The following is a 144,179-nucleotide window of genomic DNA, read 5'->3' as shown; positions in this document are numbered from 1 at the left end:
TGGCAGAATCTCACCCTTTGAGGTGGAGCATGGATAAGGGCCCGGTAAAAGCAGGTGGTCTGTGGATACAGTGCCAGCACTAATTGATCCTTGTGAAATAGTGCTTCTGGGTCTGTCTCAGGATTAGCTTTCCACTGCGGAAGAGGAATGATGCGTCGTCGACTCAGAGTGTGCCGCCTGCAAGAGGACACACTTTGGTGAAATTTGGTGAATGGCACAACAATGATAGAATAAAAAATACCATCAGGAAACAGCACAGAACGCGAGGATAAAATACCAGCGCTGAGCAGCATCAGCAGAGCAGGCAGAAAGAAGAGGGGTGACTAACTTACTCTTTCCCTTCTTCATCTATGTCATCCACTTCATATCTGCAATGAAAGAAGAAAGTCAGGAATGAAAGAACAGCATGGAAAGTGACAGGACACACTGCTATAACAGATTAAAAAAGGTCTGATCAGAGAGAAATGCAGGGTAACAACACACCAAAGAGTGAAACAACAGCAAGTTTAGAGAGCACTGGTGGGAAGATGAAAGATCCCAGACTTGACATGACCCAATGAAATTTAAGATTGCAGTGGGAAGAGATATCCCAGTCAGCTAAATAACTATTCAGCAGTAGATTCCTTGCTGCAAGTATCCTGTTCTTTTCCTGCTGTCTCCTGAAGAGTTCATGTGTTTCTGCACTGCTTCACGTCCCTCCTTTCATTCGCCAACACATCCAAAACCTAGGATGTAAATATTTCATACTGTGCATACAACACTGTGTAGAAACATATAAGGGAATAATATCTGCTTTGTGAAATTTCCACTCCAGTCAAGACAATCAAACATCACAAATGCATTTGGGAATAAAGGCTCAAGCCTGAACAGGTGGGTTCATTGGTGGTCAAGGACTATTTTGACTAACTGGGAAAAGCTACAGAAATTAAACTTCTTCTGCCCTCATGAAAAATCTATAAAAAGAGAAGGGAAGTGGATAAAAGGGAGGGAAGGTGAAATCCACATTACACCAAATGCTTCCTCTTTTAGGAGATAAGTTACACATAAGACTCTATCATTCTGGTTTCAATTTGATCTTAAACAATATTTAACCACCTAAGAGCAATCAGAATTCTGTTACACCCCTTCCGGATTCAGTACACTAGGTGTTCAATCCCTCCCCGCAATCCGGACTTTATACAACTCCTCTGGAAAATGTATTCTTCGGACCCAGTTCATTTGACACAGCCTGCAGGTATGTCTGTTTCTTTTCCACCGGTTGCACCAGTGGCAGAGCTCCCTTTTCAGCCCTTTTGTCCAGATATGACAGAGCTCGACTGCATTGTTGTCATGCGGATACTATGCCTCTTGTGTATCCTGCATCTGCTTCTATGTTGGATCCAACTGATACCCTTGCTGGGTCTAGTCAACATGGTCGCCCTGAGAGTCCGGATTTGGGCGAGGATCCCTCTGTCCGCAGACTTTTTAAGCATAGCTCTGTCCACCATTTTATTGCTGAGGTTCTGAAAGATCTCGGACTGGAAGATCTCCACCTTCCACGTCTCAGTATTCAGTCATGGACTGTTCTAATGTGCTGTTCTCCTTTTTTCCATCCCACCCTCAGCTTCTTGATCTGGTTACAGAACAATAGGATACCACAGAAAGCTCTTTCCGGCTCTCTAAAGTTATGACTAAGTTTTATCCCTTAGCTCCTGATTTTCAGCAGATTTTTGAGCAACCTAAAGTGGACTGCACCATAGCACAGGTTACCCGATGCACAGCCCTCCCCAGTGATGGGGGAGTAGTGCTAAAGGACTCCCAGGATCGTAGAGTGGATGTTATATTAAAAAAGTTTCTGAAGTGGCTTCTTTTGCAGCACATGCCTGTCATACGAGATTAAGCAGTGTTCCCTCTGCGGACATGGATGCCTGTCCCCTGCTAGTGATGGACGGTGTGGATTATGAGGCAGACACCCTTTATTATATGATCTCAGTTTATGTGATGTCTGTGTGCCGGACTCTTTGGATCCGTCATTGGGCTGGGGACACTGCCTCCAAGGCCACTTTAAGCAGACTTCCTTTCAAGGGTCAGCTTCTTTTTGGCAAAGATCTTGATGACCTCATGGCCAGTGTTGCTGATCACTGCCCTAAGTCTCTCCCTGTGAACAAGTCTCGCCAGACTTCGGGAGGTGACCATAGTAATTTTCGTCTCTCCTGTCGATTTTGTCAGGGATCCCAGAGATATTCCCAGGAAGACTGTCCCCATTACAACAATTCAAATTCCAGACATCCTCAGGCATCCAGATCCTGGGCCACTACTGCTCCTAAAAAGCCCCAATGACGCCAGAAGTCAGGCGGGGCTTCCTCATATCGGAGGCCAACTTTCTCAGTTTTACCAGGAGAGTTGATGCACATATCCTCGGATCAATGGGTGCTGGACATCATTCGGGAGGGGCACAAGATAGATTTCTTTTGCTTGCCTCCGGATTTGTTTCTGGACTTGCCGGCAGGTCAACCAGAGAAGGAATCAAAGGTCCGCGCTGCCCTGCAGCATCTCTTGGACATCTGAGCCATAGAACCCATTCCAGAACATGAATTGGGCTTCAGCAGATACTTCTTACATGTACTTCAGCGTGCCAAAGAAAGGCTCAAAAGACTGGAGACCCATTCTGGATTTCAAGTCAGTCAATTGCTTCCTGCAGATTCCTCATTGCTGCTGTCTCTCCTGGGGAATTTCTAGCATCCTTGGATCTCAGAGGCTTACCTCCATATTCCAATATTTCTGGAGCATCGCAGCTTTTTGCATTTTCATGTTCTGCAACAGCATTTCCAGTTTGTGGCTCTTCCCTTTGGGCTCATGACAACTTTCAACAAGGTGATGGTTGTTTTAGCGGCTTTTCTCCGCAAGCAAAGTGTCCACGTCCATCCTTATTTGGACAACTGGTTGATCCGAGCTCCTTCTTGCCAGGAGTGCAAACTTGTGGTGGAGACAGTGGTATCTCTGCTACAGGGCTTGAATTCAACCACAATTCAACTAAAAGGAATGACCTTCCCCCTCGATCCGACCATAAAAATTCTGGGAGTCACGCTGGACAAAAACCTATCCCTAGAAAACCACACCGACCTCATCGTTAGGAAAAGCTTCTCGGTACATTGGAAACTTCGCACCATAAAAAAATACTTCAATGACACTGCATTCCGCCTACTTGTACAATCCTCTATCCTCAGCATTCTCGACTACTGCAATATCATCTTCCTTAACGCCACAAAGAAAACTACCAGGAGACTAAAAATAATCCAAAATACCACAGTGCGCCTCATCTTTGGCCTAAAGAAATGGGAACATGTCACCCCTTTCTACCACCAACTACACTGGCTGCCATTTGAATCTAGAGTTCTTTTTAAATTCGCATGCTTTTGCTACAAATCGGTTAACGGTTCTTCTCCAAGTTACATAAATACCCACTTTAACCTTTATTGCAACAACAGGACATCACGCAGAATTCAACTGTTCGCCTTCCCTTCACCAAAACACTGTCCTCTCAAAAGATTCCTCGATAGAACTTTCGCCTTCCAAGCAGCCAAGTCGAACCCATGGCTAGCCCAGATGATACTCGAGGCCCCCACTTACCTTGCCTTCAGAAAACTACTAAAAACTTACCTATTCAGCAAACACGACCCTTAATATTCTCTTCACCCCACATAACACTTGCCCCACCCCTGCCCCCTTCCTCCTTCACCAGACCCTCCCTTTTTCCCACTCTCTACTTCCCTTGTCTAGTTCGATCAAAGCTGCAATTTCTGTTAAATTGTTGTAAATCTTCCCCTCATTGCAGACTGTTGTAAATCGCTGTAATTTCATTGCTGACTGCTGTAAATTGTTGTAATTTATCGTAAATCTGCTTGTAATTTGCTGTAAATCTGCTTGTAATTTTGTTGTAAATCTGCTTGTCAATGCAGGTCATTTGCTAATTGATGTAAACCGCCTAGAACTCGCTGGGTATGGCGGTATATAAGAATAAAGTTATTATTATTATTAGATTGTCCAGTTCAAGAAGAGCCAGTTCACGCTGTCACAGACCTTGGAGTATCTGGGCCTTCTCTTCAACACCCAGCAGGGTCATGTGTTTCTTCACGAGCCATGCAGACAGAAACTTCAGCAGCAGGTCAGAGATCTCCTCGACCTTCCAGCCCCACGGCCTGGCATTATCTGCAGGTGCTGGGGTCCATGGCAGCCTCCTTGGAGGCAGTCCCCTGGGCCAGAGCACACATGCGCCCTCTACAGGAGTCCCTCTCCTCCCTCGATGGTCTCCACAACATCATCTCCTTCAGATGCTGCTCCCCTGGATAGAAACAGCGTGCAGCAATCTGCGTTGGTGGCTTCATGGGAAGGCTCTCCGCCAGAGCAAGTTTTTTTTAATCTCAGAGTGGATAACTCTTATGACAGATGCCAGCCTGTCAGGTTGGGGTGCTCACTGTGGGGACCGCTCCATTCAGGGGCAGTGGACTCCTTGTCAGAAATGTTGGTTGATCAGTTGTCTGGAACTTCAGGCAATTAGTCTGTCGTTACTCACTCTCCAGCCCACTCTGAAAGGGCAAGTAGGGTGGGTGTATTTACTCACTCTCCAGCCCACTCTGGAAGGATAATGTCACAACAGTGGTGTATTTAAATCGTTAAGGAGGCACAAGAAGCACTCCCTTGGGCCGGGAAGCTCGCATGCTGTTTTGCTGGGTGAAGTTACATCTTCTGTCTCTCTCAGCAGTGCACAAGGCCAGAGTCGACAATGTACAGGTAGACTTCCTCAGTCGACAAGTCTTGGACCTGGGAAAATGGTTCCTCTCATGGAAAGCATTCCATTTGATTATACAGTGCTGGGGTCATCCCCAGATGGACTTGATGGTTTCAGCAAAGAACTCAAAGGTCAGGCGCTTCTTCAGTTGAAGAACAGAGCGTGGAAACTTGGGGCTGGATGCCTTGGTTCAGGCCTGGCTGGTTCATAAGTTCCTTTATGTGTTCCCTCCATGGCCTCTGGTAGGTCGGGCTATCCACCGGATAGCAATGCATCTCGGCCTCGTGATTCTGGTTGCTCTGAACTGGCCTCATCGCCTGTGATATACAGATCTCTTTTGACTTCACCGGGACAGGAAGTAGAGTTGCGCAGGGACAGAAATCCCACCCGTCCCCGCCAAAGTCCCACCCGTCCCCGTGAGGAATCCCTCCGTCCCCACCCGTCCCCGCGAGGAATCCCCTCCGTCCCCGCCCGTCCCCGTGAGGAATCCCCTCCATCCCCGCCCATCCCTATAAACTTCAGAAATAGTTACTTCATTTAATTATGCTACTGAATTAAAGGCTCTGATAGAAACCCATTTACAAATAAGCAAAAAGACTTTATTAATTTGGAAATATTAATTGGGAAGAATACATACTTTGTAAACGGGTTTCTACCAGAGCCTCTTTTGTTTATAAATTTTTATCAACAAAACTAATATACTACTTTATCCTGAAGCAAAAAAAAAAAAAAAAAAGAAATAGAATTCTTTTCCTACCTTTGTTGCCTGGTTTCTGCTTTCCTCATGTTCTCATTCAGTTCCTTCCATCCACTGTCTCTCTTCCTTCTGCGTCTTCCATTTGCTCTGTTACTGTGCCTCTCCCTTTCTCCCTTCCAAATTGGTCTGGCACCCATCTTCTTCCCTCCGCTCCCCCCATCTCTGTCTTCTTCCCTGCCAGCGTCTTCTCCCCACTCTCTCTTCCCCATTTCCTTTCAGCGTCCTTCTCCCCCCCATCTTCCCCATGTCCTGTCAGCATCCTTCTCCCCCCTCTGTCTTCCACATGTGCTTTCAGTGTCCTTCTCCCCCCTCTGTCTTCCACATGTGCTTTCAGTGTCCTTCTCCCCCCTCTGTCTTCCCCATGTCCTTTCAGCGTCCTTCCCCCTCTCTGTCTTCCCCATGGCCTTTCAGCGTCCTCCACCCACCCACCCCATCTTCCCCATGTCCTTTCAGCGTCCTTCTCCACCCCTTTGTCTTCCCCATGTGCTTTCAGCATCCTTCCCCCACCCACCCACCCCCGTCTTCCCCATGCCCTGTCAGCGTCCTTCTCCCCCTTCTGTCTTCCACAAGTGCTTTCAGTGACCTTCCCCCCCCGGTCTTCCCCATGGCCTTTCAGCGTCTTCTCCACCCCTTTGTCTTCCCCAGTGCTTTCAGCGTCCTTCTCCCACCTCCTTCTCTCCCGCCCCGGGTGCAGCACAGCCGGCCAGGTCCCCTTACTTTTGTGGCGCTTCCCCGACCGACCGACCGACAACAGCCCCAGTCTGTCAAACCTCCCTGCCCTTAACCGCAAATCTAAATTTCCTTCTTACCCTCAACTATGGCTTCTTATGCCAAAGCCTGGAAGGCTTTCCAACAGTGGTGTGATGAGGACCGCTTGGAGCCTGAGCGGGCTCTCATTTTGGTGGTCCTGGCCTTTCTTCGGACAGGTTTAGATAAGGGTTTAGTGGTGGCCTCCCTTAAAGTTCAAGTTGAAGGCCTTTCGTACTTCAGGACACGCAGGGGTTCTAGTTTGCTTACTGCTCATCCACATGTTACCTGGCTTCTGAGGGGGGCGCTTCGTTTGCAGCCTCCCTTGCATCATCCTTTCTCTTCGTGGAATTTTAACATCATCTACAGGGTCTTGTGGAAGCTCCATTCAAGCCATTAAAGGATGCTACTCTTTTGGATCTGACGATCAAGAACAGGGTTGCCCAAATGGTCGATCGCGATCAACCAGTAGATTGCAAAGGCAACCCGAGTCGATTGCTTTGTCTTTGCGATCTTGTTCTTCCTACATAAGGACATAAGAATTGCTGCTGCTGGGTCAGACCAGTGGTCCATCCTGCCCAGCAGTCTGCTCACGCGGCGGCCCCCAGGTCAAAGACCACTGTTCTAAATGAGTCCAGCGCTGGACCACAAGCCTTCACCTTTGGCGTCAATTCTGATGTCGGAGAGGAAGTTGTGAGCCAGCCAATTGCTGCCTGGCTGGCCTGGAACTTCCTCTTCATCAGAATTGACGGCCAGGAGGGGGGAAAGGCTTGTGGGCCCGGCGCTTGTACGTGCCAGGCCTGGCTCAGGGAAGCAGGGAGAAATCGGCGTGGTGGCTTGGAGGGGGGGCAGGGAGAGAGAAAGAATCGGGGAAGTGGAGAAATTGGTGCTATGACTTGGGGAGGGCAGGGGGAGAGAGAAAGAAAGACAGGCAGCCAGGGGGAGAAAGAGAAAGAAAGAAATAAAGAGGGGGGCAGAAAGAAAGAAATATAGGATTTACAGTCAGAAGGAAGTGCAACCAGAGACTCATGAAATCACCAGACAAAAAGGTAGGAAAAATTATTTTATTTTCAATTTAGTGATCAAAATGTGTCCGTTTTGAGAATTTATATCTGCTGTCTATATTTTGCACTATGGCCCCCTTTTACTAAACCGCAATAGTGGTTTTTAGCACAGGGAGCCTATGAGTGTCAGGAGCAGCGCAGGGCATTCAGCACAGCTCCCTGCGCTAAAAACCGCTATTGCAGTTTAGTAAAAGGGGAGGGAGTATATTTGTCTATTTTTGTATAGTTGTTGCTGAGGTGACATTGCATATTTTAAAGTCATCTACCTTGACCTCTGAAAAAACCCCTGAATACAAATGATAATTAACATTTTCTCTGCGTACTGTGTGTTTTGTGTTTTTTTTAATTTTATTGTTGGTAGATCATTTTGACTTGGTCATTTTAAAAGTAGCTTGCAAGCCAAAAAAGTGTTGGCACCCCTGATCAAGAAGGTCTTTCTGGTCATCATTGTCTCAGCTTCAAGCTCTTCTGTGCAGGGAACCCTTTCTCTGAATCACGGACATGGGAATTATTCTCTGTACTGTACCTTCCTTTCTACCGAAGATGGTTTCCACCTTCCATGTCAACCAGAAGGTTTGTTTACCTGCGTTTCATTCCACAGGCTCCAAGCAAAAGGATCAGATCTTGCACAAGCTGGACATCAAGAGATTCTTGCTCCACTATTTGGAGAAGACTAATGATTTTTGGCCGTCTAATCATCTCTTTGTCCTCACTGCTCCGCCTTGATATGGTCAGCCGGTGTCTAAGACCTCGATCGCTTGATGGATTCATAGCCATTTCCACGTCTTATATCACCCATGGTAAGCAGCTGCTAGTTTCCCTTAGGGCCCAATCGACTAGAAGTGTTGTTGCTTTGTGGGCAGAGTCTCACGCGATTCATCCAGATGAAATTTTCAGGGTGGCTACTTGGTCATTTCTTCATACCAGTTTTACCGGGTGGATATGGTGGCTCACTCTGATGCTGCTTTGGGACCTCGATTTTCCTCCCTAGACGCTGCCATTGCTTTGGTACGTCACCTAGCGTACTGAATCCAGAAGGGACTTAACAGAATGGAAGATTAGGTTTTCACCTTCAATAATCTTCTTTTAGTCCCTGGAGGATTCAGTATTGCCCGCCCTCTGTATGTAAGCTCAGTTGTTCTGAATCTCTTGTTTTCTGCCTTGGTTATTCTCCTTACAGGCTTGAAGATCTTCCAACCAGTAGACGGATCCTGTAGAGAGTTTGCTCTTCTGTGATTATGCATATTGCTGAAGGCTGTTTCATGTGGGTGCTTGTTCCACACAGCAGGTTAGTTCTACATTGTTCCTCAGTGTTTTTGTGTGTTGTTTTTGAGCCAGTTTATTGCTTATTTTCATGTTTTGCAGGGCAGACCAGTTCAGAAATTGTTTATGTTGCTGGAGCACTTCTCCAGTACCCATTTCCTTGTCATGGATTTGTTCAGGTATGTTGCTTGGCTTTGGGACTGAACTGCAGGGGGCTCTAACTCTCTCTAAGGTGGGAGGAGCACATGCTTCAGAAAAGTGTTAGGATTCTGCAACTCCAGGATTCCAGGGAGGGATTGAACACCTAGCATACTGAATTCTCCAGGGCAGTGGCATAGCGGGCCTGAGTAGCACCTGGGATAGTGGCGCCTCTCTCCTGCCATCTTCCCTGCCTCCCTTGCCACTTGCATGCACCCCTTTCTTGTACCTTTTTATCTTCGATGTGAGCAGCCATGAACTTGCTACTCATGTCAGCTTCGGCTCTCTCTGATGTCACCTCCTAGACGCGGATCCCGGAAGTGATATCAGAGAGTGTACTATGGCTGCTCGCACTGAAGTTAAAAAGTTGAAAAGGGGGAAGAGGTGGGCATGTGTGCGGCAGGGGTAAGAATGGGAAGGGTGGAGAACAGGAGGGGTGACAGCATCCCGAGGAAGACCGCGCTCAGAGTGGACCCCCCCCCTTACTACACCACTGTTCCAGGGACTAACAGAAAGAATATTATCGAAGGTGAAAACCTAATCTTCCATTAATAAAGCTTGCTTGTATGAATAAGTTCTGAAAGAGCAAGGTTGCACCCAGAGCAGGAGAAACTTCCAGGATAATCAATGTTTCTGCTTTTAGTATGGCCAGTGCTCATACCACCAGCTTCAGAGTAATGATTCAGGAAGTGTAGTGGGCGAGCTTAGTAGCACCTCCTAATTTTTTTCCCCCCTATTATAAATTTTGGTTTAGTGAAATGCTGTTAAGTTCCATACATTCAGTAAGTTCTCATTACAACCCTTGTTCCCTTATCTCCCAAAACACCACATCCTCCCCTCAACATCCCCCCACCCAAGAACCTCCTGAATGCTAAGATTCTTCAAAGACATTAAACTGCCCCCTTCTGCTGCAGTTGATAACACTAGCAATGACATTTGTGCCTGAACACACCCCAGTGGTACCTTGGAACCCCCTCCTTACTTGTTGGTAGCATGACTGTAGCTCACGACCTCAGCTAGTATCCACTGCTCATCTCCATCCACAGCCTTCACCCGTGCAGCCACCTTGTCTCCTGGCTTAGCCACGTAGTCACTGGATGCAGGAATTGCACCACAGAGAGGCGGTGGCCTGCAGGAGGAAGAAAAAAGATGGCATGACCCTTGGATCCTCACTGTCTTTTATATTAGAGAGATGTTAGTGAAATCGGGACTAGAGGACCAGCTCTAAGGGGGAGGGGCAAATGGCATTGAGACTTACTTTTCTCCTGGCTTCCCAATCCAGAGAGGCAGTGTCATGGCAGACTGCTGTAGAAGGGTCATTAGTACTCCCCGCCGCATGGTCTTCCGCGGGGGTTCAGAGTCATTGTACATACCTGCAATCTTGGCAGCTGCAAAAGGGAGAGAAAAATGAGAACATCAGCTGAAAAGAAGAATGGCAAGATAAAAGAGAAGAGAAAGGGTACAGGAAAAAAAAAATAGAAAGAGAAAGAGAGAGAAGTTTAGAGGGAAAGTGAAAAGAGGGAGGTTATTCTTCCATAGGAAGAGAGACCAAACATGTGCTGTGAAAATAAATGTTCAATACCCATAAAGGTCCATATTTATGCATAGACAACATAACTACCTAGAACACGATGGCAAGAAAACACAATACAGCCCATGAAACTAGATCCTTTGTATATGTCAAGTTAAGATGAACACATTGGATTGTAAGTATGGCAAATTGCAACCCATTTTGACTATACTATGTATGTTAACCTGTAACCCATTCTGAGCTCGTTGGGGAGAACGGGATAGAAAATGAATTAAATAAATAAACTGGATGAGCTATAATGTGTTTTCTTTCCATCGTGTTCTAGGTTGCTATATTGTCTATGAATAAATATGGACCTTTATGGGTACTGCACCAATAGTTACTTCAGTAAAAAAATTCAACACAGAGCCTCGGAGTGAGTGTGTTGATACTCCATTATCTGTCATATCCTCAACCTTTCGCTTTCAACTTCAATTGTCCCCAATACCTTCAAACATGCAGTAGTCACTCCCCTCCTGAAAAACCCCCCACTTTACCCTAGCTGCCCCTCCAATTATCGCCCCAATCTCCCTCATCCCTTTCTTATCCAAGATACTTGAATGCATGGTCCACCCAATTGTCTGGACTTCCTCTCATACAGAGCTCACACTGGGAAAGAGCCTAGGAAGCCAGCCGGCTCCAGCTTCTAGATCTAGCTCACAAAAAAAGCTAGCTGTAGCTGCCTCCCAGTCTACATATTTCCCTCTCTGTCATAGAGGTGGAACTTCCTGCTTCTCAACACTACAGTATCCCCCTGCTGACAGAGGAATATAAACCCATCTTGTCTGTGCCAGTCTGGAGGGACACTAAAGAATCCAGCTTGCTTTCACTGTGGCACGATCGGGTTCAGGCTGCAAGAGGCAGGGGAAGGAGCAGCAGAGGAGAGACAGCTGCGGAGGGCCTAGAGAGTTTTATAAATTTGTCTATTCCTTGGATCAGCTGTGTTTTCAAAGAGGGACCCCTTATGAAGACATTCCCACACGCCAAATGTACACTTGATGTAAGATGAAAAAATGAATAAAGAATTGGAAAAAAAAAAAGTCTCGGGTCTTTCCGTGACTTATTGCTTCTTACAAGTCAAGATGGAACACCATTTCTCAAACTACTTTTCTTGAAACTTGCTATGGGCTGGCAAATGCTTAGGAGATGAAGAAAGGAATAACTCATTCATTGGCTGAAGGGAAATGGGGAAGACAGAGTAGGCAGAAGACACTGAAGGGAAATGGGGAAGACAGGGTAGGCAGAAGACGCTAAAGGTAAATGGGGAAAACAGAGTAGGCAAAAGACGCTGGAAGGGAAGAAGACAGAGATGCCAGACTATGTGGAGAGCGGAGGGAAGAAAATGGGTGCCAGACCAATTGGGGGGGGGGGGAGTGAAGAGAGAGGCACAGTAACAGAGCAAATGGAAGACACAGAGAGAAGACAGTGGATGGAAGGAATTGAATGAGAAGATGAGGAAAGCAGAAACCAGACAACAAAGGTAGAAAAATTTCCTATTTATTTTGCTTTAGGATAAAGCCCTGACAGCTGAATATCTCTTTCTCTAGTTCAGCAGGCAGAACTTTGATTTATAAGGAAGGAATAAGCTAAATATTGCAGTACTGAGGCTTGTATGGATGCTGCGGGTATAGTAGTCGCGGGGACGGGGCGGTGACAGGGACAATGATCGTGGGGACAGGGACAAATTTTTCCCCCATCTCATTCTCTAGTATACAGTTTAAACTCTTCTTGCTGAACTACAAATGCATCCACTCCACAGTCCCCTAGTATCTTTCCTCACTTACCGCCCATGAACTCTGTTCTCAGAAAAATCTCTCCTATCTGCCTCTTCTCCACCTCTGCCAACTCTAGACTGCGCCCCTTCTACTTTGCTGTACCGAATGCCTGGAACAGGTTGCCTGAATCAATACGTCAAGCTTCAACTCTTGATGTGGTGTTCAAATCCAGGTAATCCACTTCTTCGATTCTGCCTTCAACTTATAACACACACCATTCTGCAACCACCCCCCACCCTTGCAGTCTGTTTTGATTAGAATGTAAGCTCTTAGAGCAGGGACTATCTCATATATGAACTAACAACTTGTGTACAGTGCTGCATATGCCCAGTAGTGCTTAGGGAATGCTTAGTAGTAGTATTAAGCAGTCCAATCCTTCAGCAATAATTACTTCATGAGGCTCTGAGGCCTTGTATGTTGATTGAACCTGTGGTGCCCTACTTCTTATACCTATTTCCATGGTGATAGGAAGATCATGTATGAGGGAATGGGGACACCACAGAGTCCATCAGCAGGTGAGAGTTCAGACACCCTGCATTGTATTTTGTTACTGAAGTCGATGCTGTTGGGGGAACAGGCTACTCAAAAAGATGGTGGCAGAGGTGAAAGGGGATGCTGGGAGAAGAAAGGACCTAGGCAGGGCAATTTGGGAAAAGACATACCCTGCCCTCATTGCCTATGGATACCAATAACTGAAATCTGTCCTTGCACCAGAAGGAGAAGAATGAAACAGAGCTAACAGCAATAGGGAGGGTGTGGTAGGTAGGTCACTTACCAATCCTCCTCTCTTCCAGCAGGGACTTAATCTCTGCAATCTTATCCAGGGATTTGCGCAGGATACTGGAAGGAAGAAGAGATAAAGTTATTAGTGCTAATGAACAGGTGTCAGGGTCAGTACCACAGTAGTAGTTCTGGAAAAATTTCACCCTTTTCCAGTCCTTCTCATCTACAATTTCTCTCCCTTTTCTCTCTGTACTGACAAGAAGGAAAATTTGAGTGTATGCCGACAGCCACAATGAAAATATCGATTTATTGTATTTATTTAGGATTTTGACAACCTCACCTAGAACATTTTATAGGAATTAACTTACCATTATACAGACACAAAAAGGGGGAGCAGCAGAAATAAATCAAACATGGACTTTTTATCAACCTCCTATTTCCCTGTGCTGAGTACACAAGGTTTTTTGGGGACAAAATCTGTCATAAAGTGCCTAGTTATCACCTAGGGCAAGCAATCATATTTGTGCCCCATTCCCCATTCTCAACCCCGAGAGTAGAGAATGACACAGGGACAATGTTTGTTCTCATCCCTGCAGGCTCTGTCCCCAATCCAGCCTCGAACACTTATGATTTTATATTTAAATCTTTTAATTAAAATACAAAAAGGGACAATATTCTGTACAACTGTATATAAATCACAAATAGAGCCTTCAGTTTCGCTTTTCTTTTGGTACAACCTTCCCAAAGATTCAGTTGCCTATGTTTTTACTTAATCTGGGAAGGTAAATGAATTGTATTTCAGTCATGGATATAGAAGAGAACTTAAACTGTGTAGTGGATGAACAGGAAAATAAGTGTCTATTAAATGTTAGAAATGTTCCTTGATGCCAGCAACAATGGATGAGTCTGTTGCAGTAACAGTAAGATGCTCAAGCAGCTGGGCACATGATGGCAGGACGTAGCAGATGGTAGGAGTCTGATCAACAGACAAGACACAAATGATGTCATTTAACAGTAGTTCATTTAAATCCAAAAGAACTTCTGCTGTTTTTTGGGTTTTTTAAAATCATTGGATCATTTTTTTAAATCATAGTAACATAGTAAATGACGGCAAATAAAGACCCGAGTGGGCCATCCAGTCTGCCCAACCATACATGCTCCATAAATTAATTATTTAGTTTAAATTATCCTTTTACTTAGATATTTCTGGGCCAGAAACCCAGAGCCCTACCCAGTAGTGTGCTTAGTTTCCATCTACTGGAGCCTCCATCAAAGCTCACTCCAGCCCATCTTAATCATCCCAGCTATTGAAACCCTCCCCAGCCCGGCCTCAACTGAATGTTTATATGCGGGACACAGGCCATGAAAGCCTGCCCAGTACTGGCCTTAGTTCCTTCAATCACTGGATTTTTTTAAATCATTAGAATAATTGTCTAAGATGTGTTAAGTTTTTACATATTGATACTAGTCTCAAGTTTTTAGAGAATGATACCAGGACAAAGTTTGTCCCTGTCCCACAGTTGACTATGAGTATCCAGCCCCATGTCATTCTCTAGTGTCCTCATTTCTCTCTATCCACCTACATTCCCTCTACTGGTCTTCCTGACCCTCCACCCACTACCTCTCCTCCCTGTGCTCCCACCAAATTATTTCCCCAGTAATTCTCAAACTCTGACTCACCCCTCCGAAGCTTTTTTACACTCCTCGCGGTATTCCTCTCGGTATACCACCAATATCATTTCCCTGGGTCACCCAATGCCCTATCCATCCTACCCCCCACACACTAACAGAGTAAGAAGCCACTATCCTTACTTACTCTCCAGCTATTCATTTCTTCTCTCTTGCAAGTGCTACAAAAAGTAGGAACAGCAGGTCCTCAGTGGTCACAACCATTCTCTCTCTCCTCCACATCCTTATGTGGGCAGGATGGAATTGACCTGTTCTTTGGGGAGAGGGATCTGGATTAGCTTGCAAGCCTCTGTATGAACAAGCCAGGCAACATGGTCCACTTTTCTGCTCTCAGCCTATGCTCCTACAGTCATTGGTGTGATTAGACTGACGTAGTTCACTCAGACATTCTTCTCCTGGGAAGAGGCCTTGGATCAGCCTATATTCCTTGGATGCCATATGGGAGTTGGCCACACTTCTGGTAGTTGATTCTGTGTGCCACCTTACCTGCTCTCCTCTATGGCTACATTATCTTTGTATACAGCTTGATCTCATCAAGAATAAGTGAGACATCGATTGTGAACAGTACAGCAGTCTATCTGCTCTTTGTTTTTGAGGGTGCCCAGTTCAATCTTCCTTCCTCTGAACTATAAGGGGAGCAGAAGCAGAAATCTGCCCACACAGACTGTCTATTCTCCTTCTTCCTGTACAGCATTTGAAAGCTTGCATTTATTTTAAGACAGGGTCTGGCACCAACAAAGGTGCTCTCCAAAGCTCTAGGCACTCCAGGCAAGTGCTCTGCTGTACCCAAATACATCTCTCTCTCATTCACATGTGCTTATTCACTGTTTAGATATCATAATAAAAACATACTACAGAGTCACAATAGAATACAATGCTCGATATGCGTTTTTCCTGTGGCTACACTAAATTATAAGAGACGCACATTTGTAACAATGTAAACACAATACGGAATAATCTCAAATGTGAATAAATGAAATAAATACAGTAGGGGGGCGTGGCTTGGAGCGCGCACGATATGGCTGCTTAACCGCGGCGCTCCTGAGTCCCAGGCAACAACTGAATAAAAATAAAACTCTTTACTTCACTCGCCCGATTTAAAAATAATAAAAATCAACGTCGGAGATGGCAGCGATAAGGCAGGGAAAGAATGAAAAACCTTGTACATCGGGAGTGTCGGCGAAAAGGTCGAAGGTAACTCCCGTATCGCCGTCCAGTGTACCAATCCCGCTGGAAGCTGAGGAACTTAATGAAAAATCGGACATCATGGCGGAATTATTTAAAATCAAAATAATGTTGACTGATAATGCCAACAAAATATCAGAAGTTAAGGAGGAGCTGTTCAATCTGAAACAGGAGATCCAAACTGACAGGCAGAGAATGTCTGTGATAGAGGAAAGAATCTGGCAGTTGGAAACTTTCACACAAAAGTGTGAAGAGGAAAAGAAAGATGTTACAGCCTTAAAAAATCAACTAATTGATATGGAGAATCGAGGAAAAAGAAAGAATATTAGAATCCTTGGTTTAGCTGAAAATATTGAAGGAGAGGACCCTATACAGTTTTTGGAAAATCTTTTGCCTAAACTGCTGCAGCTAAATTCTAAATGGCCGTTAGAGATAGAACGTGCCCACAGAATCCCCACAAGAAAACCAACAAACCAGGCAGCTCCTAGACCTCTGATCTTCAAAGTATTAAGATACCAACAAGCATTTGAGATCTTAAAAGTGGCAAAAGCAAATAAAAACCTAAACTATAAAGGATCTAAATTGATTTTGGTTCCTGACTTTGCTAAATATACTGCAAATATAAGGAAACAATTCCTCACATTCAGACAACAATTAAAAGAAAAGGGCTACATGTATGGTCTATACTATCCGTCTACAATGAGAATTTCTACTGGGAATAAATCTATGTATTTTCAAGATCCAGCAAAACTGAAAGAATTTTTGACACAAGAAGAACCAATGTCTACATGATAAAACAGAATAAGTAGATGGAAACAAAAAGGGAAAAAAAGAAGAGGAACCAATGTCTACATAAAATCAGAATAAAATGAAAGTTTCATCTGAAGATAGGATATATAAAATGCAAGATAAAATAAGAAAAAAGAAGATGGTTAAAAAGAAAGAAGAAGACAATGATTACTAACAGAATAAATTATTTTTAAAATGTTGACAATCTTTGATTCAAATATTATTATAATATATTGGATGTTATGATTTAAATTATTGATTTTATTCCATCCATTTAAAAAAAAAAAAAAAACATTTTATAATTTTTGATTCAATTATTATTAATATATTGGATGTTATGATAAAATTATATTATAATAGAAATCAATACTATTTATAAAATTATTGCATCTATATTTAATACTGCTAATATTAATTGAAAAAAAAACATTTTTTTTGGAATTGATTAAATGAGTGGGAAATTATTATAACATAGATATTAATTATATAATCTTTTTGATATAAAAATATATTTTATTTAATTACCTATACATATTAGGTTACTATAAATGATGATATTTAAAAATGTTTAAAATGATTTTATTAAAATTTGATATATGGAATTAGAGATATATTTGAAATATATTGAATTTATTGTAGGGATAATATATTATTATAGCTAAGACTTGAAAATATTAATATGATTTATCCAATTATAATTGATATGAATTATTGCATCTATATTTAATACTGCTAATATTAATGGGAAAAAATTTTTGGAATAGGTTAAATGAGTGGGAAACTATTATAATATAGATATTAATTATAGAATCTTTTTGTTATAAAATGATTTTATTAAAATATTTACTATTATTTTTATAGGAATAGATATATCTAATTTATATATATGAGAATTTAATATATGGAATTAGAACTATATTTGAAATATATTTAATTTATTGTATGAAGGTTTAAATGAATATATAGGGTGGGTAAAGAAATATGGAATGTATTGAATTAGAAGTTATTTTTAAAATAATTTATGAATGATTAGTTGCCTGGGGGAAGGGAATTAGGTTTTGCATGACCAATGTGCGTTTCAGGTCAAACATTGATAGTGGGAGGGTGGGGAGGGAAAATAGAGGGTGGGAATGGGGATCAATATATATTAATTGTGCTAAGATCTAATCATGTATATTATCATAGAATATTGGTTAAAATTTAATGATAAATAAGATGGATATAAAAATTTATTCTATGAATGTCAATGGTTTAAATCATCCTATTAAGAAGAAGAAAATATTATCGTTCCTTAAAAATCAAAATGCGGACATCTACTTCATTCAAGAGACACATCTTTCTGAAATTGAATCTAAAAAATTATCTGGGGGTTGGATTTCTAATTGTTTATTTGCACCGGCTTTAAAGAAAAAAGCTGGAGTGGCTGTTCTGATAAACAAAAAATGTAATGCGAATTTCAAATTAATAAATTATGACCCCTTAGGTAGATGGGTGCATGTCAAAATGGATCTGGGAAATACAACCATGGATTTATTCAATTTATATGCTCCTAATACGAATCAAATGGAGTTTTTCAAACAAATTCAACAATTACTTTTACCACTGGCTACATCTAATTTAATAGTAGCAGGGGATTTCAATGCTGTAATGGATCCAATTTTGGATAAAAAACCAAGTAGAATTATGAAATCATTAGGCTTAGATAATTTGATTCAATCTTGTGATTTAGTAGATATATGGCGTATTCTTCATTTTAATGATCAGGAATTTTCTTTTTGTTCTCAGGTCCACAAATCCTTTTCAAGAATTGATTATATATTTGTTTCTAATAACCTAGCGCAGCGTGTGTTAAAAGCAGTAATAGATCCTATTATAATTTCAGATCATGCTGGTGTGTGGATTAATCTTCAAAATTATGATATTGAACATTTCAATTCAATTTGGAGATTTAATAATAATTTTTTAGCGGATTCAAATTTCCTTGAAGAATTTAAATTAAAAATACAAGAATTTTTTCAAATTAATGATTCAGATAATATTAATGCTGAGATTTTATGGGACGCTTTTTGAGAGGATGAGAGGAATGAGAACAATGAGAGGAAATATTATTTCATATTCAGCATATATTAATAAACAACATAAAAAACAGTTTCTTGAATTAGGAAAACAAATTAAATTATTAGAAAATAAATTAATTGAAAAATGGGAAAATAATACATTACAAGATTTATTAAAACTAAAAGTTAAATATAATGAGATTTCTTCTCAATTTGTGAGGAAAGACTTATTTAATAAACAAGTTCAATTTTATGGAAATTCAAATAAAGCTGGAAAATTATTAGCAAATTTTCTTAAAGCAAAAAAAAGAAAATCCAAGATTAATGCAATAAAAGATATACAAGGTAATACACACACTAACAATAAAGACATTTTAATACAGTTTCTTGATTTTTATAAAGATTTATATTCTTCTGAATCTTATGAAAATAAAGAACCAGATGGACTTAATTTTTTAAATTCATTTATTGGACCAAATGTTCCAGATCATATAAAAGGAAGTTTAGAAGAACCTATATCTTTAAAAGAAATAGAATCAGCATTGAAGTCTCTTAGAGTTGGATCCGCTCCGGGTGGTGATGGTTATACGGTTGAATTTTATAAATCATTTCAAAACATTATTTTACCATATCTATTAAAATTATATCAGTATCAAATGAATAATGGAAATATATCAGGTACTATGGCTGATTCACTAATTATTGTCTTACCAAAACCAAACAAAGATCCTACTTTGGTTTCAAATTACAGGCCTATTTCTTTATTAAATGTAGATGGTAAATTAATTTCTAAAGTACTAGCAATAAGATTGGCAAAAGCTCTTCCTTTCATTATTGATGTGCATCAAACAGGATTTATTGCTAAAAGACATTCATCACACAACACTAGATTAGCATTTCATTCTTTAAACTTAGCAAAAACTATAAATGATCCTGCATTTATGGTATCTTTAGATGCAGAAAAAGCATTTGATAGAGTAGAATGGAAATTTATGTATCAAGCTCTAGAATGGTTTGGATTAGGTCCCGGCTTTATTAAAATGATTCAAACTTTGTATAGCTCTCCTGGTGCAAGATTATATATAAATAACAATTTATCAGATAGATTTAACTTGCAAAGGGGAGTTAGACAAGGATGTCCTTTGTCCCCCTTACTTTTTGATGTTGTTTTAGAACCCTTGTTAATTGCAATTAATCAAACTAAGGAGATAAAAGGAATCCCATTTTCTAACTGGGAATATAAACTTTCTGCATATGCAGATGATATTTTATTATATTTAAGAGAACCGGGGAATACTATTCCAAGTTTACTTAATCTTCTAGAGGAATTTGGAAAATTTTCTGGATATAAAATTAATTGGAGTAAATCAGAAATTCTTCCTATTAATGTTCATTGTACCAAAGGATTATTTGATTCATATTCATTTATTTGGAAAGAGGAAGGTTTAAAATATTTAGGAATTATGATTAAAAATACAATTGATGATACAGTCAAAGAAAATGAAAAACTTTTATTGAAAAAAATTACAGAAATGTGTGAACAATGGAATCCTTTACATCTTTCATGGTGGGGAAGAGTTCAAACAATTAAAATGATGATATTGCCTGTGGTTTGTTATCAAATGAGTATGATACCAATATTTTTTCAGGGGTCCTTTTATAAAAAATTAAACAATATTATTACAAAATTTGTTTGGTTTGGGAAAAGATCCAGAATAGCTTTAGTATCTTTACAAAGACCAATTGTGGAGGGAGGGGTAAATTTTCCAAATTTTTATAGGTACCATCAAGCCTATATTCTAAGACAGGGTATGTATTGGATCCTCCCAGATCTCATGGAAAATGTACCAGATTGGCTATATTTAGAATGGCGGCTCCTGTACCCATTACATTTAGATCATTTAATTAGTATAACAATGCCTAGAAAATACAAAGATAACAGAATTTTAATAGACACTTGGAAAACATTAAGATATATTAATAACCTATCACCAGATCCAATTAGTAAATCACTAAATCAATCTATTTGGGTAAACTCCAGGATCAAAATTGGCGGATTTAAGATCGTCTGGAAACAATGGATAAGTGCAGGACTACGAACATTAAATGATGTCATTTCAGACGGTTCACTGCTTAGTTTTTCACAATTGCAAAATAAATTTGGCTTAAATAAATCACAATACTTTAAATGGATGCAATTGAAGCAGGCCATTCAGGTAGGGTTCTCTGAATGGAAAAATCTTAATACTCAATATAGTCTGCCGGTTTTATGTTTCCAGGCGGATTTCTTGGGACACCAAGCCGCAAAATGGTACAAATTGATATATGGGGGCGTGGCTTGGAGCGCGCACGATATGGCAGCCTAACTACAGCGCTCCCGTATCCAGGCAACAAACGGAACAAAATTAAAACTTCTACTTTTTCAAATCGCTAAAAAAAATACACTAAACAACGTCGGAGATGGCGAATATAAAGCAGGGGAAAGCTGAAAAACCTTCAACATCGGGAATATCAGCAAAAAGAACAAAAGTCACTCCCCTGTCACCATCGAGTGTGCCGTTCCCGATGGAGACTGAAGAAATCACTGAAAAGGCTGATATAATGACTGAACTGTTTAAAATAAAACTTATGCTGACTGAAAACTCCAATAAAATATCGGAAGTAAAAGAAGAGCTTCTTAACATGAAACAAGAAATCCAAACTGAGAGACTGAGAATGACAGTGCTGGAAGAAAAAGTGGAGAGGTTTGAATCTTTCACACAGGAATATGACAAAGATAAAAAAGAAATAGCAGCTTTAAAAAATCAAATGGTGGACATGGAAAACCGTGGAAAAAGAAAGAACATAAGAATTTTGGGGCTGGCTGAAAATATTGAAGGAGAAGATCCTGTACAATTCCTAGAAAATCTGTTACCTAAACTACTTCAGCTCAACTCAAAATGGCCGTTAGAAATTGAAAGAGCCCACAGAATCCCCACAAGAAAGCCAGTAAACCAAGCTGCTCCAAGACCTTTGATATTCAAGGTATTACGGTATCAACAAGCTCAAGAAATATTAAAAATGGCAAAAGCAAATAAAAACTTGAATTATAAAGGATCAAAACTGATTTTAGTACCGGATTTTGCTAAATATACTGCTAACATAAGAAAACAATTCCTCACATACAGACAGCAGCTGAAAGAAAAGGGATACATATATGGAATATATTATCCATCCACTATGAGAGTATCCAGTGGAAATAAATCCATATATTTTCAAGACCCGGCAAAACTGAAAGAATTTCTGACACAAAAAGATCCTAAGTTTATATAAATAACAGAACAATTCAGCTGAAGAAAGAAGAAAGAAGAAAGAAGAAAGAAGATAAAAAAAAAAAAGGGAAAATAAAGAAGATTATTAAAAGAAATGTTATCAACTGGAAATATAATTTATTGAAATAATGGATGCAATAATATAACAATATTTAAAAATTAGCATCCACAATCATTAATATCATTAATTATTATTAATATTATTAAAAAAAAAAAAAAAATATATATATTATTATTATCAAAATATAATAAATTAATTATTAAAAAAAAAATATATATATATATAAAATACAAGTTTTAATCAAAATAGATAATAAATTCTATTATATAGCATATTAAATTATTATGATAAAGGATTAATGAAATGATTTACAATGAAATTATCATTAAAATATTGAAAGGAAAAATTTATAATTGTTATATTGAGAATAAGATTTAAAAATGAAATATATTAATTATTATAAAAACAATATTTTAACACTGTATAAGAAAATTATAATTTTATGAAATATATACAAGAAATAATTGATTATTGACAGAAATACTGACATAAAATGTATATTTTAATCAAATATTCATTCAAATTAATTCAGTATGAATATGATCTATGAAAACGATTGAAATGCATTATTATTAAGATCAATATTATATATTTATTTAATACTGGATATATTTAAGTTATATGAAGATATAGATATAGATATATATAGAGAATAAGAGCTATATTTGAAATATGTTTATTTATTAGAAATATTATATTACAAGTATGCATGATATTGAATTTAATTTTATAATTCAAATATATTTAATTCTCAGTAAATATATAAAATTTTATAGATTAAATGAATATAATTTTTAATAATATAAGGGTGGAAGTATATAGAATGTATTGAATTCAGAAATATATTTTAAATAATATAATGTATTATATTGAGAATAAGATTTAAAAATGAAATATATTAATTATTATAAAAACAATATTTTAACACTGTATAAGAAAATTATAATTTTATGAAATATATACAAGAAATAATTGATTATTGACAGAAATACTGACATAAAATCTATATTTTAATCAAATATTCATTCAAATTAATTCAGTATGAATATGATCTATGAAAACGATTGAAATGCATTATTATTAAGATCAATATTATATATTTATTTAATACTGGATATATTTAAGTTATATGACGATATAGATATAGATATATATAGAGAATAAGAGCTATATTTGAAATATGTTTATGTATTAGAAATATTATATTACAAGTATGCATGATATTGAATTTAATTTTATAATTCAAATATATTTAATTCTCAGTAAATATATAAAATTTTATAGATTAAATGAATATAATTTTTAATAATATAAGGGTGGAAGTATATAGAATGTATTGAATTCAGAAATATATTTTAAATAATATAATGTATTATTAGTTGCCTGGAGATGGAGATGTAGGTTTTGCATGACCAATGCGTGTTCCAAATCAGAATAAGATAATGGGTGGGAGGGGAGGGAAAATAATGGGTGGGTTAGGGGAAAAATTTTCAATGAAGGTGCTAGGAGCTAATCATGTAAACAATCATAGAATATTGAATAAGTATAATTATTAATCAGATGGATCTAAAAATGTATTCGCTGAATGTCAATGGTTTAAATCATCCTATTAAGAAAAAGAAATTATTATCGTTCCTTAAAAATCAAAATGCGGATATTTATTTTATTCAAGAAACTCATCTTTCGGAAATTGAATCAAAAAAATTATCTGGAGGTTTTATTTCTAAATGTTTATTTGCACCGGCTTTAAAGAAAAAAGCTGGAGTGGCTGTTCTAATAAATAAAAAATGTAATGCAGATTTTAAATTAATTAATTATGATCCCTTAGGAAGATGGGTGCATGTCGAAATGGTTCTGGGAAATACTACCCTGAATTTATTCAATTTATATGCTCCTAATACGAATCAAATGGAGTTTTTTAAACAAATTCAACAATTGCTCTTACCACTGGCTACATCTAATTTAATAGTAGCAGGGGATTTCAATGCTGTAATGGATCCGATATTGGATAAAAAACCAAGTAAAGTTATGAAATCATTAGGCTTAGATAATTTGATACTATCTTGTGATTTAGTAGATATATGGCGAATTCTTCATTTTAATGATCAGGAATTTTCTTTTTGTTCTCAGGTCCATAAATCTTTTTCACGAATTGACTATATATTTGTTTCTAATAATATAGCGCAGCGTGTCTTAAAAGCAGTAATTGATCCCATTATAATTTCAGATCATGCTGGTGTGTGGATTAATCTTCAAAATTATGATGCTGAAAACTCTGATTTAATTTGGAGATTTAATAATGATTTATTAGCGGATTCAAAATTTCTTGAAGATTTCAAAATAAAAATGCAAGAATTCTTTCAATTTAATGAATCAGATGATATTAATGTTGAGATCTTATGGGATGCTTTTAAAGCAACTATGAGAGGAAATATTATTTCATATTCAACATTTATTAACAAACAAAAAAAAAAACAATTTATTGAGATGGGAAAGCAAATTAAATTATTAGAAAATAAATTAATTGAGAAATGGGAAAATAATACATTACAAGAATTATTAAAATTAAAAGTTAAATACAATGAAATTTCTTCTCAAATTGTGAGGAAAGACATTTTCAACAAACAAGTACAATATTATGGAAATTCAAATAAAGCTGGTAAATTATTAGCAAACTTTCTAAAAGCAAAGAAAAGAAAATCTAAAATTATTGCAATTAAAGATACAAAAGGTAACACACATACCAACACAAAAGATATTATAACACAATTTCTTGATTTTTATAAAGAATTATATACTTCCAATTCTTATAAAAATAAAGAACAAGACGGATTAACTTTTTTAAATTCATATAGTGGACCAAATATTCCAGATCATATAAAAGGAAGTTTAGAAGAACCTATATCTTTAAAAGAATTAGAAACAGCATTGAAGTCTCTTAGAGTTGGATCCGCTCCAGGTGGAGATGGGTATACTGTTGAATTTTATAAATTTTTTCAAAATATCATATTACCACATCTGTTAAATTTATATCAATATCAAATAAAGAATGGAAAAATTTCTGGTACTATGGCAGAATCGATAATTATAGTCTTACCAAAACCAAACAAAGATCCTACTCTGGTTTCAAATTACAGGCCTATTTCATTATTGAATGTGGATAACAAATTAATGGCTAAAGTATTAGCATTAAGATTGGCAAAAGCTCTCCCTTTCATTATTGATGTACATCAAACAGGATTTATTGCTAAAAGACATTCATCAAATAATACTAGATTAGCATTCCACTCATTAAATTTAGCAAAAAATATAAATGATCCAGTTTTTTTAATATCTTTAGATGCAGAAAAAGCTTTTGACAGAGTGGAATGGAATTTTATATACCAAGCTTTACAATGGTTTGGTATAGGATCCGGTTTTATTGAAATGATTCAGACATTGTATAGCTCTCCTGGAGCAAGATTATATATTAATAATAATTTATCAAATAGATTTAACTTGCACAGGGGAGTTAGACAGGGATGCCCTCTGTCTCCTTTACTTTTTGATATTGTCCTAGAACCTTTATTAATTGCAATAAACAAAACTAAGGAGATAGAGGGAATATCATTTAACAATTTTGAATTTAAAATATCTGCATATGCAGATGATATATTATTATATTTAAGAAAACCGGAAACTACTATTCCATGTATACTTAATTTAATAGAAACATATGGTACTTTTTCTGGATATAAAATTAATTGGAACAAATCTGAAATTCTCCCAATAAATGTTCATTGTACCAAAGGATTATTTGACCCATATTCATTTATTTGGAAAGATGATGGTATAAAATACTTAGGAATTATGATAAAAAATACAATTGAAGACACAGTCAAAGAGAATGAAAAACTTTTATTGAAAAAAATAACAGAAATGTGTGAGCAATGGAATCCATTACATCTTTCTTGGTGGGGAAGAATTCAAACAATTAAAATGATGATATTGCCTGTGGTTTGTTACCAAATGAGTATGATTCCAATATTTTTTCAGGGGTCATTTTATAAAAAACTTAACAATGTTCTTACAAAATTTGTTTGGTGTGGGAAAAGACCAAGAATCGCTTTAGTATCATTACAAAGACCAATTATGGAAGGGGGGGTAAATTTTCCAAATTTTTATAGGTATCATCAAGCCTATATCTTAAGACAGGGTATGTATTGGATCCTCCCAGACCTTTTAGAAAATGTACCAGATTGGCTGTATTTAGAATGGCGGCTCCTGTTCCCTTTATATCCAGAACAGTTAATAACTATAACAATGCCTAAAAGATACAAAGACCACAGAATATTATTTGACACTTGGAAAACATTGAGATATATTAGTAATCTATCACCTGAACCTATTGCTAAATCTCTAAATCAATCAATATGGATAAACTCCAGGATCAGAATTGGCGGATTTAAAATCGTCTGGAAACAATGGATAAATGCAGGAATAAGAACATTGAATGATATCATATCAGAAGGTTCACTGCTTAGTTTTTCACAATTGCAAAATAAATTTGGATTAAATAAATCACAATATTTTAAATGGATGCAATTGAAGCAGGCCATTCAGGTAGGGTTCCCTGAATGGAAAAATCTAAATAATCAATATAGTCTACAGGTTCTATGTTTCCAGACGGATTTGTTGGGTCACCAAGCCGCAAAATGGTACAAATTGATATATGGATTTTTAAATAAAAAAAAGAAAACAGGTCTTAGGGATATTTGGAGTATTGAGATAGGTCAGACAATTTCTGAATCTCAATGGCCACGATTTTGGTCCTGGAGATTAAGATCTACAAGGTCAGCATCTATGAATCAAACATGGTTATTTTTATTACATAGAGTATTCTGGACCCCAACGCGCCTGCAAAAAATAGATAGTACTAGATCTAATAGATGCTGGCATTGTAAATTGGAAATAGGGACGTTAGATCATTTAATCTTTTTTTGTCCCTTTGTAAACGCATTTTGGAATTTAATTTGGCCCCAAATTAATAAGTTACTAGAGAATCACGTAGGACTCTCGTATGACACCATATTATTTGGTACTGCAATGAGAACTAAGAGTCCGATTTCAGCAAATAATAATAAGCTATTACTAATACTAACAGGAGTCGCCATGCAACAAATTACTCAAAATTGGAAAGATTACACCAAATTAAATTATACGTTCTGGTGGAATTCTGTTTGTCATATTTATAAAATGGAAAAAATAATAGCGTTACAACAGGGAAATCATCTTAATTTTAACAAAATTTGGCAACCATTGACAAAATATTCTAATGATTAGTTCTTAGCACAATGATAAATAATTATATATGAATGGGGTGGGATTTGACTAAATAATGGAAATATACTATATAAAAAGGGGATGGGAATTATATTTTATATGCTAATGTATAATCTTTATCATATTATATTTTAAATACGATGTATTATTAATGATAATATTTTAAATATGTTAAAAAACTTTATTGTATATTATATTACTCAAATATTGTAAGAATGGAAAACTTATAAATAAAAATTTAAAAAAAAACAAATTGATATATGGATTTTTAAATAAAAAAAAGAAAACTGGTCTTAGGGATATTTGGAGTATTGAGATTGGACAGACAATTTCTGCATCTCAATGGCCACGATTTTGGTCCTGGAGATTAAGATCTACAAAGTCAGCATCTATGAGTCAAACATGGATGTTTTTATTACATAGAGTGTTATGGACCCCTACGCGCCTGCAAAAAATAGATAATACTAGATCCAATAGATGCTGGCATTGTAAAATAGAAATAGGGACGTTAGATCACTTAATTTTTTTTTGTCCCTGTGTAAATGCCTTTTGGAATCTGATTTGGCCCCAAATTAACAAATTACTAGAAAATCATGTAGGACTCTCATATGACACCGTATTATTTGGCACTGCAATGAGAACTCAGAGTCCGATCTCAGTAAACAATAATAAGCTGCTATTAATATTGACAGGAGTCGCCATGCAACAAATCACTCAAAATTGGAAAGACTATACCAAATTAAATTATACGTTCTGGTGGAACTCTGTCTGTCATATCTACAAAATGGAAAAAGTATTAGCATTACAACATGGGAATTTTCATAATTTCAAAAAAATTTGGCAACCATTGACTAATTATTCTAATGATTAGACTTCTTAGCACAATTATAGTACTTATATAGGAATGGGGTGGGATATGCATAATTTTTAGAATCATTAATTGTAAAATGGGGAGGGATTTATAACTTTTGATTATATATAATTTATAATATATACTGTTTATAAATTAAATTGTATTAAGGATAGATACAATGATATATAGTAATTAATTATATTACTTGAGATTCAATTATTGTAAAAATTGAAAATTTAATAAATAAAATTTAAAATAAATAAATAAATAAATAAATACAGTAGATAGACTTAGCAAGCTTAATAAAAGTATTAAGCTTGCTAGGTCTATCTACTGTATTTATTTCATTTATTCACATTTGAGATTATTCCGTATTGTATTTACATTCTTCCTGTGGCTAACATCAGGCAGTCCCAGGTAATGTTATAAAAGATAAGGGCCTACCACTCACTTGCACTCTGCTTCTGCATCGGCCTTGGCTGTGGTGTAGAGTCCTCGCAGCTTTGTCCGATAATATGGGGAAACTGAAACAAACAAAATATTGTGATCCATTGATGGGAGGATGAATAGATTTGTTTTAATGGGGAAAATACTGTCCTTTCAATATTCAGCCTGGCTACCAGAGCTTATGCAGGTCCTGGCAGATATTCAACCAGGACCCACATAAAGGAAGCAGGTGCTCTCTGCTCCTCCAATTCCCCCTCCCTCCCACCCATGATGGGAAGGACTGATCAGGACCGCCAGCCTTCACTGTGTCTCTCCCTCTCTCATGTACCTTCTCCTGCAGCCTTCTCCCAGTCAGTCTCTCTCTCTCTCAATCTCTCTCAAGTGCCTCCTCTCTCAGAGACTGCCACCTGCTCCCTTCACCTTGCACACTGCAGTTGCAGAAGAAACAATATAATTCCTACTTTCCCGCTGCAATTCAGCAATCTAAGCTTTAGTCGCATGGTGCAGGAAGTTTGGACTAGTTTAGCTGTTTCAAGTCCCACAAGACTTGAAACTACAAGACTTCCTGAATTTTCTGTACTATGCAGCTCATGCTTTCAGAGAGTCTAATTGCACCAGTGAAGCACAAGAACAACCAAAAAGATGAGTCAAGGTGGGCAAAAAATCTCAAGCAACAGGGTGTAATTTCTAGGCGACAAAGCAACCTGACACCTGAGATTTGTCAAGCCCTAAGCTGACTAATTTTATTTATTTTAAATTCTTTATTCATTTTTGCATGTTACAACAAGTGTAGCAGATAAACTCATATGAACTTAAAAATACACACTTGATTAACTCTCATATAAAACATTAAGTATAACAATTCATTACAAATTAATAGTCTATAATATTTTAAATATTATGTAATAAACCTAATATTTAAATTATTCTTATTAAATAGAAAATCCTCCCCTCCCATCCCTTCCATCACAATATTACATACAAGTACCATTACATTGAAACTATTGATATAATCATATATTATGAAATAACAAAAATAAAACCCACCCATTTCCCTTCTAATCAAATATCTTATCTTGGGAAAAGTTAATCATTCATTACAAAAATCTGTTAATGGTCCCCAAATCTTCTGAAATTTACCAAAATATCCTTTTTGCGTTGCTATTGTTCATTCCATTTTGTATATATGACATACAGAATTCCACCAAAGTTGTAATTTAACCTGTCATACTTTTTCCAATTGTATGTTATTTGCTATACTGCTACTCCAGTCAAAATAAATAAAAGTTTGTTGTTATTTGACGAGATTTGACTCCTTGCTCTCATTGTTGTTCTAAATAAAATAGTATCATATATCAAGGCTACTGGATTTTCCAACATCCTATTAATTTGAGGCCAAATTGATTTCCAAAATGATAAAACGAATTGACAATAGAATAAAATATGATCTAATGTCCCAGCTTCAAGATGACAATGCCAACATCTATTAGACTTAGAGCTATCTATTTTTTGTAAACGAACAGGGGGTCCAAAAAGCTCTATGCAAAAGAAAATACTTATGTTTCCATTGCGTCTTGGTCATGTAGTTAGTATCAAAATGCCAAGGTTATATAAAGAGCATAAAATATTTGTTGATACCTGGAAAACTTTAAGGTACTTAAGTAATCTAACTCCTATTCCAAAAATAAATCAACAACTCAAACGATTTGGCTAAACCCCAAGATCAAAATTGGCGGTTTTAAAATCATCTGGAAGCATTGGATGTTGGCAAGAATTCGTACTTTGGAGGATGTAATAAATAATGGTAAGCTGCTGGAGTTTTCACAATTGCAACATAAGTTTAGTCTTAATAAATCGCAATATTTTAGATGGTTGCAATTGAAGCAGGCCATTCAGGTAGGGTTCCCTGAATGGAAAAATCTTATTAATTATCATAGTCTGGAATTCTTATGCTTTCAGATGGATTCTATGGTTCATAGGGCCACACAGTGGTATAAATTAATATCTGGATTTGTAAATAAAAAAACCACAAAATGGTCTTAGAGACATTTGGAGCATTGAGATTAAGCATCAAATTAATGCATCTCAATGGCCACAACTTTGGTCTTGGAGGTTAAGATGTACAGTGTCAGCATCTATGAGCTGACTAATTTTAGAGAAAATGCAGGGAAATGAAAACAGATAGGCTGGACATTCTCCTACCCTTTGCAGGACTTACTCTTGTTCTCTGTCTGCATCCTTTCATGTGTTTTCTGGATGTTCACCAAGTTGTGTTCACTCCTAGAGCGCTCCTCCTGTAAAGAAAAAGAGAAAAGGATAAAGGAATTACAGTCTCTAGAACAGAAAAGTAAGGAGATGTCCCATCAAAATCCATAGGATACTACACCCCCATGGTGTCTGCACTGTACCTGCGTTTGTTTGATCAGTTGGTGCAGTTCCCCCAACAACTCTGAAATCCGTGTATCTGCTGAGACCAGCGCCATGACTGCTGCTAACAGTTATATTTCTGAAAATTAAAAAGCAAAGAGCAGGCCACTGTTAGTGATGTCAAAGCCAACTGTGGTAAAAGGGATAAAGAGAATGGGACATGATATATTGCCTGTGGTTACAATCAACATGGAGGTGAGGAGTGGCCTAGTAGTAGAGATCCTGCCTCAGAGCCCTGAGGCTGTGGGATCAAATCCCAGTGCTGCTCCTTGTGATCCTGGGTAAGTCACTTAATCCTCCATTGCCTCAGGTACAAAATTAGTACCTGTATATATGTAAATGGCTTTGAATGTGTAACCACATATACAAGTCCCATTTTCCAGCACCATTATATATAGGTACTTATTTTGTACCTGGGGCAATGGAGGATTAAGTGACTTACCCAGGATCACAAGGAGTAGCGCTGGGATTTGATCCCACAACCTCAGGGCTCTGAGGCAGCATCTCTACTACTAGGCCACTCCTCACCTCCATGTTATACATCCCACAATGCTACTCTTAAAACCAGGGACAGGAAAAAGGAAACTACACAATTACTTAGGGACCTCAACTGTTCCAGATTAATTTTTGGGTGCATTTTGCTCTAGCAATAGTGCTTATTGGATAGAGTCTGTCCATATCTGTACAAACAGGTAGATTTTCATTTGCGCAAACAGCTGGGAAGAAGTAAAGTAGAGTCAGAAAGATCCAAGGCACTATGAGAGGAAAAGGAAGTTCTGGAGACCAAGGCAAATACGTAATAAGAAATTGTATTATGGAGATACAGACCTGCCTAGTCTCTTGCTGAGTGGCTTCCTCATATCACGGCAGGAAACCTTCATTAAATGTCATCTCCCTATGCTGGGGGCAGCAGGAAATGATGATTCATGAAGATTTCCTGCTGCCCCCGGCATGGGGAGGCTACTCCTTTTGCCTCTGGCCGCCAATCAGCTGTGCTAGGTGCAGAGCAATGGGCTGGGCTGGGGGCCCGACCCACTCAGCAGATTAAGGTGGCCTCCCTTGGCAGCGACTAAAGGGAGAGAGAAAGGGAAGGCGTAGCAAGTGGGTGAAAAAGAAAAGGAGGGAGATTATGTAGGAGGTGAACAGATAGGGAGATCAGCCTGAAATACACATTTCTACCTCCTAATCATTTGTACATTCTATCACACACCACCTTACCGCTAAACAATCTGACACTTCATAAAACTACCTTACACAGCATCCTACACTAACGCCACCCCACCCAACTCCACTCCACTCACCATGTACAGAATTCCCTTCTTCTCCACACAAACATAATCCCCTAACTGTCCCTAATATCTCCCACACACCAGCCATTCATCTTCACAGATACAATGTCCGATGTCTCCATGGCCACACTCATACATAACACCACTAGTTCCCCCACCCCCACCTGTATACTTCCTCTCACTCAGCCCTACAGAATTTCCCCTTCCATGCCCTACTTCTCAACCTCCACCACCCCCAATCCAGCATCTAACCTTCACTACCCCACAGGTATCCAATATCTCTCTGCTTCACTACTGCTTTCCCAAGGTGGCCAACATGTCCTCCCATTTTTCTTTTCCCCTGATACCACCACTAAGGTTACAGTATGGCTCCAGAAAAAGGAGAATGGATTGAGACATCTGGGTTTTACTTTCATTGCTTTCAATGGAAGTAAAACCCAGATGGCTCTATCCGTCCTCCTTAATGACATTGCTTTCAATGGAAGTACAACCCAGATATCTCAATCCGTCCTCTTTTTTTCTAAAGCTATAGAGAAACCCTAAGTGCACCACCACAACCTATCTTCATCCTCTACTCTAGCAAACTCATCCATACCCGCTTGAAAAATAAAGGCAGCACAGTAGCAAGTTTTTGGGCATCACACATGTTTCTGGCCTTCCAGGTTCCATTCCCTCTGATGCAAACTTCCTGTCAGAGGGGTTGGGATGTGGTAAAAAGCCACAAGTAGAGAATGACACGGTGGCTGTTACACGCGGGTAGCCACTGAAATGGCGGGGGGAAATGGTGGGGCTTATTGCTGGCATGGGGACAAGGCCATCCACCAACCCTGGAGCGGTGAATGGCCTTGTCCCCGCAGTTAAGGGAGAGAATGTGCATGGTCACCGATCACGCGCGGTGGCCCCTCCCTCTCCCTACCTACCTACCTATTGGCTGAATATATCTCCCTCCCTCCCTCTTACCTTCACAGTGCATTAGTAAAGTAACTTCCGGTTGCATCAGAGGAGAAGCTTCTCGAGTAACTTTACTAATGCGCCGGGAAGGTAAGGGGGAGGGAGATTCTCGGGCCGCGCAATGGGCGCTGAAGGGCGGTGAGGTGGCGAGAGGAAAGGGTGGTGATGGGGAGAAGATACCTAAGTGACCACACAACATGTTTTGCTTTTATCTTAGTATGGTGCAAGTGTACTATGACCAATACATCTTCATCACTTAACTGCACTGTTGGGCATCATGTGCCGTTTTATATTAGCTCACAATTCTCTAAAATGAAATGGGCTGTTTACCTCTGTTAAGTCTAGGGTCTTTCCGTGATTTATTGCTTCTTACAAGTCAAGCATCTATGAGACAGACTTGGTTCTTTTTGTTGCATAGAGCTTTATGGACCCCAGTTCGTTTACAGAAGTTAGATAGCTCTAGGTCTTTTTTTTTTTGGTTTTAAGTTTTTTATTCATTTTTCATATAACAAGTGTACAATCTAAATTCATACAAATTCATTAAGTATACACTTGACATTCTTTCATACCTTACTGTAAATATAACATTTCATTATATACTCTTTTACTATAATTTTTAAACAGCATATAATACTTAATAAGTAATAAGTATGTCAACTATTACTCAATTATAACCCCCCTCCCTCCTATTACTTTTGGAAATGCATACAATAAAACAAAATATAATGTTAAATTATTTATATTTTATGATGAATAAAATAAACCCATCCACCACCCCCTTTATCAAATATCTTATTATGCTAAAATTATATCATTCATTGCAAAAGTCTGTTAATGGTCCCCAAATCTTCTTAAACTTATCTACCCTTTTTGTGTTGCAAATGTACACTCCATTTTATATATATGGCATACTGAATTCCACCAAAAGTTATAATTTAACCTGTCATAGTTTTTCCAATTGTGTGTTATTTGTTGAACTGCTACTCCAGTTAATATAAATAAAAGTTTGTTGTTATTTGAAGAAATTTGACTCTTTGCTCTCATTGCTGTGCCAAATAAAATCGTATCATATGTCAAGGCTACCGGATTCTCCAACATCCTATTTATTTGAGGCCAAATTGATTTCCAAAATAATAATATGAATGGACAATAAAATAAAAGATGATCTAATGTCCCCTCTAGGTCTAATAGATACTGGCATTGTAATTTAGAAGCTGGGACTTTAGATCATTTAATTTTTTTCTGTCCTTTTGGAAGTTAATTTGGTCCCAAATTAATTCATTGTTAGAAAATCATGTTGCCCTTTCCTATGATACTATTTTATTTGGTACATCTATGAGATTTAAGAGTCCAATTTCTGCAAATAATAATAAACTTTTACTAATATTGACGGGGGTTGCCATTCAACATATTACTGGAAATTGGAAGGATTATACTAAGCTTAATTATACCTTTTGGTGGAATTCAGTCTGTCATATTTATAAAATGGAGAGAATGCTTGCTATACAGCAAGGAAATTATAATAATTTTAAAAAGATTTGGGGGCCATTGATTACATATTCTAATGATCAGACACCTTAACCACCCCTTTTTTTTATTATTACATATGGTTATAAGTAGGGTGGGATTGGGATATATGATATTTGTTTTAACTGGCTTATTATTAATGAGTGGGATGGGTGGGGAGGGATTCTTTTATGCTTTGATGATTATAAGTAAGAATGTCAAGTGATTTGTAAAATTTATTTTTGGTTGAATATTACACACTTGTTGTAAGATATGAAAACGAATAAAGATTTTTTTTAAAAAACAACAAGTCAAGATGGAACACCATTTCTCAAACTATTTTTCTTGAAACTTGCTATGGGCTGGCTTAGGAGATGAGGAAAGGAATAACTCATTCAGTGGCTGAAGGGAAATGGGGAAGACAAGTGGGCAGAAGACGCTGAAGAGAAATGGGGAACAGAGAGTGGGGAGAAGATGCTGAAGGGAAATGGGGAAGACAGAGTAGGCAGAAAACGCTGAAGTGGAATGGGGAAGATAGAGTGGGCAGAAGACACTGGAAGGGAAGAAGACAGAGATGCCAGACTATGGGGGGAGTGAAGAAGATGGGTGCTAGACCAATGGGGGGGGGGTGAAGGAAGAGGCATAATAACAGAGCAAATTTAAAGACGCAGAGAGAAGACAGACAGAATTGAATGAGAAGATGAGGAAAGCAGACCAGATAACAAAGGTAGAAAAAAATTTCTATTTATTTTCTTATTTTTGCTTTAGGATAAAGTAGTATATTAGTTGTGCTGATAAAAATTTATAAACAAAGTCCTGCCAGCTGAACATCTCTTTCTCAAGTTCAGCAGCCAGAACTTTGATTTATAAGGAAGGCATAAGCTAAATATTGCAGTACTGAGGCTTGTATGGATGCTGCAGGGATAGTAGTCGCGGGGATTGTGCAGGGACAGTGGTCACGGGGATGGGGCGGGGACAGTGGTCACGGGGATGGGGCGGGGACAGTGGTTGCGGGGATGGGGACAGGACAGGGACAGTGGTCGCAGGGACGGGCAGTGAAGGGGACAAATTTTTTCCCCGTGACATTCTCTGTATTGTTTCTCAGCCATAATCGATTCCAGCTGCTAGCTCTTTCTCCTGTTCTGCTCCTCCTGGTGCTACATTGACTGGTTCCTTACAGATCATCTCCTGGGATTGCTGGTGCACACACCCTCTGCCTGTTGGGTTGGATTTGGGCTAGCTCTTTTTGGTTTTCATAAAACTTTCTACAGTAGATTGAGCTCTCAAAAAAGTACATCTTCTTGAATATTAACTGGCTGTAAGACTGTATGCAGAGAGCGCTTCCTCCTACTTTCTCCAGGAGGTGCTGCACTTTCAGCTGCCATGGGTGGCTCCAAACCTGCCCACAGTAGAAGAAAATGCAGTCTACCAATGCAGCTTTGGGGCTCCTAAACTTTTGCCCTGGGTCCCAATACATCCAATACATATCAGCCATGCAGAGAAAAACTGAAATCGAGCATCCTCCGCCCCCACGCAAAGCACTAGACTGTTCGCTAGGCTGATTCACAGCGTTTCAAAGCTTTTACAGACTTTCAAAAGCCAATGACATCACAGTGTTGCTCAGTTTAACCCTTGTACTGCCGTTCAACCCAATCATCTTCGCACAGTGGTGTTCGAGAATTACTAATAGCTATAAGCATCCTTCTCTGGGGACTGTATTTACCACAGCACCATTCAGCTAGTGTTTCCTTCCGGCCTGTAACTGGTGTAATGCTTTTCCTTGCTGTTACAAGTGTGTAATCACTGCAAAAAAAAACAAAACACAACCATTAGTATTATAGTCTCTTCTGATAATGCCCAGGGCAAAAAATAAATATTGGAGACAGTTCCTTTAACTTTAAAGTGAATGTGCCTCTAGCAACGTAAGTAACGTAGAAATTCCCCTTTGTTTACAATAATGTTTTGTTGCAATAGAGACAAAATCTTTGCTAGTGGTAAGTTGAAAGAATGCTTGCATGCTCAGAACCTGCCTTAGTGCCTACAGCCATTCAAGCTGAGCTCCCCAACATGCTTCATGAGGGTGGACGGAGCTTGCTACTTGGTCTTGGTGCAGGGCTGCTGCCTGGACCCAAATCTGCAGTATGGGTTGATCAGGCCTGCTGCATGCAGGAACTTGTAGTCTTGTTTCTCTTGGAGTGTACAATTTATGAAATCGGAACTACAAATCCCTGAATGCAAGGACTGGATTAACTCTAATTGGTTAATCTGGAGCCATTTTTGTGTCTCCTGCCTTGAGATGGGAAGTAAGGCCTGGGCTGCGCACAGGATGTAAATACTTAGAGGCACAAACATTTTTGTTGTTGCCATTGGCAGTCGTGAAGCAAGCAGGTCATACTTGTTCCAGCACAGGCCAGCCCTACCATCAGGGAAACATATTCCCAGGATGACCTTGTGGCACTGGCATAGCAAGCAAGATACAGTAGCTGAAAAACAGTGTGCTTGTGGCTAGAGAATGACACAGGGAAAAAAAATTGGTCCGCGACAACCGTCCCTGTCACCGCCCTATCCCTGCAACCACTGTCCACGTCCTGTCCCCGCAGCATCCATACAAGCCTCAGTACTGCAATATTTGGCTTATTCCTTCCTTATAAATCAAAGTTCTGGCTGCTGAACTAGAGAAAGAGATGTTCAGCTGGCAGGACTCCGTTTATAAATTTTTTATCAACAAAACTAATATATTACTTTATCCTAAAGCAAAATAAATAAATAAATAAATTTTTTTCTACCTTTGTTGTCTGGTTTCTGCTTTCCTCATCTTCTCATTCAATTCCTTCCATCCACTGTCTGTCTTCTCTCTGTGTCTTCCATTTGCTCTGTTACTGTGCCTCTCCCTTCACCCCCCCCCCCACCCAATTGGTCTCCCCCCATAGTCTGGCATCTCTGTCTTCTTCCCTTCAAGGGTCTTCTGCCCACTCTGTCTTCCCCATTTCCCTTCAGCCAGTGAATGAGTTATTCCTTTCCCCATCTTCTATGCATTTGCCAGCCCATAGCAAGTTTCAAGAAAAATAGTTTGAGAAATGGTGTTCCATCTTGACTTGTAAGAAGCGATAAGTCATGGAAAGAACCGAGACTTAACAGAGGTAAACAGCCCATTTCATTATAGAGAATTGTGAGCTAATATAAAACGGCACATGGTACCCAACAGTGCACTTAAGTGATGAAGACGTATCGGTCATAGTACACTTGCACCATGCTAAGGTAAAAGCAAAACATGTTGTGTGGCCAGTTAGGTATCTTCTCCCCACCACCACCCTTCCCTCTCGCCACCTCACCGCCCTTCAGCACCCCTCGCGCAGCCCGAGAATCTCCCTCCCCCTTACCTTCGCGGCCCGTTACTAAAGTAACTCGCTGAAGCCTGACTGCAGTCGCGTGCGTCTGTGGGCGGAAGTTTCGCCTCTGACGCCACCGGAAGTTACGTCAAAGGAGAAGCTTCCGCCCACAGACGCGCGCGACTGCAGGCAGGCTCGGCAGCTTCAGCGAGTTACTGTACTTTACTACCGCGCCGGTAGGTAGGAAGGAAGGAAGGAGGGAGGGTGGATGGATGGCTTTGCACCCGTGCCAGCAGTTTCACCCCCACCGTTTTAGCGGGTTATCCGCGGCATTCTCTAAAACAATATATGCAAAAAATAAACACCTAGACAATTGCACCTCCCCTCCCTATATCTTATTACGTATCTGTCTGGGATTGATGTGAAAATGATTTTGCTATGACTGACTCCTATCCATAAAATATCAGTTTCATGTTCCTTTCCATTTTTTTTTTTTTACTATACACTGCCAGTTAAGCTAAAGGTGGTATAGCAAGTCCTGGCTAAATAAACTACAATTCAAATTATTTGATAACATCATTGAACTCATCGTCCTCTATGGGAGTGAAGTCTGGGGTCTGACATAAATCGAAAAACATAAGCTAGAACATCCCCCCCCCCCCCCCCGAGCTTTTACTTGAGATATTTTATAGCCAGTTTAAAACTCCCAAATGCTCTTAATTGCAGACTGTCACATTTATTTATTTATATATTTTTTATATACTGCTTACAGGTATATATCCTAAGCAGTTCTCAGTTGTGAGCTACAAACATCTTTTTCCAAAGTCTTTGATAGAAATGGCAAATTAGGTTAAGGGTCATGGATTTGATATACTCACTTTTTGTGGTACAACCAAAGTAGGTATTTATTTTAAAAGGGTCTATAGCAGAGCTACTCAAGTTCAGTTCTTGAGGTCTACATGCAGGCTGGGTTTTCAGAATATCCACAATGAATGTGCATAAGAGAGAGATTTGCAGACTGGATGGACCATTCGGGTCTTTATCTGCCGTCATCTACTATGTTACAAGAAAATCTAAGCCTCCAAGATAGTCTGCAAATTCTAAGCCTTACAAGTAAACCCTCAACAAAGATTATAATTTTCCAGAAAAGACCAAAAAAGTCCCAACACAATTGCAAATTCTTCATAAATAAATAAGAAGTAGTGTAGCTCATACTTGAGAACTGCTTAGGATATGCCTGTAAGCAGTATATAAAAAATATAAATAAGTAAATGTGACAGTCTGCAATTAAGAACATTTGGGAGTTTTAAACTGGCTATAAACTATCTCAAATAAAAGCTTGGGGGGGGAGGATGTTCTAGCTTATGTTTTCCGATTTATGTCAGATCCCAGACTTCACTCCCATAGAGGACGATGACTTCAATGATGTTATCAAATAATTTGAATTGTAGTTTATTTAGCCAGGACTTGCTATACCACCTTTAGCTGAACTGGCAGAGCACGGCAGTGTACAGTCTAAAAAAAAAATGGAAAGGATCAAGAAACTGCTATTTTATGGATAGGAGTCAGTCATAGCAAAATCATTTTCACATCAATCCCAGGCAGATATGTAATAAGATATAGGGAGAGGGTTACAATATTTATAAAATAAAAAAAGATCCTGATCCCGCCCAGCCCTGCCAGTGGCCCCACCTCTGCTCCACCCAAAGTGCCCTGCCCTTCTCCTGCCTCCCACAAGTTTTGCCCCTACCCTGCCCCACCCCCCATTACCGCTTCTCTCCATTACCAGCTCTCACCTGAGTCTCCCCTGTGTCCCCACGTACCTCCTCGGTGCTGCAATTTCAAACGCTGGGTAGCCTACAACTGGTAGCGTTAGCAACATGATCCTGCTGACATTGGCCTACCCCGGAAGCCTTCGTTCTGCAGTATCCCACCTACGTGGGAACAGGAAGTTGTTGCAGAGCGAAGGCTTCCAGGGCAAGCCAATAGTAGCACAATCATGTTGCTAACACTGCTAGCTGGCTGACGGCTGCCTGAAGTTTGGAACTTGCAGTGCCAGAAGAGGTACATAGGCGTGGGGACAAGCTGATGGGAGAGCCATATTTATTTCCGGAGTGGGGACTGGACTGGAGGGAGTCCAAAACCCAGACAAACTCCCTCCAGTTCAGGAAACTGTCTGGACACCCGGACTGGCCTCTAAAAAGAGAACATATGCGGGTAAATATGGATGTCTATTCATGGAGTCAGGGTCCACACCTTGCAGGAAAAAGAGCAGGCATTACATCTTCCAGACTGCTAAGAAGAATGGTGTTCAAATTTGTGCATTGTTCTTGCCTTAAAGTCTTCAGTGTACTGATTTAAATATGTCATATGCTGGTATCAAATACAAGGTTTTTCACAGAGTTAGCTTCTCTGCAAATCCCTTTTCTGCATCATGTATCCAGAAAATTGTGAGCAGATGTGCTGCGCACTGCCATCTGTGCTATCTTTCTGCATCAGCCCCTGAGTCAGCAGCAGTAGGGTTGTCCTGTGGCATCAATACAGCAAAACAATGCCAGGGTGTCAGTGCCTTTGCCGTTCATCACATCTGCCACTCCCCCACACATCATCCAATGAGCGCCCAGCTTGCCAGCCCTTTATGGAGGAGGAGGGAGACTTGTTTGTTTTGACAGTGAGCCTCCAATGAAATTCTTGCTTGTCAGCCCTTTACTGGAGAAGGAGAGATGGGAATGGAGACTTGTTTGTTTTGACAACCAGCCTGGCCTTTGCTTTCTCCTGCTCCCTTTCTTGTCTTTTTTTTTTTTTTTCCCAAGCAGTTTACACATTTCCTTCCATTACACTGAAGCTGGGCCTGGGCAGAATTTAAGACTGTGCAAAAAATTTTGACGCCCATTTGAAAGTGTTTAACAAGGATCCAAGTTTCTTATTGTATTATGAACCATAAAATTATACTGCTTTGTCATTTTCTGATCACCCTACTGCCTCTACCTGTTTTTCACTCCTCCCTCTCCCTTGCTCTTAGGCCTGTCATTGGAATGTTTTCATGCTTACTTATTTATTTTGATATTATCATCTTTTGTTCCTGATCTGAGGAAGAATATTCTGCCTGCGGTTTGCCCTAAAATGTATTAAATTTTGTTTTGTTTTTATTTATTACTTGCTCATGCCCAATCAGTGTTGTTCTTTTCTCCAGTCTCCAGCTGTGTATTTGTGTGCTTCCAGCTTGCCTGACTGGTTTCCCATTCCTTTCTCTGCTTGGAGGTAAAGGAGCAGAGCCTGCTGATTGATGGGACCTGCCACCCACAACAGTTTAAACATGTCTTTTCAGTTCCCAAAACTGTCCATATTCATTTGAAAGAACTGCTCCAACTGATGTGCTGCTGACTCAGCTAAATCAGTGGAGTCCCTCCAAATAATGCAGCTGCTTGCATTATGTTTAAACATGGTCTTTCCAAAACAGTCAATTTGAAAGGATCTGCTTTTGCCATAAAACATGCAGTGCAGCTGGAAAAAGCTTGGTGGGTGAAGAGAATAACGTGCAAGTCTAAAAGGTTCACACTGAGAAAGTGGCCATATCCTTGTGATCTCGGTCAAGTCACTTAACCTTCCATTGTCTCAGATAAATTAATGCAGACAGCCATGTGGTAGTCCTGCATGCTGATGACTGAATAGAAACATAGAAACATGATGGCAGATAGAGGCCAAATGGCCCATCCAGTCTGCCCATCCACAATAACCATTATCTCTTCCTCTCTTTAAGAGATCCCCCATGCCTATCCAAGGCTTTCTTGAATTCAGACAGTTTCTGTCTCCACCAGCTCTTCTGGGAGACTGTTCCATGCATCTACCACCCTTTCTGTAAAAAGTATTTCTCCTTAGATTATTCCTGAGCCTATCACCTCTTAACGTCATTGTATGCCCTCTCATTCCAGAGCTTCCTTTCAAATGAAGGAGGCTCGTTTCATGTGCATTTACGCCATGTAGGTATTTAAACGTCTCTATCATAACTCCCCTCTCCCGCCTTTCCTCCAAAGTATACAGATTGAGACCTTTAAGTCTGTCCCCATATGCCTTATGACAAAGACCATGCACCATTTTAGTAGCCTTCCTCTGTACAGACTCCATCCTTTATATCTTTCTGAAGGTGCGGCCTCCAGAATTGTACACAATATTCTAAATGAGGTCTCACCAGAGTCTTATACAGGGGCATCAATACCTCCTTTTTCCTACTGGCCATACCTTTTCCTATGCACCCTAGCATCCTTCTAGCTTTCACCATCAGCTTTTCCACCTGTTTGGCTACCTTAAGATCATCATATACAGTCACACCCAAATCCTGCTCTTCTGTTGTGCACATAAGTTCTTCAGATTTTTGCAGCCGAAATGCATGACCTTGCATTTCTTAGCATTAAATTTTAGCTACCAAATTTCAGACCATTCTTCAAGCTTTGCCAGATCTTTCTTCATATTATTCACATATCTACTGTATAATCCGCAAAGAGGCAAATCTTACCCAATAAAATGTTAAAAAGAATAGGTCCAAGAACAGAACCTTGAGACACACCACTGGTAACATCCCTTTCCTCGGAGCGATCTCCACTGACCACTACCCTCCATTGTCTTCCACTCAATCTGTTCCTGACTAGAGAGTTGCATGGGGACAGAAATCCCACCCATCCCCGCCCGTCCCCGCCAGGATCCTCTCCGTACCCACCCATCCCCGCCAGGATCCTCTCCGTACCCACCCGTCCCCGTCAGGATTCTCTCCGTCCCCACCCATCCCCGCAAGGAATTCCCTCCATCCCCGCCCGTCCCCATAAAAAGCAGCAATTACTTCTGACAGGATCATCAATTCCAGTTTCTTTTGTGTTTGTGCTGCTGTTTTCCTTGTGGAATCTCTTTGGTAGAACCCTTTTTTTGTTTTTTGTTCAGATAATTAACTTATAAACCCCCTCTTTTACTAAGGCTGACGTGTCCATTATATTATATGGACAAACCCTGCTTCCAAAGCCTTCCATCCCCGTGGGAGTCCCATTGGCTAGAGGGAGGTCCCCGTGGGAGTCCCATGGGCCAGAGGGGGGTCCCCGTGGGAGTCCCGTGGGTAAGGGGAGTATTCCTGCGGGACCCCCGTGGGATTCTTGCGATCCCCGTTCCCGTGCAGACCCCTATTCCTGACCCAGCCTGTCACTTTGGGCCCATTCCAAGGATACTCAATTTATTTATTAGATACACTATATCTAGCACATTCCCTCTAGCCACCCAGTCAAGGAAATGTGGCTTCTACTGTGAGATCAGCAAGAAAATATTCTGTGGCAATGCAGTAAACTAACATGACACAAATTCAAAGTATGCAGAATTTGGGCACTAATCAGGGAAACCTTGCTGGAAATAAGTACACAAAGGTTCTGCAGTGAGGGTGGCTTCACTATGCACATGTCCAATGAAAATCAGTGTCAGCATGTCTGTGCATGTTGTTCTGTGCATATAGATTCTCATCCCAAAAATTTCCACAAGGCTGATATTTATGCAAAGGGCATTATGCGCAGATGTATGCTGGTACTTTTATTTTATTCAGTCATGTGCACACTGAAGCCGCTGTTATCTCCAGGCATGTTTGTTACTCCCAGTCTGTCTTTCAAAGCTGCAACTATTTGTTATGGTTCAGAAAAAAAAAACCTGGCATAAATTCTTCTCAACAACCCTTCTATGCTGCCTTGGACTTAGCGGTGAATTTTGTGCGTCGTAGTATGTGCAGTAAAATCTCCTGTTTACTTCTGTGCATTGTGGAAAACTTAATGACCTCATTTATCAAGATTTTAAAATACGGTGCGTGTTAACTTCTGCACTGACTCCATAACTGCATTCTCTGCTCAAGAATGTGCATGTACAGCTCATAAATACACTTTTCTACGTAAGGTATCTTTCTGCATCTGCTCCTTAGATTGTAAGCCTTTTGAAGCAGTGGTGTAAGAACATAAGAATTGCCGCTGTGGGGTCAGACCAGTGGTCCATCCTGCCCAGCAGTCCACTCACACGGCAGCCCCTAGGTCAAGACCAGTGCTCCAAATGAGTCCAGTCTCACCAGTTTAGCATGAACTTGTCCAACTTTGTCTTGAAACCCTGGAGGGTGTTTTCCCCTATAACAGACTCTGGAAGAGCGTTCCAGTTTTCTAAAACTCTCTGGGTGAAGAACTTCCTTACGTTTGTATGGAATCTATCCCCTTTCAACTTTAGAGAGTGTCCTCTCGTTCTCCCTATTGTGTAGCCATGGTTAGATGGGAGAGATGTTGGATGCTGGGAGGGGGAGGGTGCAATTAAAAAAACCTTTGTATTTTCTAAATCTACAGGGGGAGGGGGAGGCACCAAAAATACCAGGTCTATGTTACTGCTCTGTGGATAGAAAATTACCATAAATACTCAAACATAAAACGAGATTTGAGGGCTAAAATATGTCCCAAAAATTAGGATCTTGGTTTATATTCAGGTCCATCTTAAATCCTGGTGGTCCAATGGTATGAAATTCTTGGCAGCCATTTTTTCAGCGAGACGCATGGTGATTCTACAGCAGGAAGGAGGGAGGCACTCGTGGATTCTACAGCAGGGAGGGAGGGAGAAAAGGAAGGGGTGCACAGTGATTCTACAGCTGGGACAGGACCTGATACCTCACCTCAGGGGAGGGAGGGATCACTCTCGTTCAACTTTGGCTCACCATACCACTGTACAAGGTGGAGGAGGGGTGGGTGTCTGTACAGCTGGACAGCACTTGAATATAAACCCTCAGTTTATATTCAAGTTAACATTTTTTCCCCTAAAAGGTGAGGGAGGGGGGTGTTCTCTTGGTTTATATTCAAATATATATGGTACCTATATTCCTGAATACAAGTTATCTTGAACTTTTATTGAAAAACTGAGCCACATCCAATCTTCATGTAAGAATTCCATCCTGCAGGAGATAATGAAGGGAGTCAAAGAAGCTAACGTGAACTTTGAAATGAGCTATGAGACCAGCAAGAGGGTGAAACTGGACAGCTGAGAACAATACTTAAGGAACGATTTCTTTATAAATTTTCTATTTATGTACATGTATAATAAATTATATGCTTATTATGAGAGGGAATTATAATAACAAAAAGGGAGTAGCTGTAAAGACCACAGTACCACCTTACTAAGATAAGTAGTTTTTGTTCCTAGTTCAGGAGCTGTGGATGCAATTAAGATCTAATGTTATATGTAATGGTGGAAGAGACTGTGAACAAGCAATGATGGTCTCTTTACACAGCTTTTCCGTGATATTTCACTGGGATATAGTTGTGGATCTGAGCGTTCACTATTAAGCATGTATTATACTGTGTAGTCATTTTATATATAAAGAGATTTACAGATTTGGCATGGGTGACTAATTAAAGCAGTAATAAATTATTTGACCAGTCTTACAACAAAAATTATGAAATGTAGAGATTTTTAGTATTTGGTTTTGATTTTTAAAAAACATTTTTGATGATTGTATAGATGTATTTATGCTGCATGATTAATTCTTTTAAATTTTTTTTTCTCTTTCTGCATTTTAACCTACTCTTGTTCTTATCCTGCTTGGTTTTCCCTTAAGATATTGTAAGCACAGTACCGAGCAGAGCTTTGGATTCTTGCTCAGAAAGAGCCAAGAACAAAAAAAAAAAAATGTTTTTAGATTGAATCAGGTTTGCAGACTGGATAGACCATTTGGGTCTTTATCTGTGGTCATCTACTATGTTACTATGATATTCATGTCATATACTCTGCTTTGAGCCATTTATGATAAAGTGGATGCCAAGTGTGAGATTATAAATCAATTTGATCTCCATGCCTTCTGTCCTAGCGTGTATGGTGGTATGGATGCTCATATCAGATGTGTTACTGCTGCTCAAAAAAACTCTCATTTTCAAATCTGTTTTATGAAGGATATGGATTTGTACACATATTTATCCCAGGACAAGCAGGCATGATATTCTCACATGTGGGTGACGTCATCTACGGAGCCCCGATGCGGAAGCATTTTCAAGCAAACTTGATTGAAGATTTAAGTTTGCTCTGCTGCTCCACGCATGCGTGCCTTCCTGCTCCACTAGGGGGCGCATCCCCTCATGGTCTCCAGTTCAAAATTTTCCGCTGAGCCTAGAAGTCGTGTTTTTTCAGGCTCTGCCCCAACTGCCTTCTAGCATCGCAATTTTTTCTTGTTTTTCTCGATTTAGTCGCTGTGCGCGAGTTTTTTTCTTGTTTCAACTATTCCTGCTTTGTTTTTCACTGACCCGGAGGCTATTCGAGCCGCGGCCAGTTTCGATTCTATGTCCCGGCCTTTGACTGGCTTTAAAAAGTGCTCCCGGTGCGAGCGGCTTCTTTCCATCACAGACCCGCATCGCCGGTGCATCCTCTGCCTGGGGGCCGCTCATCCAACCGACTCCTGCCCCCAGTGCGCTACTTTCCAGAACAGGGCCCTCCGTCGAAGGAAAGCCCGCATGGCGGGTCTTTTCACCCCGGATCAACCCTCTACCTCGGCCTTGAGGTCGGCCCCGGCCTCGGCCCCGGCCTTGACCTCGGCCCCGAATACCTCGACATCGCCTCGAGACTCGAACCCGAAGCCCTCGGGACAACAGAAAACCTCGGCTCCGAGTAAGTCCCCTCTTCAGGTTCTGTACCAGCAAAGAAACCGGCCTCGGGGACGCCGGCGATGCATGGCGGAAGTCCCATGCTTACAGCCCCGGCGAAACCCTCCAAGCCTTCGGGCCGTGCCTCCACCACACGGGAATACTCTGATACGAGGTCGCCCCCGGTGGAGTGCACCGAGGCAGTGGACATGCCCTCGATGCTGTCCATGCCCGTTTTCCAGGACCTACTCCGAGCGATGATCTCGTCAGAGCTGTCCGCTGCAATGGCCCATTTGCAACCGGCCTCGACCTCGACCCCGCATGTGCCAGACCAGCCTGAGCCTCGTGTCGAGCCACCTCGAAGAAAAGCGCGCAAGCTTCGCCGCATCCCATCCTCCTCGGACTCCTCACCGAGGCACCCGAGGCGCTCTCCCTCCGCAGACCGCCACGGTGCAAAACGTAGTGCTAAAACGACAGAAACCTCGAACCGCCGTACCTCCAAGAAGGCCCGGGGTTCCCCCACTCTACGAGGCCGTTCACCTACACCTCGTACGGGACCGCTAAGGGTGGCTGAGTTATCACTCTCCAACCCGCGCATCCTCCGAACTCCCCCTCGGACCGGGACTCCGACCCGAGGTTGCAGGTTGTCACCGAGGGAGTCCGGGTCGAGGTCACCGATTCGACATCGATCGGTACCTCGAACCCCGACATCGTCTCCGAGGGGCTCCTCAAGACGTCGGAGATCTACGACCCCGGAACACTTTCACAGTACTTCCCCGGTCTTGGAGCGTGGATCGGAGCAGAAACCTCGATACTCGAGGGAAGCCTCCCCATCCTTCTCCACCCGACGGAGGTCTCGTTCACCGACCCCGCACGGGGCCTCGGGAACATCTCGCCCATCCTTCACTCGCTTTGTCCAGGACATGGGCCACGCTTTGGACTTAGACCTCCAGTCCGACTCCAGATACTCTAAGGAATACCTAGCGGAGCTGGATATGCCATCACTGCCCAGAGAGTCCCTCCGCTTACCGCCTAACCCGGTACTCCAACAGGCCTTCTTCAGGAACCTGGAGACCCCCTACATGGTCACAGCCGTACCCTCCAAAATGGAGGCCAAGTACCGCACAGTACCCTACCCGGGATTCGAACAACCACAGCTCTCCCACCAGTCGCTGCTAGTAGAATCCTCCTTGAAAAAGGCCCACCCATCCCGAGTCTCAGCCGCGGTCCCCCCAGGCCGAGAAGGCCGAACCCTAGACAAGTTCGGCAGGAGACTATATCAAAATGCCATGATGGCCTCTAGGGTGCAAAGCTACACTTTCACCTTCACATCCTACCTCAAACACCTCATTGGACTATTGAGAGCCTTTGAGACTGACCTACCGGCCTCCCGCCAAGGAGCGTTTGGCCTACTTTTAGAGTCCCTCTCCAACCTGCGCCTCCATCTATTCCACGCGGCCTACGATGGCTTCAAACTCTCCTCCAGAGAGGCAGCCTTTGCTATCGCCATGCGCCGACTAGCTTGGCTGCGCCTGGTCGACATGGACCCCAACTTACAGGACCGGTTGGCTAACCTACCCTGCGTGGGAAAAGAACTGTTCGATGACACGATCGAGGCGGCCACAAAACGCCTCTCCGAACACGAACGCTCGTTTGCCTCCCTCGTCCGGCAAAAACCTAAACCGCCCGCGCCCAGGCCGTTCAGGGCCCCTCCACACCGCTACCCACAAAAATCTACCCCTCCCTTCTCGCGGCCTCCACCCAGGCGTCCGCAAGCCCACCACCGAGCCATGCCCAAGTCCCAACCGCCTGCGACTTCCAAACCATCCCCGTCCTTTTGACAGGATTCGCAGAAGGGGGCGGTCCCCCTCCGCCATAGTCCCAGGCCTCCTTCCCATCGGGGATCGCCTCAAAGCCTTTTACCCTCGCTGGGAACAAATCACGTCGGACACATGGGTCCTTGGCGTGATCTCATCAGGATACTCTCTCAACTTTAGGGCCATTCCTCCAGACAACCCCCCAAGGAATTGCCCTCCCAACCGGACGCAGCTACCCCTACTCCTCTCCGAGGCTCGAGACCTGCTTCGCCTCAGGGCAGTGGAGGAGGTTCCCCCCGACCAACTGGGGAAGGGCTTCTACTCCCGTTACTTCCTGGTACCGAAAAAAACGGGAGACCTACGCCCAATACTAGACTTGAGACGCCTCAACAAATTTCTAGTACGGGAAAAATTTCGGATGCTTTCCCTACCGACCCTCTACCCCCTGATCGACGAGGGCAACTGGCTCTGCTCCCTCGATCTGAAGGAGGCGTACATGTCCCAGTACACCCCGCTCACCGCAAGTTCTTGCGTTTTCAGGTAGGGGACTGGCACCTACAATACCGAGTCCTCCCCTTCGGCCTAGCATCATCACCTTGGGTCTTCACCAAGTGCCTCGTGGTGGTCGCAGCAACCTTACGCTCCCAGGGCCTCCAGGTATTCCCCTACCTGGACGACTGGCTGATCAAAGCCCCGTCCAGGGAAGGGGTTATCTCAGCGACCCAACAGACTATTACCTACCTACAAAGTCTGGGGTTCGAAATAAACTTCCCAAAATCCCAACTACGCCCCTCGCAGTCCCTACAGTTCATCGGGGCTGGATACGGTCCGCCTCCGTTCCTTCCTCCCCCCTCCGCGCCTAGAGGCGTTAGTAAGTCTGAGTCGAAGGATCTCTCTGCTGACCTCGGTATCAGCTCGACAGATGATGACTCTCCTAGGCCACATGGCCTCCACCGTCCATGTCACACCCTTTGCCCGCCTCCATCTGAGAATCCCTCAATGGACCCTGGCCTCTCAATGGCGTCAAGACCGGGACCCAATCGACCGTCCCGTGACAGTGACTCCTTCCTTGCAAAGATCGCTCCGCTGGTGGGCCGACTCTTCAAATCTTTCCAAAGGTTTACTCTTCCTTGCCCCTCATCACAGCAAGGTACTCACCACGGACTCGTCAGAGTACGCTTGGGGAGCCCATCTGGATGGCCTACGCACGCAGGGGATGTGGTCAGCAGAAGACCGCCGCTGTCACATCAACGTGCTAGAGCTCCGGGCCATCTATCTCGCAGCTGTAGCCTTTCAACATCTGCTCCACGACCGGGTGGTCCTCATCCAAACCGACAACCAGGTAGCAATGTACTATGTAAACAAACAAGGAGGAACAGGGTCTTGGTCCCTCTGTCGGGAAGCCCTGCGCCTCTGGAAATGGGCAATCTCCAACAACACCTTCCTTCGAGCGGTGTACATACAAGGAGAACAAAACTGTCTGGCGGACAGACTCAGCCGCCTCCTCCAGCCACACGAGTGGTCACTGCACTCTCAAACCCTACGACAGGTGTTCAAACAGTGGGGGACACCTCAAATAGATCTGTTCGCATCCCCCCACAATCACAAACTGCCTCTCTTCTGCTCCCGGATGTACTCCCCGGACCGACTCGAGGCCGACGCCTTCCTCCTCGACTGGGAGGGAAGGTTCCTGTACGCGTTCCTGCCGTTTCCTCTGATCCTGCGGACGCTTGTCCACCTGAAAACAGTACAAGCCACCCTGATCCTGATTGCTCCTCGCTGGCCACGCCAGCCTTGGTTTTCCCTTCTACTTCAACTCAGTGTCAGAGATCTACTGCCTCTGCCTCGGTTTCCCTCTCTACTATCACAGGGTCAGGGTTCGCTGTTACATCCCAATCTTCAATCTCTTCATCTGAATGCTTGGTTTCTTTCCCACTGACTTCTCTCCCCGTATCTCAATCAGTCAAGGAGATATTGGAGGCCTCTAGAAAGACCTCAACGAGAACCTGCTACTCCCAAAAGTGGACCAGATTCTCAGCCTGGTGCTCCTCTCACAGCCAGGACCCGGTGTCGGTCCCCGTCCCCCTGGTCCTTGACTATTTACTTCAATTATCTCACTCCGGCCTAAAGACCAACTCCATTCGAGTACACCTCAGTGCGATTGCAGCCTTCCATCAGCCCCTGGAAGGGAAAGCCCTCTCGCTCCATCCCCTAGTCTCTCGCTTCATGAAGGGTCTTCTGAATGTCCACCCTCCTCTCAAACCTCCTCCGGTGGTTTGGGACCTTAACGTGGTTCTGGCTCAACTAATGAAACCTCCTTTTGAGCCCTTAGACAAATGCCATCCAAAATTCCTCACTTGGAAGGTGATTTTCCTGCTTGCGCTCACTTCCGCTCGGCGGGTTAGTGAGCTATAAGCTCTAGTGGCGGACCCACCCTTCACGGTATTCCACCACGACAAGGTGGTACTCCGCACTCATCCAAAGTTCTTGCCTAAAGTAGTGTCTGATTTTCATCTCAATCAGTCTATTGTCTTACCTGTGTTTTTTCCCAAGCCCCACTCTCATCCCGGAGAGGTGGCGCTCCACACTCTTGACTGTAAGAGAGCGTTGGCCTTCTACCTCCAACGCACTCAACCACACCGGAAAGTCCCACAATTGTTTTTGTCCTTCGACCCAGACCGGTTAGGTCACCCAGTCTCCAAGCGCACCTTGTCCAACTGGTTGGCCGATTGCATCTCCTTCTGCTATGCTCAGGCTGGTCTCGCACTGCATGGTCGAGTAACGGGACACAAGGTCCGAGCGATGGCAGCCTCCGTAGCGTTCCTCAGGTCCACACCTATTGAGGAAATCTGCAAGGCTGCCACGTGGTCTTCGGTTCATACTTTCACCTCCCATTACTGTCTGGACTCACTGTCCAGGAGCGATGGCCGGTTCGGCCAATCGGTTTTGCGAAATCTATTTGCTTAAATTGCCAACTTCCCTCCATCCCTTTTCAGTTAGCTTGGAGGTCACCCACATGTGAGAATATCATGCCTGCTTGTCCTGGGATAAAGCACAGTTACTTACCGTAACAGGTGTTATCCAGGGACAGCAGGCATATATTCTCACAACCCGCCCACCTCCCCGAGGTTGGCTTCTTTGCTAGTTAAGTGAACTGGAGACCACGAGGGGATGCGCCCCCTAGTGGAGCAGGAAGGCACGCATGCGTGGAGCAGCAGAGCAAACTTAAATCTTCAATCAAGTTTGCTTGAAAATGCTTCCGCATCGGGGCTCCGTAGATGACGTCACCCACATGTGAGAATATATGCCTGCTGTCCCTGGATAACACCTGTTACGGTAAGTAACTGTGCTTTATCATATTGTGCTAAAGAAAAGATACTTAACATTTTGAATTGCTCCATCTTTCGGTGATAACTGGGGCAGTAGATAGTAGATTAAACCAACAAATTGATTACCCGAAGGATAGGGATGCTTCTCTCCTTCTTTCCCACTCCATTCTTCATGTTTTGTTATTAGGGTTATACCTGCCGCTCTCTGTTCTCTCTCTTTCATTTTTTTTTTTGTATTTATTTCTGCGAGTAGTTTATGTTATGTTTTGTCATAGGGATTCTCTGTGTTTATCTCATACCGTTTTGAATTCCATTACTGTTTTTATCCCCACCATTTCCGCTGAAGATGGGTCCAATTATCATATAAGCACATGCAACAGAGAAGAGCTTGGTTGGTGCAAAGTGATGCAGCAATGCACTGAATTACATTCAGCACCCTATTGCCTTGTGTTTGTCTTTGAGCAAAAGACTCAAGGAGAGAGGACTAAGCAGTTTGATATGGTTCATAGACTCCCAAAAGGAGACTCTTAGGACCTCTTTTAACAAGCCGAATAGCGCTGGGCTGCCACGGTAAATGTACCGAAGCCCATAGGGATTGAATGGCCTTTGGTGTGTTTGTTGCACGGAACTCGCTACCATGGCTTCTAATTACTGCAACTGCTGCTTTGGTAGCAGTGGTGATATGGTACACTAGCAATCTGCCTCCTCAAAGGATGGCTTTGCACTAGAGATTGACATGTGAACAAATCTGTCCCCATCCCCACGGGATCTATCTCTATCCCTGTCCTGTCACCACGAGTTCTGTCCCTGTCCCATCCCTGCAAGCTCTGTCCTCATCTGCACAAACCTCGAATACCAGGGACAGGGTCAGAACTCACGGGGACAAGATGAGAAGGGAGATAGACCTTGTGGGGACAGGGACAAATTTGTCCCTGTGCCATTCTCTACTTGGCACCACATGAATCTGGTGCCCTGAGCAGTTGAAGAAGAAAAGCAAAGAAGGGCAAACTCTGCACAAAGCCAATCAGCCAAAAATGAGCAGAGATGACCAAAGTATCCAAGCTGGCAACAACGTTTAACAGGTGGCTCGTATGGAACACAATTCAAACAAATGCAACACAGGCCGTGGTTGGCAAATGCCTGCTTGAGGAGTTCATCACAATCTCCTTAAATTGTAATACTATATACAGTCCATTGTTTAGAATATGTATCAATGGATAGGCAGAACCAGCACCTCAACGTTCTTCAAAATGCTCATCTACCTCCCACCCCCCACCGCCTTGTACATGAATCACAAATGGAACATTTATGCCCCTCCTTTTTTTCTTTGGATTCCTGACAGTTGGAACAGCTAAGTGAAAGGAGCTTTGGAAAACTTTGTAAACACTGATATCTCTTCAGTTATTTAAACATAGGTAGAGAGATAAAAGCAGGTGGAGTTATGAGTCAGATGCTGATTGGGTGTAGATTTCTAGCTTTGCAGTTGGGGAAAAAAAAACACCCCAAGGCTGATAAAGAGTTCAATGTCATTATTATTAACCACTTGTTTTTGTTATTATGAACAAGTGTTTATCAAGTGAGAGGACAAAAATGCTGAGCACAGTTTACTCACCTAGAACTGCAAGAAAGCCCGAGATATGTGGGGATTAGAAGGAGATAAAAACATAAAACTTGCTGAGCAAGGTCAGGAAAAAAAAACAACTAAGGTCCATGGAGCCCGGTATCCTTTCTCTGACATTTGCAAGCAGTGGGTCCTTAAAGGAAGTGTATAAAAAACAAGGCAGATTGCCCCTACCCCATAAGTGCATATGCACTGTCCTACTCCTACTGGTCTTCACTCTCCACACTCTAGAGCAGTGTTATTCAACCTTTTTACACCTATGGACCGGCAGAAATAAAATAATTATTCTGTTGACTGGCATCGGTCCGTGGACCGGCAGTTGAAGAACACTGGGCTAAGTCGTGGGCCAGACCCCGCCCATCTCTACCCAATCTCCACCCCAGACCCCGCCCCTATAATAGTACTAATTGCACCTTGCACGACCCGTGCCTCATCTGGAAGCCTTCCCTCTGACATTGCAACGTCAGAGAGAAGGCTTCTGGTTCAGGCGCAGGATGCCCGTAGAAGCCACTGCCCGTGGCTTTGTGCACTGAATCAGTAAGGAAGAGGGAGCTGGCTCGAAGATAACGCCGCATCGATCGCACCGTGGACCGGTGGTTGAAGAACACTGTGTTGGGCCTGATGCACGTGCTGGCCCTGTGGACCAGCAGGAAATTTCTGTGGACCGGCACTGGTCCATGGACCGGTGGTTGAAGAACACTGCTCTAGAGCACAGGTGTCAAACTCAAGGCCTGCGAGCCAAATTCGGCCCACCTGGCCATTTTATGTGGCCTGCGGTGAGATGCGGTGTTTTCATTGCCACCTCCCAGTGTTTACCTTCTGGCTGGCTCCTTCCTCCTCACTGCCGCAGTGCACAAAGCTGCGGGCGGCGGCTCCTACACACGTCCTATGCCTGAACCGGAAGCCTTCTCTCTGATGTTGCAACATCAGAGGGAAGGCTTCCGGATGAGGCACGGGAGGTGCGAGGAGCTGCCGCACGTACGCGGCTTTGTGCACACTACGGCAGTGAGGAAGAGGGAGCAGGCCAGAAGATAACACCAGGGGCGGCAATGTAAACGTGCATCGCACCATGGGCCGCATAAAATGGGCAGACGGGAGCCAGCCAGAAGGTAAGATACCCGCCAAAGGGAGGCACCTAATTGAGGCACAGCATGGAGGGAGGGAAACAACAAAGGTAGGGGGAATGATTTTATTTTCAATTTAGTGATTGAATTGTGTCAGTTTTGAGAATTTTCATCTGCTGTATATTTTTAACTGTTCAGGAAGAAATGTATTTGTTTCTTTTTCTCTGGGGTTGTACTGTATGCAGAGTCTTCGATCTTAGGGTATCATTTGTATATATTAGTGCTTTTAGTTTTTGGTCCCGTATTTGCATAGGGGTTATCTGTGTTCTGCTAGAAATGAACCGTGTACAGTACTTTGTGTAGTTTAATTTTGTGGTTAACCGTTTTGTGCTGTTAATAAGATTATATTATGTGTGTACATATGAAAATGAATGGAAAAAATGGTGTTACAATTAGTACTATTGTGGGGGCGGGGTCTGGGGCCCGACTTTTCCTGTGTTTTGGATTTCAGTCCCTTAATGTGATTAAGTTTGACACCCCTGCTCTAGAGGAAACTGCTGTGTTTATGCAGTGTCTTGAGTCCTTGGAAGACAGGTGACATACGCACATGACTATAATTACCACTAATGTTTGTTGTCTTGCTCAGCTGAATGGAATTTCCTGCCTCTGGGCTGCTCATAGTGTGTTCTTGCAGTAGGGGCTCACCTAATGAGCTTTCTAAGGGTAGGCCCCAGGTTATTCAGCTCCCCTGAGCTGCTTTTACCTACGTGCTACCCAATTGGCTCCCTTCTTGTGATTATGTTCTCCCACCAGGGTCAGTGCAACCATTAGGCAAGACTAGGCACGTGCCTAGGGAAGCAGCTTCTGAAGGGCAGCAAAACGCTGTAGCATAGTGTCTCAAACTTTTTTTTAAGCTCTGGCACACTAAACGGAGCAAATGTTTTTTGTGGCACACTATAATTGAAATGATAAAATTCCAAATCAACAAAAAATTAAATTTGAGAATTATTTATTTACATATATTTCTTTAAGCTAAGTATGGGTAATTGCAACAATGGCTAAACTAAAGTAGATAGTATAGAATTGCTAATCAATGCAATGGATGTGCTTGTTTGTTAATAATTGTGGTATATCAAATAAAGTAACTATAGCTGTAAATTAACTCAAAATATGGCTTGATAGTCGACAAGCAAACACACATTTCATCATCCACCATCTGTAATCATTCTCTTTCTTTCAATTTAATTTCTGTCAGAGCTGAAAATCCAAGTTCGCAAACATTAGGCAATTCATACGGTAACAAAGCCTTGATTGCTTTGTTGCTCAAGTTAGGATAACTACTACATAAAAAGTAAAAATAAAATCACTTGCCATTAGTTTTCAAGGACCAATCACGTCAAAGAATGATGCTCTGTCTGGGCGGTTTTATCCTTATTCACACAGACTTTCATAACATTGACAGACTCTTGCGTACACAAAGTACATGCCTTCTATTATAATATATACTTATGAAGGGAATTTTTCAAATTAAAGTAAAATTCTGGAATCTCTCATGCCATACCCAGAATCTCTTCAGGGCACACCCTTCCTCCCATTGTCCACCATCTCTCCCTCTCCTCTGTTTTCAGACCCATTATATCTTCCCCTTCACCTCCCACCCCCACCCTCAGTCCTCCATGTACTTCTAATAGCTACACCAGGGAGCCCCCCAAAGGCCAGCATGTTTCCCCCTTCTCTCCACTGTCGTCCCCCTGGCCTCCTGGTCTTACTTTAAAAAGTAATTATGGCTTGCAGAGGATCACTGGTGCTGTAGTGATTCTAGCAGGCTGCCATTGGCCTCACCTGCACAATCCCTTTGCCGTGATCCCACCCCTCCTCTGATGTGATATCTGCAGCTGAGGAATGTGCAGCTGAGGCTGACAGCAGCCTGCTAGAATCGCTACAGCACAGGCCATAATTAGTTTTTAAAGTGAGACTGGGAAGCTAGGGGAAAGCTGGACAACAGTGCAGAGAAGGGGAAAATATGCCGGCCTTCAGGGAGTCCCCTAAAGCCGCGGGGCTGAGGATACCTATAGCGCTGACGCCTTTACAGCACTTCTTTACTGACATCCTCACACACACACCATGAGTTCTGACATCGGGCCTCCTAAAGTAGGAGCACTAATGGCAGTGGATGGCCACCACGAGGCAGTGCTTAGGACAGGATTTTCACTGCCAGAGCGCTAACGCTCCTGCTTTAGGAGGCCCAAAGATATGCGGGGAGGAGGGTTGGTCAATGAATCGGCGAGCCTAATTTTTTTAAGAAACTGAATCAATTCACCAAAGTAAATCGGTGAATTGGGCAGCACTAGTGGAGACAAAGACTGGACAGGCATGTGGGATCTTTATGGAAGAGGCGGAGATAGTGGATGCTGCATATGGACATACTGGATGGGCCTTTTAGGCTTTATCTACCGTCATGTTTCTATGTTTCAGAGAGGGGCCTTAGGAGTTGAACCGATCAGGGCCTTAGGCCCCTTGCTGTGCATTTCAGGAAGGTCCGCCATTTTGAAGAGGTGGGCCTGCTGGCAGCAGGGACTAGGCATTCCTCCTGCTGTCTTCTTCTGTATAAGGTACTGGGGGAGGGGCAGCATTGTGGGTGACCGAGGAAGGAGAGAGTGGGCATCCATCCTGCTGATGATCTTTGCTTGGGGGGGGGGGCGGTGTTGGGAGTGTGTGTGTGTGGGGTCTGGGTGGTTGCAATTTTTATGGGAGGAGGTCGAGATTGTGGGGAGATCCGGGTGGCTGCCGAGGGTTGGGAGTGTGGGGGAGTCTGGGTGGTCGCGATCTTCGCAGGGGAGGGTCAGAATTGGGGGGGATGTCCAGATTGTTGCTGATTTTCATGGGGGGAGGGTTGGGAGTGTGGAAGGTCTGAGTGGCCACAATCTTCATGGGGGGTCAGGAGTGTAAGGGGGGTCCAGAGATGGCCAAGGTAGGAGAGAGTAGGCATCCCTCTTGCCCTCAGAGGCTCTGGGCAGGCTTGGGGCCCCTCGTATTGACTAAAGGCAGTCCAGAAACGAGCTACCAGAATGGTGCAGAGCCTGACAACAAACAAGAAGAGAGGGAATATGATGAAATCATTCAAACACCTCAAAAAGTAAATATTTTTCAGTGAATAGGGAGATGAAGGTCAAGGGATCATGAAGGCAGACTTTGCACTATTGCATCAGTAATTGGCAGACTACAGTCCTTATCTGTTATCATTTTCCTTGCAGCTGTTTGTTTGTATAGGTTGAAGTCTGATGGTGGGAGCCAGTAGGGAACACGGCAGGTGTTTGATTTCACTTTTGTTTCTGTTACTCTGCCCTTAGGGATATAGGGCTAGATGCACTAAAGTCAGCAATCGTCGCTAAACCTGTTTTCACAGCTTTAGCGATGATCACTTTTACCGACCCGATGTACAAAATGGCGTACCGCATGTTTTTCCCCTCGATCACTCATTTTCTAATCCGACCATGCAAATGAGCTAAAACCCCATGCAAAGTAGCCAAACAATTGATGCACTAACATCACTTGGCTATTCCAAAATAAAATGGGGTTTTAGCGATCGGAAAACCCGACTGGTACCTGTGTTACTGATAGGTCTGCTTAGGTTTTTTGTTGTTTTTTTTCAATGAAATAGATATTTTGCATGTGTTACACATGCAAAATATCTGTCCCATAAAAAAAAAAGAAAAAAAGTCCCCCATCGCCGATGATGGCCTTCCCTGATGAATGCGGCACCGGAAATTTCCATTCCCCCCCCCCCCTCCCCAACCGACGAGAGAAAATTGGCAGGAGAGATGCCCTCTCCCTCCTGCCAACAGAGCCCCCCCTCCCCCCTCCACACACACACACAAATGATATGCATGCAAACTTGGTAGTGCATCATTCGCTCGGCCAGAATTGGCCAATAGCGATCCAGTCGGTACCTTTAGTGCATCAAGACCAAAATACTCTTCCCTTGTTTGGGTTTTCCAGCAGTGTTAAACTGTACCTAAAACTACTGCTGTTTGTGGACTGGTTAATAATTCACAAAGACCATAATCTTATCAATGAAAACCTTCAAAAATGTTTTCAGGGACAAGAGGACAAATGATAGAAAGACAAAATTATATTCCCAATTTCCCACCTTCTCATCTGACTTTCTTTCATCAGAGTGCTGTGATGTATAAAATTTCTCCTCTCTTTTTCTCATCAGGAAATATGAATCCAGGACATCTGTGCTCTCATTCCTTTTGCATTATAATTGTAAGGTCTCAACACTCCCTCTCATGTGATATTTCTCTCTCTCTTTGTCACAGCTGACAAGCTGCCTTCCTTCTCTTAGCTTCAGTTGCTCTCTAGGACCAGATACACACTTAGCTCATGACCCTTCTGGGGCACAAAAAATACTGCATGGGAATCCACACTAGAGAATGACACGGGGACAATTTTGTCCCTGTCCCCGCAGGAACTCAATTTCCCTGTCCCATCCCCGTGAGTTTTCTCGTCCCTGACTCATTCCTGTAAGCTCTGCTTTGACCGCACAAACCTCGACGGAGTTTGCAGAAAATGGGTAGGGACAGGAAAAGAACTCGCAAGGATAGAACAGGAATATGAGTTCCTGCGGGCATGAACTTTTAATTTGAAAGAGCTCTTTGAATGAGATGAGTGACTGGATGACTCTTGTATAATGATTGATAGGAGTCTTTTAAGTTGATAGGTCTTTTCTGAGTGTTTGATTGGTTCTGCTGCTGGTATTGTCACAGGGCTCTTTATTTCATGACTGAAAGGAAAGTGGCCATCTTGTAGCCTTGGCGGTACATTCAAAAAGTGAAGTGATGGAACTTAAGGTTAATATTGCACAAGAAAAGTATATAATATTGTACATGTAAAAAATATAACGTTGCACACATAAACCTCACACGATGTGGAGGAATCAATGAGAAGTGCTGCCATGCTGTACTATTCTCTCAGGGTGGCGTTCTGAGAATCCCCAAGTGTGATGTAAATTATCTTCAGCAAGATAGATCTAGCATCTTGTAATGCTAGTCGTGGCATTAGGCATCGTAAAGTGCCTCCGTAGGTAAAATTCACATGAATGGTAGATGCTTGAAATTTAGTCCTTGAAAACCCTGGCCTACGTTTCTGGCACCTACCTTTCCCAAATTTTCAATTCTATAAATGGTGCCATAGCGTGACTAACTCGTGATCGGTAGAGAATGACACGGTGACAAAATTCATCACCGTCCCCGTCCCCGCGGATAACTGCGGGAAACCATCTTCAAGGAGAGAGGGAAGAATCAGAATATGAATGGCCACAACCACTGACCCTCAAGCTTTGCTTTGAAGAATGCTGGTGTAGAAGGACTGAGGTTGAAATAGACACTAAAAAATGACATGGGATTATTTCCCGCGGTTATCTGCAGGGACGGGAACGGTGCTGAATTTTGTCACCGTGTCATTCTCTAGTGATCGGTGGCCATTTTTAAGGTGGCTGCCGGCACCGTTTATAGAATCTGGGCCTTAACGCCTAAGTAGGAGGTGGTAAATACTCCTGTGTTAAAAATAAAACAAAACCAAAATGCTGCACTTAATATGAGTTGAGCACACAGTAAAAATCCGGTTCATAGACAAAATCGCGCGAGACAACGGCGCGCAGACAACTGAGCGCAAGATTGACGGCATGCCGAAGAAAAGCACTATTTTAAAGGGTTCCGACGGGGGGTGTTGGTGGGGAACCCTCCTATTTTACTTAACAGACATCGCGCTGGCGTTGTGGGGGGTTTGGGGGGTTGTAACCCCCCTCATTATACTTGAAACCGAACTTTTTGCCTGTTTTTTAGGGAAAAAGTTCAGTTTTAAGTATAATGTGGGGGGTTCCACCCCCCCCCAAACCCCCCACAACTCCAACGCAATGTCTGTTAAGTAAAGTGGGGGGGGGTTCCCCCCCACACCCCCCATCGGAGCCCTTTAAAATAGTGCTTTTCTTCGGCGCGCCGTCAACCTTGTGCTCAGTTGTCGGCGCGCCGTTGTCTCACGCGATTTAGTCCCGTCACCAAAAATCCCGTGCTACCATTCAGTAAACCCAGATTATAGCACATTTTTTTAGAAAGTTCTCAATATTTGTACATGAGGCAATGGAGAGTTAAGCGATTTGCCCAAAATCATAAGTCGTCTGGGTAGAAGTTGGATTTGAACAGGACTTCACTAGCTCTAAGCACTGTGCTTCGCCTCCAGTCAGCTTCTAGTTGGGAATGTAAAGCAATTTAACTTTCTGTTTCCTGTTCTCTCAGGCTCATGTGATATTTATACTGGTTTGTCCTTTATTTATTTTCTTAGTCACTTTCTTTGTGGGTGTGATTCTCACACACACACACACAAAGCTGATTTAAAAAATATGAGAGGACACACACACATATGTACACTTGAAAAAAAAAAAAATAGATGACTTAAATAAACTGGAAGAATGGCCAAAGGTTTGGAAAACAAGCATCGGTGTAAAATTATGCATTTACATACAAACAGAGCAAAATAACAGAATAAAACCCCTCACAACCTGTCCAGTCTGCCCACCTACTGTGCACTAGTCTTTTCCTCTCCCTTTCTGCTTGATTTCTTTAATTCAAATGCAATTCTTGTCTCCAACCTCTTCCACATATCCACTATCCTTTACATCAGGGGTGTCCAACCTTTTGACTTCCCTGGGCCGCATTGGCTGGAAAAAATGTTTCTGGGGCCGCGCAAACGCCGCAGAAAGACAGAAGAGGGAGCCGGCAAGACAGTAAACACCCAGGGGCAGCAGAGGAAAACACTGCATTGCCCTCGACCGAGGCCGCACAAAATACTTCACGGGGCCGCATGCGGCTCTTGGGCCGCAGGTTGGACACCCCTGCTTTACATAGAGAAATATTTCCTTAGATGACCCCGTGTCTGTCCCCTTTCAAATTCATATTATCCATTGTTCCACAGCTTCTTTTCAATTGAAAGAGACCAGCCATCTGTGTATTTATACCACAAAGATATTTAAAGGTCTCTATCATAGCTCTCCTCTTTCCCAGAATATACATTCTGAGTTTGTTTGGTTTTTTAAGTAGGGGAAGGGGAGGAGATGGGATTTGATATACCTTTCTGTGGTTGCAATCAAAGTGGTTTATATATCAGCTACTCCAGCAGTGGAGCAGTGTAGCCAATGCCAGACAGACATCTATAGTCTCCGTCTCATATGTGGCAAGAAGGATCAGGATCAATTATGCATATTTTATATCGTCTGAGCACAGGTCTTGCTTATCTTGGTGGGGGGAGGGGTAAGGAAAAACATACTGGAACTTGGCAAGTAAAATGAATAATTACTGATTTGTTGTTTCAACATTGCCTTGAGAATGAATGTAACTGTTAGGTAGACTGGATGAACCATATAGATCTTTATCTGCTGTCACTTACTATGGGGACTTTTTACTAAGGCACGCTAGCCGTTTTAGCGCACGCTAAACGCTAACGCGTCCATAGACTATAATGGATGCATTAGCATTTAGCGCACGCTAAAATAGCTATCACGCCTTAGTAAAAGGACCCCTATATTACATACAAGTACTTATTTTGTACCTGGAGCAATGGAGGGTTAAGTGACTGTAATTTGTATCAGAAGCATGCTCGTAATCCAAAGTCCTTGTATATCAAAGCACATTTCCCCATAGAAAACAATGGCAACGCTGACAATTCGTTCCACAACCCAAAAGGTGCTAAGGAACTGGAGGAAGTGACGAGGGGTGGCCCAGAGGTGTGTACCTGTCGAGTGTCAGGTGCCGGGTGCTGCAGTTTGTAGGTAGCCAGCCGCACGCAACCATCAGGGTCCTTGTACAGCTACAAGCAGCCCCACTTCAAGGAGATGCCTCTTCCATCCGCCAGCCGGCCTTCCACACCAAGTGCCTTCCGCAACACATTGGAGAAGCCCTGAGCCCACGTAGCCAAGCGCTGTCCCTCATGCACGTTATGTATAAACATGCACAACATCGATTATTGACGTGCGTGATTATACGTAACGCGCATGTGGGATGGCGCTCGGCTACGTGGGCTCAGGGGTTCTTTAACGTGGTTCGGAAGGCACTTGGTACGGAAGGCTGGCTGGTGGACGGAAGAGGCATTTCCTTGAAGTGGCGCTGCCTGCAGCTGTAAGTGCTCGTTTATCGGGGTGGTGCACGGTGTGCGAGACAAAAGTTTGCTGAGTGTTTTGCTCAGCTTGCAAAACACTCGCAAACCGCGTTACTCACAAACCGAGGCTTGACTGTACTAAGTTTTAGTAGCTGTACATCATTTAGAAGGATAAGAACTGGATAATGTTAAATAAAAAGAGATATCTAGAGGTAAACATTTAAAATGACCCGAGGAGAGCCAATCCCTGTAATAAAGCGAGAGGAAATGTTAACAGTGTGTTTGGTTGCACAGGTAGAAGTATTGGCAAGAAAAAAGTAATATTGCCTCAGTGTGTGGGCCACTAGTGAGATGAAAGCTTGAGTAAGGACTACACTGCAAATGGTTATTAAAAAAAAGTGCTTCTCCCCATCATGAATTTAGAAACACTCAGAATTTCACTAATAATAATAATAATTGTTATTTTGCTCTTTTTTCCCCTTGGTTAAATATACACAAATACTTTAAAACTCAGGGTAAATAATACACAAATGCTTCTTATAAATATAATGAAATTCTGAGGGAGTTGAACAATTCACAGACTTAAAAGCAGACTTGAAACAGTTCTTGTTCTGCCCTAATCTAAGGAAATTCATTTTCTCTCTGGTTAAATAGATTATTTGGCCTCTGTTTTAGCTTGGTATAAATCGATGAAAATGTCTGCAAATACACTTCTCCCTCCGTATTCGCGGTTTCAGCAATAACGGTTTCGATTATTTGCAGTTTTCAGCTTGCTGACTCCTCCCCCTCAAATTACATCAACTTGAATAGAGAAAATCACTGATTCCAAGCGTTTACAGAGAGAACCGCTGATTCCCAGCACTTTTTTCACCATGTTTTGCCTCTCCTTCAGGAACAGGCCAGGTCTCCCACCATATTATCCGCGGTTTAACCATATTCACGATGGTTTTTAATAGAAAACAGCGAATAACATATAAAAAAGTTCTTTGCGGTTTTTCTGTATTCACGGGTCTGTTAATCCCCTATCACAGTGAATAAGGAGGGAGAAGTGTACAAAAGATGACAGGTTCTATCATTAATTACATGCTGTTATCATAGTGCTGAAGTTTACCCTGTTTCTAGCCAGACTACACAGTCGTAAATTCTTCTCAAGACTGGTCCTTTCGGTGTAGAAGGGAGGGAAAAGGGTCCTCATTCCTCAGATTAGCCTTACAAATACTTTGCTATAATGAGAACCTCTAGGCCACAAAACATATCTTTCCTGGCCCATTTTGGATCTCAGGTCCACAGTACCAATATTTTTTTTCCACTCAGTATTGTATCCTGATCTGCAACTCAGACCTCTGTAAGGACACTAAGAAGATGAAGAAAAAGGTCTGAAAGAAGGAATATGACAGAAACATTCCACAATGTAACAGGCTTCAGTAAATTATAGAAAAACTAGTCTTTTAGCCCGTTACATTAACGGGTGCTAGAATATATGTCTGTCTGTCTTTCTTTCTTTCTGTCTCTCTCTTTCTCTGTCTTTCTCTCTCCCTGGCCCCCTTTCTTTGTCTGTCTTTGTGTGTGTTTCCCTGCCCCCTGTGCAGCAGCAGCATTTCCCCCACCCCCCTTCTCTTCCCGCAGTCTGGCCTTCGGCCCTCCCTTCCCTTCTCGCGGTCTGGCCTTCTCCATTATTGCCTTGTTCCTCCCCTTCCTCCTGCCTCCTCCTGACCCCCCACCCATCTTTTGTAGTCTACATATCTATCTCTCCTCCTCTCCACTGGATCAGCATTTCTTCCTTCTGCAACTGCACCCCCCCCCCAATCTAGCATCTGCCCCCCTCTCTTAACTCTCCCCTTATGCTCCAAGTTTCTCTCTCTTTCCCTTCCCTCAGCTCCCACAACCCTAGGCCTAACATTTCTCCCCCACTCCTGGGTCCAGTGTGTCTCTCCACCCTCCCCCTCCCTGTGCCTGGGTCCAGTATTTGTTGTGCCCCCTTCCCCAGGTCTCCAAACGCTATGTTGGATCTCAGTAGAGACAGAGCTGAAAGCTGCATACTTCATACCTGTGCTTAACTTTTTGATTATTATAAAGGATCATTGCTCTGCAGCATCTGTCCAGAGAGCAGCCGGCGTTACTGTCCCTTTAAGAAAGTATTCGCAGCTCCCGCAACCGCTTCACTCCGTCTCCTTCTCCCTCAGTCCGTTGGGTCCTTCTGGGGGGAGGGGCGGGGAAACCGAGGTCCACACGCCGGCGAGCCGCTAGGAGAAACGGAACTGAATCCAGGGGTGGGGAGGAGGTGGGGGGGATGGTTGCATACAAGCTCCCACCTCCTCCTCCTCCTCCTCCACCACCCCTTCCCAGGTCACCGCCAGTCAATGAAGGGCTGCTGCGCCTCGGGGGCTGAGCGCATGTGGCGGGGCCGCGGCATGAGCCATTTTAATTGTCAGTTTGCGCGGGCGGCCATCCTCGCGCTCGGTCCACCGTGCGCGCGGGCTGCCTCTGCCCTCTGGGTTGCTCAGCGGCGATGCCTTCTCCCTCGGCGCCGGTCCCTCTCCTATGACCCCTCCCCCGCTGCCACAGCATTCTCCAGGAGCTCCCTTGGCGATCCTCCAGTAACGGGCTTGTGGAGGCAATCGGCGGCTGTCTGTGGTCCCGGCTTGTGGAGTGGATCCTGGTGACATATTACTAGCGTGACAGATCAGATCTCAGGGAACACGCGGCGAGAATGTGTATGCGTGGCTAGCATTTTATTATTATAGATGAAATTGTTCATAGAAAAGGAATCTAAGGGGCAAGGTTTGGAAGGAGAAGATTTAGAGAAAATACAAGAAAGTACTACTTTTTTTTTTTTTTTTTTAGTATGGTAAATGCCTGGAATCACCAGAGGTGGCAGTAGATTTGCCAGCTGGCTCCAGATTCACCCAAGGTTGATCCAGTCCAGGTTTTATCTCATTGCATACAAAGACATAGTTCTGATTTCCAAACTGGATTCCCCTTATGAAAAGCAAGAATATAAATCCCTTCATGCAAAGGATTAAAACCTGGACTAGATCAGCCCTGATGGGTGAATCTGGAGCTAGTTGGCAACCCTAGTGGCAGAAACCAGTGCTTTGACAAAATTCAAGCATACCTGTATATAGAACACACATAAAGGACAGTATTAGGAACAGGGTTGTTCCAACCCAGTTGTCCTGTGGTATGTGTCACTAGTTCAAATTCAATGTATTTGATATACCACAGAGCGTAAATCTAACCTTATACTTATTTACCCCCCATGCCTCTGTTCTGGAGACATACTTACGTCATTCAATTCAGCTAGAGTTTTCTTTCTGGTTCATGTGGTGTGGAAGAGTGTTGTTGATTGATGTATGCTTAACATTCATAGTGAGCTCTGCTATACCCCTATCTGTTGCAACTCTGTGTAATCCAAGCTTTATTGTTACCAGGAGTCAGAATCACTAAGGGATCAAAAACAGCTATTGCACAGGAGTGACTGGGGAATTGTACTCCTGTGGATTAGTGCAGAAGCTGAATCCAAATCTACCGTAATCCTATAGAACACCAATCCTTCTTCCTGCAGTCGAGGGATCAACCATAGGCAGAAGGAGTTACAAAGAGAAAGAGGGAAAAAACAATAATCTACTTAAATCCATGTATTTACCTATTGGCTATAAATTAAACACACAGACACAGTTTCAGGCCCCAGCCTTTGATACCTACATCAATATTTCCCGCACCCTACTGGAAAAATCCTCAGCCCCAGGAAAGATGCTGATTGTGAAATCAAAAAACTGCCTTATGCAGATGGTAGAGACTGTGAATTATATTGTAGACCTGAAATCTTGGCATTAGTCAAAAACACTTTTTGTGTTCTGAGGGAAATTCATCCCACCTGGTGATGTTGAGATTTTAAAGCTTTTAAATCCTGATCCATGTGCTTATAAAATAGAATGGATTGCTGGTTATGGTTTATTTAGCTTGATAAGCTTGTTGTAATGCAATTTTGGTTAGGGATGGCACCTTGCTCAGTGGAAATGTTATATTAATCTGAACCATCAAATCATTCTACCCATTACTAATAGAACAGCATTTGTTATTACCGTGTTTCCCCGAAAATAAGAAAGTGTCATATTAATTGTGGATCCAAAAAATGCTCTGGGGCTTACTTTCAGGGATGTCTTATTTTTTTCATGTACAACAATTATCTCTCCCTTCCTCTCCTCTACCCCAATTCTTCCTCTTCCCTTTCTCCCTCCCCCATGTGCAACATCTTTCCTCCCCCTTCACCCATCCCTTTGTGCAGCATCTTTCTATCCCTCCCTCCTTCCCATCCCCCTGTGCAGCAGAACCCCACCAACCCTCCCACTGTAAGACTGACTTACCTCCGCTCTGAGGCCTCCTAAAGCAGCAGGGATGGGGGTTGCTGAGTCGACGAGTCCGATTTTTTCAGCAAATCAGGCAGCACTAATGACAAGGATGGAGTCAGGGAGTGTCAGGGACATTCGAGGGGGAGGGGGTGCTTCGGGGGTCAATCTTAACTAGGGCTTATTTGGGGGTAGGGCTTATATTAGGAGCATCTTTAAAAATCATGCTAGGGCTTATTTTCGGGATAGGTCTTATTTTCAGGGAAACAGGGTAGTAGGAAAAGATTTAAAATTCTTATGTTGACACGCCCTATTATATCCTTTGATGTTTCATGTTATTTGGATTTGCTGTTCATTCTATAAAGTCTTGTTGGTTCTTTAAAGTCATTGCAAGCCAATTTATTGGTTATCCCAACTCCAATCTCCTCTAATTTTGAAATATGAGACACCAAGACATTTTTGTTTCTCATATCTGAGAACATTTTGCCTCGTATCTACATTTGGAACAATCTGTTCAGAAATCTAAGCCTAGATAAAAGACCTGGAGATTGAAATTCAAACTATTAATGCCCCTCAGAGTTATGCTCATAAATTGGCCTCTTTGAACAGTTAGTAGGACTGAGTGCCTAAACAATTACTCAGATTTTCACTAAACTCCTAAACTGAGGAACATAAAGACTGAGTGGCAGTTTATGAACTTGGTAGTGATTTTCAACACTACAGAAACGCATATGAAGTTGCATTCAGAGAGTGACATCACTGCATTTTCCAATGCAACAGGAGTAGAGATCTTGAACTAATGGGTAGTCAACCTGAAACCGCAAATTTCCTTGCAGCAGCTGCCAATCATCTTCTTGCATGGCTCCACCTTTTGTCCCAGTTTTCACTTTTGCAAGTGAGTTGACAAGTTGTCTTTTGATTTAGGGTTACCAGGGGTTCAGGTTTCCCCGGATATGTCCTCTTTTTGAGGACTCTATCGGAAGTCCAGGCAGCTTTTTTATTTTGATACTTTTGTCTGGAGAAACCGGACATCTGGAAACCCTACAGCAGTGGTCTTTAGACATTGCAGGGCTCACACACCTATCCAGAGTCCTGTCCCCCCCTCTCACCCCCCCCCCCCCCGGCGAGATCCAGTGCTTGCTCACTGTTCTCAATCCCAGCGGCACTGCTATAACTGTTCGAGCCACAGGCAGCTTGAGTGAAGTAAACACGTTTCCTTCAGCGATCCGGAAGTTTCCTCTGCTACTGCCTCATGTCCCTGCATGAGACCATTAGAACAATGCCGCTGGGATCGAGAATGGTAAGTGAACACCAGATCTCGTTGGGAGGGGCTGGGGAATAGCATGAGGAGGGTAAGAGAGATGTTGGATCACAGGGGTGGGAAAGAAAGATTCCAGACCTCCAGGGGAAGGAAGGGATGAGACAGATAAAGATCCAGACCAAGGGAGGCAGGGGAAAAGGAAGTAGAGAGATATTAAATCACTGGATGGGAAGGGGGGCAGGGAGAAGAGAGAGAGAGATTACAGACCAGGCAAAGGAAGTGGGGGGAGAGGGAGATGCCAGCCCACAAAGTGGGGAGGAGGGAAGGAGAGGAGGGGAGATGCCAGACTGTGGGAAGGAGAGGATAAAGATCCCAGACCATTGGAGGGTGAAAGGGGGAAGACAGATGTCAGACCATAGGACAGAGAAAGAGAGGGAGGACATAATGCTCAAGGATGGAGGGGAAGGACATGGTGCACAGAGTTGGGAGGGGTGAGAAAGGGAAGAAAGATAGAAGAAATTCTGTTTATGGATAAATGGGAATAGGGAAGAAGGCACATATGGATGGTGGGTAAGAGCAGAGAGAGGGAGGACATAGTGTGCATGGATAGACGGGAAGCAAAGACATGGAAAAGTAGGATAGAATTGAGGAGGAAGCAGAAAAATAGAAGAAAGTTAAATGTTAAAAGTAATGTCAAAGATGGAGAGAAAAAGAGCAAATGGATAATAAAGCCCTGGAAAAAGTTAAGAGCACAGACAGAAGGAAGTGTAAGCAGAGAATGAGAAAAGATGAATAGAAAAATATAATCACCAGACAACAAAGATAGGAAAAGTGATTTTATTTTCAATTTAGTGATTGAAATGTGTCAGTTTTCAGAATTTATATCTGCTGTCTGTATTTTGTACTATTCAGGAAGAAATATATTTCTTTCTATTTCTCTGGTGTTGTACTGCATGCAGAGTCTGGCATCTTAGGGTTTCATTTTTGTATATTGGGATTTTTAGTTTGTGGTCCTGTATTTGCATAGGGGTTTATTTGTGTTCTGCACATGTGACCAAGGCCAAGTGTTTGTCGTGAAGTGTTATTGATGTCATGGTCCCAAGTAAAAGAAATTTGTTGGCAGTTTGTCAGGGTTTTGGGAGGCCCTAAGCTCAGGGCCGCGTCTGGAGAGTCTCTACACATGTGCTGACGTTGATGTGATAACATCACCTGCAATCATGCATGATGTCATCGTGTCAACATCCACACATGCGCGTAAGCCCTCTAGATGCGGCCTGGAGCTTGGGGAAGGAGACACAAGGATCGAGTGGGAACGGGACTGGGGATGGAATGGAGTGAAGCTGGGGTGGAACAGGGCAGGGAAGTCTGGTAACCCTATTCTGATTTGTTGTTTTATTTTCCAGGCACTTTCTTCCCAAATTGTTTATGTTTTATGTTTATAGAATGCTTATATACCGCTACTAATGAGTGGTTTACATGAGCTTCTGTAATTTATTTATTTAACACATTTATATATCGCTTTTGTGCTGCAGAGGTTCCCAGTGCTCCTGGGACAGCTCTGACTGTGAGAAGACAAAGACTCTCAGTGAAGAAGTCTGTTGCTAGTAAGATTACCTATCTAGCCAGCCTGCGTTAGCAGTTAAGAAGTCTTGGGGATCATTCCCCTGAGAGTGTGGCTCACCCCAGACTCTGTTTGGATCTTGAGCTGTGTGGCTGTGTGAGCCCCAGGTCAGTTTGGAGGGCTGGGGTGGGGCTGGCTGCATTTCTCCCTCGCTCTGGTTAAGTGGATCGGTGGGGGTTGTGGTCTCAGCCTACCTTCTTAAGGTCTGGCTGGCAGCCCAAAGAAGCACAGCACAGCGGAGGAGTTGTCAGGATAAGATGTCAATAATTCAGCCACGGATATAAGTTCAAAGTACGCTTTATTGGTAGTAGCACTGAGAAGAATCGACTGACAGTGTTTCGGAATCAATACCTTTGTCAAGAGTCTCGAAGGATAATTTCTCTATCGGATGAATAGTGCATTAGGCGCTGGTAAATATTTAAAAAGAGCAAAGACAAAAACCAGTGTCCAAAGCCCTTAGACATCTGAGCCAATCAGAGCCTTAGGCTTCTCCCTGGTGAATCCCAGGATGCACCGGGAAGGGGAAGGCCCTACATTTTGAAGAGGCAGGCCTGTCGGTACGAGGGAGCAGGCATTCCTACAGGCAGACTTTCTTCAGAAAGGTACAGGGGAATATTGGGATGGGCTTAGGGGTGCCGGGGTGGGGTCTTCAGATTCGGGGGGTGTGAGCAGTTGGGGGGTTCGGGCGATCAAAGGGGCCGATGGCAGGAGGGAATGGGCATCCCTCCTGCTGGATTACAATTGGGGGGGGGGGGGGTAGGTGTTGACGGCAGAAGGGAGTAAGCATCCCTTCTGCAGATTTCAGGGGTATATGTTAGGGGGTCCTCTGCTGTAGCCAGCTCAGTTGATCATGTCAATCAATGAATAAGGGGACCACACACTCAATAGTTGTTGTAATGGTGGGTGATTAAAGATGCTGTGATATACCAAAAAACAAAATCACTCCGTAATCATAGCAAATAATATTTAAACATTATATCAACTTATACAGAAAAATGTGCTCAGAGACATGGAGGTGAAAACAAGGGGCGAACCCCTAAACTCACCTCCCCACCCAATCATCGCATCTTCAATATATTGCCAGTTGATATTTAAAGATCTTCAATAAGCTGTGTACCCACAGTTCAAGGTTTTAGCATGTACTGTTCATTCAAAAATACTTCAGAAAAACAAGACTTAGCTTGAATATCAGGTTCCTGTGGAAAGAAGGAGGGGTGCTGACACTGGAAGTGACACTCGGTATACGTCATATGTCCTTCAATCCCTGGCGGCACACCTGGAATCTCACCGTGGCATGCAGTTTGCGATTCACTGATATAGATAGAATGGGCAAGACTTTTGAGTGTGCCTATAAGAAAGAGATGGGGGTCTATTCACAAGATACAAGAAGAGCAGGAGCTGCAAGTGCAAATGGGTCCAGGGGGTGGAAATTGTGAATACAAGTAGGAGCAGGGCTGGCGTGGAGGGGGGGGGGGGAAGGGCAAACAGAACAGTTTCCCTGAGCCCCATTCCTGTAAGCGGTGCCTTAACTTCCCAAGCCTCAAACACTTATGATTTGAAAGTGTTTGAGGCTTGTGCAGATGAGGACAGAGTTTGCAGGAATGGGGCAGGGACAGGAAAAAAAAACTCGCGGGGATTGGACAGGAAAATGAGTTACTGCAGGGATGGAGAAAAATTTGTGCCCGTGTCATTCTCTACTGAGGAGGCCACAGGCAGCATAATAGAATCACTGCCACACCAGTGACCCTTTGCAAAGAAAAATGAATTTTAAAAGGTAGACCAAATGGAGGGGGAAAATGCTGGCTGGAGATGGGGAGTGAGGGGAAGTGAAGGAAGAAATGATGGGCCTGGAAACAGTATCATTAATAGGATATAGAAGATGGTGAGGTGAAGTAAACTGGAAACATCCATACTTGCCAAATACTTCACTTTAGAGGGTCCAGTATAAGAAGGAGGGCTGAAGAGTTAGCAAACCCGCTTGATTCAACACCAATTGTATATTTCCAAAACTTGATGGGTAATAGTATAGATCCTGAGCCTTTGGGACAGCTAGGGAAATCCAAAGTACCATTTTTATTTATTTTATCTTAATGAATCTTTAATCTATCTTCATTGTAAACCACTTTGAACCTCACTGTATAGCGGTATATAAGAAATCAAATCAAATCAAATCCTTAGTTCCTATTGTCACTTCCTTAATATATTGTTTAACACTTACTGTTGTTTCTTAATTGTATAAATCATTACAAATGAAACCATACAACAGAAGGTGTTTTCACTGATCTTTTAATGTGCAGAATCACTAGCCTGCCCCGATGGGACCCGTTTTGCCATCAGAAGGCTTTCTCAATGGTTCTAAAGGAGCTCCGTTCGAGCGTCCATCATTGCTTGGGGCTAGGATTTTTCTGTTGTATGGTTTCATTTGTAATGATTTATACAATTAAGAAACAACAGTAAGTGTTAAGCAATACATTAAGGAGGTGAAAATAAAAACTAAAGATCTATACTATTACCCATCAAGTTTTGGAAATATACATTTGGTGTTGAATCAAGTGGGTTTGCTAACCCTTCAGCCCTCCTTATATTGGACCCTCTGAAGTGAGGTGTTTGGCAAGCCTGGAAACAGAATCATCCCAGCATATCTTTTCAAATTCATTTTTCTTTGCAGAAGGAGACCGGTGTAGCAGTGATTTTATTAACTTATGAAAAAAATGAAAACACAATGGACTAGGTGTATAGCCCTCGATATAAAACTATGTTGTTTAACTTGATTTTTTTTTTTTTTTTTTTTACCAAACTGGTCAAACCGCACTCATATGTCCCTGTCCTTATCCTCCCCTTATGTTCACCATCTGCCCTCTCTGTGTCCCTGTCACCCTCCTTTTTCAGCATTGGCACCTCTGTCCCTATCTCCCATCTCTGTTTTCAACATTGCCCCCTTCTGTGTCCCTATCTATCCCCCTTTCAGAATGTTGGACATGATAAAGAATCAATTTGCTTAGGGGGAAAAATTGCCCTCACCTATTCAAGCTTTCCTTCTGCCAGAGTGGGGTGATGGGGTGCTCCCAGAGTCAGCATCGTGCTTCAGGAACTCCTTCCTCTTCAGATCTGGCCCTCACTCTTGCGCCTGCATCTCCTTCCCCTTCCCCAGAGCCCTCTTCAGCAACTTGGCAATGACAATGATTAAGACAAGCTGCTGTCATCGGGGCCTTCCCTCTGCGAGTCCTGCCTACGCAGAAACAGGAAGCTGAAACAAAGCAGGCGAGACTTTCAGAAGGCCCCGATGCTGGCAGCCTGCCTTAATCACTGCTGCTGCCAAGTCGCCAAAGAGGACTGCGGGGAAGGGGGTTTGGGTGCAGGAGTGAGGAGCAGCTGCAGTACTCATGGGAGGAGAAAGGAGGGAGAGAGATAAAGAGAGAAGAGAAAGATTTCATACTGGGCTGGTGGATAGCGGGTGGAAGAATGCTGGAAAAGGGAGTAGATGGGTTTACAGAGGGAGGCAATGCTGAAAGATAGGCACACGAGGGGGGATAATACTGAAATGGGAGGTTGATGCTGAAAAGGGAAAGAGGTGGTAGGTACACAGAGAGAGAGCAATGCTGAAGGGGGTAGTGCTGAAAAAGGGGAGCTGAAATAGAGACACAGAGAAGCAATGAAAAAAAATGGGGGAAGACAAGGACATTGAAAAGGTAGATGGTGAACATGGGTGAGGATAAGAAGAGAGACACAATTCTGGAAGATGTGAGATAGGGACATAGGTAAGATGAGCACACAGAAGGATGATGCTGATAAAGAGGTGGATGGACACAGAAGGGAAATGCTGGATCAAGGAGAGATGGGGGCTCAGGCTGTGTGGAATGGGGAGAAAGAGGGCCAAGACATATGGAAGGGGCACAGAAAGAGAGTAGAAATTGGAAGGAATAAGAGAGTGAAGAGAAGATGAGGAAAGCAGAAACCCAGAGACAACAAAAGTAGATAAAAGTAGTATTATAGCTGTGTTAATAAATGTTTATAATTTGAAAATGGAAATACACATCCCTCTCCATATTCACAGGTTCAGAACTTGCGACTTCAGTTATTCGTGGTTTTCGTCTGGGTGACCCGGACCTCTTCACTTACTTGCTTTTTAAAGCCTGTAAAGCCCTAGCAGTGAAGCAGGGCAGGGACGATCTTCCTACGCTCCTGCCCTGTGCAGAACTGGGAACAAAAATGTCTGCCGTGAGTTCCCATGGTCTCGTGGAAATCATAGCTTCAGGTTTATTAAAAAATTTGATAAACCACCTTATCAAAATTCAAAGCGGTTTTACATAATATGTAAAAACAAAGAGTAGAAAGGCATACATTAAAAACAAATTATAATTATTAAAACAGACAGTCAAACACATAGACGAACATTTTTGTTCCCGGCTCTACACAGGGCAGGAGCATAGGAAGATTGCTTCTGCCCCACTTCACCACTAGTCTACTAGGCTTTAAAAAGTAAGTACAGTAGAGAGGTCTAGGTGGCAGAAGGGAGACAGGGGTGGGTCAACTCTGCCCCTTACCCCTGTGAATATGGAGGGAGAAGATTAAAATGATCATTTTATTGGACTAATTATACATTTTTGTCTAGCTTTCAGAGAACAATACCACCTTCCTCAGGTCAGGAAAGGATACTGTAACAGTAGTACACTTCCCCCTCCTGATTCACAGTTTTAGGACTTGCGATTTTGATTATTTGCGATTTCCTAAAACCGAAATCACCCCCAACTCCCTCCCACCTCCCCTGGTGGTCTAGCGGTCTTTCGGGGCAGGAATGCAGGAAGATCGCTGCTGCCACGAAAGAACACTAGACCACCAAGTAAGGTCCAGGATGCCGGGGGGAAGGCGGGTCAGAGCCAGCCCAAAAGTTATTCACAAATTTTCAATATTCACGGGCCAGCTCTGCCCCTAACCCCCACAAATATTGAGGGAGCAGTGTACTGTACAGTATATAGTACTGACTTGAGGAAGGAGTTTTTGGTCTCTGAAAGCTAATAGAAAAATGTATTAGTCCAAAACATTTTCCATTTTGGTTTATTTCTATGTGGTGATTGATATTTGTCAGTCTTTTCAAATTTATATCTGCTGTCTTTATATTTTGCACAGTGCTATGGGATATGCATCACTGTTTCTGTGGTACTGCAGTATATGTAGACTCTGTCTTCTTAGGGTGCAGTTTTATTGTTATCTGCATTCTATTTTTAGTTTGCAATTAACTTATTCTGTACTGGGTGAGAGTGTATCTGTGTTCTGTGTGCAAAAAAAAAAAAAGACATGCTTTTCTGTTGGCATTGAATGTGCAGGATCGATCTGCACTAATCTGGCTTGTTTGGGGTTGAAGGGGTGGGATGGGGTCGTGAAGAGGCTGCACAATAAACTCACCAGCTAATTTTAAAGTTATATCATAGAAAGCGAATCGAAACATCAGATTCAATTGGAAAAATCAAATTGAATCGAAAAACTTTTTCCTGAATCTGACAGCATCTAGTCTGGACACACTTACAAGATTGGTTGAATCAGCTGGTTTTCCTGCTGTTTTTCTTCTGCTTGAATTTCACAGCTGGTTATTATTAACACACAGGACTACCGGGAGGAAGAGAATGATTGTAGGGTACAGAGTGTTAGTGACGGGAATCTGAGATGTGGGTCACTTTTCACATCCTTCCAGATCCTGAAGGAGACCTGACTCACTTGTGCCCTCAGGCTGAGTTTATCCTAAAGTGCAATACTTATGTGTACGTGTGTGCTCAATTCATTTTTTGTGTGTACGAATGCACACGTGTTGCCATCACGCGCTCCCTCCCCCTCCCCCTCCCCCTCCCAACATGGGCTGAGGATGGTGTAATGTTTGGCAAGCAGCCGGAGGGAAGCCCAGCCCAAAGAGGCTGATGTAACCCGAGGATGGGAGGCGAAGTGTGTGTATATAAAAGCGGGAACAAAAGCTGCAGCTTCATAAACAAAGACAGAAGAATCGGACGGGAAGATCTCTGCACCCTTTTGCTCCTGGCCAGCGATTCGTCATGAGCGCCTCTTTCGTAGAAGCAGACAAGCTGCAGCCCACAGCCTTCGAGGTGCAGTACTTCGACGAGTACGACTTCTACAACTTGACCGATCGCTACTCCAGTAAGTGGCTTCCTTCCCTCTCTCAAGACAAGCAAATGATTGGCCCCTTTCATTTTAAAATAATGCTTAATATGTTGTTGGTTTTATTTTTTTTAAGAATGAGCTGCAGGCTTTATTTTTTTTCTTGTATGCAAGATTTTTTTTACACAATTTTTTAAATTGTATTATGAGAGAAGCTTTAACCAGGTCCACTCTTAAGAATTTGAGGAAAAAGTCCTTCCCAGTCAAAATAGTTTGGAATCTGTAGTCTCCTCCTGTTATCTCATTTCGAAAAGAAAGCATGATTTTTCGCCACTCTGGAGCACGCCTGGCCAGTTGGGTTTGAAGGGCTTTTGCTATAATTATGCATGAATTACATTTGCATGCACCCTCTTCATTTTATACAGACCTAGCTCACGACTATTATTTTGTAGCTATCCTGAGACTGGGTGGGATGGCCCTAGGACTGGTTTAAACATTGCTGAAACTAAAGCAGTGATCTCACAGTTTATGTAGTTAGGTCGGTAGTAGTTCTCAGCCCAGTCCTTGAGGCACAGTGAGCCTGATGTCGTTTTTAGGATGTCCTCTCATAGTATACGCACCCTCAGATTACTGTTGGGTGGTGGCTGTATTATAACACGCAGTAGCAGAGCCCAGAGCCCACAACAGAATTACTTTAGTTCGGTTCTTAACTCTTGGAATGCCTTCAGGCACTTGGATTGTCTGAATGACCACAATTAATTTGCATGAGATAGATTTGCATAATCCAGTCAGGTTTTCAGGATTTCCCCAATGAATATGCATTGAAAGCAGTGCATGCACATAGATCTCAAGCATATTCATTGGGGAAATCCTGAAAACCCAACTGGATTGCGGCCCTCAAGGAGGGACTTTGAGATCCCTTATGCAACTTTCATGCATTTTCATTGTAAACATTCTAATTGCTATTGGCACACAAGAATCACTTACTAAAATATTTTCCAGCCTTCTTTCAGGTGATTCAGGCCAGCAGCGTGAAGGATTTTAAAAGGAAATGGGATACATATGTGGGATCTCTAGGGGGGTAAATTCAAGGGGGTAGGGTTGTTGGAGTGGGCAGACTTGATGGGCTGTGGCCCTTTTCTGCCGTCATCTTCTATGTTTCTTTTTTTATTTAAATAAATACTGCAGTTAACAATGGTGGTTGGATGTAATCGAGCTGTAGGAGACAAGGCGTCAGTAAGCCTGTAGCATGGTTTAGTCAGTTTTCTCTAGGGTTTGTAGAATTTAGTTAAATTTATTGGTTCACCTAATCTCAGTACTAGGCAGGTACAAGGTGGATTGACAATCTTTTATGTACAGTTTTCTGGGCAAAAATTAGAAAAAAGCAGTAGGATCCATTTGCATAGATCATGGAATGACTTGCTGAACAGCTCAACCTCTGATGCACAAAAAAAGTTGGGTTATTTTTTGGGGGGATGGAGGGCTGTTACCAATCACAGTAAGGCCACTAAGAACCTCACACAAAAGCATTACAGAGGAGTTCATTAGTATTGGAATGAGCTCTCCTTATCATGCACAGAAGGGAACACCCACTTCTTGCCACAAAATTTTCCAGCAGGTCTAAAGCTGCCAGTAGCTGTCTAAGTGTTGTGTGTGATTGTTGTCCTTCCCCCCTCTCCCCCCCATATGATCAGAATGCAGCTGTTAGGCATGAGCCACACACAACAGCTGCATTCACATTGTGTGTGAAACTCCAAAAAGAAAAAACACCCAGCCTTGTTTAAGAGCTCTGGTGATCAGGTACTGTACCTACCACTCAGCTCTTGTGCACAAGTTCCAGGCAGTTTCTCCCCCTTTCACTGGGATACTCAGCACAAATAGTGTGCATATAATTTGCATGTTATTTGTGCTGAGCAGAGCCCCGCAAATTAAAATCGTTCTCAACCTGGTGTTTTTTTTTTTTTACCAGGTTGCCAGAGCTTTATGCATGCTGCCCTGAGTGAAGAGCTTAGGATTTACAAAGGATGGGTGGGTGGGAGGATGTGGTATTTCTACCTTCCTCCATCCCATGTTGATTGAGTAGCAGTAAGGGCAGAGCTAGAGTAGTTTGGGCAGCCCTTTCTCACTCATTCTGAACAATGCAGTCACTATAGAATTGTATGGCTCATAGCAAGAGGCAGGCACTAGAGGGCAGAGGCTGCGGCCAAAATATCACCATTTGTAGAGAGGGTGGGGGCACAAATATGCCAGACTTTCTGCTTCTGTTTCCTTTTCCCCAGTCTCTTGTAACAGACCATGAAAATTCACAAATACAACCTTTTTATGTCTGTAGATGGTTACTATTTTCAAAATGCTGGAGAGAAGCAGAGGTCAGATCAGCTACCAAGAAAGGCAAGGAAGAAGGAAATGAGGGAACCCATTTTCAGGATATTGAATAAGGCAATATTGACCAAGTATTTCCCTTAGATATAAATTACGGTGGGGGGGGGGGGGGGGGTGAGGTGCATAGGTATACTTGCATATGTGCAGATATTGACAGCTGTAGTCTAGGAGTCACACTGTAAATGCATATGCTCTTTTCTTTACTGCCAGGTGGGGCGAGCCGTAAAGGACGCACCAAAAAGGAAGCCAGTGAAAACACCAATCGCAACAATCCTTGTGGGCATGAACGCAAGATCGTAGAGAAGATGCAACGGACTGAAGCCAAGAAGAAAAGCCACAGCGTACAGGAATGAGGGAGACACAGGTGAGGGCCACAAATGGGAGCAAAGGAACATTAGATGGCCCACATGGGCAAGGCACAATAGAAAAGGGGTTATGAATGTGGAGGCATAGTCAACTTTTCAAAATTATTGGGGTGCTAAACTTAATACCTTAAAAAAAAAAAAATTTACCCCTCCTTGGATAAAGTTATTAGCTGAATATTGAGGATGCTTTCAAGAGCACTCAAAGAGCTGGTACTTGTGTGTGGGGACGGAACATTTTGGAGGGTGAGAGAGACTTGTTTACGATGGCCTAAGTCCCCTACCATAGGAGGGGCATTAAACGACCTGGGCCAATCAGAGCCTTAGGCCCCTCCCTGGTGCATCACAGAACGCACTGAGAGAGCCCACCATTTTGAAGAGGCAGGCCTGCTGGCTGGAGGGACTAGGCATCCCACAAGGCAGCTAGCCATTGTAACAGGGGGAGGGGGGGTGGGAGGTTGGTGTTACGGCGGGAGGGAGTGGGCATCTCTCCCGCTGTCAGAGGGGGGTGCATTGCTTGGCAGCTGAAGTGGGCATCTCTTCCGCTTTCCGCTGCTGGGGGGCATCTGAATTTAAGAAGGCTTGGCCCAAGTACATTGAAGCATGACGGCAGATAAAGGCCAAATGGTCCATCCAGTCTGCCCATTCACAGTAACCATTATCTCTTCCTCTTTCTCTAAGAGATCCCACGTGACTATCCTAGGCTTTCATGAAGACAAGTCTATCTTCAAGAAAGCCTGGGATAGTCACTTGGGATCTCTTAGAGAGAGGAAAAGATAATGGTTACTGAGGATGGGCAGACTGGATGGGCATTTTTGGCCTTTATCTGCCTTCATGTTTCAATGTACTTGTGCCAAGCTTTCTTGAATTCAGATACATTGAATCTGTTAATGGAGAGGAAAGGATGGGCATGGATAAGCAGACTAGATAGGCCATTTGGTCTTTATCTGAACTTGGCTTTCTATGTCTCTGTGTAGGGTAAGAGTTTTGACTGACTTTCCCCCCTCTTTTGGGCTCTTAAAGGCAACCCGGACTGTACTCTCAGGCTCCTAGAATACGGCTTTGGCATCGGAATGGAACTTGGAATCTGTAACAGCTCAGACACAGTGATGTCACTACTGGTGGTAGCCAGGGCTCAAGGCTGAAGGCAACAGGAGGAAGGTGCCACATAGGATCAACATTCCTCCATCTGTTCAAGAGTGGTTTTAGTCTACAGGCTTGGTGAGACGCGAGAACTCAAAAGGGACAAAGCCCAGTACTCCCCTTGTATGGAACAGCTTTATGAGGAGTGCATGTGGCTCACTTTAATTTTATCACAAAGCCAGGTCTGGCTTTACTCCCCTGTTATCTATGGACTGGTAGTTCCAATTTCTCCAAAATGGAACTACACATTTTGAAATGCAAGGGGTAAAAACAAGGACTGCCAGAATGTTAATTACCAGGTAGTGGGGGATGAGGATCACTCTGGAGCTCGGAGAAAATGGAAAGTCAGGGCAAAGGGGGTGGGTAGCTCCCTTTAGTCCAAGCTATTCAGCACAGAGATTAGTCTCCAGGTCTATCTGTCGTAGCTTGCTAATAAGTACTTCTCTACATGGTATAGAGTCACAGTACTTGTGTGTAGGATGCAAAATATTTTTCATACATGACAGGCTGCAAGAGGGGTCTCAGTGGCATGAGATATTCTGGGACCCACAGGTTTGCACCTGCTGACAGTCAAGCATTGATGTTGTCTACAATGTTGATCTTTATGTACATGGGCTATTTTGCCCAGTTGTTTTATGTAAAATAAAGAGTGGTTAAAAAAAAAATTTTGTGCAATGGTTTGTTTTTCAGCTTCTACTCTCACTAACCTATGTACTGGATGGAGCTTCACTGGTACAGTATTGTGTGGTATTCCCTTTTTTGTCTCTTTTCTATGCATTGAATCCTGTACCAAACCAGACCAACAGTAAAAAAAATGACTAAATTCTACAATCCAACTGAAACCATTTATTGCATTTACAAAAACAGTACACCAAGAGGAATTGGATACTTCTAAATGTGAACTTCATGGAGTGGTACTTTATTTAAAAATACAGACCAGGTCAGGGTTGGGGGAGATTTCCGTTATAATTGTGCTAAGAAATCTTATTCCAAGAAGTTTCATTTAAGTCTAAACTTTGAATGTAGTTAGAGATTTTTAGCCAGGTCACTGACTTAAATGAAACTTCTTGGAATAAGATTTCTTAGCACAATTATAGCGGAAATCAAACCCCAACTGGTTGCAAAATAAGGAATTGTTTTGCCTTGGGCAATGCAAGATGGCTCAGGGTTCCTATAATCCTAAATCAGATAAACCCAATTCATTATATAAATATATGGAATGGATGGTGGATTATGCAAGATCATGCTTCTCAATGAATTGCCACTTAAAGCCAGGCAAAGATACCTCAAAGGCAGCACAACCACTCCAACCCTAAGCAAGTGACACACAATCCAAACGACAAGGGGGGGGGGGGCAGAGTGGATACAACTACTACTGTTTGTAGACACAGAGTTACAGCATTCACATTAGACCAGATCTCCTAAAGCAGGGGTGTCAAACTCAATCACATTAAGGGGCCGAAATCCAAAACACAGGCTAAGTTGCGGGCCAGACCCCGCCTAATTTCCACCCCAGACCCCGCCCCATAATAATACTAATTATAACACCATTTTTTCCATTCATTTTTCATATACACACACACAATATACAGTGGAACCTTGGTTTACGAGCATAATTCGTTCCAGAAGCATGCTCGTAAACCAAGTTACTCGTATATCAAAGTGAGTTTCCCCATAGGAATGAATGGAAATTCACTTTGATTCATTCTACCTCCTCCTCCTCCCCCCCCACCCCGAGGCTACCGGCACTGCTCCATCACCCCCTCCCCCCCGCTCTAACCGGCATCGCAACCCCCCCCCCCCCCGCGAGAACCGCATCGTACCCCCGTGCTGAAAGCGGCATCGGCTGCCCGCCCTCCCTCCCTCCCAAACATGCTCCTTACCCCATCTGCTGCTTGTGCGAGTGAAAGAAAGCTCCCACCTCTTGCCTGGGCTGGGCCTTGAGCATTTGCGCATGCTCAAGGCCTTCTGGCTCTTGTTCTCTCCGAGATCTCGTTCTCTCCAGCATGGGGGGGGGGAGGAGGTTGCGATGCCGGTTAGAGCGGGGGGAGGTGCTCGTGTATCGGAACATGCTCGGTTTGCGAGACAAAAGTTTGCCAAGTGTTTTGCTCGTCTTGCAAAACACTCACAAACCGGGTTACTTGCAAACCGAGGTTCCACTGTAATCTTATTAACACATAATGGTAATGGTTAACCACAAAATTAAACTACACAAAACATACTGTATGCTTTTTAACATTCATTCCTACCAGAACACAGATAACCCCTTTGCAAATACGGGACCAAAAACTAAAAGCACTAATATATTTTTTAAAACACCCTAAGACTCAAGATTCTGCATACAGTACAACCCCGAGAGAAAAAGAAACAGTGCAAAAGAAAAGACAGCAGCTTAAAATGCTCAAATTGACACAATTCAAACACTAACTTGAAAATAAAATCATCCCCCCTACCTTTGCTGTCTCCCTCCCTCCATGCTGTCCTCCCCCCAGCGAGCATCTAACCTGGCCGTTTCATGCGGTCCGCGGTCCGATGCCATCTTGTGGCCGGCTCCCTCCTCCTCACAGCCGTAGTGTGCATGGAGCCACGTGCAGCGGCTCCTCGTGTGTCCTGTACCTGAACCAGAAGCCTTCTCTCTGATGTCGCAACATCAGAGGGAATGCTTCTGGATGAGGTGTGGGATGCGCGAGGAGCCGCTGCACGTGGTTCCGTGCACACTACGGCTGTGAGGAGGAGGGAGCCGGCCACAAGATGGCATCGGACCGCATGAAACGGCCAGGTGGGCCTTGAGTTTGACACCTGTGTCCTAAAGCATCTTCCCCATTCCCCAAGCATGTAGTAGGTCTGACCCAATATGAACCATCAAACTTCTGCAAATAGCCTTAGCAGCACTAAAACTTTAAATGCAGTAGGTCTAGGCTATAGGGCAGTTTGCGTAGTACAATGCATTCTCTCCCTTAAAGAAATCCTTCATTCTTAATTCTAACACCATAGAGAGCAATAACTGGTCTGCAATGGATACAGGATAGATGTGCCACCTTCAAAAGATTCCCTTTACATTCAGTGAGGACTGGCTAGGACAGAAGCCAGGGCTATAACTCAAATTATCCCCCAAAATTACAGCAGGAAAAAGTCTTCTCTTCAGAAGGATAACAAGTCAATTGTAAGAGAAACTGTCCAGAGAAAGTGATTCTCACAGTAGAAGCGCATTGCACAAGGTTCCAGATAAACCAAATTAGGACACAGCAGGGAAAGTTGTTTATTTTGAGTTTTTAATAGTGGCAGAAGAAAATATGGCTCCAATAAATGCCCTACTATCCTCATATACAGTGGTTCAAGTTCCTATCATAACACTTGAGCGAAACTATACCAACCCAGGACAGATTAGTGTGGCCTGTGACAATGTCTGTTAAGCACAGGGAGCAAGAAGAAACACCACTTCTTCAGATATGCTCATAGGCAGAAGCTTTTTCCATTACAGGACAGATGGGGAAGCAGTTTCTTCACATATGTAAGGCACTCAAAATGAAAGCCTTTAATAGGTGTCAGGAAAACAAAACTGGACACTACAGTATTCCAAGTTCTAAGGAATTCACAGCTTCTGAGAGTCATGAATAAGGCTGCAAGGTAGGGTGGAAGAGCACAGATTTCCATGTGGTTAAGTGAAGCAGTCACTAGTCCATCATAGCAGCCTTGTTCAGTATCCCACATGGAAAGAGAAGGGAAGGAGTTTCTGATCTTCATCCCCTCCGCAAGTATGGAGAGGTGGGAGGTAAGTGGGTAGTGTGCAAATGGGACAGAGGCATTAAGGGGAAAGGTTTTTCTACAGAGGTAAAACTGAGCAGGATAGTTGATGTAAGACAACCATCTGTGAGGCGAGGAGACAGCTGAGTGTCCTGTTTCCCCCATCCCTGTGTCTATCTGTCTTCAGGTATTAAGACAGTCATCAGTTTTCTCAGCTCATGTCCTGTTCTCCAATACTTTGTCTCAGGTATTCTTCATACAACTGCTTCTGTGAAGCGAAGGGGAGGGGGGAATAGTGCAAGTTAATGAGGAACACCCTCCCACATTTAAATAACTGCATAAAATCTTTATTGGGAAGAGTGGAGGCTCTTACATCTGCATTATCTCACCTTCTTTTGTTTTACCACCTCCTGCACATACTCTCGCTGCTCCCGGAGGTAACGTTTTTGCTTCTTAGACAGAGTCCTTTGGGTCCTGGAGAAAGAAAGCAGTGAGTGTACTCCAGCAGTCCTTGCCTCTCCCCTGCAGGTGGTGCTGTAAGCAATATTATCCCTGGAAGTCTATGGCAATATGCTTGATATAAATCTATTTCCAGAACCAACGTGCATATACCAAACTTATCACATGGACTTGGATTTCAAAAAATCATATTGTTTATGAGGAAGCCTCAGCCCCACCACTCCACCGCTATGTTACTTCATACCTGCGGAAAGAATTACTCCCAGGCATTGGCTGATATAAAAGTTAAGTATACACATATAATTCTACGTATATGTAAAGAAAGACATCACATAAAATATATATAAGGTTAATAATTTATTGCTAAACAGAACAGTTTATATGTGCAGCCAATGATGAAATGCCATGTAATTCTTCCCGCAGGTATGAAGTAACATAGCGGTGGAGTGGTGGGGCTGAGGCTTCCTCATAAACAATATGATTTTTTGAAATCCAAGTCCATATGATAAGTTTGGTGTAAGCAATATTATAGCAGCACTAGTTTGAGCCTAGGAAAGTTCCTTTGCCACCATACTACAGCCTATTTTTCTAATGAAGATCTGGCTGCAAAGGAGCTCAGTGATAAGAGTCCAACCATATAGATCACAAGCTGAGCGAGTAGGGTGCTACAACTCGCTCAGCTTGTGATCTATATGGTTGGACTCTTATCACTGAGCTCCTTTGCAGCCAGATCTTCATTAGAAAAATAGGCTGTAGTATGGTGGCAAAGGAACTTTCCTAGGCTCAAACTAGTGCTGCTATAATATTGCTATAATATAATTAATAGCCTCAATAATAATAGTACTCAGGATACCTTATACACTCCAATGGGAATTCAGATTCCACTGTACTCAGAACAAGACAGTGGTGTTGGAAATCTTCACCATTCCCTTTACATGGAGATAAATATTTTTTTCTTTTTTCATTTCTATTTCTTTTTACATCCTTAAATATTCTTACATCCAAATAACTTATTATAGCTTAAATAGCTTATAAATCGAAAAGGAGTTAAAAGTGTATCACTTAACTTAAGATTCTTATCGGTTCCCCTTCCCGACGCATTTCGGAGTTCTTTTTCAAGGTCGGGGGAACTGAAAAACAGCACACATAGCATAAGTGAACACACCTAAATGACATTAAAAAACTTAAACCATTCTAAATCTGCCACTCACCAAAAGATAAGGTTAGTCCTTAACCGTACATTTTCTGCCGCTGGCTATCCAACAAGATGGCCGCGGCGTTCACTGAGGGAAATATATAGTCCCCCCCCCCCTCCGTATCCTAGCAACCCAGACGAGCCGGAAAAAATTCACCACAAAAGTCCCTACTTATAAACCTCAACTATCCACTTGGGCCATCCAATCCGAAGCTTCGTTTAGTCCGGATGGAGCCATAGTTTGAAGTTGGAACATCCAGCGCAACTCCCGCAAATTTAAAGTGCGCTCAATGTTCCCTCCCTCCCACCCCACAGTGATCTTATCTAATATTCTCCATTTCAGGTCCTTCAAGACTTTAATTTAAGTTATGACCAATGGCAAGCTCTTCTGGAATTACAGAAGCTTAAATCCTTAATCATTATCCGGGCAGACAAAGGGGGTGCCATTGTGGTACTCTCCGAGGAACAATACACTAAGGAAGCATATCGTCAACTATGGGATACACGTTATTACCAACCATTACAGGGTGATCCTGTGGGAGAACTTAAGGGAACTATCTCTAAAATTGTATCTAAGGCATATAAAGAAAAGATGATTACTCTCCGTGAAGCTATGTTCCTGAATCCTAAATTTCATGTAACTCCGAAAATCTATTTCTTCCCTAAAATACATAAGAGATTGGAAGCCCCCCCTGGTCGACCGATCGTTTCCATGAGGGACTCCCCTCTTAAACCTCTATCGAAGTTTTTGGATATTTTCCTACAAAAGGAGGTTTTGGAAATTAAGTCACGGGTCAAGGACACTACCCATATGCTTGACATGTTAGCTGAGATCAAGGGGGTGGAGCCCTCATGGTGGTTCGTTACCCTCGATGTAACAGCTCTATACACAATGATACCCATTGAGGGGGCTTTGGTACTGCTTCAGGGGGTGTTCGAACGCCAAAAAATAAGATCTAACATCACGGCCTCATTTTTAATGGAACTAGCCAATCTAGTTCTAACTAAGAGCTATTTTTGGTTTCGCCAGCAATTCTTTCTCCAAACGCATGGGATAGCAATGGGAGCATCATTAGCCCCGTCTTTGGCATCCCTGTACATGGCAAAGTTGGAAGAAGAATATATTTATAAAAGCCCATTCTTTGAACATGTGCGGATTTGGAAACGCTACCTGGATGACATCCTCTGCCTATGGTCATCCTCATTGGAGGACTTAAATGAGTTTTTAGACTGGCTAAATCAAGTGGATAGGAATATTCAGTTTACGATGTCCACCAATCAGAATCAAATCAATTTTCTTGATCTTAACATCATGAAACGGGATGGTGAACTAATCACCACCATTTATCAAAAAACAACTGATCGGAACAGTCTTTTGAGATTCCACAGTTTTCATCCTATAGGATTGAGACAAGGTCTCCCTATTAGCCAGTTCCTCCGATTGAGACGAATCTGCCACTCTTTGGATGAGTTTAGGCTACAGGCCAGAGCAATGAAACAACGATTTTATGAAAGGGGTTACCCTGTTGAGGTGGTCCAAAGGGCTTACAAAAGAGCTAAATTTGCTCAGAGAGAATTGTTGCTGAAACCCTCTACTAAGAATTCCACTGAAGATTCTGAAATAGTAACATTTGTTCAGAACTTTTCCACCCTTGCTCCTGAAATTGCCCGTTTTGTACGTAACCACTGGCACATAGTTCAACTTGCCATCCCTACCTTGGTTGAATATCCAATATGCTCGTATCGCCGAGGAAAAAATATAGGGGAAAGTTTAGGACATTATATCCTTAGAGACTCTCCACTTATAAGCAAGGGTAGTCATGAACCGTGTGGTCAATGCCAGTGGTGTCCATTTGTGATGGCAGGGGAGACGTGGACTCATCCCATTTTAGGAACTAAATACAATGCTAGACATAACACCAATTGTAATTCAGACTATGTTATATATTTAATCCAGTGCCCATGTCCCAAATTGTATGTGGGCCGGACCACTAGGGCCATTAAGATCCGCCTTACAGAGCACAAATCTAGAGTGAATACTAGCTGTGAAGTCTCTCCTCTAGTTAGACATTGGAAGATATGTAAACATAGTTTGAAGGACCTGAAATGGAGAATATTAGATAAGATCACTGTGGGGTGGGAGGGAGGGAACATTGAGCGCACTTTAAATTTGCGGGAGTTGCGCTGGATGTTCCAACTTCAAACTATGGCTCCATCCGGACTAAACGAAGCTTCGGATTGGATGGCCCAAGTGGATAGTTGAGGTTTATAAGTAGGGACTTTTGTGGTGAATTTTTTCCGGCTCGTCTGGGTTGCTAGGATACGGAGGGGGGAGGGACTATATATTTCCCTCAGTGAACGCCGCGGCCATCTTGTTGGATAGCCAGCGGCAGAAAATGTACGGTTAAGGACTAACCTTATCTTTTGGTGAGTGGCAGATTTAGAATGGTTTAAGTTTTTTAATGTCATTTAGGTGTGTTCACTTATGCTATGTGTGCTGTTTTTCAGTTCCCCCGACCTTGAAAAAGAACTCCGAAACGCGTCGGGAAGGGGAACCGATAAGGATCTTAAGTTAAGTGATACACTTTTAACTCCTTTTCGATTTATAAGCTATTTAAGCTATAATAAGTTATTTGGATGTAAGAATATTTAAGGATGTAAAAAGAAATAGAAATGAAAAAAGAAAAAAATATTTATCTAAACTAAACTAAACTAAATCTTGGGTTTATATACCGCATCATCTCCACAGGTGGAGCTCGACACGGTTTACATGGTTAGGGAAGGAACGGAACTCCAGTGGATTTATAGAAGTAAGTAAGAGAGAGGTTAGGTGTGAAAATACTAGGGAGGGGACGGGTTACGTTTTGGAGAAGAGCCAAGTCTTCAGAAGCTTACGGAATGGTAGAAGGGGGCTCAAGTTGCGGAGAGGGGAAGGGAGACTATTCCAGAGCTGAGCGATTCTGAAGTGGAGGGAGGACCCGAGTTTACCGACGAGGGAGATACCTTTTGAGGAGGGGAAGGATAATTTTAATTTTTGCGTGGATCTAGTGGAGAATGGATTTGAGGAATTCCAGGATAGAGGAATAAGAGGTGGAAGGATGCCGTGGAGTATCTTGAAGGTTAAGCAGGCACATTTAAAGTGGACCCTGGAGATGACAGGAAGCCAGAGCAGCTTGGACAAGAGCGGAGAGACATGGTCATATTTGCTTTTTGAGAAGATAAGTTTGGCCGCGGTGTTCTGGATTAGTTGGAGTTTGTGGAGGCTTTTCTTTGTTAAGCTAAGGTAAATGGAATTGCAATAGTCCAATCTGGAGAGGATGATGGACTGTACGAGCTCGGCAAAGTGTTTTTGGTGGAAGCAGGACCTCACTTTCCTCAGCATGTGAAGGCTGTGAAAGCATGTTTTTATCAGAGAGTTGAGGTGGTCGTTGAAGGATAGCGAGGAATCTATGGTGATGCCCAGAACTTTGCTAGAGAACTCTAGTTGTAGAGAGGAGCCTGTGGGCATTGGGATGGAAGTGGGTAAATGATCAAGTTTAGGGCCAAGCCAAAGTAGTTTGGTTTTGGACTCATTCAGTTTCATTTGTACAGTGAGAGCCCAGGATTGAAGTTTGGTTATGCATGAAGAAATGTTTGCTGCGAGATTGGTGAGGTTTGCGTCGGTCTCGAGGAGGACCAGGATATCGTCAGCGTAAGTGTAGAGTATTTCTAGGGGGGAGAGGTGGAGGAGGTTCAGGGAGGACATATAAATGTTGAAGAGGATAGGAGATAGGGGGGAGCCTTGAGGAACTCCACATGTCGGTTTCCACGGGGAGGATGAGGTACCATTCTTGGTAACGTTATAAGAGCGAGAACGTAAGAAATTCGAGAACCAGTCGAGGACCGTGGAGCTGATGCCTATCTCGGAGAGTAGGAAGATTAGAATGTCATGATGGACAACGTCGAAGGCTGCAGAGAGGTCGAATTGGAGTAGAACGGCAAATTTTTTGTGAGAATGGAGTTGTTGGATCTTAGAGATTAGGGAGGCCAGGAGGGTTTCAGTACTGAAGTTAGGTCTGAAGCCGTATTGATAGGGTAGGAGGATAGAGAATCTTTCCAGGTAGGCTGAGAGTTGGGAGGAGACAATGGACTCAAGCAGTTTGGTTAGGAGCGGGATGTTCGCTATAGGGCGATAATTGGATGGGATGGAGGGATCTAGGTCAGCTTTCTTCAGTAGGGGGGTCAATGCAATGTGTCCCATTTCAGGTGAGAAGAGGCCCGATAGTAGAGCAGAATTTATGAGTTTGGTGAGTGATGAGATGGCCTGTGTGGGTATTTTCTCGAATAGATAGGATGGAAATGGATCCAAGGTGCAGTTACAGGATTTCAATTTCTGGCAGAGCTTGAGGACCTGCAATTCGGATACTTGCTCAAAGGCAGTCCAGGATCTGTTGACTGGGACAGGGGTGATGACATTTGGAGTAGGATTGGGGGTGGCGAACACTAGAGAATTGTAGGAGACTGCGGGAGGGAAGGAGCTTCTTAAGGTGGTGACCTTTCCATTGAAGAAGTTTGCTAGTAGGTCGGCTGATGGGGAGGAGGGGAGTAAGGAAGGGTTGGTGTTGGGGATTAGGGAGCGCCAGATATTGAACAGCATGCTGTTCTGATTGTTTGATCTGGAGATCTTGTCCCCATAAAAGTTTTTCCTAGCGCTTTTAAGTGCGTTGTTGTAAAATTTAATGTTGACTCTCCAGATCTGTTTGTCTGTGGGGGATTTAGATTTTTTCCAGATGCGTTCCAGGGATCGACATTTTTGTTTTAGTACCCTGTGGTGTGGGAGGTACCAGGGGGCCTTACGGGAGTAGGTGACGGTTTTGGTAGAGAGCGGGGCAAGAGAGTGGTAGGTGGATTCTGAGAGAGTAATCCAGTTGTGCCAGTTGGTTACAGTATCTGGAGGCTTAGGGTTGGATGAGAGATTATCGAGAAATTTGGACCAGAACTGATTACTTGAAATTTTCTTGCGGAAAGTAATGGACTTAGAGGTATGGGATGAGGTTCCAAGGTGTGACATGAAGATGGGGAGGGAGAAGGTTCCTAAGAAGTGGTCGGACCAGGGGACGTGGTCCCAACGGATGTCATTGGTCGAAGTTTTGTAATCCGTGAGATCGAGGAAGCTGATAATGTCTAGTGTGTGGCCTCTATCGTGGGTTGGAGAGGAGGCGGGGGGAGAGAAGCCAAGGGAAGTGAGGAAATTATTGAAATCAGATGCATCCTTGCTGGTGGTGTCATCGAGGTGGAGGTTGATATCTCCGATGATCAGGAGTCTTTGGAACTTAAGGAACGCTTTAGATATGGTCTCGTAAACAAGCTCGGAGGAATTGCTCCAGGGGGTGGGCGGGCGATATAATGATAAGATACCCAGTGGGTGAAGATGGAGCTCATCGTTGACTGAGGCTAACATGTATTCAAGTGAGCGATGGCTGCCTTTTTCGAGAAGCTGAACATCAAAGAAAGATTTGTAGAGGAGTGCCAGGCCACCTCCTTTTCGGTTTAATCTAGGAGAAAAGAGGCCTTGGTAACCCTGGGGACATAGCTCGTTTTGTGTAAAGAGATCGTCTTTGGTGATCCAGGACTCTATGATGCAGAAGAATCCAGGATCAGAATCCGCGAGAAGGTCTTTCACAATTTGGGTCTTGTTGCATACGGATCTGGCGTTGCAGTAGAGTAACAGGACTGGGGTTAGAGAGTCTGGGATGTGGTTGGGAAGGTTGGCGGGGGGCACAGGCTTTAAAGCTATAATAAGTTATTTGGATGTAAGAATATTTAAGGATGTAAAAAGAAATAGAAATGAAAAAAGAAAAAAAGATTTATCTCCATAAAAAGATATTTATTACTCTCTATGTAAAGGGAATGGTGAAGAATTCCAACACCACTGTCTTGTTCTGAGTACAGTGGAATCTGAATTCCCATTGGAGTGTATAAGGTATCCTGAGTACTATTATTATTGAGGCTACTATTTTTTCAGAAGTGAGTCATAAAAGTTTGGTAGATAATATAATTAAAGCAGGTTGCTCCTAGCCATGCTGCTATTCCTACCACATCCACAGTCCCAGCATTATCTGCAGGAGCTTTTCATAAAGAATGATGGCAGAGCTCACAGCTCCTGCTGTCCTTCCCCCTCCCCAAATTTACAGTAAAGTCCTTCTTTTTATTTACCTGAAGGAGTATCTGGCCAGCACAAGCAGCAGCAGGGAAAGGAGAGAGAGACCTAGGAAAACATAGAGGATGTGATGCTCAGGGATCATCTGCCACAGCACTGCCACAGGGCCCTACAAGAGATAAGAAGCAAAGCTGTGGACCTTGAGATCTGCTCCATAGAAGTGTGAAGGAGTCTCTAATTGGTATGAGAAGATCTGTCCCACATACTTATTATGGACTGTGAAGATGGTGAACAGGAGCAAATCCTTTCAAAATGTTAACTATTTTACCCTGCTGAAGTATGGGTGAAACTTCCTGTACTGTTATGTGCAGAAAACAAAACATATATGTCGAGATTTTTCCTGCAAGATAGGAAACTGCTTAAATAACTGGCATAAAAGGCCCTCTTGCTTCACACTATGTAAGGTACAGGATATGCTCGGAGCCTGAAAACCAGGCGTGATCTCTACTATCTCATACCGTATATATCTCCAGTGCCTCTGTGCCATTCTCCCCCAACACCACAGTCCAGAGTTCTCGAGAGGTCACACCTAAAATCACGCTCACAAGGAGGAAGACAGGAAGCAGGAGGCCAGCAAGGCCAAAGAAGCAACCCTTCAGCCTCATGCGCATGTTATGGCTCTTCTTCTCACTGACAGAAAGAAAGAGATAGAGGTTATATGATAAAATGACTGAGAAAGCTGACACACTGAGCACTACAATAAGCAGGTGAAAAAAAAAGAAGCCTAAAATATATAAAAAATGTATTGTTAAAAACATGCAAGTACAATATTCTTAGGTGTCAATTTAAGAGGATAGGAGAGGCTCCTACCCATGCAATCTATGCCGAGTGGGCTGGCTGCCAATATTCAACAGCATGTCACTGAATATCAACTCTGACCAGTTAGTGCCAGGGTGGTTTGTGGGCAAATTCAGTACTTAATCAGTAAGCGGCAATATTTGGCCTGCTAACTGGTTAAGTAGGCACAAATTTAACATAGTAAAAAGGCTGTTCTAACATTATCAGCTAAGCTAACTAGGCACGGGTCTGATTATTTGTCGATGCCTGGTTAACTTCCAAGTGACTGTAAAGACCCAAATATTCAATGCCAGTACCTCGATATGGCCCAGCACTGAACATCCTTGCTTAATTCAGCCCACAGCTGTCAGTGGCTTATAAATCCTGACCGCCATGCGCTGAATATTGGGCCCTTAATTTTTTATAAAAACTTGCTGAAATTAAAGTTATGAAATTGTATTTTTTCTCACAGAAGGTTTTCACCTATGCCTACTTCATCAATAAGAAATCTAGCACTAATGTACTGCACATAGGTAGGGGGGAAGGAGGGAGGGTGGTGGTGAATGGTACACAAACTCACAGCAAACTTACTGCCAGCATCGGGACATTTTTACCTATTCTGGCACTATACAGAGCAGAGGTGTAATTATTCCCCTCATAGCTTGCCAAACAAGGAAAACAAAATATTCAAATTTCTGGTATCACCTCAGTAACCAAGCTGCTTGGGAGATGATTATCTCAAATAAAAAAATTCCCTAAATCAAACAGCAAAATACTAATGGAATCCAAAAATATATTTCATACAAATAAAATAAAAAGAGAAATATTTTCTTTAAACCTGCCCAATTAGGTTTTTTCCTTGAGGGTAAAGGAGTCTCAACACAGCCAGAATGAAACAGGTTATAATGCGATATTTAATTAATGGCTAGGTTAACATCTTATTATTGCTCTATTTCTTATTTTTTTCTTTTGTATATGAATTTCCCCTTTTCCCGAGGGGTTTACTCATTTTGCCTCTTACTCTCAGATTGTGGACTGTGTTAGATAAATATTTCATTGTTTAATTTCTGGTGCTTAGTTTGAATAACTGAGTTTATACTTTTGTATTTCTTTTATCATCTATGTATATTGGATGTATTGAAATGATAAACAATAAAATAAAAAAATCAAATCAAAAACAAAAACGTACCAAAAAATGATGATGATATTATTATAATAGTGCTCAGTCTGAAACACCTATCTTGCACCAGCAGCACTGTAGCATATGGGTGTTACATAAACATTATAGCACCTCCCTGCCTACCAACCACTGATAATGATCAAGTATCAATTCTGACAATGAAAATAAGGTGATCTCACTTATCTTTCAGAATGCTTGTTGGACTGTCTTAGTGGCAGGGTGTCCTATCTGTTGCTATCACTGTGCAGTGCCGCCAGGATAAACTGTGCATGAAAATCCAGTGAAAATTAAAAAAAAAAAATCCAAATTCCAAAGCTGAAAATCAAAAATCCCCAAATTCCAATGATGAAAATCAGAAATCCAAACAAAATATAATCATAAAAAAAACAAACAGTCTAAAATCCTTACTCCCTCAATACCGATAGTGTTTCACATATATCGCTTCTTCAGGAGGAAGACTCTATCCTCGGAGCTACAACTGGATGACAAAAGAAAAACCACAGGCGTAGTTGATTCTGGGCAAGCCTGACTGAACTAAATGTTGATGCTACGGCATGACGATTTAAAATGCGTCCTCAATTAGATAACCTTGACTCTGATAGAATTAACACTGATAGGATTTTGTTTTTGATTTTATTATATATGTTTTTTTGTAGTATGAAATATATTTTTGGATTCCATTAGTATATCACCTCAGTAACATAAAAATTATTCCACCGTCAAGACGTTTTGTGAACACAAAAACCTGTAAATGCCGCTTAGAACTTATGCAGTAAATCTTCTGTATTGTAAGAGCACTAACTTTCAGTGCACAAACAGAAAGAACTATTCTTTTACATAGATACTGTAGGTATAGAACACTAATCCAAGGTTAGACAAATGCTGGGTTGCATCCGTAGAAGTTTTGTCAGACAAAAGCCCGAAGTTGTAATGCCGTTGTACAGGTCCATGGTGAGACCTCATTTGGAATATTGTGTTCAATTTTGGAAGCCACATTATCAAAAGGATGTGCTGAGAATGGAGTCGGTTCAGCGAATGGCCACTAGGATGGTCTCAGGACTCAAGGATCTCCCATATGAAGAACGTCTAGGTAAGTTGCAGCTATACTCTCTCGAGGAACGCAGAGAGAGGGAAGACATGATAGAGATGTTCAAATATGTTACTGGCTGTATTGAGGTAGAAGAAGACATCTTTTTCCTTAAAGGACCTACGGCAACAAGAGGGCATCCGTTAAAAATCAAGGGTGGGAGATTTCATGGTGACAGCTGGGAGGGTGTAGATGGGCTGGAGTAAGTCTTAACAGAGATTTCGGCAGTTGGAACCCAAGCATAGTAACGGGTAAAGCTTTGGATTCTAGCCCAGAAATAGCTAAGAAGAAAAAAAATAAAAAAAAATTTTAATTGAATAGGTTGGGCAGACTGGATGGACCATTCGGGTCTTTATCTGCCGTCATCTACTATGTTACTATGTTACTAGGAAGTAATTCTTCACCGAAAGGGTGGTTGATCATTGGAATGATCTTCCACTTCAGGTAATGGAGGCCAGCAACGTGCTCGATTTTAAGAAAAAAATGGGATAAGCATGTGGGTTCACTTCGAGGAAGTGCTTAGGGGGGAGGGTTCTTAGAGTGGGCAGACTTGTTGGGCCGATGCCCTTTTCTGCCGTCATATTCTGTTTCTAATCCATCTCCTCAAGCAAGTATCTGAGTACAGATCCCCTCAAAATCTACATGCTCAGATCAACCCTCACCAGTTACAAAATATAAAGGACCTCAAATTAGGAATAGAAACCCTGAGAAGCCAGAATCTTCATAAGCAATAAAACACAGCAAAAAGAAAAAACAAACCAGAAATGCATTTCCCCTATATTGAACAAAATGGGAGTGTGTGGTGCAGTGGTTAGAGCTACAGCCTTGGTACCCTGAAGTTGTGGGTTCAAATCCTGCATTGCTCCTTGTGACCCTGGGCAAGTCACTTAATCCCCATTGCCTCAAGTACGTTAGATAGAGTGGGAGCCTACCAGGACAGTAAGGGAAAAATGCTTGAGTACCTGAATAATTTGCAATCCGCATAGAATTGTAGGATATGCGGAATATAAATTATTAAAAATAAATAAAATGCAGATGTAAGAAATGCCCACTCCTAAAGCTGAAAATGAAATCCCTATTGTTATATGGAAAATTTATTTTTTCTAAATCCGCCTCTTCCCACTTCTTTTCTGGGTCTGCTAAATCCTTTTTACAAAGTCTTTCCATTTTTAATTTCTTTTGTCTTCCCTCCATACATCTGTCTGGAATAAATCGTTCCCTTTCATCTTTTCTCTCCTTTGTGCCTCTCTATCCCCTTTTGCCCATCTCCCCTTTTCACCTCTTACCTATCTACTAATTTTCCATCTTTCATTCCTCTCTAGCCAACCCATTCCTTCTCTCTCATTCTTTTCCTAGCCTTGTCCCCTTGCTGACTTTTATTCAATCTCTATAACTCCTTGTACTCACTCTCTTCTGTCTCATTTCCTCAGCACCAGTACTTCATCGTCTCTCTGGCCCCCGTCCTTTCTTCTACTTAACTTACTGTACAAGGGAGTGCTGAAAAGTTCTCAGCCCAACCAACCAACTTCCTATGAAAAGAACATTATCTTATTTCATTAACTGCCAATTTGCAAAAACGAAATTCTATGTTTTGACATTGTTTCAGATTATTGATTAAACCATATCCACATCACTCTCTTTTTGGTTGGGTGGAGAACTTTTCAGCACCCCCTCATATCCCTTGCACCTCTTCCCCGGGTCTCTATTTCCACAAGAGGCTGCTAAAGAAAAGCACAAGCTTGCTGTCTCCATCACATTTCCATGGCCCATCTCCTAGCTTTTTGTGACACTAGATAAGAATTGCTGTTCTAGTCTTATATATTCAAGGGGGGACTATTTTTCTTTTTTTAAATTCTTTATTAAGTTTTTCAACTACAATTGTGCAACAAATGATTCAGAAATATGGATACTTAGAAAACAAGCACAATGGAACTTACAGACTTCAACGTACACCCTCCCACCTGATATACAAGTAAAATAAAACCTTAATAAAACTATTCATGAAATCCCTAAATCAAGTTCCCATTCCATTTCCTCCCCCCTCCCTGGATGTGTATGTTTACATGTCTATAAAATAAAACTCATTTATTCCTCCTTACAAAATATAGCCAATGGCTCCCAAACATCCATAAAACTCTTGTAACATCCCCATTGTATGGCCATGCAACGCTTCATTTTAAAGGTATAACAGAGATTCCCACCAGAATGTGTAGCTCAACCTATCCCAGTTTTTTCAAAATGAGTTGCATGGTAACCCCTGTCATTACAAAAAGTAAAAGGGGGGACTATTTTTCTATGTTCTGAAAGCATTTTCTTCCCTATACTGAATCCCAAAAAATTTTGTTTAGCCAACGTAGCTGTATTACAAAATCTAAGCTGAAACATAAAAAGATCCACTTTTGTCATGCTCACTATAAGCAGTTTTCATAGCCATATCATGATTTTTCTACCCATCTCTCTTCTCTCCCATCAGCAATAAGGCATCCAGATATTTTACCCCCTCCACTGTACTTGAGGTTAGCTTAGTTATTCTCAAGGTATTAATCTGAAGTCCATGTTCTTTCCTATGCATTTGTATCCTCTTCCCTCCACCCCAGTCATGCTCATCCTGCTGCAGCACCTGTCCACAGTGTGATACACGTCACAGCCTCTCTCCACACTCACTCCCTTTTCTCCTTTCCTCCTCAGAACTCACTCATCCTGTGCACAGTGGCTTACACCTCACAGCCCCTTCTTCAGTCTCTCTTCCTGTTCCCTTCCCAGAACTCACACATCCTGCTGCAGCACTCTTTCCACATTGCCTATGATCAGCTCACAGTCCTTCTCCAGGGAGTTTAGTGTATTCTGCACAGTCTGATTGATTGTCTTCTCAACGGTTTTACAGACATCTTCTATCTGATTGACACAGCGACAGGGCTAGGGAAAAAAAAAAAGAAGAGGGGGAGGGCAGAGTAATTTCAGCAACAGCAATGAGACCTAGTGGTAGATATAGCAAAGAAATGTGAAGCTGCCCAGCTCTGTGGCTTAACACAAAAGAGGAAGCAGGTACTATTACAGCTTGCTATGGAAAAAGGACACAAATTCACATAGCGTGATAATAGATTATGGTGAAGTGAGAGTGTGTGTGTCTCAGTGATTTAGCCAGACCTTCAAGGTTCTTTTTGGGGGGAAGGGGCTTGGCCCTTGAGGATAAAGAGGATGGATGGGCACCAAATTTTGCCCACCTCTAACTCCCCTAACTTTTCTTGAGACGGAGATCACAAAGCCCTGCCAGCTGAAGGATGTCCTCTGGTGGCCAGAAATTCCCCAATATTGGCAGTTGGTGGCATTTTCCATGGGCCAATGCCACACCATTGTTGTCCCCCCCCCTCCCCGTGTGTAGTTTTTATGCATGTGTAGGAGGGGGGCCCCCAGGTCAGCAAAGTGGTGACCCATGAAAAGAGCCGCTGCTGTGAGCTTTGGGGAGTTTCTGTACGCTGGAGGAGGACCTCCTCTACTAGCAGAGCTTAGGAATCTCCACCAGTGATAGCAACGATGCTGCAAATTTGGGAGGGGGGGGGGTCGCTATAGATCCCAGATTCTCCCTCGCCTTACCCCCTTCCTCTTGACTATGCTATTGGTGTCTCTCTACCAGAGGAGAATGAAGGTGGTTTTTAATGTGCTGGGTCTAGGCATGCCAAAAGCTTTACTTATTATGAGTATCAGGCTGTGAGAATCTGTACCAAGCCCTTCAGTCCATGAAGCTGAGCAAAAAGATTACCTTGCTGGAATTTGGAATGTAGATTGTTGGCATGTCAAAGCCACATTTGTTGAGTCCAGGTCTCTTGCAGAGCTCCTGCACAATTTGCATCAGCACCCTCTGAGAAGAGAAGGTAGAAGGACAATCAGCTAGGGACTCGCATCATTCATATTCCCAACACAAGCTCTCAGTGCCCCCCCCCCCCCACTCTCTCTTGGGGACCTCCATCACAGGGCTGGGTTCCCAGATCCATTTCCAGCATACACCCCCCCCCTAACATCGCTGCAAACAGCATCTCACTTCTGAAAACTCACTCTCTGTGATTCTCCTAAAATCCAGCTCCAATAATTCCTACTCAACAGTCCACCTTCTTCTCCCCCTCCTCCAGCTGTGTCCACTTCTCTGCCATTTTTCTTCCCTTGTTTCTGCTATCCAATGGCTATTGTGTAAGCCCTGTTTTTTCAGCTTGATGCAACTGTGCAGTCAGAATTTTTTCTGATCACAGCTCTTTACATATACTATTTCTTTCACCGTTTATGATCTGATTAAACTACTGTAACATTGTCTATTCTGGTGTTTCTCACTCTGTGCTCTGGAAATTACAGACGTTACAAAACTATGCCATCTATTTACCTAGTCATGTAGGTAGATATAACCACGTTACGCCATTGCAGAAATAACACCAAACTAGGTAAACCCAAACTGTCCAAACAAGTCATACTATCTGGAATTATCTCCTCCGGTACAGCATAAAAGACTGTAAAAAAAAGGAAACTCAGACTAGAGAATGATACGGGGACAAATTAGTCCCCGTCCCCGCAGGAACTCAATTTCCCAGTCCCCGCAAGTTTTGTTGCTGTCCTTGCCCAATTCCTGCAAGCTCTGCCTTAACCGCACAAGCCTCAAACACATATGATTTTAAAGTGTTTGAGGCTTGTGCAGATGAGGAAAGAGCTTGCAGAAATGGGGCAGAAACAGGAAAAGAACTCACGGGGACGGGAAAACGAGTTCTCATGGGGATGGGGGAAAATTTGTCCCCGTGTCATTCACTAACTCAGACCTTATTAATATCCTGATCTTTACGAGTCAGGTGCCCCTACTGCTTTTTCAAGGTATTAATTCTACTAGGACCCTCTTGGGGTCTTATTAGCTTGGCCCAAAGGTTTCCATTTTTGTTCATAAATTTATATATCTTCTACTTATATGAGTAATAAGCTAGCAATTGAACCAAATTTTAATAGATAAGCTCAAACTCTGTTGTGTTTCCAGTAATTGTGCTTTTAGAGCCAATGAGTGGTGCTCCCCTTATTGTTGTCTTACTTGTTGACTGAAATGAAGCAACTCCCTATTTCTAGCTTTATTCTGAAATGCTGCATAATCAATTCTTTCTCCCCTAAGAGCAACTTTCCCAATTTCTCAAAATAGTATAGGCTTACTATGATGGCCACCATTAATTTACTGAAATAACTTCCACTTAGATATTTAAAAAGGCAAGAATTCTGTTCTCTATATATAATTTCATTGGAAATGACCAGTGGGGTGCCCTTGTATCCTAGGGGGTAATCTACAATGACTTTGAAACCCATGCATGATCTGACACTGCCAGAGGTCCAATATCAACTCTGTTTACGTCTGTAAGGAGTACTCCTGAAATCAAATTGTGGAGTGTGTGCGAGATAAGAGAGTGCAATCATACTCCAGAGGGTGTAATATGCACCACACATCCACTATGTCCAAAGATGTACAGATCTGAGAGAGATTCCTACTGAGCCACTGCTTGATGATTTGCCAGATGTTGAAGATTTATCCAAATACAAATCACTAACCTCATTCAGATTGCCTCTTAGAATTATTAGCAGGTCACGCAACTCATGGAAATGTTTCAACAATGTCCTATAAAACTGTCCAGAGTATATATTTGGAACATAAAATCAATGATTTTCCTTCTAATTGCACAATCACAAATCTACCATTGGGGTCTGCATTACCTGTTGGACTTGTATTTTAAGAGTTTTCCTAAAGAGGATGAGCACTCCAGCTTTGTTCTCAACAGCTGGGGATTCCATGTACTGACCAACCCACCACTTTTTGCATGTTCTAATGCATTTAAATGTGTTTCTTGAAAAAATGCTACAGAGGCCTGAACTCTATTTAGAACTTACAAGATTTTATAGCGCTTGATGGGTGAATGTATGCCTCCAACACTCCAAGTCACAATCTGGTAATATATAGATTCACAAAGCCAGAGCCAAATCTTGTTCTTCCAGCTGACAGGGTGTCCCAGCCACCAACCCACCACCCACCAACCCAAACCACAATGTAGACCATTCAACCTTAAGAACTCCCCAGACCCAATCCAATCCCTGTATTCCATACGCTCTTCCACCCGACACACTTATCCTTACATTTCTAAACCCATTTATTCCCATTCCTCTCCTCCCATCCCTATTAACACTTCCACAATGTCACACACTGGTGACAATTTCTTTTTTTGGACCATGTGTTCCACTTCTATAAATAGAACTGCATGACCTCATCATACTTTATACATTACTATGGTACTATAGAATACTCCCTGATAACCAGATAGTGCTCTTCTATAAATGCTTATCCAGTTTGTGATCCATTTGCAAATAAAGGTCCAGAAGGGCTGATGATCATTATCAGAGCATCTTTGTTATAGGCTCCAAAAGATCCCATTGCCAATGTCAAAATCTTAATAAAACATCTGCCCTTAACCATCCTCTACTATTACTACAACTATTACTCATTTCTACAGCGCAACTAAACATACACAGCGCTGTACATGAAAACAAAGAGACAGACCCTACTCAAAAGAGCTTACATCTAGTCAGGACAGACAAACTGGACAAGAAGGTACATCAATACACTATGCTCACACAATGGAATTACGGAGGGAATGATAAGACAGATTTTGGTGCTTAGAAGGTGGGTTGGAGTTTGGAATTGAAAGCATCTACAAAGAAGTGGGCTTTGAGTCCGGTTTGAATATTGCTAGAGACGGAACCTAACGTATTGAGTCAGGCAGTTTGTTCCAGGCATACGGTGCAGCAAGGTAGAAGAGACGGAGGCTGGAGTTTGCTGGAGAGGAAGTGGGTACATATAAGAGAGCAGAGTACCCGAGTGTGTATGTGTGTGTGGGGGGGAGTGTGGTGAGAAATGAGATTGGAGAGATACTGAGGAGCTGTGGAGGAGTTTGAACTGTGCACAGAAATGGATAGGGAGCCAATGAAGTGACATGGGGAGAGGGGTAATGTGGGCATTGTGACATTGATGGAAAATGAGGAATGCAGCAGAGTTCTGAAGAGGAAAGAGATGGTTTAGTAGAAGGCCAGTAAGAAGCAGGTTGCAGTAATCTAGTGAGAGGTGATGAGGGTCTGAATGAGGGTCTTGGCAGTACACTCAGAAAGGAAGGGTCTGATTTTAGTGATATTGTAGAGTTTTGGCAGTCTGTTGGATATGTGAAGAGGAGGGAGATGAGTCAAAGATTACCCCAAGGTTGTGAGCCAATAAGACAGGGAGGATGAGGGTGTTGTTCACAGAAATAGAGAACTTGGGAAGAGGAGAGACCAGTTTAGGTGGAAAGATAAGGAGCTCAGTCTTGGACATGGACATGTTTTAGATGGCAGTGAGCCATCCAGGTATTGATGTCAGACAAGCAGGTTGAAACCAGGGACTGAATGTATGTTATTTCATGTGTAAAGAGAGAGATCTACGAGTCATTAGCTTAAAGGTGATACTGAAAACCAAGGGAGAAGATTGGAGCACCAAGGGAAGCAGAACTCTGTTACATATAAAAGCACTAGAGCCTTGTTTTTATCAGCCAAAAGAACAAACTAATTTTATACCACAAGGCTGTGAATACGCTGGCACTTTTGCTGTTCTCCTGAAGTACAATTATTAGGTCTCCCCATTTGGTCTTGGATTCAAAGTCTTAACACACGCTGCAGCCTCCTGTACTGAGTCAAACATGTGGGGGGTGACCCTTGTGTAGTATCTTCAAACACGCCAGGTACAGGAGACTAAAACAATTGTTCTGCATGACCAATTTGGAGCAGATAGGAGCAAAGCCTATTCACGTGGTGGCAACATTTGCCAAGTAATCCTGAAAGCATAGTATGCACTTATTATTGTACTCCAGCAATTTCCCAGCTCACAATGCCTTGAGAATGGAGGTTTTGTGTGTGTAATTCAGAATCTTTTGAATAACCACTCGTGTATAGCACTTCTGATCTCTTCTGGGCCCATCCCAATGGGCCCTCTTGATTCTCAGTTGACCCACCATCAGGATCCATTTCTCCATAAACGTGGGAAGCTCACTATCCTTAAGAGATTTGGTTAGATTATTCCTTCTCCATTTTCCAGATTGTCTACCTTAGTTTCTAATGATTGTAGCAACTTCAAAAGTCTGAGTTTATTGTTAATAAGAGCCTCTACATCATCTTTCACATTGCCCACCTTCTGTTGAAGTAAAAACTTCAAATTTATGTTCCATTGTTTCCAACTTGTCTAAAATTAACTGAAGTCACTTGCTGCACCTCCAATGTTAAAATATAGATTAATCCATGAAGCTTCAGGAATAGTGAATTTGCTACCTCACTGCAATTCCCCTCAGCATTTTTCGTTATGGCCCTACTCTTTAAAACTCGCTCCCACTATCCCTTCCCTGTAAATCCTCTCTTAGAAACGTTAAAATTCTGATTAAGACCTGGCTGTCCAGCAGGCTTTCCTGGGATTATCTGGGCAGTTTCTTGCTGCTGTCTGCCTCTATTTCCTTATCCCCCACCCTCAGGATTTATACCATTGTACTGTTGTATGCCAGTGTGAATGACACTGTCCTATCATGTTATTGTAATTCTTTTCTGTTAATGTACTTTTTAGATTGTACACTGCCTTGTTCTGTTTTGCTGTAAAAAGTGGTTTAGCAAGTTCAAAATAAATAAATACATACATAATATCTTCTTCTCTTTCCTCATCAGCACTATTAGCCATTTATCATTGTCTGACATCTCTCCCCCCTAAATTTGCATGTGTGACACTTGGTGATCTGTGCCCCAGTACCTGTCTGTCACTCTCTGTTCCTGCTTCATCAGCTTTACTCAGGTAAAAATGCATTTTATCCCCATGCTGCTCGTTCAGCCTTTCCACAATGTTCAGGGTTCGCTTGCAAAGAGCCTGTCCCATCGGGTCAAAGAAGACAAAGATCAAGTCACAGAGTTCTCCTGAGAGAGAGAGAAAAACATGAGACCAGACAGCTCTAGGAGGAGAGAGAAAGAATTTGGGGATTTCTTTAAGTGGCAATAAAGTTCTATTATATTAACACAGAACTCAACAAGTCTTGGCACCAGATCGCCATGGCAACTAGACCAGTGATCTTCAACATGTCTCCCCCCCCCACCCAAAAGTCCTCCACTGAGGCCTTCAAACAGTTGACTGAAATGCTCTTCAAATCCTGTAAATGCGTTAATTTCAATCTTGCTCACTTGATATAGTAACTGCAAACAATCTCTTACTCGGTTATCTCATTTATGGAATTTGTTACTGTTGACAATGTAAAATAAAAAGTTAATTTTTAAAATATATCCTTGAAGTATTGCAGAATTAATATTTTTAATATTTAATACCCAGTGTAAACAAGCAGGTCAAGGTGATTTACAAAATTAGTAGTATGTGGAAGCTTGAAATCTTTGGTGGCCCTTTGAACTCTCTCATATTCACACTGTGGCCATTTACATGAAAAAGGTTGAAGACCACTGACTTAGACACTGAACCTTGGTGCCTGGGATTTCATAGCCTCTTCCCCTGCCAATTTTTATTATTATTATTTTGCAGATGTGCCTCAAAAACTATATCTAGCAAGCAGATCAGAGGGAAGCAGCAACACAAATCAAACATGAAGCAATAGCAGTGTAGTGAGCCACAGAAAGAACAAGGCAAAGCTAAAAAATCAGAGGTGGTAGATTTTATTGGAGGACTTGACATGGCCCATATTTTAACATATGCCTCTGTTGGGAGTCAAAAATGTGTAACAGCTGTATCAGTCCAACAGTTACAGTAGCAAAGTATCCTGTATCTGCCAAAAACATGAGTTATGTCTAATGTGACCATTTATTTTTTCATCAAAACGGGACATCTATTAAGATTCAGTCCCGCCCCCAATCCCACCCTAGCCCCACCCCCAGCCTAGCCCCGCCCACAATTTCTTCCATTCATTTTCATGTACACACAATATCTTATTAATTCATAATGGTAAACATAAAATATTTTTAAAACCCCACAAAGCACACTGTACCCTTCCTCCAGTAGTGTCGGCAGCCACAGCACGCTAAACAGGCTGCTTCGCGGCTTTCTTCTGCCGGTGAGTCCCTCTGCCATGTCACTGATGACATCATCAGTGACGCTTCACTGGCAGGAGAAAGCCGCGAAGCAGCCTGTTTAGTGTGCTGCGGCTGCCAACGCTACTGGAGGGAGATTTGCTGCTCGGTTATCTCGCTGGGAGGGTCGGAAGGGTTCGCTTGGGGGGGGGAGAGATAGGAGGGTCAGTGGGGCCCGAGCGATGATGTTGCCGCTGCCAAATCCAGGCTGCGATCCCCAGTCCCGTTGTCCCCAATCACAGCTTCGGGAGGCCCTGTGTGAAAACGGGACATTTTGGCGTCCCGAAGCTGTGAGTGGTGACAATGGGACAGGGGATTTGAAAAAGGGACTGTCCCGTTCAAAACGGGACATATGGTCACCTTAGTTATGTCAGATCCTCCAAAAGAAAGAAAATGCAACTTGAAATCACACAGAGCTTCCTTCTACATGTTTTTATCATGCTAGAGAATGACACTGGGACAAAATTTTCCTTGTCCCCACAGGAACTCATTTTCCCATCTCGACAAGTTCTTTTCCAGTCCCTGCCCCATTCCTGCAAGCTCTATCCTCATCTGACAAGCCTCAAACACTTTAAAATCATAAGTGTTTGAGGCTTGAGCGGTTAAAGCAGAGCTTACAGGAATGGGGAAGGAACAGGAGATGACGACAACTCACAGGGATGGAACGGGAAATTGAGTTCATGCGGGAACATATTTGTCCCCATGTCATCCTCTATATCAATGTTTTTCAGCCGCCGGTGCACAGGGCCAACACATGCATCAGGCCCGAGACGGTGTTCTTCAACCGCCGGTCCGTAGTGCAATCGATGCGGCGTTATCTTCTGGCCGGCTCCCTCTTCCTCACTGCCGCAGTGCTCCAAGCCACAGGCAGTGACATCCTACATCTAAACCTGGTGCTTTCTCTCTGACGTCGCAACATCAGAGGGAAGGCTTCCAGATGAGGTGTGGTTTTGTGGACTGCGTCAGTGTGGAAGAGGGAGCTGGCCTAAGATAACACAGGGGGGCAGCATAAAACGGCCAGGCGGGAGCAGGCCAGAAGGTAAGGCACAGCATGGAGGGAGGGAGGTAGACAACAAAGGTAGGGGGGAATGATTTTATTTTTGGATTTAGTGATTGAATTGTGTCAATTTTGAGAATTTACCTCTGCTGTCTGTATTTTGCACTGTTCAGGAAGAAATGCATTTGTTTCTTTTTCTCTGAGGTTGTACTGCATGCAGTCTTGTATCTTAGGGTTTATTTGTATATAGATTAGTACTTTTGGTTTTTGATCCCATATTTGCAAAGGGGTTATCTGTGTTCTGGTAGCAATGAATATTGAGAAGCATAAAGTGTACTTTGTGTAGTTTAATTTTGTGGTTAACCATTATGTGTTGTTAATAAGATTATATTGTGTGTATATTTGAAAAATGAATAGAAAAAACAGTGTTACAATTAGTACTATTATGGGAGCAGGGTCTGGGGCGGAGATTGGATGGGGCCCACAACTTTGCCCAGTGTTCTTCAACCGCCGGTCCACAAAATAATTCTTTTATTTCCGCTGGTCCATAGGTGTAAAAAGGTTGAAGAACACTGCTCTATATCATAACCAACATTGACAGACGAGCCCCATAAAACTGGGGTTGATGGGCATCCTTTCCCCATCAAGTCACTCACTAAGTTGTATAATCGTATATGCTTCCTTAATACTCCTTGAAGAAAGAATCCCTTAGTATCCCATTCTCCAGTACTCATTAACCAACCTGGGGATCAAATAACATTTCCGATACCTCCTGGGAGAGGAGATTAGCTTCCCCTAGGCCTTATATCTTCATCATGAGTCACTCACCAAACCAGAGCAGAGCTTTGTCCACATCAAAGGGGTATTTCATGTCTCCATCCACTAGGCCTGGAGTGTCCACAAAAGTCACAAGGCTGAATTTCTTCTGCTTGGAGGTGGAGATCTCTGTGGTCAGGTATTCCGATACACCTAAAGCACAAAAGGAAGGGAGGGAACAAACATCCCACAATTCACACTATTGCTTATAGTATTTGGTAAGAAAAAAAACAAAGCAAAACCTCAGGGCATTAGAGGATCTTCAGTTGAGGTGAATGCTATTAGGAAGAAAAGGGTTTGGATTCTGGGAAGAAAAGGGCTAGCCATTGGATTCTGGGAAGAAAAGGGCTAGCCATAACCAGGAGCTGAAGCTGAATTGTGGCTCCCTCTTCCCAGAATGCACCAACATTCCCTGCTTTTGAGACTTCACTGATCTCTACTGCCCCGCCAGCTCACTGTGCAACTGCTGCCACTTCTATTATGCTCTGTAAGTTAAGTGTAGAAGCATGGGCACTTCCATTTCTCCTATATCTACCCATCCCATAAACTCCATCTTCAGGCATGCCTCCATTTTGCTAAAGTCAGCATGTGTGAAATCAAGTACAGTACTCAGATTTGTGTGTCTGCACTGGGCTCTGAAAATGAAAAGGGCAGCTCAAGACAAGTATGCATATATAAGACAGATTGGATAGATCATGCAAATCTATCTGCTGTCATTTACTGTGTTACTATGGAGCTCTATGTTCAGCTGTGCAAACTCATAGAAGGGTTATCAGCTGTTCAGGGAACTGAACAGTAGTGGTGGAGAAGGGAGCAGGGGACTGAAATCTAATTGTTAGAGCAGCAGGCTGAGAACAAGAGAAGTCAGGGTTTTCCCTACAGCTGTTCCTAATGACCCTGAGCAGGTCACTTCACCTATCACTGTCTTAGGTAAAAAGTCCTTGGAGGAAGGAGCAGGGTAAAACCTATTTCCACTTGCATTGAACTCTGGTTTATAAAAGCAATATTTTAAACCTAAAATTCAAATCCTGACTCAAGTAGCATGTTTAAGGGATGTGAGAAGCAGCGGCGGCAGCAGCAGCTGTGGCAGATGGTACTGAGAGCAGGTACAAAAAAACAGACAGTCAGTAGGAACTAGAGAATGACACAGTGGATGTTACCCGCAGCTAGCCGCGGGTAACCCGCCAAAACGGTGGAGGGGAGAAAGGTGCTCACTGCAGGCATGGGGACAAGGCCATCCACCGCCCCTTGAAGCACTGAATGGCCTTGTCCCCATAGTTAAGAGAATGAATGCGCGCGGCCCCCTCCCTCCTTCCTACCTACTCGAATCTATCTATCTCCCTTCCTCCCCCTTACCTTCGTGGTGCGTTTTAAGGTTTGATTAGCTTGTTGAAAGCCACTGGAGTGTACATGCAGTCGCGTGCGTGTGTGGGCAGAAGCTTCTCTTCTGACACAACTTCCAGTTACATCAGAGGAGAAGCTTCCACCCACACACGCACGCGACTGCACGAACACTCCGGCGGCTTTCAATAAGCTAATCAAACCTTAAAACGCACCACGAAGGTAAGGGGGAGGAAGGGAGATAGATAGATTCGGGTAGGTAGGAAGGAGGGAGGGGGCCGCGCGCAAGGTAAGGGGAAGGGAGGGAGATGCACAGACCGCGTGAGGGGTGCCAAAGGGCAGTGAGGTGGCGAGAGGGAAGGGTGGATGCTGTGGGGACGGAGACGTGAAAGGGACGAGGCAGTGAAGGGAATGGCGGGGATGGGGTGGTGAAGGGGACAGTGGTCCGGTGACGGGGACAGATTTTTTTCCCCCCGTGTCATTCTCTAGTAGGAACACAGAACAAGAAGGTGATATGGAAGTAGGGATGGGGGAAAATTCTTTAAAAATTGATTTCTATTTTCCATGTCTGAACAATCTAGATAAAAGTCTTAAGTATGTAATTGTGGCTACACTCTGAAGTAACCAAAATATTTTTGGGGAGAAACTAAAGTCTCTTTATATGTAGAGAGGGATGGTCCTGTTAGAGACTTAAGGGGGAATCATCAATACTGCAGGGTTTTGGGATCTGAAGGAGTTAATGTGGCTACTTAAGATCAACGATATGAAACTGCACCAGTATGAGTGGCTTCTCCTGTCCTGGGCAGCCACTATCCCAGGGGTTCTCCATCTCCTTAAAGGAGCTTCAGACACATCTGGGAATTATTCAATCTTTTTTGCTCCCTGCTCAATTTAAAAAGTATAGGGGATGAAATCTTACCTTCAAAGTTCTGTAGGGGCTTGAAGTGAGGGTACAGGTGCAGTGTGGCATTACCCTAGCAGACAGATGCAGTGTGATTAGAAACTGGCAACCCCTCTAAAAACAAACAAACAAAAAAAAAACCCGTGCATGTTCATTCACTGCTACTAATAAACCAGCTTTATAGGGGCTTTTTAAAATCTGCCATTGGCTTATAGCCTCCCCTCAGTCCATCTCTAGAGGCCACTCACCATGTCTAACCCACCCCCTAGAACACTGACTATCAGTGATATGTAATACAGATACAAGCCCCCAAAGAAGCAGATTAACTCATTCCTGCTGCATAAATGCCAAGTTAGAACTAAACTAAACTAAACTAAACCTTAGGTTTGTATACCGCACCATCTCCGCGTGCACAGAGCTCGGCACGGTTTACAGAGGTTGAGAGGAAAGGAACTACAAGGAAAGGATATAGGAGAGGGACTGAGGAGATAGAGGGGGATAGGATACTAGAGCACGGGAGGTGATTAGGTTTTTGAAAAGAGCCAAGTTTTCAAGTGTTTGCGGAAGGATTGGAAGGAGCTAGAATTTCTGAGCGGGGATGTAAGGTTGTTCCAGAGTTCTGTGGTTCTAAAGGGGAGGGATGTTCCAAGTTTTCCTGCGCGGGATATACCTTTTATAGAAGGGAAAGATAGTTTCAGTTTTTGGGAGGATCTAGTCGAGAGCGGGTTTGAGGAGTTCCAGAAGAGTGGGATAACAGGAGGAAGGACGCCATGTAGAATCTTGAAGGCTATGCAGGCACATTTATAGAGGACTCTGGAGTAAACTGGGAGCCAGTGAAGCTTGGAGAGGAGTGGGGAAACGTGGTCGAACTTGCCTTTTGCGAAGATAAGCTTGGCCGCGGCGTTTTGAATTAGCTGAAGTCTATGGAGGTTTTTCTTTGTCAGGCTTATATAGATGGAGTTGCAGTAGTCCAGTCTAGAAAGGATGGTGGATTGAACGAGGATGGCGAAATGAGAGTGATGAAAGCAGGATCTTACTTTCCTCAACATATGGAGGCTAAAGAAGCATTTTTTTACTAGGGAGTTGAGGTGATCGTTGAAGGAGAGAGAGGAATCTAAGATGATGCCAAGGACTTTGCTTGAGAACTCAAGCTGAAGAGTGGGGCCGGAAGATAGAGGGATGGAGGTGGGTAAATGGTCTAAGGTTGGGCCGAGCCAAAGTAGTTTGGTTTTGGATTCATTCAGTTTCATTTGTACAGATTGGGCCCAGGATTGGAGGTTCATAATACATGTGGAAATGTTCTCAGCGAGGTTCGAGAGGTTCGAGTCGGTTTCGAGGAGGATGAGGATGTCATCGGCGTAGGAGTAGAGAGTTTCTAGTGGGGATAAATGAAGGAGTTTCAGAGAGGACATGTAGATGTTGAAAAGGATAGGGGAGAGGGGTGAGCCTTGAGGGACTCCACATTTTGGCTTCCAGGCGGGGGATGAGGAACCGTTAGTGTTAACGGTGTAGGAGCGGAAGCGTAGGAATTTCGAGAACCAATCCAGAACTGTGGAGCTTATGCCTATTTCGGAGAGTTGGAAGAGTAGGATGTCGTGGTGAACGACATCGAAGGCTGCGGAGAGGTCGAATTGAAGAAGAACAGCAAATTTGTTGCGAGAATGGAGTTGTTGCACCTTAGAAATTAGTGAGGCCAAGAGGGATTCGGTGCTAAAGTTGGGTCTGAAGCCGAATTGGTGGGGTAGGAGGATAGAGAATCGTTCTAGGTAGGATGAGAGTTGGGTGGATATGATGGATTCTAATAGCTTGGTTAGGAGAGGGATATTTGCTATAGGCCGGTAATTTGATGGAATGGAGGGATCGAGGTCGGCCTTTTTCAGTAGAGGGGACAGTGAAATGTGTCCCATGTCGGGGGAGAAAAGGCCTGATGTTAGGGCAGAGTTTATAAGTTCGGTGAGGGAAGCAATGGCCTGTGTAGGGATATTCTCGAATAGGTAGGAGGGGAAAGGATCCAAAATGCACTTGCAAGTTTTTAGTTTGAGACAGAGTTTGGAGACTTGCGGTTCAGAGACAAGCTCGAAGGTGGTCCAGGATCTGTCGGCAGGAATGGATACCGGTAAGGTATAGTTGGGAACAGTAGAGGTCAGGGAATTGTAGGAGACTGAGGGGGGGAAGGAGCATCTTAGGGTGGTAATCTTTTCATTAAAGAAATTTGCAAGGGCCTCGGCTGATAGAGATGGCGGAAGCAAAGACGGGTCCTTTTTTGTAGTTAGGGAGCGCCAGATGTTGAACAGCGCACTGATTTGGTTGTTGGATCTGGAGATCTTGTCTCCAAAGAAGTTTTTCCTGGCTTTTTTTAATGTTGAATTGTAAAATTTAATATTAGCCCTCCAGGTCTGTCTATCAGAGGGGGATTTGGATTTTTTCCATTTGCGCTCCAAAGCGCGACACTTCTGTTTCAATTCTCTGTGAAGGGGTAGGTACCAGGGGGCCTTTCGGGGATAGGAGATGGTTTTGGTGGTTAATGGGGCAAGGGAGTGGTAGGTGGACTCGGAGAGGATGGTCCAGTTGTGCCAATGTGATTCGGGGTCTATAGGTCTAGGGTTGGAGGAGAGTTTGTTGAGAAATTTGGACCAGAATAGGTTGCTCGAGGTTTTTTTGCGGTAGGTTATGGAATGAGAGGAGTGGGGTGGGGAGTCAAGATGTGACATGAAGACGGGGAGACAGGTAGTCCCTAAGAAGTGGTCTGACCAAGGGACTTGTTCCCAGCGAGTGTCGTCGGTTGAGGTTTTGAAGGTGGTAAGATCAATGAAGGTGGTGAAGTCTAGAGTATGCCCTTTTTCGTGGGTTTGGGATGGGGTGGGTGAGGGAAAGCCAAGAGAGGTAAGGAAGTTGTTGAATTCGGATGTATCACTGTTATTTGTATCGTCGAGGTGGAGATTGATATCACCAACAATCAGAAGTCTTTGGAATTTAAGGAAGGCATTTGTTATGGTCTCATAGACGAGATTTGAAGATTTTGCCCAAGGGGTGGGTGGCCGGTATAGTAATAGGATGCCCAATGGGTGGGTGCGGAGTTCGTCATTGACTGAAGCAAGCAAATATTCTAGAGGAGGATGGGTGCCCGTCTCAAGGAGCTGGACGTCGAAGAAAGATTTGTAGAGGAGTGCCAGGCCACCACCTTTTCGATTGGGTCTGGGAGAAAAGAGGCCTTGGTAACCGTGGGGGAGGAGTTCGTTTTGTGTGAATAGGTCGTCTTTGGCGATCCATGTTTCTGTGATGCACAGAAATCCAGGGTCGAGCTCGTCTAGAAGGTCTTTCAAGATTTGGGTCTTGTTGCACGCGGATCTGGCGTTGCAATAAAGTGTCGGGACTGGGGTGAGAGAGTCCGGGACAGTGTTGAGAAGATTGGCAGGGGGTAGGGTCTTTAGGGAATCTTGGTTGACTTTTCGGGGGTTTTTCTTGGGAGGGGAATTTCTGGTGCGTATCAGTGTGGGGATTCTGAGTCCGGGGCAGATGGTATTGGTGTTTGCGGGGTCGAGTAGGTTGGGGGAGGGAGGTTTCAGACAGAGGGAAGGATAGAGGGGTGAGCAGAGTAGGAGGAGAAGGATCCAGAAGGATGGATTCATGGTGGGGTGGTTGGTGTGTGAGAGTCTGCAGCAAGGGGGAGTAGAGTTTGGGTTGAGGAGGGAGCAGGGGAACTTGAATTGAGCTTACTAAATACGGGGCCGAGAGAGGGGAGGAGAGCCTTTTTTTTTTGGGGACTAAAGGGGCTAGTGAGGACAATTGGCGGCTAAGCGCTTTCCGTGTGGTGCTTAGAGCGGAGAGACTTGGGGCAATAAATAAGTAATGGGGATTGCACAGTTAAGATATATAAGTAGCCCAGGATGTGCTAGGGGAATGGGGCAACTGAAGTGAGAGACTGGTAAAAGAGCCGTTGGCAGAGAGTACAATATGGTGCAGAAACTGAGCAAAAAACTGGTAAAAGTTTGGCGTCAAAGCAGGAGCAAATACAATAGTAAAATATGGTACAGAAAATAGGGGTATAAACAATGGTAAGCTTTGACAACGGGCAGAATCCGGGTTGGGTAAGGGGAGCTGAGAGTTTGGAGGTCTTCAGTGGACCTTGATAGGTGGGGTGAGGCAGAGAGGAGCCAGAGCTTGCTAGTACAGTCTTGCAGGGGCTTCGGCAGCTCTTGGGTGGGCTGTGGGGCAAAGTTCCTAGTGAAAAGCAGGTCCGCACGCTCCTGCAGGAGTGGCGTCGGGTGGAGGAAGGAGGAACAAGATGGAGGAAGCTTCCTCCTTCCTCTACCTTGGAGGCGCTGGAGCGAAGAAAGAAGAAAAACTTTCGTCGGCCCGCTGTGGGCTGGAGAGAGGCCGGGTCACGCTGGCTTTAGCAGCCCTCGGATGGGCTGGAGAGAAGCAGGCTCGCAAAGTCTGCAGGGCAGGGCAAATCCTTCCTGCTCGAGTGGCGTCGGGTGGAGGAGGGAGGAACAAGATGGAGGAAGCTTCCTCCTTCCTCTGCCTTGGAGGCGCTGGTGCGAAGAAAGAAGAAAAACTTTCGTCGGCCCGCTGTGGGCTGGAGAGAGGCCGGGTCACGCTGGCTTTAGCAGCCCTCGGATGGGCTGGAGAGAAGCAGGCTCGCAAAGTCTGCAGGGCAGGGCAAATCCTTCCTGCTCGAGTGGCGTCGGGTGGAGGAAGGAGGAACAAGATGGAGGAAGCTTCCTCCTTCCTCTGCCTTATGACCTTAGGAGTCTTTGGGTATCAAATGGTCTTTAAAATAACAAGTGGACTAAAGTAAAATGTTCATGCCGTTGCTCCAAATCTATAGCACTGCAAAACAACTCAGCCATGCAGTGAGAGAAAACTTAAGTCAGGAAAGCAAGTACACATTACCCCCCCTCCACTACCACCTCTTCAAGATTATTAAAAATTTGATTAATCGCTTAATCAAAATTCTAAGCAATGTACATAATTAAAATTACAACTTATGAGGGAACTATACACGCAACTTAGACTTGACACACGGACATACGCTACGAAAGGGAAAGAAATACAATTGTTGATAGAAAGTAAGACAAATAAGGAATAAACAACAGGGACAACTATAGTTGGTATACGGTGATATGCAGGCTCGCTAATGGGCTACAATAAGTGACTTCAGAGATTCTTCCAACCACTGTACTGACCCTGCAGCAGGAGTTAGAAAGTTCTAATGTATACACAAAAGGAATTTTCCTTCAACTACATACAATTGTGTCTATCTAGATCAGGGGTGCCCAACACGTCGATCGCGATCGACCGGTCGATCGGGAAGACAACGCCAGTCGATCTCGTGTTGCCGTTCCAATCGGCCGGCCGATCAGCCTTCCTCTCCCCAAGGTTCCCCACCGGAATCTCCCCAAGGTTCCCCACGCACACTCATTCTTGCTGCGCCCTTCCTGCCCGACTGCCAGAACCCGTCGTCCGACTGGGGAATGATGTCACTTCCTTCGGGAGAAGGCGGGAGGGAGGTCTAGGGAAGTCACGACCCTTGAGAGCTGAGCGCCGGCTGCCCCTGGCGGAATTGACAAGCCAGACTGGAGAAAGGCGGTCGGGAGCAGGAGGTGCTCTGCCCAAAATGCCGGAGCTGCTGCTGCTGCTCTGACGTCTTGAGCCTGAAAATGGGAAGTTGAGTGTCGTGCTAAAAAGAGACTGGAACGGCTCTCATGGAAGACTGGCTTTTTTTCTTTTCTTTTCCTCGGCCCTGGGGATCCAGAGATTTGGGCCTGCAGAAGCCTCACGCTGACCAGCATTCCTCTCCCTGACATCAATTCTTACATCGGAGAGGAATTTCTGGGCCAGCCAATCGCTGCCTGGCTGGCCCGGAACTTCCTCTCCGACATCAGAATTGAAGGGGAGCAGAATGCTGGTCAGTGCAAGGCTTCTGCATGCAGAGCTTGGGGGGCGGTGGCTTGGAGGCCTGTTCCTCGGTGGCGACGGCAAACCTAGTGGCTTGGGGGAGGGCAGGGAGAAAGAAACAAAGGGGGCAAGCAGGGAGACAAAAAGAAAGTGGGCATGGAGAGAGAGAGAGAAAGAAAGAACAGGAGGCAGGGAAAAAGAAAGAAAAAATTGGGGGAGAGAATGAGGTATGGAAGAGAGAAAGCATATAGGAGGCTGAAAGAAGGAGTGGGCTGAAATCAGAAGATGTCAGAAGAAGTGCAGCCAGAGTGAAGTGAGAAGAAGTCAGAAGAAGAAAGTGCAACCAGAGACTCATGAAATCACCAAACAAAAGTAGGAAAAGCACAGTTACTTACCGTAACAGGTGTTATCCAGGGACAGCAGGCATATATTCTCACATGTGGGTGACGTCATCTACGGAGCCCCGATGCGGAAGCATTTTCAAGCAAACTTGATTGAAGATTTAAGTTTGCTCTGCTGCTCCACGCATGCATGCCTTCCTGCTCCACTAGGGGGTGCATCCCCTCGTGGTCTCCAGTTCACTTAACTAGCCAAGAAGCCAACCTCGAGGAGGTGGGTGGGTTGTGAGACTATATGCCTGCTGTCCCTGGATAACACCTGTTACGGTAAGTAACTGTGCTTTATCCCAGGACAAGCAGGCATGATATTCTCACATGTGGGTGACCTCCAAGCTTACTGAAGAGGGATGGAGGGAAGTTGGCAATTTAAGCAAATAGATTTCGCAATACCGATTGGCCGAACCGGCCATCGCTTCTGGACAGGGAGTCCAGACAGTAGTGGGAGGTGAAGGTATGAACCGAAGACCACGTGGCAGCCTTGCAGATTTCCTCAATAGGTGTGGACCTGAGGAAGGCTACGGAGGCTGCCATCGCTCGGACTTTGTGTCCCGTTACTCGACCATGCAGCGCGAGACCAGTCTGAGCGTAGCAAAAGGAGATGCAATCGGCCAACCAGTTGGACAAGGTGCGTTTGGAAACTGGGTGGCCTAACCGGTTTGGGTCGAAGGACAGAAACAGTTGTGGGACTTTCCGGTGTGGCTGAGTGCGTTGGAGGTAAAAGGCCAACGCTCTTTTGCAGTCAAGAGTGTGGAGCGCCACTTCTCCGGGGTGAGAGTGGGGCTTGGGGAAAAACACGGGTAAGATGATGGACTGATTTAGATGGAAATCAGACACTACTTTAGGTAGAAACTTTGGATGGGTGCGGAGTACCATCTTGTCGTGATGGAATACCGTGAAGGGTGGGTCCGCTACCAGCGCTTGCAGCTCACTAACCCGCCGTGCGGACGTGAGCGCGAGTAAGAAAATTACCTTCCAAGTGAGGAATTTTGGATGGCATTTGTCTAGTGGCTCAAATGGAGGTTTCATTAATTGAGCCAGAACCACGTTAAGGTCCCAAACCACCGGGGGAGGTTTGAGAGGGGGGTGGACGTTTAGCAGACCCTTCATGAAGCGAGTGACTAAGGGATGGAGCGAGAGGGCTTTCCCTTCCAGGGGCTGATGAAAGGCCGCAATCGCACTGAGGTGTACTCGAATGGAGTTGGTCTTTAGGCCGGAATGAGATAGTTGAAGTAGATAGTCAAGGACCAGGGGGACGGGGACCGACACCGGGTCCTGGCTGTGGGAGGAGCACCAGGTTGAGAATCTGGTCCACTTTTGGGAGTAGCAGGTTCTCGTCGAGGTTTTTCTAGAGGCCTCCAATATCTCCTTAACTGATTGAGACACGGGGAGAGCAGTCAGGGGGAGAGAAACCAAGCATTCAGATGAAGAGACTGAAGATTGGGATGTAACAGTGAACCCTGACCCTGTGACAGTAGAGAGGGAAACAGAGGCAGAGGCAGTGGATCTCTGACACTGAGTTGAAGTAGCAGGGAAAACCACGGCTGGCGTGGCCAGCGAGGGGCAATCAGGATCAGGGTGGCTTGTACTGTTTTCAGGTGGACAAGCGTCCGCAGTATCAGAGGAAACGGTGGGAACGCGTACAAGAACCTTCCCTCCCAGTTGAGGAGGAAGGCGTCGGCCTCGAGCCGGTCCGGGGAGTATATCCGGGAGCAGAAGAGAGGCAGCTTGTGATTGTGAGGGGACGTGAACAGGTCTATTTGAGGCGTCCCCCACCGTTCGAACACTCCTCGTAGGGTCTGAGAGTGTAGTGACCACTCGTGTGGCTGGAGGAGGCGGCTGAGTCTGTCCGCCAGGCAGTTTTGTTCTCCTTGTATGTACACCGCCCGAAGGAAGGTGTTGTTGGAGATTGCCCATTTCCAGAGACGCAGGGCTTCCCGACAAAGGGGCCAAGACCCTGTGCCCCCTTGTTTGTTTACGTAGTACATCGCTACCTGGTTGTCGGTTCGGATGAGAACCACTCGGTCGCGGAGCAGATGTTGGAAGGCTACAGCTGCGAGGTAGATGGCCCGAAGTTCTAGCACGTTGATGTGGCAGCGACGGTCTTGTGCTGACCACATTCCTTGGGTGCGTAGGCCGTCCAGATGGGCTCCCCAAGCGTACTCCGACGAGTCCGTGGTGAGTACCTTGCTGTGGGGTGGGGTGAGGAAGAGCAAACCTTTGGAAAGATTTGAAGAGTCGGCCCACCAGCGGAGCGATCGTTGCAATGAAGGAGTCACTGTCACGGGGTGGTCGATCGGGTCCCGGTCTTGACGCCATTGAGACGCCAGGGTCCATTGAGGGATTCTCAAATGGAGGCGGGCGAAGGGTGTGACATGGACGGTGGAGGCCATGTGGCCCAGGAGGGTCATCATCTGTCGAGCTGATACTGAGGTCAGCCGAGAGATCCTTCGGCTCAGACTTACTAACGCCTCCAGGCGCGGAGGAGGGAGGAAGGAACGGAGGTGAACCGTGTCCAGCGTGGCCCCGATGAACTGTAGGGACTGCGAGGGGCGTAGTTGAGATTTTGGGAAGTTTATTTCGAACCCCAGACTTTGTAGGTAGGTAATAGTCTGTTGGGTCGCTGAGATAACCCCTTCCTTGGACGGGGCTTTGATTAGCCAGTCGTCCAGGTAGGGGAATACCTGGAGGCCCTGGGAACGTAAGGTTGCTGCTACCACCACGAGGCACTTGGTGAAGACCCGAGGTGATGATGCTAGTCCGAAGGGGAGGACTCGGTATTGTAGGTGCCAGTCCCCTACTTGGAAACGCAAAAACTTGCGGTGAGTGGGGTGCACTGGGACATGTGTGTATGCCTCCTTGAGATCGAGGGAGCAGAGCCAGTCGCCCTCGTCGATCAGGGGGTAGAGTGTTGGTAGTGAGAGCATCCGAAACTTTTCCCGTACCAGGAATTTGTTGAGGCGTCTCAAGTCTAGTATTGGGCGTAGGTCTCCCGTTTTTTTCGGTACCAGGAAGTAACGGGAGTAGAAGCCCTTCCCCCGTTGGTCGGGGGGGACCTTCTCCACTGTTCTCAGGCGAAGCAGGTCTCGAGCTTCGGAGAGGAGTAGAGGTAGCTGAGTCCGGTTGGGAGGGCAATTCCTTGGGGGATTGTCCGGGGGAATGGCCCGAAAGTTGAGAGAGTACCCTGATGAGATCACGCCAAGGACCCATGCGTCCGACGTGAGTTGTTCCCAGCGAGGGTAAAAGGCTTTGAGTCGACCTCCGATAGGAAGGCGGCCTGGGACTATGGAGGAGGGGGCCCGCCCCCTTCCGCATGTCCCGTCAAAAGGACGGGGATGGTTTGGTGGTCGCGGGCGGTTGAGACTTGGGCATGGCCCTGTGGTGGGCTTGCGGACGTTTGGGTGGGGGCCGTGAGAAGGCAGGGGTGGACTTTTGTGGGTAGCGGCGCGGAGGGGCCCTGTATGGCCTGGACGCTGGCGGTTTGGGCTTTTGCCGGACAAGGGAGGCAAACGAGCGTTCATGTTCGGAGAGGCGTTTTGTCACCGCCTCAATAGTGTCATCGAACAATTCCTTCCCCACGCAGGGGAGGTTAGCCAACCGGTCCTGTAAGTTGGGGTCCATGTCGACCAGGCGCAGCCAAGCTAGTCGGCGCATGGCGATAGCGAAGGCTGCTTCTCTGGAGGAGAGTTCGAAGCCATCGTAGGCCGCGTGGAATAGATGAAGGCGCAGGTTGGAGAGGGACTCTAAGAGCAGGCCGAACGTTCCCTGCCGGGAGGCCGGTAGGTCAGTCTCAAAGGCTCTCAATAGTCCAATGAGGTGTTTGAGGTATGATGTGAAGGTGAAAGTGTAGCTTTGCACCCTAGAGGCCATCATTGCGTTTTGGTATAGTCTCCTGCCGAACTTGTCCAGGGTTCGGCCTTCTCGGCCTGGGGAGACCGCTGCTGAGACCCGGGACGGGTGAGCCTTTTTCAAGGAGGATTCCACTAGCAGCGATTGGTGGGAGAGCTGTGGTTGCTCGAATCCCGGGTAAGGTACTGTGCGGTACTTGGCCTCCATTTTGGAGGGTACGGCCGTGACCATGTAGGGGGTCTCCAGGTTCCTGAAGAAGGCCTGTTGGAGTACCGGGTTAGGTGGTAAGCGAAGGGACTCTCTGGGCAGTGATGGCATATCCAGCTCCGCCAGGTACTCCTTCGAGTATCTGGAGTCGGACTGGAGGTCTAAGTCCAATGCGTGGCCCATGTCTTGGACAAAGCGGGTGAAGGATGGGCGAGATGTCCCCGGGGCCCCGTGCGGGGTCGGGGAACGAGACCTTCGTCGGGTGGAGAAGGATAAGGAGGCTTCCCTCGAGTATCGAGGTTCATGTTCTGATCCATGCTCCGAGGTTGGGGAAGCACTGTGAGAGTGTTCCGGGGTTGTCGATCTTCGGCGTCTCGAGGAGCCCCTCGGAGACGATGCCGGGGTTAGGGGTACCGATCGATGTCGGATCGGTGACCTCGATCCAGATTCCCTCGGAGAATACGTCCGAGGGGGAGTTCGGAGGATGCGCGGGTTGGAGAGTGATAACTCAGCCACCCTTAGTGGTCCTGTACGAGGTGTGGGAGAACGGCCTCGTAGAGTTGGTGAACCTCGGGCCTTCTTGAAGGTACGGCGGTTCAAGGTTTCTGTCGTTCTAGCCCGACGTTTTGCCCCTTGGCGGTCCGCGGAGGGGGAACGTCTCGGGCGTCTCGGCGAGGAGTCCGAGGAGGATGGGATGCGGCGAGGATTGCGCACCTTTCCTCGAGGTTGTTCGGTGTGAGGCTCAGGCTGGTCTGGCACATTCGAGGTCAAGGCCGATTGAAACTGGGCCATTGCAGTGGACAGCTCCGACGTGATCATCACTCGGAGTAGGTCCTGGAAGACGGGCACGGACAGCATCGAAGGCATGTCCACTGCCTCGGTGCCCTCCACCTGGGGCGACCTCGTATCAGAGTATTCCCGTGTGGTGGAGGCACGGCCCGAAGGCTTGGAGGGCTTAGACGGGGCTGTAAGCATGGGGCTTCCGCCATGCGTCGCCGTTGTCCCCGAGGCTGGCTTCTTCGCTGTTACAGAACCTGAAGGGGGAAGAGGGGACTTACCCGGAGCCGAGGCTTTCTGTTGTCCCGAGGACTTCGGGGTCGAGTCTCGAGGTGATGCCGAGGTATCCGGGGCCGAGGTCAAGGCCGGGGCCGAGGCCGGGGCCGACCTCAAGGCCGAGGTGGAGGGTTGGTCCGGGGTGAAGAGATCCGCCATGCGGGCTTTTCTTCGGCAGAGGGCCCGGTTTTGGAAAATAGCGCACTGGGGGCAGGAGTCGGTTGGATGAGCCGCCCCCAGACAGAGGATGCACCGGCGATGCGGATCTGTGAGAGAAAGAAGCCGCTCGCACCGGGTGCACTTTTTAAAGCCGGTCAAAGGCCGGGACATTAAATCGAAAGTAGCCGCGGCTCGACTAGCCACGCGGCCACGGGGACCCGGAAGCCTCCGGGTTGTTGAAAACGAAGCAGGAATCAAGTAAAAAGGTAAGGAATTCGCGCACAGCGACTTAATCGTGAAAAACAAGAAAAAATCGCGGTGCTAGAAGGCAGTTGGGGCAGAGCCTGAAAAACACGGCTTCTAGGTTCGCGGAAAATTTTGAACTGGAGACCACGAGGGGATGCACCCCCTAGTGGAGCAGGAAGGCACGCATGCGTGGAGCAGCAGAGCAAACTTAAATCTTCAATCAAGTTTGCTTGAAAATGCTTCCGCATCGGGGCTCCGTAGATGACGTCACCCACATGTGAGAATATCATGCCTGCTTGTCCTGGGATAAAATGATTTTATTTTCAATTTAGTGATCAAAATGTGTCTGTTTTGAGAATTTATATCTGCTGTCTATATTTTGCACTATGGCTCCCTTTTACTAAACCACAATAGCGGTTTTTAGCGCAGGGAGCCTATGAGCGTCGAGAGCAGCGTGGGGCATTCAGCGCAACTCCCTGCGCTAAAAACTGCTATGTGGTTTAGTAAAAAGGGAGGGGCTATATTTGTCTATTTTTGTATGGTTGTCATTGAGATGACATTGCATAGAGTCATCTGCCTTGACCTCTTTGAAAAAAACCCGGAATATGAATGATAATTAACATTTTCTCTGCCTTTCAGTGTGCTTTGTGGGTTTTTAAAAATTTTTTTATTGTTGGTAGATCATTTTGACTTGGTCATTTTAAAAGTAGCTCGCAAGCCCAAAAAGTGTGGGCACCCCTGATCTAGATAAATTTATTCTTATATTTTTCTGCTTCCATTTTATTTTCCCTCGCTCTGCTTTACATTCTCTGCTTATTTTCCCAGTCCTCTTTTCTCTTCTCATCACAATTTCACTAAAACCTCTCTTTTCCCTTCCTTTCACCAACCACTCTCCTTTACTTTCTTCCTCCTGTGTGTTATTCTCTCCCCTACAGTATCAGTGTCAATCTTCTCTTCCCTGTAGCCTCTCCTTATGTCCAATCTCCAATTTTTCCTGCAGAAGCAGGAATCCCTATGTCCACCCCTTAAGGTCCTGCCTGCTGCTGGCACTACACAATGGCATGCGAAACTGTGGCATTAGCAATAGGCAAGAAGCTATGGTAAGACATAGCTGGTCAGCAATGAGAGAATCAGAACCAAGGTCAGAGCTAAATCCATGAGCAGCGGTTACACAGGTGGGAAGTGTCCCCACAATTCTCCAACACAAAAGAAGGTTGAATGGCATTTTATGAAAATGTGACCCATGGCTGCATATAAGGCCAATTTTGTATTTAATTACTTGCTTTTCCAAACCTGTGCTCACTAGTAAGTTACAATTCACCTACAGTAGGCAGTTCCCAACCCCAATGCTTTCCAATCTAATTTATCTGGGACAATGGAGGGCAAAATGACTATTCCAAGGACATGAGAAACATCAAGAGTAAGATTTGAGCCCTGCTTCCCCGGTTCTCAGTCGCTGCTCTAATCTCTAGGCCACTCAAACTGGAATTGTTAGGTCTCTTTCCCTACTACTCACCGTTAGAGACTCCCGCTTCCGACCACTGGTGATAAAAGTGAAGCCTTGGGTTTCTATAGCCACACCTGTTCGCTGAATGTGCTCCTCAATGTACCTGTAAGAGAGAGAGGTAGGGGGAGCTACAGCTATGTCTTACTGTATGTTATATTATGAATCACTTATATTTTGCCAACTCCCAATAATGGTTCAGAGCAGATTACTGTATTTTTTTTTGCTCCTGACCATAAGACGCACCCTAGATTTAGAGGAGGAAAACAAGAAAAAAACCATTCTGAACCAAATTCTCCCTGCCAGGCTCTGCCCCCAACCCCACACTCCTTACCAAGCTCTGCCCCCTGCCCCCCCCCTCTCTGCCAGGCTCTGTACCCTGTCCCCCCTCTGGTGTTCTAGTGGTAGGCCGGGACAGGGCACAGGATAGGCAAGGACAGGGTTAAATCCATCTGTCTGTTCTATTTCCCTACTTACAGCAGTACCTGTTTAATTATATTTTACTCTGCTGTTAACCATTTTGGATATTTTACAGAAAAGTGGCCTATACTAAATCATCTCAGATTTTACACTTTTTTTTATAACCAAGGATCCTCTGTACCTAGTCCATCCATGATTAAATTTAATTTTTTGCCTCACTGAAACCTCTATGGTCCACCAAAGGATCCCAAGAAGAGATTGGGGCCTGTGGTCTCTATTTCTGGCCAAAACTACATACTACCTCTTTTGTATATTTATATCCTCAAACATAGAAAGCATTTACGCCCATGTTACAGTACATTTAGCCCCTTTAGAGACTATATATCATCCCAAATATCTATTAGATTTCATAAAGCCTTTACTCTTTCCATTTTGTAAATGTGGCATAACGAATTTCACCAGAAGGTATAATTTAGTCTACTGTAATTTTTCCAATTACTGGTAATATATTGTATGGCAACTCCTGTCATGATACAATAATGTTTGGGATGTCAATGAGAACAAAAAGTCAAATTTCATCAAGTAATAATAAACTTTTACCAGTAATTGGAAAAATTACAGTAGACTAATTATACCTTCTGGTGGAATTCGTTATGCCACATTTACAAAATGGAGAAAGGGTCCACCGTGTGAGGCAGGCGGAGGTCCCCCTTTTTGAGCGAGCTTGGCGAGCCCAAAGCAGGCAGCATTCCATTGTGAGAAGCCTTAGTGAGTAGCCAGTGTGTTGTGTGCGTTGAGCGGCTGGGAACCCCGATGTGCAGTAAAAATCTGGATCTTCGCTGCATAAGACGCACCAACATTTCCACCCACTTTTGGGTGGAAAAAAAAAAGTGTGTCTTATGGAGCGAAAAATACAGTATACAACAGCAAAAATAAGTAACAAAAAAAAGGTATTAATGATCTAATCTAATCTTCTGTTTCTGAGTCGCTCATACCTATGGTGTGTTAAGAACATTCTGAACAGATAGGATAAGAATCCAAAAGTTAGCAATTCTGGAGGTAACGAATTCCAAAACTGAACCACTTGAAAACACAAAGAATTTGTCAATATACTCTTAAAACAAATACCATAAGGAGAAGGACAGTGCAAGAAATACAGGAGATTAAGCAACATTTATCTATTAAATATTCAGGGGAAGAAACATCAAAAATGTTTGATTATACATGCCAATATCTGGAACATCTGGAAATTGTGGCCTTCGAAGCAAGCATACTTCACTTAGTTGAATGAATCAGCACAAACAGATGGTCAGAGAGTCTAAATTCATTGGTAACTTTCAGATAGTGAAGAAGCACTCTTTTGACGTCCAACTTCTTCAAAATGCGGTACTGTTTCTTAGGACCTGTGGACTATTATACAGGTAAGTGAACCTTCTGATTAAAATGAAACACTGAAAAGAAGGAATAGTATGCAAAGAGACTCCAGTCTCCAAGATCTTAAGTTTCAAATTTAAGTTTCAAGTTTGGAAAAACTTTCTGCAAGAAAGAGCCTGGAGCTCTGAGACTCGTCTTGCTGAGGTCACCGCTACCAGAAAACCACACCTTTAGGGTCAAGTCCATGAGGGACACGTCTTCCAGCGGCTGGAACAAAGGTTTGATGAGATCTCGCAGAATCACATTAAGGTCCCATGAAGGGAATGGTGCTTTGATCGGTGGTCTGATATGGAGAGCACCCTTCAGAAATCTGGCGATGTCTGGATGCGACGCCTGCATAGGTTTGTGGTTCCAAGCCCTGAAACAAAAGAACCCTACTACTTGAACCTGAAGGGAAGCCACGGTGAGGTCCTTCTCAAGGTCAGCTTGCAGAAAAGCAAATACCACTGAAACTGGAGCTGAAAACGGTTCCACCCGTTCCTGAGCACACCAATGTTGGAAAGTCTTCCACACTTTAGCATAGGCAGAGACAGTGGTCGACTTCTTAAGACCTGAGAAGTGTGGCAATGACTACTTCTGAATATCTTTTGCGCTCTAGTGCTTCACATACAATAGCCATGCCATAAGAGCAAAGCGATCTGGATCCTCCATGCACACTAGACCCTGTGAAAGGAGGTCTGGGAGTACCTGCAACTGGAGGCTGTGGCCTACTCTAAGATGCATCAGATCTGGAGCCACCAGAATGACCTTTCCCTGATGAGTTGAAATCCGTTGAAGGATGCGGCCTATCATGGGCTAGGGAGGAAAGACATACAACAGGATGTTTGATGCCTCACTTCTGGGCTCAAAACGTTTCGACTGAAAAACCTGTCTGCTTTCTTGTTTTTCGCCTTCGCCATGAGGTTGAATTGAGGACGATCGTAGCGCTGAACAATGGACTGAAATGCTGCCATCAACAGCATCCACTTGCCCAGATCCAAACTCTACCGGCTTGAACATTGTCCACACCTGCGACATGCGCTGCCGATAGCACCTGAAGATGATGCTCCGCCCAGCAGAAGAGCAGCCGGGCTTCCAGACATAGAGATGCACATTTGGTGCCTCCCTGGCCACCGACATATGCCAACCTGTAGCATTGTTGGAGAAGATACTGACTGATTGATCTTCGATAGTCTGATGCAATTTTAGAAGAGCTAACCAAATGGCACGCAGTTCTAACCTGTTGATCGACCAATTCTTCTGAGAGGGTGTCCAACCGCCCCTGAATCGGACAATGATTGCAATGAGCTCCCAAACCTAGGAGACTGGCATCTGTCATTACGACCGTCCAGGAAGTAATCTAAAGAGGCATGCCCTTGGAGAGGGACCAAGGACAGAGGCACCATTCCATGCTAGCTTGAGCCTCCAGCATCCAGGGAAGACATGTCTGTAGCATGTCCATCTGTGGAGACTAGCGTGAAAGTAATGCGTGCATGCAGGCTCTTGCCTAAGGCACCACATCTATTGTGGCCACCTTGGACCCCAGGACTTGAAGATAGTCCCATGCTGACGAAGCTGACTTGTCCAAGAGAGAAGAAATCTAAGAGCACAGATTCTGTCTGCATGCCTTTGGTAGATAGATGTGGCTGGCCGCCATGTTGAACAAGACTCCTAGATACTCCAGGGATTGAGTCAGCATCAAATTGCTCTTCTGGTAATTTAAAACCCAATCCAGATCTTCCAGTATTCAGATCACTTCGGGTGAATCGATTCGAATCGATTTAAATTTTAAAAAAATCTGCTTCCCGATTCGGAACCTCTCCCCTCGCCCCCTAAAGCAGGAGCGGCAGCGCTGCTCTTGCTGGCTGGCTGGATGCTGCTGCACCTGTTTTAGAGGGCGAGGAGGGAGGGTCAGTCGGGAAGTGCTGCTGTCCGGCTTCCCTCCTGGCCTCCCCGAAGGACTGCCCCCCACGAAAGACTGTGCCCACCCCCACCCCCCCGGGAAGGCCTCCGTGTTGCCCCTGGCCTCTACGCACTGTTTACCTTATAGCTTGAGCCTGCAGCCGAAGATAGTGGTTACAGCATCTTTGCAGTGCTTTAAGCTGTTTCCTCCACTGTGATCCTGCCTCTGATGTCTGAGGAGGGGCGGGACCGCAGCAGAGGAAACAGCTCAAAGCACTGCAAAGACGCTGTAACCGCGATCTTCGGCTGCAGGCTCAAGCTATAAGGTAAACGGTGTGGGGAGGCCAGGGGGAACACGGAGGCCTTCTCGGGGGGGGGGTGTGTGCAGTCTTTTGGGGGAGGGGCAGTCTTTTGGTGAGACAGGCCTTGGGGGGGGTGCAGGCCTTCAAGGGGGGAACAGGCCTTCAAAGAGAGGATAGGCAGGCCTTCGGGGGGAGGGCAGTTCTTCAGGGGGGTGGGACAGGCCTTGAGGGGTGCAGGCCTTTAAGGGGGAGTGCAGATCTTTAAGGGGGGGGGACAGGCCTTCAAAGAGGGGACAAGCCAGGGATGGTGGCATAGGCCTTCAGGGGGGAGGTGCAGGCCTTCAGGGGTGGGGGCCCTGGTGTAGAAGTACACGGAGGGAGGGAAGGGGGTTCAAAGAGACGAGCATATGCGGAATTTGGGGGGGGGAAGAAATAATGGGTCTAAAAATAGAGGAGAGGGAGAGAGATGATGGACAATGGGATTTAGGGAGGGAAGGAACAGAAAGGGAGAGATGTTGGACACAAGGGATGGTATGGAGGGGGGATAGAGATATTGGATAGGAGGGTAGTTGGGAAAAGAAAGGGAAAGATGGTGGACCCTGGGGTGTGGGGAAGGAGGGAGAGATGCTGGATGAAAGGGTAGTTAAGAAAAGCTGGATCTGTGGATGGAGACAAAAAAAAAAAAGAAAGATGCCAGACCTGCGGGGGAAGGAAGGGGAGGACAGAGATGGCAGATGGATGGTTAAAACGGAGAAAGAAGAAAAAAGGAGACCCTGGCAAGCAAGTTATCAGAAGACAACCAGAGCCTGGGACCAACAAGATTTGAATAATGACCAGACAACAAAAGGTAGAAAAACTAATTTTATTTTCCATTTTGTAATTACAATATGTCAGATATGAAACGTGTATCCAGCCAGTGCTGATGTTAGACAGCAAACGTGGGCTAGGATTTAAGAGAGAGAGGAAAAGTCTTTTTTGTTTATTTATTTTGTTTACACCACAGCGCCAGTGTGGTTAGGAGAAGGCAAAGGGGGTGAAGAGGCTATAAAATAAACCCACTAGGATGTTTGAAAAAAACACCCAATTGGGCAGGAAAATCGAGAAACCAATTCAGTAGGCTGAATCGAATCAAAATTTTTTTTACTGAATCGGGCAGCACTAGTCCTGGGTATGCCTGGATCTGGAAAACCTCTGCTTGTAGCCCTGGGAGAATTTTTGTAGATTCCATGAGTCCCATTGTCCCCGTGCAGCTCTCTAGTCCTGGTTCTGCAACTAGGAAGTGACATTAGAAGGGAGCCAAGGCCGGCATGAGCAAGAGGTGGAAGATGTTGCTCACCCTGGTGAACTTTTCAAGAGGTTTGTGGGGGTGGGGCCGGAGAAAAGGAGAGGCACCGATGCCCCTGGCAAGACAGCACCCAAGTGGAGAGGCACCGACACCCCTGGCAAGACAGCACCTGGGAGAGGGGGCGGTCCACACTTCCGCTTCCCCTTACGCTGCCACTGGAGCAGAGATAAGGAGAGGCACTGACAGTGACGTGGACAGATGGAAAGGACGATTCAGCATGGCCAAACGTCTCATGCTGAAATCTTTTGTTTTTATTTATTAACCTTTAGTTTTATATTTTCCAGTGGACTACCATAGCAATCAGACTACTTTATGCAAAATTAATATTATAACCCATTTAGGGACAAATGACATGGCTAGAACTTGATTTCCAAAGATGATATAGCACACAGTCATCTTTAACATACAGGCTCCAAACCTGATATAACCAAGAATGCTTTAGAGGAGATAGTGGATGTATGTGGATGGGCCATTTGGCCTTTATTTGTCGTCATATTTGTACATTTCTATATAAAGGCAGCTGGAAGAAGAAGAGGCTGTATTGTAACAATAGACTACATCTCTCTGAGCAGGAAAAATAATTCCAAGCAAAAACATTCAAACAGCATATTACCAGGCATTTAAACCAGATGCAAGGGGAAAGATAACAGATGAAATAGAAAATATTTGGTGCTTTTGCTCTAGGAGAGGTGGGCATCCCATAAAAGAGTAACGAAAAGAGCAAAAGCAAAAGACCAGGAAGTGAAAGAGATCAAGAATGAGGCTACACAGAGAACAATCAAACCGTTGAAAAACTGCTAGCTCAAGTACAAAGGCTTACAATTCTACACAATATTTTGCAATCCCTAATGGTGGAAGGGGACTTTGGCATTGCTACTATTAAAGATAAAACTTTGAGTCCCACAAATGGGATATAACATACCAAACTATAATCTGTTTAGGAGAGAGAGTGAGCACCAGTGATCATCAGACAGCATGGTTTGATATTAAAAAAATGCTCATGTTAGATTAGGTCCTTCCTCATGTAAATCACACAATGTTTCTTCCTGGTGTTTATGAAAGATGACTTTAGAAAAGGCCTGCAGATGGCTAATATCTCTTCTGTTCCTGTCTGTATATTTCACACCATTCACAAAGAATGCTTCTGGACAGCTTCCAAACTGAATGTGGACAAAGCCATAGGGCAAAATGAGATATCCCAGAATACTAATGGAGCTTAAAGAGGTTTTGGCAGATCCTCTAAGGATGTGTTTAACAGATCTTTGGAGCCAGGGAATGTTTCATAGGACTAGAAAGAGCTAATGTAGCACTGCCCCATAAAAAGCAGGCTTTCAATTTCAAAGCCAATGCAGAGTTTTGCAGATGAAAGCAAAAGAGAAATGAGCAGGGCAGTGTTTCTCAAACTGTGTGCTTCCTGAGATTTCAGGTGTGCTGCGGTACACTGGGGAGGAGGAGAGGCACATCCTGTAGGCAATCAGTGGGCGCCAGCACTGGCGTTTCAGGGCCCGCCTGGAGGCCTTCACACACACGTGGACATCGACCTGATGATGTCATGCATGCATGTAATGTCATCACGACAATATCCTCGCACTTCCAGGTTTCTTGAGCCACGGCCACTACCTTTAGTGTGCTGCGGCTCGAGAAAGTTTGCGGGACACTGGAGTAGAGAATAATATATAGAGAAGATCTTCTCATAGGTTGGAATTTTGTAGTTTACTCACTCTGAGGTTAATTCACATGTGGAGGGTAGGGGAATGGAGCAGGAGATTTATACACACTCTTGTAGTTCAGAGAGTAGTGACAAACTGACTCTCAGATATTGGTACACTTTTCTTGCAGATAGGTAGTCCCAAAGAAATAGACAGAAGCAAACAGAGACAATAGGTGGCAATACCTCCTACATAACTACTTTGATTACTGAATTTCTGGCATACATTATAGACTTATATAATATTACTCAGTATAACACAGGATCACTTATATGCAGTCCAGGTATAGAACCTATTTTTTTGTTGTTAGATTCAAACAATTTTTATTGATGCAAACATCATCAAATACAGCAAATACAACATCAAAGCACATCAATAATGCATCAACTATTATAATATAATATACATAATAAAAGACAAATTCCAATTTCAATAAACCCCCACTATATCTATATGTGTTTGAACCTTTACCATCCCTCTCCACTCCCACCCCTCCCCACCCTATAGTACTCTCTACCCAATGATACTCTCTTCATTTAACTAAATAAAAGCCCAATTAAGAGATCCAACTTAAAATCGCACTACGGCCCTTAAGATGTAAATCTTGCAAATAAGAACCCCAGATTTGTATAAATAACATCTTTCGCTTTTTTATAAATCCAGCATCTCTAGCTTCCCAAATTGCCAGCTGATGTAATTGGTTTCGCCAATGCCAAAATCTTGGAGGATCGGGGATCGTCCAATATTGTAATATACATTTCCTAGCCAAGAGACTCATTTTCCTACACAACGACCTATTTCCTTTAGGTAAATGGCCAACAGCCTCTGGCAAATCCAAAATAAAGAAAGAAGGAGAACAGCGCAATGATCTTCCAATTATTTTTGACATATAACTTATTATTCGCTTCCAAAAGTGCTGAATTATGGGGCAAAACCAAAATGCATGATCTAATGTATGACTCTCCCTCCCACATTTATGACACATTTATGACACATTTTGTTGTTAAATATCTTCTGCCTCCAACAGCCACATTATATGTGCCATACAGGCCCAAATTCTCTATACAGCGTTGATATCAGCGACTTCCAACAGTGTGTCAATCACACAACAGTGCCTATAGAATATCCCCCTCAATGTATAAGAATCTCTGGAAAGAGAGAATGCATGCAGAGAATATGAAAGTGTGTGTATGTGGGGAGGGGGGTTAGAGCAGAAAACGGGGACAGAAAAATATGTTATGAGAGAACATAAGGATCATTAGGCTTATCTAGTCTGTCCAGTTTCCTGCTTCTTGCAATGCTGTGGTCCACAGTTGAACTGTAACACTTCTCAGTTTTTAACAATTAGGGAGATGAAAAGAAATTGGGGGGAGGGTGAGTAGAGATAAAGAGATAAATCATTTATTACATTTAATAAACCACTTTTTTTAGGAGCTAAATTAAGTTGGTTTACAGCACAGCAACATGAATTAAAAAGGACAAAGGAGAGAATCCGAGGAAAAGGGCAGACATAAGAAAGGAGTAGGGGGTGTGACTGAGAACCATACATACCAGTTGATAAAGCTACTCTTGCCGGCCGAGTGATTGCCCATCAGCATGACCGTGATCTTCTTGCGAGGGACCAGGAGGTTCAAATTGAGAGCAGAAGACAAAGCGATGAGTCCTTACAGGATAAATGGAAACAAGAATTATAATCGCCTGAATATCCCCAATGGACAAGACCAAGGACTGCAGAAAAGCCTGCAAGGGACAAAGCAGGCTCTTTCTTTCCATTGTAAAAATAACGGGATTTTCACCAAAATCTGTTGCAACCCAATGCAGTAACATGAAGCATATTATAACATAGGATCTTTATGGCTCTCCAGGATAGCACTCATTGGACTCTTTCTTAATGCAACGACCTTTCACAAGTTTCTGGCTCAGCGTCTCACCATAGTTGAAAAGAGTAAAATGAACCGAGTTTATTACCCCGGGCCCTTAGTAATTTTGGAAAAGTTGGCTCCCTATGGTTCAGAATAAAGACCGGTCCAGCCCCGCCCATCCAACTCACCACTCTCTGGCTCAGTATACAGCCCGTGACATTCCCGCAGGATCTTTTCGTTCACGGAAACAACCCCAGAGACAGCATCGACATTCGCGACGGCTCTAGGTTTGAGTTTCCCAGACATGGCAACGACTCAGCACCCACCGGCCCCCAACGCTCTCCCTGTTCCCGACCCCCAGTATCTCTCAGCCCGGCTCCGGGAACCAAGCTCCAACCCCCAGAAGCCGGAGGCGCGGAATCTTGGGAAACGTAGTTCCAAGCTGTGGGGCGTTACTTTGCGATCGTCAGCCAAAGACTAAAACCCCCGAGGATCTCCTAAACTGAATACCCTGACGTACGCCGTCACCCTACGTCATTTGTCAGGACAGGGGCATTATGGGAAGCATAGTTTTCTTGTTCTTAGAGACTTTCTCGATTTTTTACATTTATTTTTGTTTCAACCACAACCCTTTTGACCTGAAAGCACATTTCTTTAAAGTGAAATTTGGAGGCGGTGAGTGGGAAGACTTTTGCCTTATTTACTTGAGCCATTCATACATGTGAAAGTCTGGAAGGTTCCGCGTGTGATGGAGGACAGAGAAGCATTATGTATTTGTAGTCACTGATACATAATGCAGCAGATTTTTTTGTGGGGGAAGGAGGGACGGCAGAAATCCTGGAATTGGAGGGATATTTAAATTTATACTCATTTGCTATACAATTCTTAGTTCTGAATCACTGCTCCTTGTGACCCTGGGCAAGTCACTTAATCCCCTATTGCCCCAGGTACATTAGATAGAGTGTTAGCCCACCGGAACAGATAGGGTAAAATGCTTGAGTACTGAATATAAACCACTTAGGCTAAAAGTGGTATATAAATAACAAAAACCCCCCCCAGAAAACAAATATCTATAAATAAAAATAAATATCTCGGCAGCTCTGCAGGCTGGGCCTGTAGCTTAAGTTTAATATTTCTGCAGGCAGATAATTCCAATAACATCATTATATTATCAGAATTGCCACATTACCCATTCCAGGTGGGAGGCTTTTTGGCCAGTCCTATTTTTAAACTTACATCCTAAAGCAGTGTTTGAAGGTCATAATTCTTTTTTTTTTTTTTTTTTAATTCAATAGGTTTTATTGAATTTTAAGAACATAACAATGTAACTGAAAATAAAGTAATATACAAAGTCAAATCAACAATACAGTAATACAGTCCAATAGCTCCTGTATATTTAGTATTGCATGAACCATAGATAAGCATGTCATATTATAAACATGTATAAACGGTATGTACCCAAATGAGTACTATGATGTATATTGACAATTAGCCTTCCGGCATGTAATACATGGCTGACTAGATAATGTATATGAAAGAGAATATCAGATGAGTGTAGATATAGTAATTTCATGAACTATCTCTTTGGCAATAAGATAACAAAGGTGCCCATATTTTTTGATAAGTAGGCAATGAATTGGTGCGTTCTGCAGCTACATGTTCATATTTGGAGTAGAGGCAAACAGTATTCCACCAGATATTATGATCAAGTAGTGAGAAGTCTTTCCACGCCGAAATAATTGATTTAAGTGCTATAAGTAACATCAGCTTCAGTAATCTAGACTCAAATTTATCTAATGCTCTCTGTATGGCTAAGTCACCAAACATCACAATCGAGAAAGATAAGGATACATCAATAGGTAATATCTCACATATGGTGGTCCAGATAGATGTCCAAAAATGTTGCAGAATTGGGCATTGAAAAACCATGTGGTGCAAAGTACCTACTCCAGTCAGGCAGGACCAGCATTTGTTAGAAGCTGAGGGTTGCAATTTTGAAAGTTTAACTGGAGTCCAGTATGCTCTATGATAGAGAAAGAGTACCGTCTGCTGAATGGTGGCCGATTTCAGTGCTTTAAATGAAGTCAACCAATGGTTTTCCCAATCTGACATATCCAATTCCAAAGAGGAATCCTGTGCCCATAATTCCTTAAGTAAATTTATCATGATGGAGGAGTTTATACCAGTTTGAAGCCTGCCCAGGAAGTAGAGTTAAAGTGTTAATCCATTTTAGAATGGTAGGTGGGTCCACTGATAGCGTAAATCTTTGGAGATAGTACTTGATACTATGTCTTAGTTGTAGCCATTGAAAGTAATGAGTTGGTATCAAACCATATGTGGTAAATAGAGTATTGTAATCCAGGAATGAGTTTTCACTCATTAGGTGGTTGAGTGACCATATGCCAACTCTTCGCCAAGATTTCCACTCGATATGTTGACCCTGTATTTTTATATGAGGATTACGCCAGACTGAAGAGTACAGCGTTGCATTCCATTTCAATGGAGCGATTGAGTCAACTACAAGCAGTGCTTCTTTGGTAGAGGAGAGAACACGGTTGAGTCTAGTAGTTTCATCAGGAACAGTGAATGAATGATATTTCAAAGTCATCTTACCAAAAAGACTGCGCTCCAGTTGTACCCAGGCGGGAAGTTGAGAAACAGTGTGTTCCCTCAGCCAGTAAGAGCCCTGCCTACATAAAAAGGCTATGTGATATTCGTATAGGCTAGGAAAATTAACCCCACCGTTTTCTTTGTTACATTTGAGTTTGGCCAAGGCTATGCGCGGGGTTTTATTATTCCATAAGTAGCGAGTCAATGAAGCTTCAAACTTTTTATAGATGGATTGTGAGAAAAGAAAAGGTATAATTGACAATACATATGTAATCTTAGGCATCAACACCATTTTTATTGAATCCAGTCTGCCCCACCAAGATAGTTTGAGAGGTGACCATCTGCCTGTTGTGTCAGAGATGATTCGAGATATATAATCCACATTGAATGACTGAATTTCTTCAACTGTTGGTCCAAAGTAAACACCCAAATATTTCAGTTTAGTCTGAGTGTATTTGAGATGGAGGCTCTTAATAATATCAGAGCAAGGTGGGCCAGATAATGGCATGACCTCTGTCTTTGTGGTATTTAGTTTGTAACCAGATACCGTAGAGTATGTCTCAATCGTCTGCAAAACAGTAGACAACGAATCCGCAGCAATATACAGTTGAACATCATCTGCATAAGCTGATAGTTTTATAGTCAAATCTGCAATCTGAATGCCCCTTATTGATGGATTAGATCTGATGGCAATAAGCAAGGGTTCCAGGGCAATGTTGAAGAGCAGTGGTGATAAAGGACAGCCTTGCCTGGTACCTCTGGTCGGATTAAAAGCTGTAGAGAGTATATCATTGATGTGAAGTCTGGTAGATGGAGCAGAGTATAATACTTTGATCATTCGAATGAAATCAACAGGGAAACCAAACCATTGTAAAACCTGGAACATAAAAGACCATTCTACACGATCAAAAGCTTTCTCTGCGTCTAATGCCAGGGTCACCAATGAAGCCATATCTGAAGAAGCTTGGGAAATGATATGTGTGAAAAGTCGTGTATTATCACTTGCCAACCGGCCTTTCATGAAACCAATTTGATCAGTATGAATTATTTTAGGCATAACATGTTGAAGCCTGGTAGCCAATAGTTTCGCAATGAGTTTAGCGTCCACATTTATCAGAGACAACGGATGGTAATTTTGGACGTCCAACGGATCTTTATCTGGTTTCAATAATACAATGATTATGGCTTCTGTAATGGTTCCCTGTGCAGAACCCCTGTCAATGAGGTGGAGTAAGTAATTTAACAACATGGGAAGTAGTGTTTCTTGAAACGCCGAATAAAACTCCACAGTGAGACCATCAGGACCCGGCGATTTGTGTTTAGCCATGGAATGTAATGCATCTTTAAGGTGTTCTAGTTCAATAGGCATAGTGAGGATCTTTTTATCAGTGTCATCAAGTTTGGGTCCCTTTAGCTGATGCAGATAAGACTGAATGGAAGATATAAGCGGATTTTCGGTTGTATATAGGTCAGTATAAAATGATCTAAACTGATTAGAGATGTTGTCCCTGTCAAAGACAGTCTCTCCTGAGGGTGTGCGTATAGCAGGGATAGATGTTTTCTCTGATTTTATTTTCAAATAAGATGCCAGCTGATGTCCTACTTTATTAGAAGTTGCATAGTAGTGTGCAGCTTGCATGAACACCTCAGAAGCCGCAGAGGAGCTAAGTTGTAAGTTGTATTCGTAACGGAGTTTACGCAATTTAATTTGTATGGAAACATTTGAGAGATCAGCAAAGTGAGACAATTCTAGTGTTGAAATCTGATCTTGAAGAGATTGTAGAACACTTCTACTTGCTTTGCGTGCTTTAGCGGTATAGGATATAATCTCTCCACGAATATAGGATTTGAATGCATCTCATGTGTTATACCAAGATGTGTCTTCAGCTTTATTGAAGTCAAAAAATTCCACTATACATCTGTTAATATGTTCATAAAATACAGAGTCAGACAGTAAAGATGAATTAAAACGCCATATACCTCTTGATTTAGGTATGAGCATATCCCGTAATTTCAAGGAAATTGAACCATGATCCGATACAGTAATCGGATGTATCTCAGACCATTCCACTTTATTCACCAGTGAATGAGTAATCAGGAAAAAGTCAATCCTAGAGTAGGACGAGTGTGGAGGCGAGAAAAAAGTATAGGATGACTCATCTGGATGCATTAATCTCCACGGGTCCACCAGTTTGAATCGGTAAATGAGGTCCTGTAGAGAATGCCACGCTTTGGATTTCTTGAATGACACCTTCGATTTCCTGTCTTTTTCTGGGGATAAAATCAGGTTAAAATCTCCCCCAACAATATAAGAATTGTCTCCAAGTTGCGCCAATTCATCCGCTAGTGAATCAAAAAAGGATGGACAGTCCAGGTTAGGTGCATAGATATTGATGATATGTAGAGGAGTATTATTAACAGTCAGAGACACACGAACCCATCTGCCCTCGTCATCGTGAGACGAAGAGGTCAACTGGATATCAGCGCTCCTCCTGACCAATGTGATAACACCATTCTTTTTCTGTATTGATGGGGAATACAAAGGAGGATATGCCCAAGAAGGTGCAAGCTTCATTGCAGTCACCGTGTCAAGGTGTGTCTCCTGTAAAAGAACTATGTCAGGGTTATAACTATTAACATAGGTAACGATTTTATGTTTCTTCACCGGATTATTAATCCCTTTAACATTAAGGGAAAAGCATGTCAAGGACATTTAGTCATACCATCTGAGATTGCTACTTGATGTTGAGAAGAGCTAATAAAAGGGTGTATACAGAGATGTATATGCATATAAATGACAAGCATAAACAAGGAATGAAAAGAAAAGTGCAAATATAGAACATATTCAGGAACTAGCCATAGGACCATAACTAACTGTAGCAAAACGCTAACATCTCTATGGGTCTAAAGGCTAACAGAATAGAGAAGCCTAAGCGGCTTAACTCCAGTAAAATATTGATTATTAAGAAAAACATCACATATTTAAATGCACCACAACAGCATAGTTATGCAGGTATCATCAGGTTTTGTCAATGGACGTAGGCTTGACATTTTCAATAAAGTCCGCTAAATCAGCAGGAGAAAGGTAATCCTTGGTTGAGTTGTTGTAAGTTACCCGCATTCTCGCTGGGTACAGCATTCCAAATCTGGCTCCCAGGGATTTGAGTTGCAGTCTGTAGGCAAGCAAAAGTTTCCTACGCTTTGCAGTCTCTTTTGATAAATCAGGCAGGATAAGAAGTTTGTTCCCTTCAAATGTAATTGGCGCATGCAGTTTAGCATGCTGCATGATTCTCATGACTTGCTGATGTCGAAGCATAGTGACTAAAATAGGTCTGGGAAATTTTTTCAAAGTAGTGCTGGGTTGGGGAACACGGTAAGTACTATCAAATTCAAGTTTGATGTCATCATTCATTTTAAGAATTTGTGGCAACAAGACCGCCAGGAAATCAACTAGGTCACACGCTTCACGACCCTCTGGCAGGCCTAAGAGACGGAAGCCATTACGTTTAGCATAGTTGTTCGAGTCTTCCAGAGCGCGCTCCAGTAAAGTAATGCGGGTGGTTTGTTTCAACAGTTTTTTTATGGAGTTTTCAGCCGTCGTCGTTCTCACCTCGATATTGTCAGCTCTTGATTGTGCCGCAGTAAACTCCTCCTTCAGCGCAGCTAAATCGGATTTAACATCCCCGACATCTTGTTTGGTGTCCACGAGGATCTCTCTGATCGAGCGCAGCTCTGTCAAGATGGCGGCCAGATCAGACTCGTCAGCCTTAGCTGTGCCGTTCTTCGTGGGAGTCGATGGTTCAGCGCTTTTACGCTTACTTGGCTTACCCGCTGCCATGTGTGCTGGTTTAAAGAGTGCCACCAGATTTAGTAAGTGAAGTTTTTTTTTTTGAGTGTTAAGCGATGCGATTCACCGGAGCTCGTGCCGCGTGCGACCTACTCCATCGGGCTCTCTAGCGCCCCCCCTGAAGGTCATAATTCTATCCATTGACATCAGTTGCAGGTACCATAATTAACGTGACCATTTATTTTTTTCATCAAAAGGGGACATCTATTAATTGTTAGTCCCGCCCCCAATCCCGCACTAGCCCCGCCCCAACCCTAGCCCCAGCCCTGCCCCCCCAATCCCACCCCCAATTTCTTCCATTCATTTTTCATGTACACATAATATCTTCATATTAATTCATAATGGTAACCTTAAAATTTTTTTTTAAAAACCTACAAAACACACTATACACAGAGCAAATGTTAATTATCATTTATATTTGGGGGGTTTCAAAGATGTCAAGGCAAATGACTTTAATATATACAATGTCACCTCAGTAACTATAGAAAAATAGACAAATATAGTGCAAAATATAGACAGCAGATATAAATTCTCAAAACTCACATGTTTTGATCACTAAATTGAAAATAAAATTATTTTTCCTACCTTTGCTGTCTGGTGAGTTCATGAGTCTCTGGTTGTGTTTCCTTCTGACTGTGTATCCTTTCTTTCATTTCTTTCTTTCTGCACTCAGGCCCAACAATTGTCCCTTTCTATTCCCTCCCTCCTTCCTTCCCATGTCCCTAGTGCCCCCAGTGCCTGTCCTGTGTCCCTAGTGCCCCAATGCCTCCTTCCCATGTACATAGTGCCCCCAGTGCCTCTGTCCTGTGTCCCTAGTGCCTCCTTCCCTTGTCCATAGTGCCCCCAGTGCCTCCTTCCCATGTCCATAGTGCCCCAGTGCCTCCTTCCCATGTTCATAGTCCTCTGTCCTGTGTCCTTAGTGCCCCCAGTGCCTCCTTCCCATGTCCTTAATGTCCCCAGTGCCTTTGTCCTGTGTCCCTAGTGCCCCCAGTGCCTCCTTTCTATGTCTTCCCTTGTCTTTGTCCCTCCCCCGAAGCCAGCCTGCCTGCCTACCTCCTTCCCTCTCTCCAGTGCCTGATACAACCCCCCCCCCGCGGATTCAACCCCCCACCCGTCCGTGTACCGCCGCTGCCTGCTAGTCTGCCTCCCTGCTGCACCGATTCAAACCCTGGGCCGCTGCCACTGCTTCGTCCCAACGTCAATTTTGACATCGGAGAGGAAGTTCGGGCCAGCCTCTCCGACATCTAAATTGACGTCAGGAAGAAGGCAAAGAAGCAGCGGCGGCAGCCCAGGGTTTGAATCGGCGCAGCAGGGAGGGAAAGTGATCGCCCGTCCTGGTGTCCCCGCGCACAGCTTCGGGACGCTGTCCCTGAAAACGGGACATTTCGGTGTCCCGAAGCAGTGGGTCGGGACAATGGGACGGTCGGTCCGAAAACGGGACTGTCCCGTTGAAAACGGGACATATGGTCACCTTAACCATAATGCACCAGGATGAGGCTGGCAGAAATCCAGGACCTGCAAAAAAGTCTACCTCCTCAAATGGGTAACTTGGCAACTCTGTAATTTGCAATTTCAAGTTTTATAAAAATTTTGATGTTTCGCAATATCATAAATTCAAAGCGATTTGCAATTAAAAACAGGGTCTTAGTTATTAACTACAACACACACAGGAACATTAAGGACTTATACATAAGGGAAGTGGGGAGAACTACAATAAGCATAGTAAAGAAAACACAAAATGGGAGGGTAAGAATTTTAAAAGTGTAATAAAAAAGTAAAACGAAATTTTGGATTTTTTTTTTTAATTTCTCAAGACATGAGACAAAGGAAATGCAAGTTTCTGCAATGAATGGGGTCAAAAGAGAATCTGACGATTATATCTGAAAGGCAATCTTATATAACCAGCATTATAACAGTCCTTTAAATTTACTTAGCGATTTTTCTTCCTTAATAAGTGCTGGTAAAGAGTTCCATATTCTGGGCGCTGTAACTGCAAAGATCGTATCCTTGTCTTGTATTTATTATACTAAGCGATGGAATTACTAGAAGGTTTTTGTCCTCTGGAATAATATACCTTTCTAGGAATGAATGTTAATTGGTTGTTAATATTTTGAATGGATTTGGTTGTGAATATTTTGAATTGGTTGTTAATATTTTGAATGTTAATAATGCTATTTTAAAGGAGATTCTGTGGACAACTGGAAGCCAATGAGCTTCTTTGAAAAGAGGAGTCACATGATTGAATTTTTTCCTATTCGTTATAATTTTAATTGCAGTGTTTTGAATTAATTGTAGTCGATTTCCATGTAACTAGTACTGCATTCTCTTTCTGTCCAAACAAGGTGTTCAAAATGTAGGTGCCCTTTTAAAAAGCTGCAGCACGCATCAAGTCTTGCTGCAGCAAAAAAACATAGCTTACTGCGGAAGCATATTGAGGCATACCATGGTCATTTTTGAATGTTCATGCACTACCTACGTGCTAAAAAATAAAATTTACTTTTTAGCTCCGGGGGCAGAGAATAGGTATGTTGTGCACACAAGATTTGATTTGTACATCATACATTGTTACCTGTACGGACTATTAGTATTATATGGATGTTTTGATATTTATATCAGGATTCTTATGTTAATAAATATTCATCATTAAACAACTCCTGAGACATCCAAAGGCTTTGTTCCATTTTTGTTTTTGGATATCCCAGCATTCTTCTGATCTGGGCACTTATATTGGATAACCATGAGCCTCTTTGAGAGTGCTTTCGACTCCTAACTCCTCTTACCTTGGGTTCTGCATCCCCAACCCTATATGTCATGTCGGTCTGTCCCAAGTTAGATTGTAAGCTCTTCCGAGCAGGGACTGTCTATAAATGTCAAAATGTACAGTGCTGCGTACACCTTTCAGCGCTATATAAGTGATAAGTAGTAGTAGCAGCAGCAGCAGTAGTAGGGTAAAATCGGCCTTAGCATGTGAGAATGACCTGCTTAAGACCACTTTTTACCACTGGTTAGACTTGCACCCAGGTCTACTGTATCATATACCACCCTGAGTTGTGTTCTGTGTCCATATTCAGTTGAATTAAAATCAAAACCATTGAAGCAGAAGTGATGGTGTTAAACAGGAAGGGGTAACTAAATTAGCTAATACAGTGGAACCTCGGTTTGCGAGTAACCCGGTTTGTGAGTGTTTTGCAAGACGAGTAAAACACTCAGCAAACTTTTGCCTCGCAAAACGAGCATGTTCCGATATGCGAGCACCTCCCCCCCCGCTCTAACTGGCATCGCAGCCCCCAAACCGGCATCACCCCCCCCCGTGAGCTCCCCCCCATGAGAACCGTATTGTACCCCCGTGCTGAAAGCGCCATCCGCCCGCCCTTCCTCTCAAACACGCTCTTTACCCCTTCTGCTGGTTGTGAGAGTGAAAGCAAGCTCCCGCCTCTTACCTGGGCCGGGCCTTGAGCATCTGCGAGAGAATGAGAGCCAGAAGGCCTTGAGCATGCGCAGATGCTCAAGACCCGGCCCAGGCAAGAGGTGGGAGCTTGCTTTCACTCTCACAACCAGCAGAAGGGGTAAGGAGCGTGTTTGAGAGGAAGGGCGGGCGGATGCCGCTTTCAGCACAGGGGTGCGATGCGGTTCTCGCGGGGGGTGGCGTTCATGGGGGGGGTTGCGATGCCGGTTCTGGGGGTGCGATGCCGGTTAGAGCGGGGGGAGGGGGTGATGGAGCAGCACCAGTAGCCTCGGGTGGTGAGGGGGGGGGGGGTTGGTGGAACGAATCAAAGCGAGTTTCCATTCATTCCTATGGGGAAACTCGCTTTGATATACGAGTAACTTGATTTACGAGCATGCTTCTGGAACAAATTATGCTCGTAAACTAAGGTTCCACTGTATTTGATTAAACTTAGGAGGGATCCCAAATAAGGCATATTTCATTTGGTTAATTTGTAAAGTGCAGGAAAACCTTCTCATAGATATGTTTATTCAGACAGTCTTGAGTAGGGTTTCCAGATGTCTGGATTTACCTGGACATATCCTCTTTATAGAGGACTGTCTGGGTGTCTGGACGGATTTTGGAAAACTCACAATTGTTTGGGTTTTGGAAAGCCCTGGCTCTGCCAGAGCTTGGGGCCACATCTGGAGGGCCTCTGAGCATGCGTGGATGCGATGCAATGATGAGGTTCGTGTGGGAGCAGGATGGGGAGAGGCTTCTTTTTTACTTCTACAAATATGGTAACCCTAGTCTTGAGGTCTCTTGCTGAAAGAACTGCAGAGGAGACTAACAGGGTTCCTAAGTTACCCAGTAGAGAATGACACGGTGACAAAATTCATCACTGTTCCCATCCCCGCGGATAACCGCGGGAAACCATCTTCATGTCATTCTTTAAAGAGAGAGGGAAGGATCAGAGTATGAATAGCCACAACCACTGACCCGCAAGCTTTGCTTTGAAGAATGCTGGTGTAGAAGGACTGAGGTTGAAATAGACACTAGAAAATGACATGGGATTATTTCCCACGGTTATCCGCGGGGACGGGGACAGTGATGAATTTTGTCACCGTGTCATTCTCTATTACCCATAGAGAAACTTTTTGGGAAACTTTTTGGCCAGTTCTGGTTGTGACCTTCCATACAAAGCAAAGTAGGGTAAGGACTTGATATACTGCTTTTTCCTGTGTAGTTACACAATCAAAGCAGTTTACATATTTTAGGCAGGTATTTAATTTGTACCTGGGGCAATGAAGTGTTGTGACTAGCCCAGAGTTACAAAGAGCTGCAGTGGGAATCAAACTCACAGCCTCAGGGTGCAGAGGCAGTTGCTCTGTTAGGCTCCTTCTTGATTCTGCCCATTGAAATCAGTTCACCAGTCCCATAATACACTAGGGTAGGCTTTTCAGACTGGCTGACCTAAAATCTCCCTCCTGGAACTGGATAATTTGGCAGCTATAGATTAAGATGCTTATATGGGAAGTACAGGTTACAGCAATGGAAGAGTAAACAGATTTACTCAACTCTCTTCACTCCTGCAGAGCTCCTAGACACCTTCCTTCTGTATTTTAGCAGCAATAGTACTAGTAATGTTGACTCCCACATCAGCTCTTCAGCTAGGCATGGAAGAATTTAGATAGCTAATCAAGATGCCTTATTGCAGTGGTCTCAAACTTGCGGCCCGCCAGTTACTATTTTGAGGCCCTCAGTATGTTTATCATAATCAAAAAGTAAAATAAAACAGTGTCTTGATCATATATCTCTTTAGCTATAAATTACAATATTATTATTAAGACTTAGCCAAAAGGAAAGATTTATAAACTAGAAAGAGTTTTACCTCATGCAAAATTGTCATTTCCTTAATAAGACATTCACTTACAAATCCAAAAGGTGGCAGTGCAAAGGATTTGATTTTGAGGCCACTGCCTTATTGTGTTGATCCTGAAGCAGATCCTATTTTAGGCACAGACAAACTGCCTACAGACTCTGAACACCAGGGGCAAAGAGGAACCTGCCCTGTCTAATCTAAGGCCATGCACTAACAGCACCATTTTAAAAAGGGGCACCACTGGGGCCCTCATGCCCTCTCCTTTCTGCTCTCTTGTCCTTCCTATGGTTCTGTCTATCAGCCTTTGGTAACTTTGCACTAATCTCCCTCTTTGTGGAGCAGGACAGGCTTTGGGAATACAGTATTCTTAAATTCTGAAGAGCATGTTAAGTTTTAGTTATGAATCTCAGCTGTTATGAAGATCAGCTGTCCGTGGTGACTGGGAGATACTGTGTATAATTCAGAGGGTGCAAAGAAGGGTATTGCTACCTCAGAGGACTCAGAGTTTGTCCTTTGATGAGCTGGATCACCAGTGGCAACAGTTTGGATAATTTTGCAGGTCTGCACTACAAATGGTGGATCTGCCCACTGTGGCTTCCTGTTTCCCATATGGAAGGTTTATTGTTAGAAAAGTAATGTAATGTAATGTAATGTAATTTATTTCTTATATACCGCTACATCCGTTAGGTTCTAAGCGGTTTACAGAAAATATACATTAAGATTAGAAATAAGAAAGGTACTTGAAAAATTCCCTTACTGTCCCGAAGGCTCACAATCTAACTAAAGTACCTGGAGGGTAAAGGCTTTTGGTCTGAAATCAACTCACAGGTCAATATTTAAACTCTACAGTATGCGTTTGTTTTACATGCTAGCCTCAAATTGTTCAGATAGTGCTATTTGATAGAAAGTGGCGCGGATTATCTGAATAAAGTAGCAAGCGCTATAGCTGTCCAGAAATCTAATCAAATAAAATTAGGACAGCAGTTTTTCTGTCCTACTTTTATTCAGGTAGTTATCCAGATAGATCTGAATATTACTGAATAGTACTGAGCCAGTCTGCCAAGAATATAAATATTCATCTGTACTATCCAAATAGTCATACTGAATGTCCAAGACCAATGCTAGCTTAATCACTGTTATCTGAATAAATGTATTAGAGCAGGGGTGCCCACACTTTATGGGCTTACGAGCTACTTTTATAATGACTAAGTCAAAATGATCTACCAACAATAAAATTTAAAAAAAAAAACACAAAGCACACTGAAAGGTAGAGAAAATGCTAATTATTCATATTCCGGGTTATTTCAAAGAGGTCACGGCAGATGACTCTATGCAATGTCACCTCAGTAACAAAATACAAAAATAGACAAATACACCCCCTCCCTTTTTACTAAACCACAATAGTAGGTTTT

General features: G+C 43.5%; 2 protein-coding genes across 5 annotated transcripts in view; both read right to left on the bottom strand.

Annotated features, from left to right (window-relative positions):
- The window catches only part of SGF29 (SAGA complex associated factor 29), a 45,122-nt gene extending 6,910 nt beyond the window's left edge, over nt 1-38,212 (bottom strand). Inside the window, exons 1-10 of one of the 4 annotated variants that reach the window (XM_033945096.1) lie at nt 38,133-38,212; nt 36,476-36,555; nt 30,988-31,085; nt 30,798-30,873; nt 28,584-28,656; nt 12,918-12,982; nt 10,056-10,185; nt 9,780-9,926; nt 333-368; nt 15-177 (exon numbers count right to left, since the gene is read on the bottom strand). In XM_033945096.1, the coding sequence (XP_033800987.1) occupies nt 15-177; nt 333-368; nt 9,780-9,926; nt 10,056-10,185; nt 12,918-12,982; nt 28,584-28,656; nt 30,798-30,873; nt 30,988-31,062 (765 nt within the window). In that variant the 5' untranslated portion in view covers nt 31,063-31,085; nt 36,476-36,555; nt 38,133-38,212. Of the gene's footprint in view, nt 1-14; nt 178-332; nt 369-9,779; nt 9,927-10,055; nt 10,186-12,917; nt 12,983-28,583; nt 28,657-30,797; nt 30,874-30,987; nt 31,086-33,255; nt 33,397-36,475; nt 36,556-37,538; nt 37,586-38,132 lie in introns of those variants that run through there. The other 3 variants (XM_033945097.1, XM_033945099.1, XM_033945098.1) reach the window with 3 other exon arrangements.
- A 44,946-nt stretch (nt 38,213-83,158) lies between these two features.
- LOC117360249 lies at nt 83,159-131,492 on the bottom strand. The gene is made up of 12 exons (XM_033943899.1): nt 131,193-131,492; nt 130,694-130,805; nt 122,064-122,157; nt 108,756-108,810; nt 106,508-106,648; nt 103,370-103,530; nt 98,309-98,407; nt 97,319-97,464; nt 91,963-92,134; nt 91,501-91,613; nt 84,041-84,125; nt 83,159-83,919 (listed from the first exon to the last, which is right to left on the bottom strand). Exons 1-12 carry the CDS (start codon nt 131,308-131,310, stop codon nt 83,863-83,865), a joined length of 1,353 nt encoding a protein of 450 aa, XP_033799790.1. The 5' UTR covers nt 131,311-131,492; the 3' UTR covers nt 83,159-83,862.
- Between the last annotated feature and the right edge of the window lie 12,687 nt (nt 131,493-144,179).

The sequence above is a fragment of the Geotrypetes seraphini genome, chromosome 5 (genome assembly GCF_902459505.1).
Source record: "Geotrypetes seraphini chromosome 5, aGeoSer1.1, whole genome shotgun sequence".
NCBI lineage: Eukaryota > Metazoa > Chordata > Amphibia > Gymnophiona > Dermophiidae > Geotrypetes > Geotrypetes seraphini.
The sequence above is the reverse complement of the archived record's forward strand: the minus strand, read 5'-3'. Positions and strand labels throughout refer to the sequence as shown.

Coding starts and splice junctions, on each gene's coding strand:
- LOC117360249 (XM_033943899.1), bottom strand. CDS start 131,310: ATGTCTGGGAAACTCAAACCTAGAGCCGTCGCGAATGTCGATGCTGTC. Junction 108,811..122,063: donor GGAAGCGGGAGTCTCTAACG/GTGAGTAGTAGG, acceptor TCTGTCTGCTAG/GGTAATGCCACACTGCACCT. Junction 83,920..84,040: donor AGGTGGTAAAACAAAAGAAG/GTGAGATAATGC, acceptor TTCGCTTCACAG/AAGCAGTTGTATGAAGAATA.